The sequence below is a fragment of the Python bivittatus genome, unplaced genomic scaffold (assembly GCF_059951505.1).
Source record: "Python bivittatus isolate LINGU-HERP-01145 unplaced genomic scaffold, Pbiv_v1 ctg000480_np1212, whole genome shotgun sequence".
Classification (NCBI taxonomy): Eukaryota; Metazoa; Chordata; class Lepidosauria; order Squamata; family Pythonidae; genus Python; species Python bivittatus.
Genome location: NW_028277075.1, coordinates 72,337,079 through 72,481,257, shown reverse-complemented (window position 1 = coordinate 72,481,257; position 144,179 = coordinate 72,337,079). Strand labels below are relative to the sequence as shown.

General features: G+C 40.2%; 15 protein-coding genes and 1 pseudogene across 15 annotated transcripts; 6 read left to right on the top strand and 10 right to left on the bottom strand.

Moving 5' to 3' along the window:
• Positions 1–5,085: 5,085 nt before the first annotated feature.
• LOC148215030 (olfactory receptor 5AR1-like) lies at positions 5,086–6,126 on the bottom strand (annotated as a pseudogene).
• A 10,256-nt stretch (positions 6,127–16,382) lies between these two features.
• On the top strand, positions 16,383–17,345 carry LOC148215029 (olfactory receptor 5AR1-like). The gene has a single exon (XM_088145115.1). The coding sequence runs from the start codon at positions 16,386–16,388 to the stop codon at positions 17,343–17,345; it is 960 nt and encodes a 319-aa protein (XP_088001241.1). The 5' UTR covers positions 16,383–16,385.
• Positions 17,346–23,271: 5,926 nt separating this feature from the next.
• On the bottom strand, positions 23,272–29,930 carry LOC103061090 (olfactory receptor 5AR1-like). The gene is made up of 2 exons (XM_088145114.1): positions 29,035–29,930; positions 23,272–23,437 (listed from the first exon to the last, which is right to left on the bottom strand). Exons 1-2 carry the CDS (start codon positions 29,928–29,930, stop codon positions 23,272–23,274), a joined length of 1,062 nt encoding a protein of 353 aa, XP_088001240.1.
• Positions 29,931–38,505: 8,575 nt separating this feature from the next.
• On the top strand, positions 38,506–43,779 carry LOC103065759 (olfactory receptor 8U3-like). The gene is made up of 2 exons (XM_088145155.1): positions 38,506–38,514; positions 42,841–43,779. The coding sequence occupies exon 2, from the start codon at positions 42,844–42,846 to the stop codon at positions 43,777–43,779; it is 936 nt and encodes a 311-aa protein (XP_088001281.1). The 5' UTR covers positions 38,506–38,514; positions 42,841–42,843.
• Positions 43,780–45,757: 1,978 nt separating this feature from the next.
• On the bottom strand, positions 45,758–47,583 carry LOC103065514 (olfactory receptor-like protein OLF3). Its single transcript, XM_025174526.2, has 2 exons — positions 47,572–47,583; positions 45,758–46,714 (listed from the first exon to the last, which is right to left on the bottom strand). The coding sequence occupies exons 1-2, from the start codon at positions 47,581–47,583 to the stop codon at positions 45,758–45,760; spliced, it is 969 nt and encodes a 322-aa protein (XP_025030294.2).
• A 3,288-nt stretch (positions 47,584–50,871) lies between these two features.
• LOC103065032 (olfactory receptor 5AR1-like) lies at positions 50,872–51,828 on the top strand. The gene has a single exon (XM_007440416.1). It carries the CDS (start codon positions 50,872–50,874, stop codon positions 51,826–51,828), a length of 957 nt encoding a protein of 318 aa, XP_007440478.1.
• Positions 51,829–60,947: 9,119 nt separating this feature from the next.
• On the bottom strand, positions 60,948–64,468 carry LOC103064794 (olfactory receptor 5B12-like). Its single transcript, XM_088145112.1, has 2 exons — positions 64,446–64,468; positions 60,948–61,908 (listed from the first exon to the last, which is right to left on the bottom strand). Exons 1-2 carry the CDS (start codon positions 64,466–64,468, stop codon positions 60,948–60,950), a joined length of 984 nt encoding a protein of 327 aa, XP_088001238.1.
• Positions 64,469–81,149: 16,681 nt separating this feature from the next.
• On the top strand, positions 81,150–82,126 carry LOC103064554 (olfactory receptor 5V1-like). The gene has a single exon (XM_007440414.2). The coding sequence runs from the start codon at positions 81,197–81,199 to the stop codon at positions 82,124–82,126; it is 930 nt and encodes a 309-aa protein (XP_007440476.1). The 5' UTR covers positions 81,150–81,196.
• Positions 82,127–89,025: 6,899 nt separating this feature from the next.
• On the top strand, positions 89,026–89,981 carry LOC103064315 (olfactory receptor 5V1-like). Its single transcript, XM_007440413.2, has one exon. It carries the CDS (start codon positions 89,046–89,048, stop codon positions 89,979–89,981), a length of 936 nt encoding a protein of 311 aa, XP_007440475.2. The 5' UTR covers positions 89,026–89,045.
• Positions 89,982–99,873: 9,892 nt separating this feature from the next.
• On the top strand, positions 99,874–100,829 carry LOC103064078 (olfactory receptor 5V1-like). Its single transcript, XM_088145154.1, has one exon. It carries the CDS (start codon positions 99,894–99,896, stop codon positions 100,827–100,829), a length of 936 nt encoding a protein of 311 aa, XP_088001280.1. The 5' UTR covers positions 99,874–99,893.
• Positions 100,830–104,643: 3,814 nt separating this feature from the next.
• Positions 104,644–105,579, bottom strand: LOC107326456 (olfactory receptor 5M5-like). Its single transcript, XM_015890283.2, has one exon. The coding sequence runs from the start codon at positions 105,577–105,579 to the stop codon at positions 104,644–104,646; it is 936 nt and encodes a 311-aa protein (XP_015745769.2).
• A 12,381-nt stretch (positions 105,580–117,960) lies between these two features.
• Positions 117,961–118,914, bottom strand: LOC103053322 (olfactory receptor 5AP2-like). Its single transcript, XM_025174035.2, has one exon. It carries the CDS (start codon positions 118,897–118,899, stop codon positions 117,961–117,963), a length of 939 nt encoding a protein of 312 aa, XP_025029803.1. The 5' UTR covers positions 118,900–118,914.
• A 2,555-nt stretch (positions 118,915–121,469) lies between these two features.
• LOC112542094 (olfactory receptor 5G9-like) lies at positions 121,470–122,396 on the bottom strand. The gene has a single exon (XM_025174033.1). It carries the CDS (start codon positions 122,394–122,396, stop codon positions 121,470–121,472), a length of 927 nt encoding a protein of 308 aa, XP_025029801.1.
• Positions 122,397–128,989: 6,593 nt separating this feature from the next.
• LOC103053085 (olfactory receptor 5AP2-like) lies at positions 128,990–129,928 on the bottom strand. The gene has a single exon (XM_007439613.1). It carries the CDS (start codon positions 129,926–129,928, stop codon positions 128,990–128,992), a length of 939 nt encoding a protein of 312 aa, XP_007439675.1.
• A 5,962-nt stretch (positions 129,929–135,890) lies between these two features.
• LOC107326427 (olfactory receptor 10K1-like) lies at positions 135,891–136,835 on the bottom strand. The gene has a single exon (XM_015890127.1). It carries the CDS (start codon positions 136,833–136,835, stop codon positions 135,891–135,893), a length of 945 nt encoding a protein of 314 aa, XP_015745613.1.
• A 4,697-nt stretch (positions 136,836–141,532) lies between these two features.
• Positions 141,533–142,462, bottom strand: LOC103052628 (olfactory receptor 5J3-like). Its single transcript, XM_015890126.1, has one exon. The coding sequence runs from the start codon at positions 142,460–142,462 to the stop codon at positions 141,533–141,535; it is 930 nt and encodes a 309-aa protein (XP_015745612.1).
• Between the last annotated feature and the right edge of the window lie 1,717 nt (positions 142,463–144,179).

Below are 144,179 nucleotides of genomic sequence, written 5' to 3'. Positions count from 1 at the left end.
GGCAGGGGTGGAAGCGAGGGGTACTGCCGGGTCAAGGGGGGAAATACCATACAAACAGTGTAAGGAATGTGCCAAGCCAATCCTGGCTTTATCTGTAACCATTACACATTACACTCGAGTAAAGTAACTTTTGTCCGAGCCTGTATCTCACAAGGTTTTTATTCAGCATTGAATGCAGCAATCCTTACATAAAGCCAGGGTTCACCCTTGAGTTCTACCCGGAGTAAACTTACTGAGGAGTGTTCATGATTCTTCTGTTCGCCGACAACCTACTGGACCCGAGCAACTTGCTGAGTGATGAGAAGCGATAGCAAGGATGCAAGTTCATGGTGCAGTGAGGGATCTGGACCTGAGACCCTGACAGCGGAGGAGTCGGTCCAGAGGGAGAGAAGGAGGGGGAACCTACACCCACCTCTCGAGATGTGAGATGGTCTGTCGATGTGGGAATGGGGCCCGGAGACCCATCAGGACGTGGAGTCATGATGTGGCGGGGTTCAGGATCCTGGAGCAGAGAACTGGAGGACCGGATGTCCCAGATGGAGAGTGACATCTGATGGCAGTTAATGGCCATGCAGGGCATGCTATAGGCATTGCTTTGTGGACCTGGGGCCCTGGCTGGGGTTGTCCCGGGGGTCAGTGTGGAAACAGGGGCCAGTGTGGGGCCCATGTCCAGGCTGGTGATGGCAGCTGGCCATGCGGGAGGTGCAGCGGAGGACCAGTGGGCAATGGAAGCACTCTGTTTCAGAAACCTGAAGAGCAGGTTCTTGGGTGATCCTGAGCAACTACCCTGCTTCCTCACGCAGGTGAAGAATTTCATGGACCGAAGTAGGCACCTGTTCAGCAACAACAGGGAGCCGGTAGCTTATGTGGCCAACCTGTTGGAGGGGTGGCCAGCCGGATGGGTCATCTGCCTGTATGATGCCAACGCGGCAGAGCTTTAAGTCTTCCCCAAGTTCATGCAGGCACTCAGGGACAGATTTGAAGATACATTGAGTGCCAGACAAGCCCGGGATGAGATCCAGCGGCTGTGCCAGGGAGATGTCTGAGTACCCCTTGGAATTCTGGTGCCTCGCAGAAAAGCTCACTGACTGGCTAGAGTCCCCGAAAGTCAACTACTTCCAGAATGGACTCCAACCGGAGATCCTGGAGAGAGCATTTGGCACAGATGATCCAGAGATGCTGAAGGAGTGAATCTGGCTAGCGGGGACAGCAGAGGCCACCTAGAACCAAATTAAGTGGAGGACCAGAGCCCAGAAGTCAGCCAAGCCCAGGCGAAACAGGGCAACTCAGGAAGAGAGGTGTGGAAGCCAACGGCGGACCCCCAGCGATAGAGGAACTCGGTGGAGAGGGGGACTCTGTTCCCGGTGTGGGGGAAAGGGCACCGGGCAGTGTAGTGCCCTTTGGAACAGGCCACGGCAGTGAGCTGCACAGAGGATGGAAGTCAGAAGCCTCCAGGGAACCAACCCCCAAATTGGCCGTGAAAGGCGGTAATGGCTGGCGCAGCGGAGCGTGGGGAGACTGGCTAGTCCATCTCCGGGTCTGAGTCTTCAGGGGAAGAAACCAAGCCGGTGGGAAATGACTGTTGCCTGCACTGAACCATGTCCCAATGCAGGCAGAGGTGGTGCGACGTGAAGACCCACTGGTAAGTGGGGACTGCCCACTCATGCGGGTGAAGGTCCACCTCAAAGGGGTGAGATCAGGAGCAGAGGCGAACCTCAAGGCTCTGCTGGACTCAGGGTGTTCTCGCTGCCTCATCCACCCAGTGCTGGTATTGGGGCTGGGGCTCCAGGTTCGGAAACTCAGGGAGCCCATAGCGTTCAGCCAGCGGGATGGGTTGATAGTGGGGGGGGGGGACCAGCATAGTATTACACTGAGCTGGTCAAGATGACGGTCAGGATGCATCGAGAGGAGCTGCAGTTCGTAGTTACTCTGATGGCTGACTACATGCTGGTGGTAGGCTTGGCATGGCTCAAGCTTAGGAACCTCCACATTGACTAGGTATCCGAAGCCCTGTGGTTCGGCAGTACCAGTGAGCAAACGAGAGTGGACCGCAAGTCGAGCATGATGGCGAGGCACCCAGCAGCACCAGAGGTGCTGGTGGAGAAGGAGGGTGTCTAGAGGTGCCAACCTGTGGTGGCAGCAACTCCAGGACTGAGCGGTTCATGAGTGGCGGTGGCAGAGGCAGAATCAGAGGCAGCGGGAGCTCAGCAGACAGTACCAGGCGAATGAGGGGATGGTGGCAGTATCCTGGGACCCTACTGTGACCTAGAGGCAGTCTTCAGTGAGGCAGAGTCGGATCAGCTGCCTCCCCACTGACCTACAGACTGCACAATCGAACTGGAGCCCGGGGCCAAACTACCTAAGCCCAAAATGTACCCCATGTCAGGGAAGGAGATGGCCACCCTGAGGGAGTTCATTGATAAAAACTTGGAGATGGGCTTCATCCAGCTGGCGAAGTCCCCGATTGCAGCCTCTGTGCTTTTCCAGGAAAAGAAGGACGGCTCGCTGAGACTGTGTGTGGACTACCAGGGCCTGAATGCCATCAGCACAGAGTACAAGTACCCTCTCCCACTCATGAAGGACTTGCTATCCCACCTATCCAAGGGGAAGTTGTTCACAAAACTGGACTTGAGGGAGGCGTACTTCAGAGTCTGAATATGTGAGGACGATGAGTGGAAGACTGCCTTTAATTATCCTTTAGGTAGCTTTCAGTATCGCATGATGCCGTTCGGATTAAGAGGGGCTCCAGGGGTGTTCATGCAGCTGATTAACAAGGTGCTGTATGACTTCCTCTACCAAGGGGTCCTGGTCTACATGGACAACATCCTCATATACTCCGAGATGCTGAGGGAGCACATGAAACTGGTCAGGGCGGTGCTCCAGAGACTGCTGAAGGCGCAGCTATACGCTAAGCTCTCCAAGTGCGAATTCCACCAGGAGAGCTTGGATTCCCTAGGGTACTGGTTATCCAGCCACAGTGTGGAAATGGACATCGAAGGTGAGGGATGTACTGGGGTGGGAGGCGCCACAGACCCGCAGGCAGCTCCAGAGTTTTTTGGGGTTCACCAACTTCTACTGGCAATTCATCCTGAACTTCACCCAGGTTGCCCGCCCCTTAACAGATTTATTGAAGACCCAGGGGACCGGGAAGCCCCCTAAACCGGGCATGGCCCTAACATGGATGCAAGAATGCCAAGAGGCATTCGAGGACTTAAAGCAGCAGTTTACCACGAAGCCCATCTTACAACACCCTGACCCGGACAGGCAGTTCATCATCCAAGTGGATACCTCCGATGTAGCGACAGGCATGGTCTTCCTGCAACTGGGACCAGAGGGGACCATCCACCCATGCACATATGCCTCGCAGAAATTCAACAAGATGGAGCACAGACAGATGGTCTGGGAGAGAGAAGCCTTCACAATAAAGTGGGCCCTGTCTACCTGGAGGCACCTATTGGAGGGAGCAATTCATAAGAATCTGGAGGTGCTTAGGACCCTGTGGAAGCTGTCGCCCAAGGAAGTGCACTGGTTGCAGTATTTTACCAGGTTCAACTCTGAACTTAAGCACATACCGGGAAAGAGGAATTTTCTGGTGGATGGTCTGTCTCGCCTGCCCCAGCATGACAGCCAAAGGGAGGAAATAGTGGACTCCATTATCCCCGTGACTCAGCTGGCAGCAGGGGCCATAACCCGAGCCCAAGCAAAGCAGAGGGAGGAATCGGAACCGGAGCTGAGGCGAGCCTTCATGGAAGCTGGCAAAAAAGATTCCTGGTTGGTGCTTAATATAGAATTGCTGAGGGGGCAAGGGGGCTTGTTGTGGCATGAAGAAAAAATTTATGTGCCAGAGGGGTGCTGGAGGGAAGTACTGGAGAGGGGCCATGACAATAAGAATGGGGGACATTACGGGTTTGGGAAGACCCTCCACCTCCTGCATAGACAGTTCTGGTGGCCATCGCTCCAAAAGGACATGGAGGCATATGTGGCCAACTGCCCAACCTGTGCAATGGCGAAAGGGAGAAAAGGGAAGCCCTGGGGACTCCTCCAGCTGGTAGCAACCCCGGGAGCCCCTTGGCAAGAGATCGCCATGGACTTCATCATTGAATTACCGGAGAGTAGGGGAAAAACGGCCATCTGGGTGGTCATGGACCTGTTCTCCAAACAGGCATACTTTATAGTGTGCGAGTCCCCACAGCAGAGAGGCTGCCATAGCTGTTCATACAGCATGTGTACCATTTCCACAGCGCCCACTGGTGGATTGTGAATGACTGGGGAGGGAACTTTGTTGCAAATTTCTGGAGGGAGTTCCTGAAGTAGGTGGGGACCCAACAAGCTCTGTTTTTGGGGGCACATCCAGAGACGAACGGGGCCACAGAACATATTAATGCCGGACTAGAGCAGTACTTAAGATGCTACGTGGGCTACCAGCAGGATGACTGGGCAGAGTTGCTGCCATTTGCGGAGGTAGCCTACAACAATGCAGTGCACCAAAGCACTGGTCTCACCCCATTCAAGGTGGTGACAGGGCAGGAGTTTGTAGCCATGGTGGAGCTACCCCAACCACCATCCCAGGTAGACTCCCTGGACAAATGGCTTGCCCAGATCAGCAAAATGTGGCAGGTGACCTGGGTGGCGCTAGAGGGGGCCAGAGCAGAATATAAAAAATACGCAGACTGCAAACAGCTACCCGAATGGAAGTGGAAGGTAGGGGACAAGGTATACTTATCCACAAAGAACCAGAAGACACACCAGGTGTCTAGAAAACTGGGTCCAAAGTTCATGGGACCATTCCCCATTAAGGAAACCATAAATCCAGTAACAGTAAGCCTAGAGCTCCCCAAGGCACTGGGAAGGGTCCACCCGGTTTTTCACTGCAGCCTGCTCAAACTGCACAACTCCTCTCCCAACTGGCACAGCGAAGAGCCTGCACCTGCCTCGATTATGGTAGATGGGGAAAAGCATTTCGAAGTCAAGAGGATCCTTGAGGCCAGAAAGCACAGGAGACAACTACAGCTCCTGGTGCAATGGAAACACTTCCCCAAATCCTATAGCGAATGGGTTAAGAAAAGCCAGATCAGAGCACCCAGCTTAGTCAAAGACTTCTACAATAGATACCCTGACAACCCAAATAGAGGGAGGGAGTCTCTCTTCAGGGAAGTGGTATTTCAGATTCAGCACAGCACAGCCAAGAAGTGGCACTGTTTCAGTTTCACTGCCACTAGTCTGTTTCACTGCCTCAGGGATAGGCGGCCGGGAAACATAAACAGGCAACCGCAAGTCAATTGCCAGCAGGTGGTGGCAATTAACCTGGGGTGAGAACAAAGGGGAAACAGATACTTTGTAACAGAGCCTGCTTCCCCAAACACCCCAGGCAATGGCAACCACAATACTCAAGGAACTTTACAATCCAGCACTGATCTACAACCAATTAAAAACCTGCATTCTCAGGATGGTAGCCAAAATATAGACATAGGATACAAGAATCATACCAATGCTGCCTGCTTCAAGGAAGCCATCAATGGTAAATATCACCATCTCGTTAACATACGTCTCAGAACAGGAGAGTATTAGGAGTGGAAGTTCATCACAGAAGAAGTGATTGATAATATTAGAGCTGCAGAAAGACAGTCGGAATGTACAGGAAGTGTGTATTGTTGAATCCAGGATTGCTGTAAAGTACACAACAGTGATCAATTGTTGGCAGGTCTTTAGGGACATTACATTTGAATAGAGAAGTGGATTGCAGATGGCCACATATCAATCATAGGCCATCACAGCCAACAAAAGGCACTCTGCATCCCCAAGCACAGCAAATAGAAAGAGCTGGGTAGCACAGGCAGTGTAAGAAATCCTTTTAGTTGCACTTAATAAGTCAGACAGCATTTTAGGAGCAATGGCTGAGGAACAGCAGAGATCCACAACGGAGAGGTTGCCCAGGAAGTAATACATGGGTTTGTGGAGCTGGGATTGAGTGCAAATCAGCAGAATCATCCCGAGATTCCCGAACACAGTGATGGCATAAACCAAGAGGAAGACCATAAAAAAAAGAAGCTGCATTTTGGGATTGTCTGTGAATCCCTGAAGAATGAATTCAGTAATGATGGATTCATTTTGTTGGTCCATGATCTTTATCACTGGATGGTGGTTTCAGGATATTAGCTGATCCTGAAATGTCTTTCTGATCCCTTCTGATGCAAAAGAAAAGTTTATTACTTAGAGATTTATCCATGTTCCTATCCTGATGCAAGAACAATCTGGATTTTATTCAAGAGGATTGGGACCACATTACTAACCTAATTTAGCATACAGTACATTTGCTAGGTGGAATCCATTTATTAAGCAAAATTATAGTCTGTGAGAATATATAATATATAATTCTAATGTACTTGCTTAATTTGCTATTTCAATGTCAGTGAAGGATAAAGGTAAATATATTGCTACGTCTGTTGCTGTAAAAGTATATGTTGGACTTTAATGTATTTATGACTGCTGGCATTTGTAATCCTCCCTCCTCCACCCATTCCGAAACCTTGCAACATGTGCGAGAAAGGGGGATTTGAAACCTGCAGATCTCCTGATTCAGGTCCCCTTCATCCCAGGTCTCCTTTCAGGAGATGGCAAGTTGGCAGGTGGTAGAGTACATGAGATTCCCACCCCATTCATTTTGCAGTTTTCTTTCTTTGGGTTCTTAATTTCAGGTTCAATCAGCCATTAAAAGATTCTTTGTTTCAGAAGCTCTCAACATACCACCAACCTGGAATTTCATCTCCTTTTATGGTCCTTCCTTGCATGTGTTTCCTTTTACACAATTTTCCCCTCTGCATTTCCCAAGTGACATCCCTCTGTGTACCTATGGTGTCCCTTGCCTGTGTTGATAGCTGAACTTATTTTGATGTGGAGCCAAGTAATATAGGAAGTACAGAGATTCTATTAATCTATCTATTAAAGCATTTTCGACCAATATTTTGAATGTTAAGGGTTAAGAAGTCTGGCAATAATTCCTAGAGACATCTTTATAGGCAGAAGTGGAACTGTTGGAAAGTGATGCCTCCAAATTGTCACCACCAATATTCCGTGATCATTAATATATGAAGGCATTGAAAGATGTAGGTGCATCAAGAGGGTCGTATTCTCCTGATGTCTCTGCTAGTAGAAATCATCCACCAGGATGACCAAAGGTTCTTCATCCCAGATCTGAGCCTGATCCCAGGCTGGGAAGGTTCAAGATCATTTCTTTTACTTAAGTAGTCCTGAAGCTGTAGGATCAATAAAGCCCTATTTAGTCAGTTTGGCTAAAAATCCAATACTTTGGCTGAGATAATTCTTGATAAAGAACCTCACCACACCTCCTCTAAAGGAGCAGGGTGAAAAACAGTTATTAGTGATCTGATGGATGTTGTCAAGCAGAAATTCTCAGACACCCTTATAAACCAACCTGGGGGCATATAAAATCTTATCCCCTTTTTATGGAGGAAAGTAACAACACTAATTGAAGCAGATAGTAAAACCTAGATATAATGTTCCCCGAAAAGACATCCTGTTTGTCATAAATATGAGTTTTCTCATCCACAAAGAATCCCCCAGACTTCTCATGATAGAGTTTAGATAGTGTCTGGATGGAGTTAAGCCCTGGAGGCTGATCTTCAACTGGGGAGCCCTGAAAAACTCCCTTGGATAACTCATCTCAAAGACAACAAGGCAGGAAGCCTATCTCTTCTCTCTTTGATGACAACAGTCCAAAGCAATTTCCTGCCATTACTCAATTCAGATTCCTAACTTTGCTTCTAGTTGATGTCTTATTCTTATTTAGACTTACTTGGGTCTCAAAGTAGAAAGATTCAATTTAATTCCATTAAATTAAACTGAAGTCAGGAGAGGGCAAAGGAATACATGTTCATTTTTACAGTTGGGAGAGAGGTTGATTCTCATTCTCTATTCTACACATGGAAATCATGTCCTGTTCTCAGTAAAGCTGAGAACAAACTTTCAGGAAGAGAGGATGCCTTAAAGTGAGGGTGAGCCAGTGTTGTTAAAAGAATTTTTCTAATACTAGTCATGTGATTTGTATTAATTCCAATTTTTCAAGCTTTCTCTACATTATGGGTTTCTGTTGAAGGGATGCATTTTATCTCTTCTTTACAGCATCCATCTTCTTCTAGACCTTCTTCTCACAGATCCATGTGGAATTAAGCCTTGAGAAGGATGTAATAGCTTGAAACTGTGAAGTTTAAACTCAAAAAGTAACTTGTCTCAACTTTAATATGGTTTAGAGAGTTCTGAGAAGAAAGTTCTCAGTCCCCATAAAGGTTGTTTTTGTTAATATAAAAATTCAGTGCATAATGGCAAAAAGTCTAACTTGAACTTTAGCGTAAATCTTTTTCTGAAATAGCCAACATACCTGGAGTTGAGTCAGTCTTTGCTCTTACAAAACCTGTAAAGAGGGGCAGAGATTTTAAATGTCTTTTCATATCACTTGGGAGATTGTCCCTCATGGACTTCAATACTCCAGATCCTGGAGATAACTGGTTGCATTTTCATGCTTTCTCGTGATAGTTTTAATTGGAGATTATTGGCAAGTAAATAACATCTTGGATCTACAACTCAAGAATCTACAACTCAGACATGTCAAGAACAAAATACCCTGCCTAGTCTACATCAAGCCTAGCAATTGCCAGGACTTTAATGGGAATACAGAAAGACTTTTCAAGAGAGCCCACAAAGACTGATGTTCTACTAGATGCACATTCCACATAGATTTTGTTGATGAAATGTAAGCCCAATGATCTTTTTGAAAATCTGATTAACAGAAACCACATTTCTCAATAGATGGTCTCAATTTAGCTAATGAAATCCTAGGTGGTCTATTTTCCCATGGAAATTTCCTCAATAACATATCTATCTTAAGAAAATATTTATTTGGCATTAACACTGGGAGACTTCTTAATACATAGATTAATCTTGGCACAGTATGCATTTAATAAAAATTTCAAAGGATTTTGATCCATCTATTAATAGCTAGGCAACATTCTGTGATACCTTTAGCATATTTAATTCCTTATATTTAGCAATATTTTTGCTAGGGCAAGTTGTGAATCTGAATAAGAATTTTCCAAGTCTGTGGTACCAAGTAACGGTTTCTTAAGTAAAGGGCAGATCACTGTTTCTTTCAAGGCAAGTGGAACCATCCCCTCCCTGACAGAAGCATTCTCTACTGAATGAATTCAGCCACATGTCACCACTCAGGAAGCCTTGACAGCTGGGGGGGGGGGAGAGGGGGACATGAATCTGCAACAGAGGACATGGAACTCCCTGTCCCAAGGACCCAGTCCCAAAGACTGTAACCCTAACCCTCAGCATTAACAGGGACAAATTCTTCTGGGATAACTGAGATGTTGGCTCCATAGTACATACAAAGCCAGAGTGCAACTACATGAATATCTGACCAACAATCCCTCCGTGTTCTGTCCAGTTTTTATAAATGCATATTAGGTTGACTAAGCAGCCATGAGGAAATCATGGATATGGCAGACTTGATTATGACCAACCTTGCATTCAGCAGCAACAGCCAGAAATCAGGGGTGCAGAAGCTCCAAAGACCAACCATTGGGGCTCAACGTTGGGGGCTGGAATATGAAACTGGCAATAAAAACCAAAAATGCCCTCCCTGAGGGTGGTCTGCCATTGACTCCTACCCTACTGTCCCATGCCCATCATGATCCTGATATTATAGCTTGCCCTATCCCCTACCAGATCCTCCTGACCTGATCTGACCCTCTGTCCCCCTGATTAAAAGTCCGCATTCAAACAAACCAACAACACACTCCTCCAAGTGGCCAGAAGAGCCAAATCTTTGGATGCTTCTGATAGCACTTACTTGCTCCCAGTCTATCCAACAACCCCACTCCACCCTCCTAGCCTCCCCGCTTTCATCCTGGTAGCCAACAGGGAAAAACACACACACACCATATCTGAATAGGAAGGATACAAAGGCCAGTGCCCACCCAGGGAGGAGGAGGTAGTGCAGGTCCACCCAACCCCAGCACACTGTCCAAATTAGTGACCCAGAAACTGACACATGTGCCTCTCTCATCTTCGGGGGTGCAGATATAAATTCCATGGAGCTGCTAAACAACACATTCCAGGCAGACCTCAGTCCCTCTGAGTCTTACAGCTGCTGAGCCAAATGATGAGAATGGTGAAAAAGGCCACTGTATGGGGTGGCAGGCTTCATCTTTTCCCCATAGGAAGACACATGGACAGGTTAATAAACATGCAAGGCATTTTGTTCAGGAAGTATATCACTTGATTATTAATCCCGAGCTGATAATTGTTTTCTTCCACCCAGAAAGACAATGAACCCAGTTAAACTTCCAAGCTGAAGGTAGAGGAGATTCTTTGTATCTCCAGGTAAGTCTAGGAAAGTCTCCTGTGAAATCCTGAAAAACTATTGCTGGTCCAGTTAGACTATACAGAACTAGATGAGCCAGTCTTCTTATTTGGCATAAGACAAGTGGAACTGGCAGATCACATCTTTATCTTTTAAATGGAGACTCCAGGCACAATATATTAACATATTTTTTTCAGTTTTGTTGATCATGTTGTATCAAATTAAGCCAAGAAATATGAGGCTGATAATGCTGATTATTATTTTTTCAATAATTTTGTTTAAAGCTTTAGATAGAAAAATAAAAGAATACAAGCAAAAAAAGAAAAAGAAGAAGAAAAATAGGTGTAGGAAAATGAAACAAAAAATCCCCCTCCCATCCAAAAAAGTGACTTCCCACCCTCATCATGACAAGTATGAACAATTCCATAATCTCTTCACCTCCTCTTATTTATCCAATGTAAAACTCTTCATCCTATAGCCCATTTCCTAACAATAGGCAACTCAAAGAAGTAACCTTTTGTGGCATCCAATTCTTGGCAAAAAGTCCACTCAGAGCTCTAAGATATGAATAGTAGTTAACATATATAAAATGTAACATTCTGCATCTCCACTCTTAGCTAAAATAAAATCCCATATAAAAAGGATAACATATCCCAGTATCAACAAAATAAAAGAAAGGTTTAACATAGCAAAAAGGAACCATTTCTTCTTTACAAAAGACCAGCTCTAATACACAAGAGTTTTACCCAAAATAACAACTTATCCCATTCAGATAAACATTCCATATCTCAACTCTATGCTGTAAGCAAATCCACAAAGGACTAATTTTAGCATAACAAAGAGAAATAGTTTCTCCTTTTTTTAAAAAGGATCAAACTTCTTACTTGAAATAAAACGACAATTAAATACAAAGCCAATTTGAGTAGTGTGAAATTAAGATACATAAAATAACAATAAAGGGAAGAACTTAAACACCTTATTAAGTATCAACAGATCCAGCGTACCACATTTTTTTCCAGTTAACATATCTGCACATCCAGAACAGACCAGCCAGAATACCAACATTTATTTATGTATTTATCGAATCTGTCACTGCCCATGTCATTGAATGACTCTGGGCCATTTACAAAACAGTTAAAATCAATCAAAATTACAAAATTATAATAATAAATAAAAAATGAAAAGGTCTGAAATGATTGGCAATCACTCAGGGAGGGTCACTGAGGTACTAGTCACCCCCAGGATTGGGTAGATTTGTTATCCCACCTGCAAGCTGGCAGAGGCAGGTCTTCAATTTTTTCTGGAGGGCCGGGAGGGTAGGGGCCTGCTGCACCTTGGGGGGAAGAATGTTCCAGAGGGTGGGAAGAATGGCAGGGAAGGCTCTCCTCCTGGGCCCAGCTAGTCAACATACTCTTGCTGATGGGACCCGCAACATGGCCTCTCTGCCTGAACAGGTGGGGCAGTTTGATCTGACTGGGGTAAGACAGTCCCTCAGGTAACCTGGAGCTGTGCCATATAGGGCTGTAGAGGTGATAACCAACACTTTGAATTCGATCCGGAAGCAGACTGGGACCCAATGCGGCTCATGAGGTAAAGGTGTTATATGCTCTGTTCTTGGGACCCTCAAAATTATTCGTGCGGCCATATTTTGGACCAGCTGTAGTTTCCAAATACTCTTCAAAGGTAGCGCCATGTAGAGCGCATTGCAGTAGTCTAGCCGAGAGATGACCAGGTCATGAATGACTGACCAGAGAACCTCCTGATCACACAGAGGTGGGCAAAGGCCCTCCTGGCCATGACTGCCACCTGCTCCTCGAGCAGGAGTTGTGAGTCCAGAAGGACCCCCAGATTATGCACGAGATCTGTCTGGGGCAGTGCAACCCCATCCAAAACCAAAGATGGTAAACCCTTGGTTACAAAGGGGCCTCCAATCCACAGCCACTCCATCTTACCAGGGTTCAGCTGAAGCCTGTTGACCACATCCAGACCCCCACAACCTCCAGGCACCACAAAACGGTGGTCAAGGCATTACTTACCTCACCCGGGATGGAGATGTATAACTGGATAGCATCAGCATATTGATGATACCTCATCCCATTGTGACGGATGATCTCACCCAGTGGTTTCATGTAGATGTAAAAAGGAGCAGAGAGAGTACCAAACCCTGCAGCCCCCCACAAAGGAGGAGCTGAGAGCTGGACCTCTCATCCCCAATCAACACTGATTGGGAGGACCTTGGGGGAAGTAAGAGAACCAGAGCAAAACTGTGCCGCCCACTCCCAACTTCCCAAGTCGACCCAAAAGGATACCATGGTCGATGGTATCGAAAGCTGCTGAGAGGTCTAGAAGAGCAAGGATGGATGCACTAACCCCATCCCAGTCCCACCAGAGATCATCCATGAGTGTGACCAACGTCATTTCCATCTTGAATCCAGGCCTGAAGCCTGACTGAAAAGGGTCCAGAGGATCCATTTCCTCCAGGATCCTCTGGAGCTGCAATGCCACCACCTTCTCAACCATCTTCCCTAAAAAGAGGAGGTGGGACAGTGGATCAAAATTGTCCAGTAGATCCAATGATAGCTTCTTGAGGAAGGGATGCACCAGGATGTCCGCTTTATCCCTTCATACTCTGTTAATAAAATTGGAGGCACTCACTGCCTATTTCCAGCCTTGTCTAATTTATTTGAAAGGGTTAAAAGGCACTTAGAAGGTAGTTAGCAAGGGAAGTGTACAAACTTAGTGTCCTTTGAAAAAAAGCTCTGTTTGCGGCTTGAGCAATTCCGGAGAATTTCCCTATCTCCTGTTTTCCCCCACACACCTGGGACTGCTGTCTTGCGGTCTTTCCATGAGGAAAAGGAACAATTGTAAGGAGAAACAGCCTGGGTTCACCATCTCTCTCTTTTATCCAGAGAGGATTGTAGGTGCCAATATGTTAACCGGCTCCTTATTGAAGTTTGCAGACATCGGCTCCGCTTTACACAGAATTGTCTTCAATCTGCCATCTTCCCCAGGAAGTCTAGGATCATGATAATTTCGATGCTGAATTTTTCCACATATTTTTATGGCCTTGCCCCCACCCCCCACCCCATTTCCTATTTCCAATGCAAAAGATGTTTCTTGTCCCCTTGGATATTTTATTTGCGTTTTTTGCTACCTCATCTTCAGCTTTTAATGCATTTTTGAGATGGAATGACTAAATTATAAGGACCAGCCCTATCAGTTTCTGCTAGTTGCAAAGTTCGATGGTAAGGCCATCAAAAATATATCCATTATTCCCTGGCAGGACTTCCTTTAACTTTGTGAACAATAGTATCTAGTCAATTGCCTAAATAAAAGAATAAAATCTATGTAAGACTAGGCAGGGTATTTTGTTCTTGGGTTTACGAGCAGCCAGACATGTCTGACTTGTAGATTCTTGAGTTGTAGATCCAAGATGTTATTTACTTGCTAATAGTCCCCAATTAAAACTATCATGAGAAAGCACGAAAATGGAACCACTTATCTCCAGGATCTGGAGTATTGAAGTCCATGAGGGACAACGTCCCAAGTGATATGAAAAGACATTTAAGATCTCTGCCCCTCTTTACAGGTTTTGTAAGAACAAAGACTGACTCAACTCGAGGTATGTTGACTATTTCAGAAAAAGATTTATACTGAAGTTAAGGTTAGACTATTTCCCATTACGTGTGGCATTTTTATATTAATAACAACCCTTATGGGGACTGAGAAGTTTATACTGAGCAGTTTGTAAACCGTATTAAAGTCAGAGGCAAGCTTCCTTTTTGAGTTTAAGTATATGTATAAGAGTTCACAGTTTCAAGCTATTAAATCCTTCTTAAGGCTTAATTCCAGATGCATCTTTCTGCTGTGAGAAGAGAGAAAATGAATCCATTGTAAGGATCCCTTCAACAGAGTCCAATCATGTAGACAACTTCAAAATCTGAGCTAAATACAAATCAAATGACAAAGTCAGAAAAATTCTTTTCCCAATACTGGCTCATTCACATGTTAGCGAACCTTCTCTTTCTTAAAGTCTGATTTCAGCTTCCCATTTCTTTATATCTCTGTGTAGGAACCGGATATAATTTTATGTGTAGTAGGATACAGTAAAATTACGTTAATCTAAACAACAGTAGAGAGTAAAGTCAAGGTTCTGATAGATCTCTGCGTGATTTGTAGTTGAAGAGGGAGGCTTCCAACTGTTGGACAAGAAGTCAGGTTGTATGTCACAATGCATAAACCTGTAAGTAAAGTTGCACTGGTCTTGTATGCCTCAATTATACTCCAGCAGTCACTTGTGCTTTGACCTAGAAAGCACTAGTGTATAAAATGACTGCTTTTGAACAGGTATTTGTATGGATGCCCAATTTTTAGATAGGGGAAAGAAGTGAGACCAGGGACAGGTCAGTTTGGGAAGATAGTTTAGCATCTCAGTTGGTCCATTCAAAGTTCCACTCAGTTATCCAGCTTTAAGCTCTAAATCTAATTTCTAATCCCTCAGAGAAAGCTATGGCTTTTCTTTCAGTTGTTAATTTCTGCATATCCCCTTCCCCACCATTGTGAATATTTAAACACCTCTTTTCAATTCTCCTTGACCCAATTTTCTCTCTGGCACTATAAAGGTCTGAGCTGCAATCTGCAAGTTTACTTTTCGTCCTCTCTGTATCTATTTGAGCATACAGCCACTTCACGGGGGCCAATTTGTGATTCACTCTACTTTTCAGCTCATTGTAGTCTAGGAGATAGTTGACAAGTAAGTCTTCACCACATCTTTGCAGTCAAAAGAAACAGCAACAAATAAATAAAGAAATAAATAAATCCATTAGTCACTGGAAATGTGGACTGCCCAATAATAAAGCAGGAATCAATTGAGGGTACTCCTCCCCAAATGAAAGATTGTTTAAGGTACCAGTGCACACTGTCAAGTGGATTTCTTGTCTTTACAAGGAATGAGCACAATCTTAATTGGAGCAATGGGAAGGCATTGCTTTGGACCATTGTCAAGAAACAGGGAAGGGATGGGTTTCCTGTCTTGTTGTCTGTTGGGTGAGCTTTTCAGGGCTCCCCAGTTGAAGACCAGCCTCCAGGGCTTAACTCCATCCAGACGCTCTCCAAACTCTTTCATGAGTAATTTGGGGAATCCTTTGTGGACAAGAAAATTCATATTTATGACAGACTTGATGTCTCTTTGGGGAACATTATATCTAGAGTATCCATTTTACTATCTGTTTTGATCTAAAATCTAAACCCCCAAAAAACAAAATTGGAAAATGAATGGGGTGGGAATTTCATGTACTCTACCACTGGCTAACTTACCATCTGCTGAAGGGAGAACTGGGATTATTCTTTTTTTTTCTCTTTCAGTTCTGTTTTTATAGTTTTAATGCTTTTTTATTAATTATTATATAATTTTCTAGGCAGTGTTTGTTTTATAGATTTGTTGCTTTCTTGGCTTGCTGTTCGCCATCCAGTGTCACTTTTAGTGAGATCGGCAGCCATATAAATTGGCTAAATAAATAAATAAATAAATAAATAAATAAATAAATAAATAAATGGGAAGATCTGGAGCTTTCAAACCCCCCTTTCTAAGATATGCTGCAAGATTTTGGAATGGGTGTAGAAGGGAGGATTACCAATGCCAGCAGCGATAAATACATGAAAGTCCAACATATACTTTTACAGCAACAAACATAGGAATATATTGACCTGTATCCTTCACTGACATTGGAAAAGCAAATGAAACAAGTTCTTAGAATTTTATATAGTCTCACACACTACATTTCTGCATAATAAATGAATTCCACCTACAAAATGTAATGTATGCTGAGTTAAGTTAGTAAAGCGGTCCGAACCCCCTTGAATAAAATCCAGATTGCTGTTGCGTCTAGATAGGAACACGGATGAAGTTCTAAGTAATATATATTTTTTTCCCCCAGAAGGGATCAGGAAGACATTTCAGGATCAGCTAATATCCTGAAACCACCATCCAGTGATAACGATTATGGACAAACAAAATGAATCCATCATTACTGAATTCATTCTTCAGGGATTCACAGACAATCCCAAAATGCAGCTTGTTCTTTTTATGGTCTTCCTCTCGGTTTATGCCATCACTGTGTTTGGGAATCTCGGGATGATTCTGCTGATTTGCACACAACCCCAACTCCAGAAACCCATGTATTACTTCCTGGGCAACCTCTCCTTTGTGGATCTCTGCTGTTCCTCAGCCATTGCTCCTAAAATGCTGTCTGATTTATTAAGTGCAACTAAAAGGATTTCTTACAGTGCCTGTGCTACCCAACTCTTTCTATTTGATATGCTGGTGGATTCAGAGTGCCTTTTGTTCGGTGTGATGGCCTATGATAGATATGTGGCCATCTGCAATCCACTTCTCTATTCAACTGTATTGTCGAAAAAACTCTGCCAGCAACTGATCACTACTGTGTACTTTACAGCTCTCCTGGATTCAACAATACACACTTCCTGTACATTCCGACTGTCTTTCTGCAGCTCTAATATTATCAATCACTTCTTCTGTGATGGACCTCCACTTCTTATACTCTCCTGTTCCGAGACATATATTAATGAGATTCTGCTATTTACCATTGATGGCTTTCTTGAAGCAGGCAGCATTGGTATGATTCTTGTATCCTATGTCTATATTTTGGCTACCATCCTGAGAATGCGCTCTGCTGAGGGCAGGCACAAGGCGTTTTCCACCTGTGCTTCTCACCTGACAGCTGTCGGGATATTCCATGGAACAATTCTCTATATGTACTTCCGACCAAGTTCCAGTTATTCCATGGACCAAGACAAATGGGCTTCCGTGTTCTACACGGTTGTGATCCCCATGCTCAACCCTCTGATCTACAGCCTGAGGAACAAGGAGGTGAAAGATGCCCTGACAAAATCAGTGGGCAATCTATGGATTTGGAAAGGGAAAAACGTTGTTTTATTATAATTTGCAAATGTGTCCATCTGGGGGAATGTCATGCAGGTGGCATATCTAAATGATATGGTAAAATCAGTGGGGGATACATGGATTTTTAAAGGAAGTAGCCCTAGACAAATTTAATAGACAACTTAATAATAAATTCTGCCAGTTGTGAAGAATGAGGACTTCAATGGAAACAAGAATACATTGTATAATCTTGTTTTTCAAACTGTGTGTATGTGAGGTTGTTTATTCTTCTGAATATTATCTCAATAAAACCACATTTTGTACAAATAAAATACAGTTCACCAATACGAGTCCCAACCTCTGCCATAGGACATTCTTTCAGTTTAATCAAAGGAACTTTGCCCTTCCAGCTGGTTCCCCTATAGCCATTTCCTGGGATCTTCAGCCATAAACAATGGCAGCTGGGCAGGAGTCCAGCAAAAGAGGGTTCCTGCGAGTCCTGGATCAAAATGATTGATTGTACAAATCACAGGATCAAAATCCTTTATAACTATTGACTGTAGATATGACTAGGCGGCAAGTATGTATATTAGCCATGACTATAATCTTTACAAGCTTAAAAATATCTGACTCCAAGTTCTTTCTGTGGTAAGGAGACTACCTGTTCAATTAGCCTTGTCCAATCTAGGGCAACGTTGGTTAGGATTCATGGGTTTCGAGTTCAACCCATATGGAGGGATACCAGTTTGAAGGAAGTTGTTTTAAACTGCACACCACTGAAAGAAATGAAACATTAAAAACATATTTGACTGAATGTTTTTTCTTTAGTTACATAGTCTATTTTCAGTAATACATCCACCTTAACAAAATATTTTTAATATTGGGATACTTCTTAATACATAGATTTATCTTGGTACAATATTCATTTAATAACCATTTTACCTTCCCAGCTTAATGGAATTTTGATCCATCTATTAATACCTAGGCAATATTTTCTAATATCTTTAGCATATTTAATTCCCTATATTTAGCAATATTTTTCAGAATATAAAGTCCTAGATACTTAACTTAATCTGTGACAATTACAAAACCTAAATCTCTGCATTCAACTTTTGAAACTTCACAGTCTAAGAAAAGTAAAAAAAGGTTTATCCCTATTAACTTTACATCCTTGAATTCAATTGGTTTGTTATAACTCACACACAAGGTTGTTAGTAGAAAATTTCCATTGTTTTAATAAGATACAGCAGAAACCCATGTCTCCTTATCACTTGCATAAGATTAATTTGGATAATATCCAAAGCTTTTTCAGCATCTAAAGATAACAGTTCCATGGGGTCTATTCCATCCTGAGCTATATGCAAAAGATCAATTGTATCAACTCCGTGCAAATTTGATCAACACCTCCTCCATGCCTAGTCCAGCCTAGTCTATGCTAGATTGGCCTTGTCACCCATGAGTAAATCATGGATATGGGAAACTTGATTGTAGAGCAACCTTTCATTCAGCAACAAGAGCCAGAAACCAGGGGTGGTGAAGCTCCAAAGACTAATCATTGGAGCTGAGAATTAGGGGCTAGAACATGGAATTGGCAACAAACACTGAAAATGCCTTCAGTGAGAGTGTCCCAGGCGCTGACTCCTGCCATACTAGATGTTATTGTGTGCCCTATCTGTCAGTTTCAGCCGGCATGGCACGGCACGGCAAAAGCACCGCTCAACTTCGCCTAGCCAATTTCACCACCTAGGCGCTAGCAGGGAAAAAGGGGAAGTGAAACCGCGAACTAATAACTGGCAGCCAGCAGTGCTTAACTCACACCGCAAGCGGATACTTTGTATCAGCGCCTGTTTCCCTCGAGTGCTGGAGACAAAGGAATGTGCAGAGACTCTGAAGCGAAGCCATCAATGAGCGATTGAGAACTCCCGGCTTTTCGAGCAACCAGGGAAACCAACAAAGACAATATCAGCACAACCCATAGACAGCAATCAGAAAGACAAAGCACCAGGCTGAATCTGCCATTTGGGCGAGGGGGGATTACTGCGAGTAATCCGTAACTAAGCAACAGGGGAAAGCACGGGAATGGGGAACTATAACATACCATGTAAGCTATGCCAAGCCATCCCTGGCTTTGTCTGTACTTACTTACGTTATGGTTGAGTAACCTTCCTTGCTGAACACATGTGTCATGAGAGTTTCTCTGAGACGAATGGGATAAACCTTACATAAAGCCAGGATTCCTTTCTGAGCACTACCTGGTATCACCGAGGAGTGCTTGCAATTTCATCTGCAGGGCAGCCGAGTATTCCAAGCCTGTCGACTTTGACTGAGATGGCCAGTGACGGAGAAGGTGCGAGCCAGCGGTGCAACGAGGAGCCCAAGCTCGAAGGCATGATGGCAGAACTGGCCCAGAGCGAGGGGCATGGGGGTGCAGCCAAGAGGGCACCAGAGGACGCCAGGTGGCCATTTGGCATCGGCATGGGGCCCAGCGGGTTGGCTGGATGGGGAGTCACGACGAGCCATGGCTCAGGGTCCAAAACCCAGGAATTGGAGGAGTGGATGGCCCGTCTGGAGGCCAACTTTCAGCAGCAGTTGGGAGCCATCCAGGCGATGCTGCAAGCCATACTTCAGGGGGGATGAGGCCCCTGCAGCAGAACCACAGGCAAAGGAGGGGTCGGGCAAGGCCAACGCTGCTCCTGCACCCCAGCTGGCTCTGGGGGCATGCTGTGGGGTCGGGGTATTAGGAGAGTGACAGGTGGCGGATGCACTGTGACTCCAGGGCCTGAACAGCAAGTTCTTGGGGGACCCCGAGCAACTACCCTGTTTCCTTACACAAGTGAGGAACTTCATGAAGCGGAGTGGCCACCTTTTCTCCAATGACGGGGAGCGAGTTGCCTACGTGGCCAACATGCTGGAGGGCCAAGCAGCCGGTTGGGTGATCCGCCTGTACAATGCCAATGCGGCAGAGCTAGAGAGTTTCCCAGAATTCATGCAGGCACTCTGGAATAGATTTGAAGACACGCTGAGTGCCAGGTGGGCCAGAGATGACATCTGATGTCTGAGGCAAAGGGAGAAATGGGTGGCCAAGTAGAATGGGTGCCTAGCAGAAAACTCACCGATTGGCCAGAATCCCTGAAAATAGACTATTTCAAAAACGGACTCAACCAGGAGATCCTTGAGTGGGCGCTCGGGTGGGACAATCCGATGACTGAAAGGAGTGGATCTGGTTGGCCAGGACTGCAGAGGCTGTGTGGCAGCAGATTAAGTGAAGGGTGAGGCATCAGAAGCTGAGCAAAGCTGAGCCAGGCGAGGCAGCCGCAGAGGAGAAGCGGAGCAGCCAGTGGCAGATCACAGGAGGGCAAGAGGCTCAGAAGAAAATGGGCCTCTGTTACCAGTGTGGAGGACGAGGCCATCGGGTGGTGCAATGTCCATCGGAACAGGACGGGGATCCACCCCGTGTAGATGCTGGGGCCCCGAAGACCCCTGGGTGGCATGCCCCTGACTGACCATGGAAAGGAGTGGGGGTTGCGGCGACAGAGCATGGTGGGACTGGCTGGTCCACCCACGAGACAACGTCGTTGGGAGAAGAAGCGGCGCCAGTGGGAAACGGGCGAAGCCTGCACTGAACGACATCCCAGTGTGGGCAGAGGGGCCGAGACGCGAAGACCAAATGGTGAGCAAGGACTGCTCACCCATGTGGGTGAGGGTCCACTTCCAGGGAGCGAAGTCAGGGGCTGAGGCTAACCTGCAGGCGTTACTGGACTCCGGGTGTACCCATTGCCTGATATACCTGGCGCTAGTATTGGGGCTGGGCCTTTGGGTATGGTGGCTCCGAGAACCCATAGCCTTCAGCCAACCGGATGGCTCACTTGTCGTGGGGGGGGGGGGACTGGCTCAGTACTACACCGAGCCAGTCAAGATGACGATCGGGACTCATCATGAGGAGCTGCAATTCATGGTGGTCCCGATTGCCAACTACGCACTGGTACTTGGACTGGCTTGGCTAAGGCAGCGGAACCCCCTTGTCGACTGGGCGTCGGAGATGGTGCAATTCCGTAACAAGGAAAGGCAGCTGAGAGGGACGAGGAAGGGGGCAACTCCAGAGCAGCAGCTGGCGGAGGAGGAGTTGGCCATACGGAGAAGCAAGCAGACCGCAGCGGGAGCCAGAACAGTGTCGGCAGCGATGTCAGGGATCCCGGGAGTGGTGGTGGCACCAAACCCAAGGGGCCTCAGCAAAGTGATGACCCAGATGGCAATGGCAGCGACCAGCTCGGCGCAGGAGTCAGTGGAGAAGCTGGTGGACAACGAGAGCATCCCCCACCCTTACCGCGACCTGACAGCAGTATTTGGCGAGACGGAGTCGGATCAACTCCCACCCCACAGACCCAGTGACTGCGCAATAGAGTTAGAGCCCGGGGCCAAGTTACTCAAGCCTAAGATGTACTCCCTGTCAGGGAAGGAGATGGGCACCCTACAGGATTTCATGAACAAAAACGTGAAGTGGGGGTTCATCCAGCCCGCGAAATCCCCCCTGGCGGCCCTGGTGTTGTTCCAGGAAAAGAAAGATGGCTCACTAAGACTGTGTGTGGACTACTGGGGGCTGAATGCCATAAGTACTGAATACCACTACCCCCTTCCCCTGATGAAGGACCTACTGTCCCACCTGTCCAAGGGGAAGATATTCACAAAACTGGACTTGCAAGAGGTGTACTTCAGGGTCCGGATACGCGTGGAATGGAAAACCGCTTTCAATTGCCCGCTTGGCAGCTTCCAGTTCCGCGTGATGCCATTTGAGTTAAGAGGAGCCCGGGGGTATTCATGCAATTAATAAATGAGGTGCTGCATGATCTTCTCTACCGGGGTGTCCTTGTCTACCTGGACGACATCCTGATATACTCCAAGACCCTGACTGAGCACATGAGACTAGTGCGCACCGTGCTCCAAAGACTGTTAAAAGTGCAGCTGTACGCTAAGCTCTCGAAGTGCGAGTTCCATTGAGAGCAAATGGACTACCTTGGGTATCGAATATCCAGCAGGGGTATGGAAATGGACCTGGCGAAAGTAAAGGATGTACTGGGGTGGGAAGTGCCACGGACCCGGAGGCAGCTCCAAAGCTTCTTGGGGTTCACTAACTTCTACCAGCAGTTCATTCAGAACTTCGCTCAAGTCGCCCTACCATTAACGGACTTACTTAAGACTTGGGGCAGCAGCAAAACCCCCAAATGCAGCATGCCCCTCGCATGGACCCCAGAGTGTCAAGAGGCGTTCGGGGACCTAAAACAAAGATTCAGCGCAGAGCCCATCCTGCGTCACCCCGACCCGGATCGACAGTTCGTCATCCAGGTGGATACCTCTGACATGGCCACAGGAATGGTCCTTCTACAGCCTGGACCCGAGAAAGCCCTCCACCCATGTGCTTACGCCTCACGGAAGTTCACTGAGACAGAGAGACAGTGGATGGTATGGGAAAAGGAGGCATTCTCCATAAAATGGGCCCTGTCTACCTGGAGACACCTACTGGAGGGGGCGAGTCAGCCGTTTGAGGTACGGACAGACCACAAAAACCTCGAGGCACTTAGGACCCTGTGGAAGCTTTCACCCAAGCAGGCGCACTGGTCCCAATACTTCGGACGTTTAATTTCAACCTCAGACATATCCCGGGGAAAAAGAACTTCTTAGCGGATGGACTGTCCCGCATGCCCCAACACACCAGCCAGCGGGAGGAGGTCATGGACTTGGTCATCCCCGTGACCTGGCTGGCCGCAAAAGCTGTGACGTTCAACCAAACGAGGAAGCGGATGAGCGACATGGAACCGGGACTCCAATGGACTTTCCGAGAAGCCGGTGAGCAAGATTTGTGGTTGGTGGTGAACAGAGACTCTTTAATGGGACATGGAGGACTGTGGTGGCATGAGGGCAAGCTCTGTGTACCTGGGGATTACCGGAGGGAGGTGATGGCAAGAGCCCATGTTAACAAGAATGCGGGCCATTACGGGTTTGTGAAAACCCTCCACCTAATCCAGAGGCAGTTTGGTGGCCGAGCCTTCAAAAGGACATGGGAGAGTACACAGTAAGCTGTCCGATTTGTGCAACAGCTAAAGGGAGCAAGGGGAAGCCCCGGGGTCTCCTCCAGCCTGTAGCGACGCCAGACGGCCCTTGGCAAGAAGTTGCCATGGACTTTATTGTGGAGTTACCCAAGAGCAAGGGGAAGACAGCTATTTGGGTAGCGACAGACTTATTTTCAAAGCAAGTGCACTTCGTAGCTTGTCGGCAAGTCCCCACAGCAGAGAGGCTGGTGCGGATGTTCGTGCAGCACGTGTATCGATTGCATGGTGCCCCCCGGTGAGTCGTGAGCAATCGGGGGGGAACTTCAATGCACGATTCTGGCAAGAGTTCCTGAAGCGAGTGGGGATTCAGCAAGCCCTCTCCTCGGCAGTGCATCTGCAGACGGACGGGGCCATGGAACATCTTAACAGGGGATTGGAGCAGTACCTATGGTGCTATGTGGACTACCAGCAAGACGACTGGGTAGTGCTGCTGCTGTTTGCGGAGGTAGCATATAACAATGCAGTCCACAAAAGCACTGGCTTCACCCCATTCAAGGTGGCAACTGGGCAAGACTTCGTAGCCATGTCTGAGCTGCCCCAGCCGGCATCCTGGATCGGCTCATTGGACGCTTGGTTCACCTAGATAGATGCCGTGAGGCAGGCGGTCCGAACAGCGCTGCGGGAAGCCAGAGCGGACTACAAAAAATACGCTGACCGCAAGTGACTCCCCGAGCGGCAGTGGAAAGTAGGGGACCAGGTGTACCTATCCACAAAGAACCTAAAGATGCATCAAGCATCTAAAAAACTCAGCCTGAAATTCGTGGGGCCATTCCCGATTGTCAAGATAATAAACCTGGTAACTGTCAAGCTGAAGCTTCCAAAAGCACTCAGGAAGATCCATCCGGTCTTCCACTGCAGCCTGCTGAAGCCACAGTGACTGTCCAATGACTGGCATAGAGATGAGCCAGCCCCGGCAAGGATCATGGTCAACGGGGAAAGACACTTGGAAGTAAAACAAATCCTGGACGCCAGGAAACACAAGGGCCAGATCCAGCTGCTAGTGCAATGGAAACATTTTCCAAGAGCGTACAGTGAGTGGGTAAATAAGTCCCACATCAGCGCGCCCGAACTAGTCAAGGACTTTTACAAGAAGCAGCCCGGGAAACCAAGGTAAAGGGGGAGGTTTCTCTTCAGGGGGGCAGTATGTCAGATTCAGCCGGCACGACGAAAGCACCGCTCAACTTTGCCTAGCCAATTTCACCACCTAGGCGCTAGCAGGGAAAAAGGGGAAGTGAAACCGCAAACTAATGACTAGCAGCCGGCACCGCTTAACTTAAACTGCAAGCAGATACTTTGTATCAGCACCTGTTCCCCTCGAGTGCTGGAGACAAAGGAATGCGCAGAGACTCTGAAGCGAAGCCATCAATGAGCGATTGAGAACTCCCGGCTTTGCAAGCAACCAGGGAAACCAACAAAGACAATATCAACACAACCCATAGATGGCAATCAGAAAGACAAAGCACCAGGCTGAATCTGCCATTTGGGTGAGGGGGGATTACTGCGAGTAATCCGTAACTAAGCAACAGGGTAAAGCGTGGGAACGGGGAACTATAACATATCATGTAAACTATGCCGAACCAATCCTGGCTTTGTCCGTACTTACTTACGTTACGCTTGAGTAAACTTCCTTGCTGAACACATGTGTCACGAGAGTTTCTCTGAGACAAACAGGGTAAACCTTACACTATCCACTACCAGAATATCATATCCTCCTGACCCATGCTCTCCCACCCCCCAACAGGTTAAAGGTCCCCATTCAAATGAATCAACAATATACTACTCCAAGTGGCCAGAAGTTCTGAAACTTTGGGTGCTTTGGATAGCACCTACAACCATAAAACCATCTGGCTAACCTGTGTTCCCATTCCCAGTCTATCCACCAACCCCATTCCACTCTCCTAGTCTCCCCACTTTCATCTGGGTGTCCAGCAGGTGGGGGGACTCTATATCTTACTTGATATACCTGCTCACCTGCTCAGCCCCCATTCCCCCTCCCCCAGAGCCCATGTCTGCCCAACCCCACCAAACTGTACAAACTGATGATCCAGAATCTGACACATGTACCCCTCTGATCTCCAACTGCATGGATTCCCAGCTGGATTTATATAGTTTCCCCCTCCTCACTGTGAGCTTCTTTTTTCAGTCTCCAATAATTCCTATTTGGAACAAGCTCATTTTCCTTTGGTTCAAAATGGGTTGTGGGTGCAGACACAGCAATGCTGTTTCTCAAAAGACTACTGCTCTCCATAGTGGTGGAGAAAGGCACAGTTTACTGGTGTCAGGAGTTCCTGCATAGGTTGCAAACCCATTACTATGAAGAAAAGAAACTGGATGCTCAGTGGCTGAAATAGCTTGAGGGTATTTACGTTGTATCTTTCAAAAGCTCGTGAGACTCACTAGAACAATTTTCCAAGAGTTAAACCCAGGTCCATCTCAAGAAGTGGTAGTTGGTGTATGTTACTCCTACCTTTGCCTGGCCTGTTGAAGGAGAAGCAGCAAAGCTGTGAAGGGAGCATATCCCTTTTAGGACCTACCAGATGGCTGAGAATGGAGGAGACGAGAGTTCCCTTTAGTGGAGAGCTACTGAGCTTTAGTGTTTTCTAGCTAAAAACTGACTATAAGGTGTTTTCTGTCATGTCGCCATGAGATTAGAGAGGTGAGGATTCAGACTTGGTGTAGAATGCCTAGGTATAAAAGAAACCTCCTAATAAAAGTTTCCCATAGAAAGAGACTACAATTGGTTTATAAACATGCAAAACATTTGTTCAGAAAGTATATCACTTGATTATTAATCCAGAGCTGATCTAGTTTTCCTCCACCCACAGAAAAACAATGAGTACACGTAAACTTCCAATCCGAAGGGAGAGGAGATTCTTTGTATCTCCAGGTAAGGGTAGTAAAGTCTCCTGTGAAATCCTGGAAAAATATTGCTGGTCCAGTTAGACTGCATAGAACTAGATGAACCAGTCTTGTCACTTAGCATAAGACTAGTGGAACTGGCAGATTACATCCATATCTCTTAAAAGAAAAGGCCTGGGACAATATACTCACATATTAAATTCAACCTATTTTTTATCAGTTTTGTTGACTGAGTTGTATCAAATTAAGCCAGAAAAAGATACAGGTTGTGGTGATGGTGATGATGATGATGATGGTGATGGTGATGATGATGATGATCCATACACTAAAGATAGTGGAGCTGTTGGCCATAATGAGGAACAAGACAGTGAGCTTGTTAGCACTGCCTCTTTTGAATGGAAGTGTGTCAAGTGTCTTCCAGAATCTACTTCCAATGTCTCCATGAGGTATTTCCCCCTTGTTAATATCTCCATGATGTACTTCCCCCTTGTTATGGCCATCATTACTGACTGTTTTGGAGTCTCATTCATGCCTGAAATCAATGGTCAGGACTGCTGTCTGCTTCTAATTAAAAATGGAGCTCCCAGAAGATGTGGGAAATTCTAAAGGGAAACAATGAAGGGTTCTGTAAAAATTCTGGTAAGAGATTTATTTATTGTTTATTTATTTATTTAAATTTATTGGTCACCCAGCTCCAGTAGAGATGCAAATAAGGTTAAGCAAACTCTACATAGACTGATCATAGTAAGACCATGAGAAGACCAAATGTCTATATTTTCCCACCATGGTCAAATAGAAGCCTATAAGGAGATTATATGCAGCACAAGAGAAAAACTGTCTGATACCCGTGGTCTTCACCAGAAGATGGGGCATATACTAGGGGGCTAATGTTTCTGAATGTAATAACCTGCATTGCACAGTTCCCAATGAAAGCAACTCCCCTTGACCCCAGTGTAGATTCAAATGAAAGTTTGTGTGATGGAATGGAATTATGAAGGCCAGGCTCAGGGAGAAAAACATTTTCTTTCATCTCCTAAGGAGTGTGGGAAATATAAGAGGATGAGACTGGCACCTCCTTGAGGAATTCACAATGTTGTGGCTGGCATTACTTGGGAGCTGGGGTTTCAGTCTGGGAAGATTCTTGCTAGAGGTTGTAGCTAATAAACATTGCTGGACTGAATTTACATGGTCTCTTGGAGTTCCTTGGGCTAGGCCTGACAGTTTGTTTATTAAGGACTGGTATACAGGTCGAGAGCATTGCTGAAATTGAGGCCCATGCCGACCAAAAGTTACCTTTATTTCTTTTCCCCTTGCACCTCCCCCTTTTCTGTTTCTCAGGTTGTCTTACGCAGGTCACTGATTAACTCTTGGTCTCATGCTGAGAACTAGATAACAGTCCATGTGTGCCCAACAGCTCTTCCCCCCACTCCCCTTAGTGTTGTAATTGCAGAAATGAAGCAAGCAAGCTAGCAGGATGGTTGCTTGACTGTGGAGGTTCTGACACTGAATTTGGAGTTTTCAAATAACTGTTCTTAGCCCTGTCCTCTACTATTTTATATAATCATCAGTACTTTTTGTGGAAACTAATTTCATAGTTTAGAGAAGTAGTTTCATTTATCTGTCAAAAAGCTCTTACTTACTTTACTTACTTACTCACTCACTCTACTGGATGATCCTGGATTCTAGTGTTATGAAAAAGAGTGAAAAATGTTTTTCCACCAAGGTTCTCAAAACAGTATTATGACCCTGTCCCCTTGATTACTTTTTCCAATGTAAAATGCTCAGATCTTTCTTGTTGCCTTGAATATTTTATTTCCTTTTTCCTGTCTCTTTCTCAGTTCTTAATAAAGCCCTAACAATTTCTGCTAGTTGCAGGTTTCTACAGCAATTTCATAAAAAATCACTTTATTATTCCACTTCAGGACTTTCTTTTGCTTTGTGAATTGCTAAAAATCAACCTAAATAGCGGAGAAAAAACTCAAAGATTTAAAAAAAATATTTGATTTTATTTATTTCAATTTGATACAGTAAAACAACTCTTCAGATGAGTATTCCTCCATATATGTTAGATTCTAAATCCCATAACTCCTATCCAATCTTGCCCTAGATTGGACAAAGCTAACTGAACAGGTAGTCTTCTTTTCCACAGAAAGAATATGGATATTTTTAACCTTCTAAAGATGATAATGATGGTTAAATAAACAAATTGATTGAAATATTTGGTTTATTATATGTTAAACTACTTGTAACTTGACAAATTTAGAACCAACAGCAACCTTTAATTTACTTGTATTGAACTCTGAATGTTTATATAGGCTTTCAGCCTTGTGCTTTCTACAATCAATAATTATACAGGGTTTTGACTCTGTGATTTGTACAATTAATCGTTTTGGTTTATGAAACCAGGAACCCTCATTTTGTGGACTCCTGCCATGCTACCATTGTTTGTGGCTGAAGAGCCTGGGAAGTGGCTAAGGAGTGAATGAGCTGGAAGCACAAAGCTTATCTGATTAAACTGAAAAAGTGGCCTGCCTAACCCCACCAAACTGTTGGAGACTGATGTTAGTTAGGTCTACTATGTTTAAATAAGGTGGGTTTGTTAATGAGATAATATTCAGAAGTATAAAAGATCACAAAACATTAGAATACAACATATTCCTTTTACCACAGATGTTATTCCTCTTTAAAGGTGTCAGAGATTATTACTGTGTAAGGCTGACCCTTAAATTTGTCTAGGGCTACTCCCTTTAAAAGTCCATAGATTGCCCACTGATTTTGTCAGGGCATCTTTCACCTCCTTGTTCCTCAGGCTGTAGATCAGAGGATTGAGCATGGGGATCACAACCGTGTAGAACATTGAAGCCCATTTGTCTTGGTCCATGGAATAGCTGGAGCTGGGCCGGATGTACATGAAGACTATTGTCCCGTGGAATATCCCAACAGCTGTCAGGTGAGAAGCACAGGTGGAAAATGCCTTGCGCCTGCCCTCAGCGGAGCGCATTCTCAGGATGGTAGCCACAATATAAACATAGGATACAAGGCTCATACCAATGCTGCACGCTTCAATGAAGCCATCAATGGCAAATAGCACAATCTCATTAACATAGGTGTCAGAACAGGAGAGTACAAATAGTGGAGGCATATCACAGAAGAAATGATTAATAAGATTTGACCTACAGAACGTGAGTTGGAATGTAGAGGAAGTGTAAACTATTGTATCCATTAGGCCTATACAATATGCAACAGCAATCAGTTGCTGGCAGAGCTTTTTGGACATTATAGCTGAATAGAGAAGTGGATTGCAGATGGCCACATACCTGTCATAGGCCATCACAGCCAACAAAACACACTCTACGTCTACAAACATCACATAGAAAAAGAGCTGGGTAGCACAGGCACTGTAAGAAATCCTTTTACTTTCACTTAATAAGTCAATCAGCATTTTAGGAGCAATGGTTGAGGAGCAGCAGAGATCCACAAAGGAGAGATTGCCCAGGAAGTAATACATGGGTTTGTGGAGTTGGGATTGAGTGCAAATCAACAGAATCATCCCGAGATTCCCTAACACAGAGATGGCATAAACCAAGAGGAAGACCATAAAAAGAACAAGCTGCATTCTGGGATTGTCTGTGAATCCCTGAAGAATGAATTCAGTAATGACAGAATCATTTCTTTCATCCATGATCTATCTCAGTGGGTGCTGGGTTCAGAATATTAGCTGAATCTGAAATGTCTTTTTTTTTTTTTTTTTTGGTCTATCAAAGAAAAGAAAGATTTGCATTCTTTAGAGTTCCATCCATCTTGGCTTCTCTATAAAAAATAAGAGGACTAGGACCACATTTCCATCGTATTTGTCAAAATGATTGCTAATTCTGCATTAAGTAAAAGTACAAGGTAGGGCAGTGTGTACAGCTATACCAATATTTACTTCATTTGCTGAGGCACAGCACATGAGAAGTCATATTAATGCTCTGTGTTAGTGGTGTGACTATTTCTACAAAAATCTATGTTGGAATGAATGTTAAGAATATTATGTAAATTCTGAGCCGCTAGTAAACTTCTTTCCCCTTCTTTCTTGAGAAGCTTCTGAACTAAAAAAAAAAAAAATCTCCTGAGAAGTCAGCTGCTTTCAGGATACTGTCAGATTCCAAGGTGATATTGTCATGTTTCTTGTTTCGGTTAATGTATTTGACTGTCACATTGTGTAGATTATGATTTCTGAAAAGCTATTTTCACTGAATATCCCAACTGCTATACTTCTGTGATTCCAGGGTGTCTTCTGCATGTGTTGAAGGCACTGCTGCTTTTTCTATGGTTCCAAGAATGGATGGAAATAATTTCATCTGAAAACATCTAAGCTGAGTGCAATAACTTCTCATCTGACATCATCGTCTACATACTAGGCCCTAATTCTTTCCTACAAAAGTGGCCAAAAATATTTTAATACATAGATTAATAAAGCCTCTTATTTGGAGTCCTCCAGTCTGTGAAAAATCCAGACTCAAATAAGAGGCTTTATTAATCTACATATTAAAATATTTGTAGGCCACTTTTCATTCATGAGAACTGCAAGGCAGCATCCAAAATTAACCAACTGTTTAAACAACTGTAAATGATTAAGAGCAGAAAAGGGAAGCTGCCTGCATCTCCTGCTTAAAAACTGAGAGGAACAATGAACTAACCGGCTGAGATGCTAAACTATCTTCAGAAATGAACAGCTGCCATACAACAACATCCTCCAATTACAGAGTGGGAATAACCTTTCTTCCTCTACCTCCTCCTCCTCCTCCTCCTCCTCCTTCTCTCTCACAACTTGATCAAAAGTAGCCAATTAATATAGTACTTGGGTTTTCTAGGTAAGAAACATGGCTGCTGAAAGATAAATGAGGGGCACAAGCCACTGCAACTGTGAGGATTTCTTGCTTTTCAGTGACTGAACACACCACAGCACAGAAGAGAACTGTACACAATGCTTTACGGTAGCACGTATCTCACTTTATTTCTTTAACATAGGGGCCTGTACCCTCCCCCACATTACGGGATTCTATGTTGAAGGGATCTTTACAATCAATTCATTTCTCTCTCTCTCTCGTTACTAGAAAATAATTCTTTTTAGCAGAGAACAGCAGAATACATCTGTTAATACTCAATAATTTGTTGTTTTAGCATCTTAACATGGATTCAGAAGAAATCTTGATATTAATGGTTCAATCCAGGGTTCTCAAACTTTGCAGAATCACAAATGCACATTATGGACAGTATCTGTGATATACAGATTAAAATTCAGTTATTAAAAGTAAGTTCTGTGTTTAGTTCTTGCCCGATCTTAACATCAATGAAATCATTAGCTTTATTCATGGGGTGGTGACAAACTAACTTGAGAATTATTAATTTAATCATTAATTAATACTTTAAAAATGAATATTTTGCTATGGTATTTAAGGCACGGGGTGAGAAAGTGGAACATGGGTATATTAAGAACAATGGAAGACCATTCTAGCATCTCTTTCTTGTATGTCTACAAATCTAAATTATGATTAAATAATTATTTTATAGCTATTGAACCTTTTTAGAAAGAAATTGGTATACTATATCTATACTATAGACGCATATATTTATAATCTCAGTAATAAAGTTAGTCTGTGAACAGTTTGAATTAGAACCTTGTCAGTATGATATCCATATAAATTGCTATAGCTTATATAAAAATTGATTGTAAAGGCAACATATGAAAGTCTAGCTTTATCACTAGTACATGTACTAAAAATCTTTCCTTGAATTAACAAACGTACCTGAAGTTGGTGGTGTTTTCTTTCTTACAGGCTCTGTAAGTAGGCAAAAAGATCTTATATGTCTTTTGAGACCATCTGGGATATGTTCCCTGATGGACCTCAGTATACCTTCTTGATATAAGCACTTGTAAATACTAATAATTAACTGTCTTGTTTTGTTGTGATTTTTTTTTAATTGGAGATTAGCTGCAAGCCAATAACAGACAGGAGGTTGTTTTTTTTCCTGAAAGTTCTGTTGTCAAATTCAGCTCACTAGTTCTAAAGTTCTGAGTATAGATCGTTGGTCTCCATTGTTCTTCTCGGTGGTAACGGCCATTCTGTCAATCAGTGTCAGGGTTTGTACAGAATGGGGCAGTCTGCAATCTCATCCCATGATGGAAGATTACAACATACATTGTCCTCTTTTTGCTTTCCCAAGAAAACAGTGGGCATTCCAGGAAGCAGATGAAGGCCATCAGCCTTCACATGCATCCAGGCCATTTGATCACCTTTCCTTCAGAAGCTATGAAATCATGACTGATCCTTGAGAAATAAACCTCACCCTTTGGGGAAAGGTGAAACACTCTCAAAATGAATATTATTCCCAGATTTATTTATATTCTGAGAGGAATTCCAGTTTTTATATCTGGAAAATATATATAAAATTCCCCTCTCACCCCCATGGGTGGTATGTATCTTCCTCAGTCTTGGGTCCTCTACCACTCCATCAGTCTTAACTACCTTCCCTCTCTTTACTACCATCCAGCCACACTTCTCCAGTCCAAATGACATCCCAATGTCCTCTCTGTAGATCCGTGTCAGGTGGATCAGTGAGTCGATGTCTCGTTCACTCTTAGCATACAGCTTGATGTCACCCATGTAGGGGAGGTGGCTGATGGTGATTCCACTCTTGAACTTGTACTGGTATCCAGTCCTTGTGATTATCTGGCTGAGGGGGTTTAAGCCTATGCAGAACAGCAGTGGGGACAGTGCATCACCTTGGTATATGCTGAACTTGAAGGCCACTTGCACAAGCTGTCTTGAGTTGACTTCCAGTGTTGTCTTCCACAGTCCCACTGAGTTCTTTTTTTTTTTTTTTTATAATGTTTTTTTTATTTTTACAACAAACACAAAACAAACATGAACAAACAAAAACATAAAAAGGCATAAAAAAGCATCTTCCATTTTATACCGTGTGTCAACCAGTTAAACTCGTTGGTGCCCCTTTCATAATCTTAAATTCTCATATCATCTATTCAAAAATATACTTGTATACTTATCAATTAACAATTATTAATCATTCATAGCTAATCTATAAAATCATATATTACAAAAAATTTTAACTTTCAATAGGATTAGTAATACATCTCCATCTATCTATTATATGTGTATATATATAATAATTAATATCAAATTTCTATTATAAAATTTCCTAATCTATTACATTACTATATTTTCTCATCTAATCATTAATAAAAACAAATCCCGTGTCATATAAAATTGCTTATCTTCTTACTCTAATTTCAAATCTCAATTTAACTCATCTCTGCACATTCCATAATTTTGAATAACTTCCTCCTGCATAAGTACTTTTTAATTTTTCCAATTCTTAAGAGTTACAATTCTAACCAATATCAGTTACAGTATCAATTACAATTCTAACCAAGTTACAGTTCTAACCAGATTTCACTACATGTTATACAATTTTTAACTATATATCTCAGATTTATACTTTATTCCAGCGCTTGCATAATTTTGAGTTCACCCTTTTCATTCAATGTCCCAAAATATCTGGCTGTTCATTCCTTTTTTCTATATTATTGGATAAGAGAAAGCAATAATAAGTGTCCTTTTGAACATTCTGCTTTTGGAAGCTTCTGTCAGTTCCATCATTGTTGTATTCCCCTGATTTTCTCTTTAAACATCTGCAATAGTTTCTTTCAATATTGTTTTACTTCTTCTTTTTGTACATTCTCTTAGTACGATTTTCCATTATAATCTTGTATAATCTTTTTCTCACCCTCAGTGCCAAGAACAAATCTGTCTCTCTTCATTTATCAGTTGATTAACCCTTTTAATTCTCAGTTTATAGGCCTCACAATAATTCCGTTTAATGTTTCTGATTTCTTGTACTATTTCTTCCTTTTCCAATGATCCCGTTTTATGTTTAATTAAGTCCATTTTAGCTTTAATATCTTTTTTCTTTTTTTTTTTTTTTTTTTGAGAGTTTCTGCAGCTCTTCTTCCAATTTTTTATAGTCATCCTCAATAGTTTAAAGATCTTTTTCTGCATTGTGTTTCTCGTATAGTCTATTATCTTGATAAACCTTCATTGAGTCAAAGGATTCTTTATCTTTGTTCTTGCAAAAAATAATATAAAAAAAGAAGAAAAAGTTTATAAAAAAAAAAAGAAGGAAAAATAAAAAGAAAAGGAAAAGAAGGAAAAGGCTAAGCCTCTTTAAAAAAAAAAATCCATCTGGGGGGAATAGAAAGCAAAGCAGAGCTTCTAGCAGAAAAAGAGCTACTGCCACTAATCAAGGCTCTTGTGACTGGCTCAAACTTTCCATCTTAATGTTTTCAAAGTCGCTTTCAACTCCACTTTCTTGTTTATAGTTACGGATGGCACCTGTATAAACATGCACATCCCACTATCTTTTTAGAAAGCACAGGGTCTTTGAGCGTGCGTCACAATGAAAAAAAAAAAGCACTAATTCGCGCCTCTAAATGGCAGTGCAACTTTCTTTCATTTACTTTCTCTTAACTCCACTTTCCCCATTTCAAAGTCAAAAAGATATAAATTTCTTATAACAATAAAAAAATCTTAGTAAAAAAAAAGGCTTAAAATATAAAGTTATTGAGTATTAAAAAGAGAAAGCCAATCCAGTTAAAAATATATTTTTTTAAAAGAAAAACATCTTGTCAATTCCACTAAAAAGGGAAAGTTGAAAAGAAAAATTTTCTCCCCCTTCTTTTTTTTAATAGGGTTCAATCTCGCCGCTTAATCCACTTTTCTTCACTTTTAAAAATCTCTTTAAGTTACTTAAGGTGTTCTCTAAGAATAGTTGAATAGTAAAAGTCCATCTCACCCAGTTGACACCCTTCTCTTCCATCTTCCTTTGGAGCTGTCCCGGCTTTCGCAGCCATTTTTGGCTGCCTCTCCTCCACCGGCTTCAAGAGCTTCTCCCCGGATCGATCTGGGACTTGCGGCGTCCCTGAGATCCGCGGGACGCGCCCTTTGCGTTCGCCATCTCTACGGGACGGCTTAGGTCCATCGGGACCGTCCGGGCGAGGAGATATCGGCTGCCATCCTGGGAGCCCAGGATCGCCCGCCGTATCGCCGCGACGCCAGCTCCGCCCTCCAGTCCCACTGAGTTCTTGAGGAAGGTCCTTAGTATCCTTTTGACTTTGTATAGCGCCAGGCATTCACAGATCCATGTGTGTGGCATTGAGTCATAGGCTTTCCTGTAGTCAATCCAGACTGTGCTCAGATTGGTCTGCCTAGACCTTGAGTCTCGGGCGGCTGCTCTATCTATGAGTAACTGGTGTTTTGAGCCTCTGGTATTGTTCCCAATGCCCTTCTGAGCTGTGCTCATGTACTGGCCCATATGGACTTATAGTTTGGCAGCTAGGATGCCTGATAGAACTTTCCATGTTGTGGGGAGGCAGGTTATTGGCTGGTAGTTGGATGGTGCTGTGCCCTTGTGAGGTCCTTTCATGATCTGCATTGTCCTTCCTTGTGTTAGCCAGTCTGGGTGGGAGCCTGCTGCTAGCAGTTGGTTCATCTGTGCTGCTAGGCGTTCATGCATTGCTGTTAGTTTCTTTAGCCAGTAGGTGTGGATCATGTCCGGGCCAGGTGCTATCCAGCTTTTCATGTTCTTGACCTGCTGTTGGATGTCTGCTACTGTGATGGTGACTGGTTCCTGTTCTGGGAGATTGCTGTGGTCTGCTTTCAGGTCCTGCAGCCACTTTGCACTGGTGTTATTATGCACTGGTGTCTTATCTTTCTCCCATATGTTCTTCCAGTACTGTTCAGTTTCTGCTGTTGGTGGCTCTGCTGTTACTCTGTTGTTGCACTGCAGTTGGGAGTATACCTTGGATGGTTCTTTGGAGAACAGGGCATTTATTTGCTTGGCCTCTGCTTCTCTAGTGTATCTCCTTAGCCTGGCAGCCAGTGTTGTGAACCTTTGTTTAGCAGTCTCTAGGGCTTCAGATGGGGTCAGGCCCATATATTTTTTCAGTACCCGAGTCTTATCCTTAATCTCCACACGCTTCTGTGGTTCTACCAGCTGACTGACTTCTCTCCGAGTTGCCTTGATCTTAGCCTCCAATCTCATTTTCCAGGGTGGGTATGTACTGCTATACTTCTTGATCATGTAGCCAAGCATTTCCAGGATTACAGCAGCTGTAGCATATACCAATTTGTTGGTTTCAGTTATGGTGGTAGTAGGGATTGCCTGGAGGGCTCTGTTGGCATCTTCTAGCATACTATCTGATGATATTTCTCCATTGAGCCTTGGTAATTGGACTCAAAGGTTGACTGTAGCTAGTTTTTCCATGATCTTATGCCTCATATCAGTTCCTGTGCTGTGGAAGGGGTGGTAATGGCATTCCAGCTTCAGGTGTTGGCTGCACATCCAGTTGTTCTTCCAGGTCTGCTTGAGTCCAGGTTGTAATGTGGAGTTGGTCTATCTCAAGTTGTGAGAGCAGCTTCCTCTTCACTATGTTGAAGCGCTGGGTAACTAGTTGTTTGTTAGTTAGTTAGTGTGGATGTAGGCCTTCTGTCTATCCATAGTTCCCTCATACGTTTCATATATCCCCTCTCATTAGGTCTGCTGTTGTAGTAGCATTTCATCAATTCCAAATTCACCTCTCCCATCCATGTATAGTTTGTTTCAGTAGCCCATTTAACATCAGATTGTCCTGGTTCCCCAACATCTGACACGGACCTTGTAAATCCGGGCAACGGACGAGCCAGCATGACTCTCTTAGTTCGTGTCACTCTCATATTTGAGGTAGGCAAGTGAAACGTTAGGGGGTCTTTGCCCAAGGAACCAAGGTACCAGCCAGGATTTGAACCCCGGTCTCCTGCATCAAAAGCGGTGTTCTAACTACTACGCTATCCAGCCACCATATATACTATATGTATGTGTGTGTGTATACACACACACACACACACACATATACATACATACATACATACATATGTATATATGTATATGTGTGTATGTGTGTGTGTGTGTATGTGTGTGTGTGTGTGTGTATATATATATATATATATATATATATATATATATATAAAACGCACCTTTGGTTGGATGGACAATATTAGGATCGAAATACACTAAAACTCTAATATCTCTGGAAACAGTTCCTCAATTAGAAAGCTATGGAAAGTCATGTCTAATAAAAAAAGATTTGACCCTTTTTTCCCATGCCAAACTGACTTTATGGGAAACCCAACTTTAAAAATTTAAAAACATGGTGATATGGAAAAATTGGATGGAAGCAGGGATATTGACTTTGGACCAACTGATAGAGATGAAGGTGAATTTTTAATGTATGTTGTGTTAAGAGATAAATATCATCTACCAGAGGTAATCCAATGGCAATACTTATAGTTAGAACATTTGTTAACAGCATTGTTTGGACCAGCAGTGTTTTCAGCTTCTGAGACACCTGAGATATTAGAACAACTTGTTAAATCCTTTAAAACTAAAAAACCTACTACTAGTTTGTATAGATATTTGTTATCAATAAATCAATTTGATATGCAGATATTAAGGGATGAGTGGAATAGAGAATTAGAGGTTTTTATATTGCCTAGACAATGGAAGACTATCTTAACTTCCATACCAAACGTGTCAATGGACCTTAAATCACGACTTATACAACAAAAAATAATATTTAGAATGTATTGGATTCCACTACGTATATATAGAAAAAGATGTCAAAAACCGCATTTTGTTGGAGATGTAATAAGGACACTGCTTCTTTAAAACATATGTTTTTACAGTGTCCTATACTTATCAAGTTTTGGGAGAAAGTACTGGACTATATAAATATGTTTCTGCAACAAAAGCTAAAATTTTCAGAGGATAATATTCTTTTGAACTATATACTTAGTACATGGAACTTAACTGGACAATGTCAATGGATTCTCCGTGCCCTTACTATGGCCAAAAGACTGATATTACAACATTGGAAAGATAAATGTATGGCCCCATTTATTCAATGGATTGAAGACCTGATTACACTTGCTGCTTATGAGTGGATTGCCTATAGACGTAGACTGTGTATGGACAAATATAATGAAATATGGGACTCATTTATACAAAATATACTGGGTTAAAAAAAGCAAAACAGGATACTCATGTAACTCTATTAGAAATATATATGTACTTGAATAATATTTGTATTAGATAAGCATATACAGAATTGGAACTGTGTACTTTTTAAATGATATGTTAAGTTTTTTTAGTTGAATTTCTTCACTTTTATGTTAAAGCACTTTTATGTATTTTTTTCCTTTTTTGTAATAATTGTAAAAATTTTAAATTTTTTTAAAAAACATGCCTTCTCTGCTAGGCCTGATGGGGCTGGCTGATGCAATCGCGAGATGTGATTCCCTCAGATAAGCTGGTCGCATGGCATGAAGGACTTTAAAGGTTAAAACCAGCACCTTGAATTGTACCCAGAAGCAGACTGGCAGCCATTGCAGCTCATGGAGCAGAAGTATGATATGTGCTCTTTTAGAAGCACACATAATGGCCTGTGTCGCTGCATTTTGCATCAGTTGAAACTTCTGGATACTCTTCAAGGGCAGCCCCAAGTAGAACACATTACAGTAATCTATCTGGGTGGTGACCAGGGCATGAGCGACTGACGGTATGCCTGTATGGTGCATCCAGACTCAGGAAACAGATGACAGACACAGCAAGAACTGCTTAATGAAGGCAGGAATTTTCCAGTGCCTTGGGAACACCAACTTTTGAAGAGTGGCATATACATTTTAAAAATAAATTAATACAATTGATGATCCAGGTTTATTTTTTATTGGTATTTAGGGAAAATGAATCTGCAGCTACCTCTTGCTATAATGTTACAGCATCTTTGAATTAAAGGAAGCCCCTTGTGAGGTTTCAGTGAGCCACAGGATTTAGAAAAGTATATAAGCCTCCTAAATGCTTCTAGGTTAGAACTGTCCAGAGAAGGGTAGTGACAATTTGGCATCTTATGCTTTTAGCTATAAGGAAAAAAAAAATCAACTTCTTCTTACTATAGCTTGATGGCAACATATAACATTTACTATTATTATTATTATCATTTAATAATGAAGAATAATGGCTCTTTTGCGAGATTTGGGAAGAAGCAACTCATTTTCCTTCATCAGAAATGACTCCCAGCATTTATGCTTTATTGATGTGATTTTTCAATTCATCGACTGTAATTTAGAAAATGAACTGAACTCCTGTGTTAGACCAATTCAGCCTCCTGATCATCCTCAGACCAAATTCTTTAGGTTAGTTCGGCTGCTTTCTTCATGGAAATCAGTAGCACATCAGCTGTCTACTGTACTGTAGCTCCTTATGCCTGGGGCAAAAGAAGAAATGCAGGGATAAAAGGAAGTGGTATCTTACACAATGGGGAAATGTGAATAAGTTTTGTAAAAGATTTTGTGGACAACAGTTCGTGCAGAGCTTATCTCGATAGGTCTGAACTGCTCTAGTCAGATTTTCTTTTCAGATACAATTAGAATGAATTGATGTCTGTAGGTATGTACTGTATATGTCCATATATGAACATGCATAAATATATGTGAAATATTTTACAGAATAAATTAGATGGTATGTCTTAAGTTATAGAATATTTTCAGTTTTGGGTAAGTAACAGAAGGTGCATATCATCACTTGTTAACAATCACATCTTAGTCTCTCCACATAAAACAACATTCATTTTATACCTCAAGTTGAGAAAATTTCTAACTGCTCTTAAGGTAAGAGTGGGAACATTAATTCAGTACAATTGTTTTAACAACATATGTCTTTGTAACTTACACTTACACATGCAATATTAACCTGCAGTTCTTGGGAAGGACGTTTTATGAACCACTGTGTAATGCAATCTTAAACAGGTCTATTCAGAAAACCCATTGAGAGCAATAGTGTACTGCAAGGTTGTAAATTATTCAAACCGCTGGAGTGCAATAGGATTCTGCTACATGCTGCCTTATGTACGTACAGTTCTATAGGTATATATTTTCAGTAATACTTTTCAGTATCATGCATTGTGGTAGGTCAGCTGTGCTAATAACATGTTTGCATTTCCTTGGACTTTTATTTATATTTCAATAATCAAAAGGAAGCCATTTCCAAAGCAATTTGAATTGTACCTGCTCAAAGGCAAACCTCAAGGAGACCAACTAAATTTACTGTCAGGTAAAATTTTAATATGTTTTTCTATCTAATGAGCTGATGCCAGTGACTAAACCATGTATTGTTACATTTAGTGACAAAAGCAAAGACCAAGCTTGAATACTTCTTGAAAAGTCCTGTTTCTTAATCCCAATGGGTCTTCGATTGGTAACATATTCCAAAACCTTTTATTCATATATTTTTCCCTGAGAAGCAGGAAAATCACACATTTGTGCAAAGCTATTATTTTCTGTCTCTGTCTCAGACATACTAATTGGGGTTCTGAGGTCCTAATGTTTATCAGCAGCTCTGCTTCCTTGGAAGGAGAAAGGATGAAACCTCAGTGATTGAAACTTTATTTACATGTATGTAGAGACTGAGCAGAAAATGTACATTTTCAAAATCACGTCCAACCCCTGGTCTTCGGTTCATTACTTATGCCTTTTTGGACCACTGAAACACACTTCTTGTCCTTTGTCAAGATTTTAAAAAAACATTTAAGCATTTGCTTAGGGAAGTTATAGAGTTAGAATACAGGGTTCAAAAAGACTTGGCATATCTAATGTTCAGTGAAGGTTGTTTTGCTTGGGACTGTGTGTGTGTGAGAGAGACAGAGAGAGAGAGAGAGAGAGAGAGAGACAGAGACAGAGACAGAGACAGAGACAGAGACAGAGAGACAGAGACAGAGAAATCTACTTTTTACATCTCCTTTAAAACACTTACCAGTTCAATGAAGTAGTAGAAGAAAACACATTCAAGATTGGAGAAATATAGTTAGGTACATTTTTAATTACATACATACATACATACATACATACATACATACATGCATACATACATACATACATACTTAGAAAATCACTGAAGCTTAATAATGCTTGGAGATTCAATGAACTTTAAGTAGGAACCAGATTCAAGCAATAATTCTTATTATATGAGATTCAGACAAACTTAAGGGTACTAAAAGTCACTGATTTCAGTGTGAGTACCTTGTTATGATAAGCTTGACCTCGCTAAAACTATTAATTTCAATGCAGTGAACTTGTACAGGATCCAATTTTCTTGTGGTTGTGTTCAATCATTCATATTTAATTATGCATGATGAGGATTTCCTTTTGAATAGGTATTACACTGGTGTTTCCCTCTAAGACAGTGTTGTCCAAACTTGGCCACTTTAAGATGAGTGGACTTCAACTCTCAGAATTCCCCAGCCACTCATCTTAAAGTGGCCAAGTTTGGACAACACTACTCTAAGAGAAGTTCATTTTTGCTTAGTATTTCCAATGCAAATGTCCTTGGAGTGTTTTCATTCATTGGTCTGCTGTTTCAGCTGATTCCAGATGAATCACATGGTTCCTTCACCTAATATTAGCAGGGTTTTGATGGTATGAAAAGCCAAATATAATCTCTCAAAAGTTTCTCAATACTTATTCTGTCTTTTTATTATTACAGAGATCTGTGGGAGAAAAAAATTCAATAGAGCAGCAAACTCCTATTGCAGGTAGGAATAAGAAAATATGCAGTGAAGGCATGGTGGCTTTGCATTTAGCCTTATAATGATCTTGAGTGGTAAGCAGGATGAGAAGTAAATACTATCATGGGCTACTGAGGATTTGATCCAATATCTCCCCAGTCTTACTCCAGAATATTGATCTCCATATTATACAAATTGTGGGTCCTTCCTTCCTTCCTTCCTTCCTTCCTTCCTTCCTTCCTTCCTTCCTTCCTTCCTTCCTTCCTTCCTTCCTTCCTTCCTTCCTTCCTTCCTTCCTTCCAGAAAGCAAACTTGCATATCAGTAATTTATTTATTTTAGTTTTGTTCATCTTGGATGCATTATAAACTATGACAGTTCAGCATTGAAAAATTTGTTGTAGGTGGTTCTTTGTGTTGTTAACACTTTGAATTTCCTATATTTGTTACATTATTTGTGTCCAGTTCTTAAGAAGTATTTCTGTATCATTCAGTACAATCAGTAAATCAGTATTATATTTCGTCACACTATTATATTCTTTTTTGTCATGTTGGGTTTTTCTTAATATTGTGGTGCTTTTATATTTATTTCATTTCATAAACTATATTTATTTCGTACGCTATAAGATTTTATACTTTACGAACCTGGATCATCTTGTGTACATCTATGTATCTATCTATGTATCTATCTATCTATCTATCTATCTATCTATCTATCTGTCTGTCTGTCTGTCTGTCTGTCTGTCTGTCTGTCTGTCTGTCTGTCTGTCTGTCTGTCTGTCCGTCCGTCCACATAGATATACACACAAACACACAAACCCCTAGATGTGCTGTCCAAGAGCAGGAAAGGACACAGTGGTGATTACCATAACATTTTTCTAATATCTATCATTTCTTTTCAGGTTTGCTGAAGAGGAGAGACCACACACCATCAAGCAACACAATGGCAGGAGAAAATAATAGTGCAGTAACAGAATTCTTTCTGTTAGGACTCACAGAAAATCCCAGCTTGGCCACCGTTTGTTTTGTCATTTTCCTTCTGATGTATCTTATCACCTGCATGGGAAATCTTGGGATGATTAGCTTGATCCGCTTTGATTCTCAACTCCATACTCCCATGTATTATTTCCTCAATAATTTGGCTGTTGTAGATTTCTGCTATTCCTCCACAATAACACCTAAAACACTATCCAACTTCTTAACTTCCAAGAAATTAATTTCCTTTGCTGGCTGCGTTACACAATTGTTCAGCTTTGTCCTTACTGCCAGTGTTGAGTGCCTTCTCCTAGCTGTAATGGCCTACGACCGTTATGTGGCAATTTGTAACCCACTCCTCTATACAGTCATTATGACTAAGAAAGCGTGCGCCCAATTGGTAGGAGTGACTTACATAATGGCCTTCATTCATGCTCTTGTACAAACGATCTCAACCTTTAGACTTTCCTTCTGCCACTCCAATGTTATAAATCATTATTTCTGTGATATTCCTCCACTATTAAAACTCTCTTGCAGTAGAACATTCAGCAATGAGATTGTGCTTTATACATTCGGTACATTTCAGGGTATTTTCACCTCAGTGCAGATCTTTATCTCATACATATACATCGTTGCTGCCATCCTGAGGATTCGCTCTTCTGAAGGCAGGCGTAAAGCCTTCTCCACATGTGTCTCTCATTTGACAGCTGTCTTGATCTTCTATGGCACCACTGTTTTCATCTATGTCAGACCCATTTCCAGCTACTCACTTGGCCGAGATAAAGTTATCTCTGTCTTCTACACTATGGTAATTCCCATGCTGAATCCCCTAATCTATAGTCTGAGGAATCAGGAGGTGAAGAAAGCACTGAAGCGAGCATTAAACCGAATAAAGTTGCCTTGAGAAACACCTGCAATCCATGTTTGTGCAAGCTGGGATTGTAATTTTGTGCATGATATTTCCAATTGTTCAAGTATTCTAATTATAAAGAAACACGAAATAAAATTTTCAAAGTATTTCTCATTTCTGTTATGTAGAGGCTTACAGGCTTAACTGAGCCAGAAAATGTCCACTTACTCTTGCTTTTCCTGTGAGCTAAGTGGCTGGCTGAGGACTAACCTGAAGAAGATTATTATCACTTCCTTTGGCCCAGAGTCATTTTCCTTAAGCTATCCAAATGCTAAAGAAAAAGAGGAAAATAGGATTTCCTCCCTTCCTTCCTTGAGTCACTTTGCAATAAAAGGATTGATATGAATATCAGAAGACAGGTAATATATTTCTAAAAACAAACTGTTATAATTAATCTCAGCTAAATTGCTCCCAATACAAAGGAGTCCCCTCCATCCATAACACTTATTTCCCACCCTTCTCCAAATTATATCAAATGTGAAAAAATTCAGCTGCTATACTTGAATTTTAAAGAGGCACTATTTAATGGTAATCACAGATGAAACACAGTCTGATTTAGCTAGGCACATCAGAGACACTGTTACTGATTGCCTCTAAATTAGAATAGATGAGGAGGAGGTTGATAATTGTTATTACTACAATTATAGTAATAATAATTACTAATGCAACACTATGAAGACTTCTGTCCAAAGAATGATATATTTTAGCATAAAGGATTTTATATCCTCTTTGTAGAAATTATATTAACAGAAGGATAAAACTGAAGTGTTGTGAAAGCAGAAATTGTAGGAATCATAACACCATTTCAGGAAGGAATAACAAACAACATTCAAAAGGGACATAATTTATTTTGAAAATTTTTAAACAGAACTGATCACTTGGATGAGGCTGATTTATTTCCCAAAGGAAAAACAGCTTCTAAAATGAGTTGTAAAACTGGATATTTTTTATTCTGGGAATGTTTTCAAGAATTGAAATGGACGGTATTTTATTCTTCCAGTATACTGGCTAGCCAAGTAAGAAATATGATGTATTGGCAGAATGTAAGCAGTGTTGATTTTTTTAAAAAAGCATTAAGTCTACTAGAGTGTTTGAGCTTTAATTCTTAGAGAACCCATTCTGTTCCTTATTTTCTTTCTTAGACAGGTAAGATAATCTTCGTATTACTGTTGTATGCTTCAAGTCTTGGTTTATCATGCCAGTAATGATATACGTATATTTATGTTATAGTAATTTGTTTAGATGACAATTTGAAAGCACATCAACAGGGCTGTGGGGACAGGTCCAGAGTTCCACAGTTACACCTGCCCCATTCCTGCCCCAGGGCTCTCATTGATGGTGATGTGCTGTAGAGGGAGTGTAGTGAAGCCAGAGGGCTCAACCAATCACTTTGCTTCTCATACATTACACTTGCATAATAAGGAACACACTATCCAGCAAAGGAGTCAGAGCAGAGTCAATAGAGACATGATAAGGATCAGCTGGGGATGGGAAAGTATCCAGCTTTCCCATACAATTTCTGAGCAATTTCTTGTTAGGAGATGATCTTTCCCAATAAGTTTCCCAAAAGGTTGTTATTTGTCTGTCCAAAATTATAAATGGAGAATAACCTTGTTAAGTGTGTACTTTATATTTATTGTAGTAGTTTAGATGCAGCAAAAGAAGTCTCCAAGGGTATACACAATATTTAAAAACCGAACACAACAAAAGTAGCTATGATCTAAGGATGAAGCAATAACGTTAGATGCTTAACAGTATGCCAACCAGCTTAAAGTATAGTTCTGTGTGCTTCTGTGTTTTGGCCTGAGCACACTCGAAACATGGCTGCCTCCTGTGAGAGGCATTCCAAAATAATCAGCACAAAAAGACTCTGTAGCAAAAATGTGCTCTTCCCTTCCAGAAGGAAGATAGAGGGGGACTTTCTCTGCTAATATTCACACAAGGTTGGGTTGATAAAGTAGAGAAATTAGACCTATAGAACGCTTCCCCTTTTGTCCTTCCCTCCAATGACCCTCTCCAGGGCCCCTGTTACCTCTTTGTTCCTCAGACTGTAGATCATGGGATTCAGCATTGGTGTGACAACACAGTAGAACAATGAGACAGTTTTTCCCCCCAGCTTGGATGAATTGTGAGAGCTGGGACGCAAATAGGTGAAGATGGCTGTCCCAAAGCACAGGATCACCACGGTTAAGTGGGCTGCACAGGTGGAAAAAGCTTTGTGCCTTCCCTCTGCTGAATGAATATGAAGGATGGTTGAAAGAATGGACATGTAAGACAACAGCACCAGGAAAAAAGGGGTCAGCAGAATGAGGACACCTGCTCCCAGCATCACAGTATCCCTAATGAAGGTGTTAGAACAAGCCAACTGCTGAACAGCTAACACTTCACAGCCAAAATGGTTGATTGTCTTTATTTCACAGAATGGCAACTGCAGAGTGAACACTGTCTGCACCAGGGCATTCAGAAACCCACAGAGCCAGCATCCAAGTGCCATCTGCACACAGAGCTGCTGTCTCATAACAATATTGTATCGCAAGGGATGGCAGATGGCCATGTACCGGTCATATGCCATGACAGCCAACAGGATGAATTCAGTACCTCCAAGAGACAGGGAGATGAACATTTGCACAACACAACCCCCAAAGGAAATGGTTTTGCAATCTGCCAGGAGGTTGTACAGCATCTGAGGGATGATTGTGGTGGTGTAGCACATGTCCAGGAAAGATAGGTGGCTCAGGAAATAATACATTGGGGTGTGCAGTTGTGGGTCTCTTTTGATTATTAGTATGATGAGGATATTCCCTGTCAGAGTCACAAGATACGTTATCAGAAAAAGTGCAAATAGGCCTCTTTGAGTTCCTGGATGATTGGACAAGCCCAGAAGGATAAATTTCATGTTCCACGTCCAAACATTAATCTTGCCCAGCGACTTAATGGAAATTTAAACTTTTGAGTTATGTTTATTGAAATTGCATCTATACACTTAAACATTAAATTTAATATTTTGTGATACAGGTCAGGAAAGATATACATTCAAATATTGAGTACAAATCCACCAGTCTGTACAAATTGTACATTCCAATCTCTTGCAGTAGTCTACTAATGCAGTGGATCCCAAAGGCAGCAAATTAGACTTTTTCCAGTTAATATATAACCAGAGTATGAACCATATGGCTGTACAATTTCAATAAGCTTTGGTAATGCAATGCATAAATATTCAGAATATTCATGATATCATCAGCATATAAGAAACAATTTATATTCAGTATTGACTTCTACCACACCTTTAATATCTCAGATGATGATGATGATGATGATAGTATGGTGTGGTGATTAAAGTACTGGACAAGGAGTGGGGAAACCCAGCTTCTAGTCCTCCCTTAGGCTTAGTGGGTAGTTGGGTGACTTTGGGATGGTCATTCACTCCAAGCCCTAATCAGTCAAGCTTTGTGAGAAGCCAGCTGGAAAATAAAACTCCTTATTGCATCATGCATAGGTAGCTTTGCTATGAGAACTGCAGCAAATGCAAAATAAGTAGATCCTGCAACCAAATGGGACAAACGCTAGGATCATCCTCTTCATCCTCCTCATCATCACATTTTATTTATATCCTGCTTTTCTTCCAGGAGCTCAGGGTAGCATACAGTACACCTCTGCAGAATGACTTAGTTTTGCCTTAATCAATCAATCAATCAATCAATCAATCAATCAATCAATCAATCAATCAATGAAGACCCAATGAAGTCTTCTAAAAGCATTTGTGGAAGTCTATCTCTGTGGACTTACTGTAAACTTCATAGAACATGCATTCACTTTGTGAGATAGATAGATAGATAGATAGATAGATAGATAGATAGATAGATAGATAGATAGATAGATAGATAGATAGGCAGGCAGGCAGGCAGGCAGGCAGGCAGGCAGGCAGGCAGGCAGGCAGGCAGGCAGGCAGACAGATGAGGAGGGAATGAGGAGAATGTTTCCTGTTCCTATGAAAACTCCATTTAGCAACAGTAGAACTAGCATATTACCCTTGATAATAATTTTTTTAAAAACCTAGTTGAGGGTTTGCACCAGGGAATCAGCTGTTTAGATCATAAGTATCTCCCTATATGAAGGAGACCTCAAGGACCCACAGAATCAAAGTAAATATACAAGAACATTGTTACATTTCAGAATCATTTCTACCATTACTTGGTTTAGACAAGAAGAGCTGTCTCCAGATAATTCCAGCAAACATTATCATCATATTTTCAGGTATTGAAAATGCTTCTTTCAATCTTTTCTTCTCAATTCCTAGTTCTTTCAGTCTCTTTTCCTAGAACTGGACTCAGTACTCAAGACAGGGTTTTACCAACATAGAATAAAGTACAACAATTACCTCTTGTAATTTAAAAATTATACTTCTCTTGATAGAGCCTAAAATTGCATTTGGCTTTTTTGTAGCCACAACACACTGCTAACACCAATTCCAAGATCTTTTTTACAAGTTTTTATTATCAAACCCTATATCTTCCATCCTATAGCTATAGATATCTGATTTCAGAAGGAGGTTGCAACCCCAAATTAGTATGCTAAGGGAGGCTAATGGACCAATAATAAATGATTTGAAGAAGATCAAAGATGGAAGAAGTATATTGAAATTCAGTTTAGTAGAGAAGCTAACATTTAAAATACCTTGGAAGATATTCCTTACAAAAACCTCTAATGCTAGAAGATGAAGCTAGATCAGCTTTTGATTTCTGTATGCTAGGTAAAGAACTTTGCATTTGTCTCATTTGTTAAATTTATTTGTTATTTCCACCTCATATCTCTAACCTAGCAAGATTGTTTTGAATTTTTTTGCCTTCTAGGGTATTAGCTATCTGATACAAGCTTGAGTTATCTGGAAATGGAAGAGTACATGACCTGGAGCTGAACCTTGTGGCACCTGACTTGATGCCTCACTCCAGTTTGATAAAGAACCACTGATGAGCACTCTTGGAGTACAACTTTTGGTGCCAAGTAGGTATCTGCTTACCTGTCATGCCATCCAGCCTATATATAAGTAGTTTGCAAATCAGAATGTCATGGAGTGTTTTGCCAAATGTTTTGCTGAAATCATGATATATCTACTACACAATTTGCTAAGTTACCTGTTCAAAACTGGTATGTTAGTCTGGCAAGACTTGTTCTTGATCAATCCATACAGACTTGTGTTTATTACAGCATGGTTTTTAAAGTGCTTGCTTATTTATCATTTAATGATCTACTTTAAAATCTGCCCAGATTAACTGGTGTGTAGGTCCCAGGATCTTTTTTCTAAATGGATCCATTTTGAAAGGTTTGCTATACACAGCTCTGTTTCATCATTGTGTCTAGGAAGCTTGGTTATTGTCTTGGTTTTTAATTGTAAGCCGCCCAGAGTCACTCTCTGGGGGAGATGGGTGGCATATAAATGTAATAATAAATAAGTAAATAAAACACATAAAGCCACACTACAAGCAGAAGCAAAATGGATTGTATATTGATGAAGTTTTAGAATTCCCCTACCTGTAAGAACTTGCCCAAAATTCCACAGAAGGGAATGCATATACAGAACTGCTAAAGAAGAATAAGACATCAGTTGCTGTATAAGTCAGTACTAATAGTATGCTTCCGATTACCAGTTGCATACTACTGTCCTCATACGCTATTTCATAGGTAATTGCTTGACTATTGTGAAAACAGAATTATGTGCTAAATATGTTTTTTACACTCATTCAGCAAGACTTTTCTGACCTTCATTGCTATAGTAATGCAGAAATGGAATTTCAGGAAAACTGTATAGATATGTACCACTATAAATGGTTTAAGACTGAGATGCTGCTAAATGACTTACCATATCAAGTTTATTCTGTCCTATAACTATTACTTAGGGCCCTTCCATGTTGCCCAGTTAAAATGTTGTCTGCTAGACCTTGAGGCCTCAGTACTGCTCCCAATCCTGCCTCTGTAGCCACTGTTTTGGGTTGCCACTAAACGATGGTGTCTTCATTTTATGCAACAATAGTTAAGGAAAGGAACCGGTGGATTCCCCTGGCTTTGTCTCCCACCCCTCCCACGAAGCATCATGAATCATAATCTTTAACATGGCATGGGGCTGAACTGGGAGGAGCTGAGGTTTGACAGATGGCTAGAATGGCATGTTTAACCAACTGTCAAAACTCACTTTGGCTTGCAAGTGTCCTGTGTTGGCGTATTGGAAAAGAGTTTGGCTAACAGCTGAGCAGTGGTGGTAGGGAAGGTTGCTTGGTGCAACAGGAGAGTTGCAAGCAACCTAACTTTCCCCCCACTGCCACTGCCAGTTAGCCGTTATCAGTTTATTTTGGAGATAGATTAGGTTAAGTGCCCCAAGAGCATTAACTCTGTGCTCAAAAGAAGCCTCACTCACAGCAGATCATCACTGGATGAAATAGCAGAACCAGAGCTGGTCTCGCTTCTCAGTCTTCCCCCTGTGATGGTCCCTCTTCTCATCCAGTTTGGGGATAGTTCAGTTTGAAAGAACCACACTCTCCTTCTACCCAAATCAGAAAGTCCCTGGAGGATAGTGCCCAGGGACTGGCAGGAGAGGGGTATGACTGTTTCAGCCTAAAATGATCAATAGGTGCTTAGGGTCCCACCCTCCAAGTGTGACTCTTCGGAGTCACCCGGTGGCACCACCCACTGAATGATCAATGAAATGCATTAGATTGTATCCACAGTGAAATTATCATGCTTCCTGCTTCAGGGGAAAATACTACTTGAAGAGCAGAAAAGCTAAGGCTGAGTTAAAGCTGCCTCTGGTATCCCCTCTGCCTTGGGGATAAGATAAAAGCAATGTCATTGGGACATATCAGAAAAAAGATTGCTGAGGCATGTTTTTCCCATGATTAAGTCTAAAGGCCTTTGCTTTGACTCATCACATATCCTGACTTTTTGCATTAGTCAGTGGCAGCTAAGAAGCTTCATCTGCAGAGCCTTGAACAAGATATGGATCCTTATAAAATATCCTTTTTTATATATTACAGATCAGATTCCATTGAAAAAACAGATACTAGCCTTTCAACAGTTATTAATTACCGGAGAGAAATGGTTGAAGAAAACCACACAAAGGTGACTGAATTTGTCTTTGTAGGTTTACTGGATAGTCCAAAGATGAAGCCACTGTGTTTTATTGTGATATTAATTATCTATTTAATTACTTTGACTGGCAATCTTGGGATGATTGTATTAATCAGGATAAGCTCTCAGCTCCAGAGCCCTATGTATTTCTTCCTCAGTCATTTGTCTTTCTTAGATTTTGGGTATTCTTCAGCCATTGCCCCTAAAATGCTAGCTAACTTACTAGCAGAGAAGAAAAGCATTTCATACACTCATTGTGCTGCACAGATGTATTTCTTCATTTTCTGTGCAAGCACTGAGTGTATCCTCCTAGCAGCAATGGCATATGATCGGTATGTGGCTATCTGTAATCCTCTCCTCTACGTGGTTACCATGTCTCCCAAAGTGTGTACTATGATGGTGGCTGGATCCTATCTCATCGGCTTGGTGAATGCAGTGACACAAACAGCTTCCACCTTTCAGCTCTCTTTTTGTGGCTCCAATGTCATCAACCATTTTTTCTGTGATGTTCCCCCTTTATTGTCTCTTTCTTGTACTGACACAAGCATCAATGAAATGGTGCTCTTCGTCTTTGCAACAATTCTGGGTATATTCACTTCAACAGAAATTGTAGTGTCGTATGCATTCATCCTGTCTGCAATCCTGAGGATTAACTCAGCTGAGGGGAAACAAAAGGCTTTTTCAACATGTGCCTCCCACCTGGCAGCTGTAACCATCTTCTATGGAACAACTGTCTTTATGTATCTGCGCCCAAGTTCCAGCTATGTCCTGGATCAGGACAAATGGGCTTCCATCTTCTATACCATAGTGATTCCCATGCTGAATCCTTTGATCTATAGCCTGAGGAACAAGGAAGTGAAAAATGGCTTGAGAAGGAGGCAGGCACTGGAGATGGCTTTCCTAAAGGGCATGAGATGCTTATGAATGCTGACAAAGTGAAGCATTTTATCTAAGTGTATGACCTAATGCTCCACTCTGTTTAAAGTTGGAGGGAAGTGAATTTGTGGTGGTGGTGGTGGTGGTGGGGAGATATTCTTCAGAGCAAGGAACTAACCTGAGCAGGGTTTTTAATTTTAACAGGAAAAAAAAAAGATATTTAAGGAAATACAGGAATCAGGCAGAAAAGTCTAGCACTTAACTAGCTACATCCTACCAGAGTAGCCAAGAATGCATGCATGTGGATGGGAAAAAAAACAGTCTAAGATTACCAACTTCATAAAAAAAAAGTGGATAGAATGAAAGTCAGATTCAGAACAAATCCCTAAGTCTCTATTTACAGTCCACCTCCTGCCTTTCGCTACCTCATGTGCAGATTATAATCTCTTGAAGGACACTCTGTCAATCTGTGGGCAAAGGCTTAGTGAGTCCATCTTGCTGTGCTACTTCTTATGGGCAGTATCTGTTCAACAAATCTCTCTTCATAAGCATCTCTCACACAGTGAGATTTAATGTATGTGCACTTTACCTTGGATTTAGTCTTCTCCATTTGGGAAATTTGAATAATCATTGATTGTATTCAAACAGGACTGTTGGGTTTGGCTCATCTATCCCAAAGTCCATGTCACACAGTTTCTTGGCATGCTTGTGGAGGTACATACTCTGCTTTTTGCTTGTCCAGTTGATTGCTGTACCCCATGTAGGAACAGCTGTCCACTTGTAGAATGACCTCTTGTCCTATCTTTTGCCCAGCCTGTATCTAGAGAGCACTTGCATTTCTGAAGAGAAAGGCAGAAGGAAGTGGCTCTGAGGTCAGCAGGCAGAATGAAAGGCAAAGAGGCAACACAGAGGAAATCCCCAACTTTCTGTCAATGCCCCACTACTCCCTGTGGTCAGTTGCTAAAGTTCTACTGAAATCACATTTCCAACATGTAAAGAATAGTAAGTTGAAATGAAATGTGATTAAATGCATTTGCTTGAGTTTGCAATTGCACCCAAACCATATGACTGAATAAATTAGGCTGGTTTATTTATTATACATTAGAGAGTAAAAAAAAGTTGTGATTTTGCTTTTGTAGCACCCCTCCCCCCAAATCTGGTCATATGTAGAATGGGAAAAAAATTAACATAGTTATTTTGCATATTCTACTTAGTGAACTGAACTTAGTTTCTTGAACTGAGACATACCTGGCGAATAAGATCACAATACATATTAACAATACAACCTTTTCTGACTTAAAGCAAGAGCTTTTGCAACTGATGTGACATAGACATATTTCTATTTGCTTCTAATTTTCCATTGAAAATATTTGAATACTGAATTTGGAGAAAATAGGATAGAATTTCAGTTTTATATATCTGATAATTACAGACTTAAAAAGGATATATCCTCCTGACCCTAATTAGTTGGAGGCAGATTGTGCCCAAAAACATTTCTCCCAACACATTAGCTGAGTATACACATTGTGCTATATGATCAACCATGATGTATAAAGCACAATAGCTGAACTTTTATAACACACTAAGCCAAAATCTAACAACCAGACTAGTGTGACTCAGCATAATCTATAAACCCAGATTTCTTTCTGATTCATTCAGTAACACTGAGAAAGTTTTCCCATAGGTTTTGTTGTTGCTTCTCCTTTAGCTGAGGCACAAAAGGCTTCAGGGCATAGCTAAAGAAAAGTATTTCTGTTATTTTGGAATTCATCTAGGCCCCATCTGGACTGCTAGGCAAAAAAGGAGCCCCTGGATACAATGCCAATCTTACAGATAAGCATTTACAGCTCATTTTATTACAGCTGTTTTGTTGTTTAGGGGAGCATAATATGTCAGAAGGACAGGGCAAGACTCTAGCCCATTTTCTGATATATCGCAATATAAATTCAGTGAGCGGCTCTCATCTGGAGCTACTAGATTAAGCATTCTGAAGGCAGTGGTCAACTGAGGCTTTCATGTAATGCTTTTGAGTACTACAGAGAATATGTAGACTAGGTTATCAGCCATAGTCACATCCATGCTAGATACAGCATTCCCCGTGAAAAGTAAGAACAGTGCCAGTCAGTTTTGCACTTTTGGTCAGCATGCCAGAAGTGTGCACCCAAAACCTAATTTAATCCCAAACATGTACAAATTGTTCTATGGAAATTATAATCTGTATTTAGAGAGGTACAATCAGTGATCTAACACTTTCAAGATGAATAACCTAGGATAATATCACCAACATTTGAGTGATCTTTGTATTATGATTAAACATTTTATTAATAGTTGGCTAGTGATCATAGTCTCTTACTAATGGAGAAAGGTATCTAATCTTCATGGTTTTAGTGATGGAATAACAGAACATATTGGATGGAATGTCATCCATTACTCTCGATTCTATGAAATTTGAACAGGCACCTATTTAAGGATCAGTGATGTCGTGTTTCTGCTCTTAGTGCAGCCCACAATGTTTCTCAAAAGCTGTTTTTGAGAGGTGAAGGATCCATTGGAACTGTATTTCATTCATGTTGAGAATAAGCATTTCAAAGAAATTATTAACCTCTCTAACTCAATTAGAATCATATTTCTATCGTGAAGGGCACTGTTTGATTCAAGCCAACATTTTCTATTATAAAGAACAATTTGATAATGTTCATCTAATGTAGCAGAAGACATCTGCTTTGTTTTATAACAATAGTGACAAGTTACCATAATAAAATGCAGCCATTTTAGAATTAGCTGTTAAAGATATATTAGTTTTTTTTTAATGTCATCCTTTCTAAGGCATAATGTCTCTTGAAATTTTAAGTGGATAGGAATTATGTTATAAATAATTCTATGATGCCAAAATTGTCTTTCCTTCTTCTTTTACTAAAACCCAAGTCTATTACAGGACAAAGCAAATATCAAATTGTTATTTAAAGAAGTCAGCATAATAAAGTATACATGAATCATTAATCACACAAGCTAAGATAGTGGTAAAAATAATAGCTTACCCATCTAAGCAAGCAAGCAAGCGAGAGAATTAAACACTAATTCTGAAATGGAATTCAGAAGATGGGGGGAGTTAATATGATTGTTTAAATTTACATTTCTTATTTGGATAGCCAATATACTGAGATATTAAAATATTCTCCATTTTAATTCTTGGTAATATTTCCAGAATATAAAAGGTCCAGTTCTATACCTCTTCAACTTCCAGAATTCCCAGCCAAAACATTGGGCCACTATAGGAGCAAAAAGGTGATCAGAAGATAGGAAATCCTATCCTGTGTTTAAAAGAATGGAAGAACATTTCACTCCACACATTTCATTTGGGCTACTGAAGGGGAACAGCAAAGCCATCAAGCTAGCATTTCCTTTACAGGCTTTGAAGCCTAGGAACCAGGAGGAGGAAGGCCAAAAGATCGCCCCATCAGGAAATGAAGTCACAGCATGACAAGAAAGAAAGAAAGAAAGAAAGAAAGAAAGAAAGAAAGAAAGAAAGAAAGAAAGAAAGAAAGAAAGAAAGAAAGAAAGAAAAGCTTTGCAGCGGTTTCAGTAATGAGTCTAAACTTTGGTGTATATGAAAGTGTGTGTTGCTAGACACATTCCCTTTGGATTCCTGGGAGGGGGGCATAGCTCCCAGGCCAAGACCCTATTCTAGACTAGACTCCCAGATGATGTCATCAGACTCTCACAAGCACCAATGTGACAAAGCATATTCAATGTTGTTGAGATACCCCAAGTTCCATTCAGGGTCTCCCCCAATTCTCTATACCATGCCAAAATGACTACAACTCCATTTCTATGGTTTTCACCTGCTATATGAGTTATTTTACTTCTAGTTCAGAGGCCACATGATATGTTGTTTGGTTTTTTGTGTGTTTGTTTGAATAGGACTTAGTGTTGGATACGGTTTAATGTTTTAGTGTGAACTACCTAAGATCTATTGTGAGTCACCTGCACATATACACCCAGAGATATACTTGTACATCCTGCCAATATACAGTATATTTACAGGGAGTCCCTGGGTTAAGAATGCCTGGGTTACAGATGACCCATAGTTAAGAACAGAGCCTATTGTAGCAACATTTGAGTTAAATAGACAATGATTTGAGTTAAATGCACAATGGTTTGAGTTCATTACACAATATTACTTATACAGTATTATACAATAATACTGTTCCAGCTTACATACAAATTCAGCTTAAGGACAGCCTTGGGGACGGAACTTGTTCTTAAACTGGGGACTACCTGTAGTGACCATTCTCTACCCACCTGCTGAATCACACCAGGACACACAAACACACATGCATTCCTCTCCTGTATTTCAGCAGAAGCAGATTAAAAACAAAACAAAACAGGATGGAGATGAGTTAAGAGGTAGCTGCACTGGAAAGAGAAGGCAGGAGGGAAGGGGAAAAGGGATAAATTTGCAGAGAAGCAGCCCCTCCCAAACAACAGGTTAATCTTCACATTAATTTTCAAAGGCACTCAGTCCTTTGTACCTCCTGCCCATACCGTAATTCCTTTGTTTTCATCAATTTGTGTTCTTATCAGCTAATAGAAGAGGCCCGCTCCATTCACAAGTAATTATCAGGAGAAAATTAAGCTTCCTATGGTAAATGGGTAGTGCTGAAATATTTCAATATTACTTTAGATCCATTCAGACTTGAAAAGACTTGAAAAGCAGGAGGAGTATGCTGCAGGTCCCATCTGCTAAGGAATTCCATCTTGCGGGATCCACAAGATGTGCCTTTTCTGCTGGGGCTCCTGGTCTCTGGAACATCATTCCCCATCCCTCTTAGCCTTCTGGAAAGCCCTTAAAATGCAGTTTTTCCAGCAACCTTGGGGGTCCCATGGGGGGGGTCTGCGAGGCAGTTATATGATATTAAGTGATAGTTATTCTCACACGATCTTGGCTTTTTCATGTTTTTATTTTGATTTATGTTCAGTGTTTTAAGATGGGTTATGTTGTTTTAATTGATGCAGTGTTTGTACACCACCCAGAGTCACGTTATGCGAGACGGGTGGCCATATAAATTTGCCGAATAAATAAATAAAGTTGTAATGAACTCAGGAGGGGGGGGGCACGTCCCCCCTCCCACTCCTCCTTGGATTCTTGCACTGCCAAACCCAAGCAGACTTGTGGTGGCTTATAGACTAATAATTAAACCATCCACAAAATAATAAAATATCCTTAGGAGGATAAGTTATAAATAAAACATCCACAGTAAAAGCATGCCTATTAAAAATGACAAGAACGATCAATTAAAATCCACAAAGACACTCTGATACAACCACTCTGATATAACCATGATGATATTCTCTAAACTGCCCTTCATTAATACTAATCCCAGCACAAAGTGGTTACCCTATTCACAAATCAAGAGGGTGGGGGGATGATTTTTTTCAAAGCATAAAGACACAATATCTGTTTGAGTGAATGTTCTTTTCTCCTTCAGACAGACAGACACCCAAATCTCCTGTTTACAGATTTACAACTGACATCCATAGTCACTGTTACTCTACAGCAAAGTACCCCAGACTAAAGAGAAAGGGAATTTATTCCTGGGGAAACTCAGCCCCCCTCATGCAGTTTGGCTCAGCAAAGATTTCTTATCCTAGCCTTCCTTGCAGAGTTATTATTGTAAGGACAAAGTAGGGGTGACCATGAAACACGGTTGGCATGGCACCATTTATGATCTGCCTGTGGGCTTCCTGGAGGTCTGTAATAGATAGTGTGGGAGCCAAATGCTAAGAGTGGAAGGCCTGTGAGTTGATCTTCAGTTCTTGACTTCTTAACCCAGTATGCTTCTTCATACTTGCTTGAAACTCTGGTTGGAAAGAAGTAGCAGAAATATACTAAAGGAAACCAAGAAAGCAGAAGTCAGCCATTGATATGATATTTTATTTAAAAAAAAGTACGATCTCATGTGATTGATTAATGTAGATATTAAAATCTTACCTGCTGTTTTAGCCAGTAGGGTTCAGCAAGTGACTTCTTCCATGGTTCAGAATAATGAAACTGAGTTTATCAAAGCTAGATCAGATAATCAGATCAGATAATATTTGGCTTGTAGTAAGATTAATTTATTTGATTAAGACAAAAACAAAAAGCAAAATCCCACTGGCTGCAATGCTATCACTTGATATGGAAAAAAGCTTGTGATGAAATCTCTTTCTCTCTCTCATGCTAACAAGCACAGATTTGATTATCCAATACATTAAGTAATTTTTTAAAAAATGGATTGAATATATTATTTGGGTATTCTTATTCCATGTATTATTTCTCAAATAATTGCATTAAATATGAATAAGCTATATAAAGAGGTTTATTTGGATATTGATAAATGGGAGTTTTTAAACCTTACCCTTTGGGTTAGGATAAACGCTGTCAAAATGAATGTGATTCCCAGGATATTTTATATTTTGCATGCAATTTCCCCCCATCTCTCTTGTTTTGTACATTTCTATGGGATTCTTTAATTCCAAAGACATCCTTGAAAAAGATACAGTTGTTAGAGGCTCTGATTTTTCAAATCTTGAATTACACCTTTATGAATATCTTCTGCCTAGTACCCAATTTTGGACACTTGGCATAAATTCTCCTTCCTGGGCCTCTTTGGAATATTCGCATATGGCACCTTTACTTAATTAGACTGTTCTGGCTTTAAAATATAATAGATAAGATATACCTCCTGTCAGGGACGCGGTGGCGCAGCGGCTTAATGACACTGAAAGTTGCTGGCCAGAAATGGTTGACACTTTAGTGGTTTGAGCCCAGCTTCGTGCAGCAGAGTGAGCTCCTGCTTCCTCCCCAGGTCCTGTCAACCCAGCAGCTCGAAAACTTACGTAAGTAGATAAATGGGTACTCTCACTCCGGTGGGAGGAAAAATGCTGGCAGCGCCTTGCAAAAGGAGACTGGAGCAGTTGCCGGTAGCGCAGAAAATCGCGCTCGCCTGAAAAAGGCACGATGCCAGCTGGGCTCTGCTCTAGGAAGGAGGCACTGGCAAACCACTTCCAAAACACCTTGCCTTGAAAACTGCAGGGACTCGTCCCGGCAGTCACCGTAGAATCGGTAACGATTGAGTGCGGATAAAAAAAAAACAAACTTCTGTCACTATGGTAGACTTATTCTGGAAAACTGCATTTTGATCCTTTTTCTCATACTAAATTGATGTTATGGGGTAATCTAGACTAACACTGATTTTTTAAAAAAACCCTGTGACATGGAAGATTAGGGTGGATGCTGGGATTTTTACTTTAGGTCAGTTATTGAATGAAAATGATGCAATTTTAAAAATTTCCTTTGTTAAAGGTCACATATTTATGAATCAATTCAACATAAAAAATTTAAAGACTGAATGGAGTAAGGAATTGGAGATGTCCATTTTGTCCAAATAATGAGCAGTTATATTAACTTCTGTATGAAAAAAGTTTTTTACATCCTACACTACAGCTTATTCAAAAACATATTATTTTTGATTTACTGGACCCAATTGTGCTTGTACAGAAAAAGAATGAATAAATCACTGTCTTGTTGAAAATGAAATAAGAATAATGCTTCATTCAGGCACATATTTTTGTGTAGTTCTTATATTATGGAAAGATGTTCTTACATATACTGACTTTGAAATGGGTTTTAATATTTTTGGATGTCCATATTCTCTTGAATCACATATCTATACATAACAAATGACAGCTACACAATGGATTTTGTATGCAATTCTTATTGCCAAGAGTCATGTTCTTCAATGTTGGAAAGATAAATTTATGGTTCCAATTACTCAGTGATCTGAAGACCTGATGTTACTTGCAATTTATGAACAAGATTATGTATGAACAATTATAATGAAATACAATAATCCTGTATTCTAATTTTTGTGTAAATATATATGTGTAATATGTCTTGTCTTTTCTTTTTGTTTTATTAAATAAACTAAAATATATTTTTTAAAAATGTAAGAACACTCTTTGAGATTTGGAGGATATTTTAGAACCTTAAGAATAAAAACACATTTGATTATTTAATAGGATTATTTGTTTTAGAAATTTCTAGGCCATACTCTCACAAGACAATCTACTATGTACTAAATAAAGTATGGGTGGACAACTTTGATCTGGTTGAGAGCCTCAGGATGTGTTATTTTTAACTTGGTGATCACAAAACCCCTCTGATAACATTATGATATCACAGGAGTGGTGAGGGCAAAAAATTGTGGTCCATTTTTAATTTGGGGAAGTTCTAGAAACTTTACTATGTTCTTATTTTTTTTTTTTATTGTTTACTATTTTTCTTTCTAGTTTTTCCCCTTTTTTCTGGCCTTTCTATTTTTTTCTTTACATTTGTAGAATCAAAACGCAGGACACAAGTGCAAAATAATGAAGGCTTCACTGCAGTATTTATTAGACAGTACATACTAGAGGGGGACCCCACCAAAGGTTAGTGGGTGACCCTCCCTATAGGCAAAATGGATGCTGTGATATTTATACTGTTCTACAAGAAGGGGAAGGGAAAAAGAACACATACGCTCACATATTCATACGATGATGCAGGCATACCTAAATAAGCAATACTTCTCAAGTTACTTTCTGCCCCTCTGTTATCTGCTATCCACAAGGAAAACAATAGTATCACAGAGAAGAAGAAACAAATTGGTTCAAGGTGCCAACTGCCAGGAAGAAGGCATCCTCCCCTATGTTGCTATGGGGATGTTTGTGATAAGGAATTTACAACCAGCCTAGTTCACACCAGCTTCAAGAATGCTGCACATTCCTTTATGTTTCAATTTTATTAAGGCGATCCCATTCATCTGAGGCCTCTAAAAATTTGCTTCTTTCACCCAAAGGTATATTTTCCTCACATGTTCTTTTATATTTTTTAATTTGTATTGGTTCTTATCTTTTAAACTGTAATGTTTAATAAAATTATTATTAAAAAAGATTGAAGATAGTTCAATGGCTTTTCAGTGCCCAGGTTAACTGTTATCTTTTAAACAAATGAGATGCTTGTATAAGACTTGGAGACCATGTTCACCAGATACAACACAAAGAAAATAATATAATCTTCTGAATGTTCTTGTAATTTCATTTTTGTTCTGTAATTATTTTATTTTACTATTATTTTTATTAAAGTAGTTCTACATTCCTCCCAGAAACAGTTTCATTCTGATTGATTTCTTGAAAGCCTCTTTCACCTCCTTGTTCCTGAGAGTGTAGATCATAGGGTTCAGCATAGGCACCACCACCGTGTAGAATACAGATGCCACTTGATCTCGGCCCAACAAGTAGCTTGTATTTGGGCGAAGGTAGGTAAATATCAGAGTCCCATAGAAGACTGAGACAGCTGTTAGGTGAGAAGTACAAGTGGAGAAAGCCTTACGTCTGCCTTGAGCAGAACGGATCTTCAGGATGGTGGACAGAATTAAGACATAAGAGAAGAGAATGATGACCAAGGATCCAAGGACGGTATACCCAGCAAGAAAGGATATAATCATTTCGGTGACATAGTGATCTGAGGACAGTGCTATTAGGGGAGGAGTGTCACAGAAGAAATGCCTGATGATGTTAGAATCACAGAATTGTAAGCTGCTTAAAAAGCATACTGTAAGCATGGCATTTGTGAAGGCGAGGAAACCCGAACCAGCAACCAGTGTGACACAGATGTTTTGTGTCATAACTGTGGAATAAAGCAAGGGATTACAGATAGCCATGAAACGATCATAGGCCATTGTGGCCAGCAGGAAACATTCAGTGCACACCAAGGCTACAAAAAAGTAGAGCTGAGCAAAACATGCACTGAAGGAAATTGATTTGTGACCTGTTAGAAAGCTCATTAGCATCCAAGGGGAAATAACTGATGAGTAACAGATGTCAGCAACAGACAAGTTGCATAGGAAAAAGTACATGGGGGTATGAAGCTGAGCACTGATCCTGATTAATATAATCATTCCCAGATTCCCCATCAGGGTGGTGATGTAGATCACGAGGAAGATGGCAAACAAGGGAGAGCGCTGCTCTGGAGATTCTGAGAAACCCAAGAGAATGAATTCTGCCACCAGAGTGCAGTTTCCCTCTTCATCGCTTTCCAGAGTCTGAGATCTGTTAATTGATTTAAAATGACATTCCTTCAGTTTTCACAATAGATTACAAGTGAGGCATGCTTAAAAATGAAGTTCTCTTTACATTTATTGCATCTGTTGCCTCTACATGACCACTGCTCTCATTCCAATCTGCCTCTATATTCTACCTCCAAGGTTCCCTTTGAAATGCATTTACCTAAGATGCAAGAAAAGAGAAATATTTCCCAAAGAAATAGGCACTACTTGCAGCAGTTTGCATAATTATGCTATTGGGCAAGATCACAGGGTCAAGATGGGAAAAGTTTGCTACCCACAGAGGAGCAATTTGCATGTAAGAGGCACCCAGACGAACCCATGGCAGTTTGAGCAAGTCCAGGCAGGAATCCCATCTGAAATCTTGTTTGTCAATATGGAGCAAGAATATGAGGCATGGTGCACTCCAGGAGTTTGGAATCAACTCCCATTGGCCTCATGCAGGATAGGCAAGAGAAACATTAAGCTGTACACCTCTAGGGCAGAGAGCACTGAGCTGAACTCACCATTGTCTGGTGCCATTTAGTATAAAATACTTTCTTGTGCTGCAGAAATCTTTACAAGTGCAAGTCACTGGAATAATCACAGAGATGTTAACAACTACATTGATGGAGAGCTTTCAGGCATTATCTTTGGATGCTACTGTGATTCAGATTCTCTTGCTTTAAGAGGTTTGGAATGAAAAATGTTCACAAGCAAGCATGTAGGATTTCCTTCACACATAGCTTATTATTTGGGATGGCAACAAAATATCTCAATGTTTTCCAAATTGCAGTCTCCTAGTCTCAGTTTCCTATCTGTAAAGAGGAAGTAGAATAACCTACTTTACCGAAATGTCCTGTGGATGACCACAACTGAAAAATACTTTAGAAAGCTTATTCAGAAGTGTTGCAGGATACCGATTATCTTTGCTTAATACTGGTTCACACACAATACTTTCCTTAACAAAAGATGAATACTTTGCATAGCCTAACTGTACAAAGTGAAATAAATAAAGCTAGATATTTATTTATTTATTTGTTAGATTTGTATTTGGCCTTCCCTCTGAGAACATCTTCCATAGTAATCCCCATTTTATCCCCACAATAGCAAGACAGGATGGGCTAGAAGAGAATGAGTGGCCCAAAGTCACTGAATGAGTTTCCATAGCTAAAGGTGGGCTTGAACCAGGTTCTCTCCACTCTTAGTCTGACACCTTAACTACCACACCCCCTGCAAGCCCCCCAAACCCCACCCGCCCCCCAAAAAACATCCCCACTAAAATTGGCAGGGCAAGCTACTGTTTATAAACAGGGAGCAAGCTCCACACTCACTTTTACTGATGATGTTACCTAGCTGGGTAATGAAATGTCTGCAAGCAAACCACCACGCTCAGAGAGCACCAAGGACTCCACCTTAACTACTATACCACCACACTGGCTTTTCTGTGTATGTGCACAACTTTATTCAGATGGGATATGGGTTTCCTAGTTCCAACACTGGATTTTAATATAACATAGAAATTTAGATTTCTTGAACATCAACATCAACATTAATCACCAAAGAACCTACATTTGTCACCAAAGACAAAGGAGGAAATCATCCTTCTTTCTGAAGATCCACATTAACATCCAAATACATTGCAGCATGTTGTCTGAATTGTTCATTTGTTTTAAATTTTTAAACTACTCTTGCTTTCATTGTTTTACATTTATACCTTTTACATTTACAATGTTTGCTTTATGCTGCCTTGGGCAAGTTTAACTTTAAAGGCTGTTTACAAGATCTAAGAAATAAACAAACAGAAAAGTGAACACAAAAAACTTGCTAGGTTATTCTGACACCTGAAACAGAAGGCTCACAACATCTTTTCCTGTCCCCTTGCAATCAAAATAGAATACAAATAAGTCAAACCATTAATCAATTTCTGCTCTTTCAGGGCATCTACAGCCAGCAGCTGAGGAGGAGTGTGTGTGCCCCACTCTGTCAAATGAAGGACTGGCTTAAGATGCAAAGTTGCATGATAGCTGCTGATAGACATGGCCCACGTGCCTTGGTTCCTCAGTCTGGAAATCAGGAAATATGCTACTGAACATGCCTTTCAACAGGAGTGCTGAATATACATAAACCATAATAACCAAATGCGTGTGATAGTTTGTGATGTAACAAACAGGCAGATAAATAAAATGACTTCTATCTACTAGATCATTTAATTATGGAAGATATTCCTATTATCTCATGAACTAGGTACATAGATGTGACTAGTGTTCACATAACTCAACATTTCTTTCATACTTTCCAAAATTCAAAGCATTTTCCCTGGACTAACTAGCTATAATCCATATGAAAGAATATAAAGGTCAATTATTGTGACAGATGAGAGAGGGGATTGAAACTGAGAGAGAGTTTGCTTAAGGTCATTTAATGAGTTCCTGGCAATGGTGATATTTGTACTGGAATATCTTTCTTTCTGGCTCGGCCTCTTTGCTACCACCCAATACAAGCTCACATAACATGCTTTTGCAATGAAAAGACTAGACTCACCTTGCTTTCTGAGAGACAAGCATGCTTGCTCAAAAATGAGGGATTTCTCCTGTGGAAAAACAGGCTCTGGAAACTTGTTCTGGTTTTGGATGATGGTTAGACTGTAGTGTTTTCACTGAATTAGCAGATGACTCCATTGCTCCATTGTCAGTCAGGAGACTCTAATATGACGATGTAATCTCATTTCTGATATTTATCCCCAATGTTGGGGTATAGCTCTACTAAAACATGCATGCTGATTCTGAAAGCTCAGACCTGCAATCTATAGGACAGAAATCACAGATCTGGAGAAGCAATACGTTCTTGACTTTGCGAACCATCCCATCTAATCATAAACGTGTCCATTATTGTAGTTCTTGCAAAATGACTTTTTCTTTTAAAAAAAGTTCTTTGAAGAAATATATATATATATATATACACACACATACACCTTATTTATGGTAACTAGTGTCAGAAGCCAAGCTTTTATATTGCTCACATAGCTCTTTTATGCCTGTTTGAATTCAGAAGATATTTATCTATTTAAGAAAGTTTACAGAGTGAGTGATGTTTCCTCTTTTCTCCAAACAAAAGAGAACCTACAGTAACATTAAACATAGCCATGCTGTTTTAAAACAGCCTCTATTAGCATTTCATCACTTTTAGATTTAAACAGTTTAATAACCTAATTACAATGTACTATGCATTCCACCATACAGTGTATGTCCCTTCCCCCATCATAACAAGACTAAAACATGATTATTTATTTTTATTTATTTATTCATTAAATTTATATGGCTGACCAGCTCACAACCAAATGACTCTGGGCAGCATACAACAAAGCTAAAAATTATGTTGCAGTAGTGAGGTTTTGGAGTGAAAACAAATTTCAGTCAAAATAAAGGAGCTTCTATCATTTTTAAAAGCACTTAATTTCCACTAAACGGCAATTCCATGAAGAAATGGCAGGCCAAATCCTCCCCAAGCTCACCACTGAGAAAGAAGGAGAGAGAAAAAAAAATGGAGGAAGAGATAAAAACTAACCCCTTATGCTCTGTGTCATTTACCATCTCTTTTTGCATGCAGACTTATCTTTTCTTAGAGTCATTTCACACACATTTTTCCTTCCCAGAGAGGGATAACAACTTGCATTCTGCAAAACTCTAGATTAGAAACAAGAATAAATAAGGTTTGTTGGCACAACAATATTTATCCAGAGCTTGGATTTTCTGCTCATGGCTATTGAACACAAGGGAGATTCCCCAAAGTGCCAGATATATGCACCCTCTCTGCTCATGTATGACAATGTGGAGCACCAGAGATGGTGGATTCCCAGATCATTACGGATGACCCAGAGGTAAAAAATAAATAATGATGTAGGCTTGTATGTCAAGGGAGTTTTACTAACCAAAATATGTGCAAACACCTGTGCAGCCTAACTGTTGTAAACTGAGGCCATACTCACCTTGGATTCCAAAACTCCTCCAAAAGTTTTCCACTGGCATCCTTAAAATGTGTTTTTGTTTTGAGATCGTATAGAGAAATATTTGGCCACAGTATGATAGATTCTTGAATGTATACAATAGAGGTATTTATGATACCTGTTCCCTTGGTGACACGTCCTTAAACTCACTTCAAGCTTTGGTTTGTCCTCAGAAAGTTGGCCAGCTTCAACCTATGTTAAAAAGCATCGTTTCTTGTTTTTTGCAGTCTATTCGGAGGAAAAAATATACATTTGCCTAGAGGTAAATGCCTCTGGGCTCAGTCACTAAATGTGGATAGGACTGCATTGTAAGCAGTAGTCAATAAATAAAAAAAGTGTTAAAAACTATATGCTGCAAATAATTCAATAAGATATAGGATCATACTTCTTAAATATAACTATTTTTACATGCTTAAATATTCTATAAAGAAAAAAGCACAGTTTTGATTGAAAAGGCTAATGGTCAATCTCTCTCTCTCTCTCTCTCTCTCTCTCTCTCTCTTGTGTCACCTAATGTATGGACCTGTATATAAGATATAAATATAAATAAAATCTGAATATATGCCATTTTCAGTAAAGCAGGATAGTGTAGATCAGTGTTTCTCAACCTTGGCAACTGTAAGCTGTGTGGACCAACTCCCAGAATTCCCCATGCTGGCTGGGGAATTCTGGGAGTTGAAGTCCACACAGCTTACAGTTGCCAAGGTTGAGAAACACTGGTGTAGATAGTGCTTGGACTAATGAGAAGGCTTGGCCTGCTTACAGAACTGGTCAAGGACCTGCAAAGATGTTTAGGCAAAGTCCAACCCTAACAGGGAGCTTCTTGGAGCCCTTTTTGGTGAGGAGAACCAAGGGATTTCAACTCCTTAAAAGTCTTCCCTTCTCAGGGAAGTGCTTCAGCTTGATAATTCCCTCTAAAGAGCAACTATGCAACGTCTCTTAGCACTTGGGGAACTATTTGACCACGAGGTCAAATGGCAAGAAATAGGTGAGGGGAAGAGTCGTCCTGCCTTGCCCTTGTGTCCATTTCTCACCTAGGCTAGTGTTAGTTAAATCATCCCTGTGCTTAAGAGAAAAAGAAAGTACCCCCCTCTTTTGCACTCCTCTCTCCTCAAGATTTTGGTAGAACATCTGCTAGTGTCCATTAATAACCGGGCAAAATTGATATCCGCATCCAATATTACCAAATTATGAGCATTTCTAATGGGATGTTCTATTTGATTACTCAGGTATTCTTTCAACACTCTGCCTATGTCCGGGAGCATATTCTTTTACAAGGGCTGCTGCTGAATTCAAATTCCCAACACTATACCAAAAGATGGTGAAGTGTCTGTTTACAAAACCTTTTTAATAGGTTGGAAAGGAAAGTATGCAAAGACAGTATACTGGGTAGGCTAGTATCTTGGAAGTAGCCCTGCAGAGCATAAACATGCACCATCGACTGTTTCAATTTCCAGCTTTTGCAGATGGAGATTCATTCCCAAAATGTACACAGCCAGCCAAAACTCATAATTTTTTTTTAAAAAAGAGAATAAATCAACTGACGACCTTTTCCAATTTGTCACTGATACGAGCAAATGTTGAGGTTAAAACTGCGAAGACCCAAGTTCAAGTCCACCTACAATCATGAAAACGTATTAGGTATTTCTCAGACCTACTTTACAGGATGGTGGTTGAGATATACTGGAGGAGGGAGTGCTGTCTACAGTACTTTGCCTTGAGCTCTTAGTAGAAAAAGGAGGGACACATCTAACAAATAAATAAAAGCAATAGTCAATAGTTCATAACTGTTGAAGGTGACTCTGTTCCTATTAATTTGGGCTGACTTTGTAATTGAAATATTTATGAAAAAATTTAAAGACAAATGGAAGCTTGACTCACCCCCAAAGTATAGCTGAAAATTTTATGAGTTTGGTTAATGCTGATTTGCGGAAATATATAGAAGCATATAACAATTCAATATATTTTAATTGCTCAACATGACAACTGTAAGAGAAAGTGTGGATAGTATAAATCTTTGATTAATAATAGGCATCCAAACAAAATGGTATGGAGTGGTATGAATCCAATTTCCTTGGCTAATACGAAAAGCTTTAAAATCTAAACATGGTTCAAAGATTTCCAATCTCTTTTGTTTAAAAAGACCAAATACTGTCTTTGAACAACCACTAGATGTCGCCCACGTCCCATCTATAGTAGTGCAATGTTTCTGATGATTTAAGAGAAGCAAAGTAGGATTTATGAGCTGGTGATATATATTCCTTAAGAGTAAATATCTTAATAATAATAATAATAATAATAATAATAATAATAATAATAATAATAATAATAATAATAATAATAATAATAATAATAATAATAATAATACTTTCATTTGTGAAGTCCTTGATTTTAAGGCCCTGGTCTTCACCCCGTCTTGGAGACTAAGCCTAAACGACATAACTGTATTTGCCCATGTTAATTACTTTTCACTATCTCTCCCCCATTCATTTATTACTATCTTTTGTAGCTCTAATTTCAGAATGTAGATTGTAAGTTTTTCAGGGCAGGGATTTTTTAGGGGATAGCACATTCTCACTTCCACATTATTTCAGCTCAGAACTCCTTAAATTTTTTGTGAGTGAAATAACAGAATGTGTTTTTTAAAAGATTCACTAACCTAAACATACACAGGGAAGTTAATCAAGCCATTAAAAAAGAATTCCAGTGACTTCTTCAAAATCTTCTTTCTTCTAGAAAGCCACTGTCTTTTGGGTGGGAGCAATGTTTTCCAACTGTGTCTCGGTTTGGTGATGGACTGGTCTGGATTTAGAATTGAAGCTCTCGCATTTTGTAACACATCAGCTTTATGTCTTCATTGATTAAACAGCTGTGGTTTTCTGGATTGAAAAACAAAAATATCCTCTGGGCACTGGAAGGTGGGTGTGAAATAAAGAGTGGGAGAAGAGGGAACGCTAGAGCTAAAGTAGCCTTATTTTCTGGTCACTGTAGCCCTGTCCATGGACAGGGAGGGAGAGTTGACCTCAGATGAACCCTTCCAGCCTAATGACACACTTCAGATAAGAGGCCAACAAGCAATATCTTATCATAGGTTAATGATGAAATATTGCTGGTTGGTCTTTTGCCTGATCTCAGAGAAACCAGGTCTCTGGGTTCAAATGACTCGTATTTGGCCTAGCCTGTTATGTGAATGGAGCCATTTGGGCTTATAATTTTACATTAAACCATAATATGGTTTGGTTGCTTTTATCTTGGCAATTTGTTGAAACTCAGCCAATTGGAAGGAGTGATGGTGGTCATGGCACAGTGCAATATGCAAACTTAGCCAACATACTGTCTGCAACTCATGCTAACTATGGTCAGAAAGTACTTGGTATTTTCCCTGCAGGGTGGGGATTTTTAAAAAATTATTATTATATTGGGAGGTCTGTTCCCAACCTGAAGAGGATATGACTGATGTTTCAATTCTAAGTATGGTAAATTAACGTCTTTTTCCCTGAACATCTGCCACATAAACACCATAGTTTAATCTGCATACAGATGCTTTCTATATGAAGCTCCCAATTAAAATGATCTATTTTTGACATTGATTTATGGGTCAGAGGGGATAGAAGAAATTATAAGCACAGACTGGGACATGGAAATGTTTGGCTATTATGAATGGTACTCAAACTCAACTTTGATTCCTTCAATTTTATCTGATAGAATAAAATTTGAAGGCGTAATTGTTACAGTACAAGGTTGTATAATTTTCTTCTTACTAATCTCTCTTAGGGATTTTTCTGTAGTTGCTCAGATGTTCTTGAACTCCCTCTTTAGCAGCTAAGAATGATCCCATAGAGACTCTACACACTGCTTCTCCTAATGGTCCCATATCTGGGAGCAAAACCAAAATCATCTTCCCAGGGATTTGCTCTTCTGGGTGTTTATACCTCTGGATTTGAGGTGATCAGCTGAATGTGGTTGACCTGTCTCTTCAGTGACAGTGTCAGCTCCCAGCTATTCTAATAAGTCCTTCTGGGCACGATTAAAAAGTTAGTGCTTGTCTCTTTGACATTATGAAACTTATGCAAGAAGTCTGAAAGTTCTCGCAAATTGGCTCCTTGGTGTATCATTAAAAATCAAGTTAGCTTCAAAGGTATTACCTTAAATGAGAAAAAGGCAGCTGGAGCTAATACTCATCTGAAAGTGATGTTCTAATTTTGTGGGAAGAGAAAGGTGCCTACTTTGTACATTATGACAACATTGGTTTAATGATTCTCCTCTTCATTTGTATTGCCCAAACCTTCCCTACACATGAAACAGCACCCTTGAATCCTTATGTATGTAAGGAATTAAGAACAGCTGTACTCTATGAAGGCAAGGCCCATCTTCATCCAACATTTTATTTCTCATTTTATTTCTCATCCCAACCAGATGTCTCTAGGGTGCTGATAAGTGGAGGTGGAGGCCTATCCTGCTCCTACTGTTGTTTTCTTGCTAATGGTATTTGGAGGCACACTCCATCCAACCAGAGGTTTCCTTGAACCTTCATGACCACTACTCTTTGATAGATCTCTCCTCCATAAATTTATCCAATCTCACTTTTTAAAAGCTATTCAAATTAGTGGTCATCATCAAGTTTTCTGATAATGATTGCAATAGGTTAATCATGCACTGTGTGAAGAACTGCTTCCTTTCTCTGTTTTAAATATCTTCCCAATCAGCCTTATTGGATGCTCTTTGAGAGAGGGAGAAAAAATTATCCCTGTCAACTTTCTTTATGTCATGCATGGGTTTATTTATTTATTTATTTATTTATTTATTAAATTTATCCCCGCCTATCTCCCCCCAATGGGGGACTCTGGGCAGCTCACAACTCATTAAAAACAATATATATATATATATTTGCATTTTGTAACACATCAGCTTTATGTCTTCATTGATTAAACAGCTGAGGTTTTAAATATAAAATATAATATTAAATATAAATACTTATATTTATATAAGTAGATCATGTCCTCCTCAGTCACCTTTTTTCCAAACATTGTAGCCTTTTTTGTTCCTGTGTCATTTTAATTATTCATTATTACACTTTTTTCCTGGTTTGTGGGTAAAACACGGTTCCACTCACTTTCCTGTTGCATGTGTATGTTGAAAAACTAAGACGTTAATGGAGCAGGATTTACCTGTGTAGAATCAATGATGAGATTTGACCCTTTATGAACCTAGTATTTTTATTTGATTAACATATCACCAATTGTATGGTAATGTAGAACAGACATTAAACTGACTTGTCTATAAATTCCCAGATCTCCCCTATTTCATTTTTTTTTTTTAAACATTGAGACCTACTAGTCCACTCATACTGGGTTGATTTGAGTGACAAGTTAATAGATATGGCAATGTAAGATTGGGGCTGAGGAGTTACCACAGTGATTGTGGCTGGCTTATTTGTGGCTCAGGGTGTTGGTTCACTGGGGTGGGGGAGGAGGAGTAACCCCTACCCGTGCATCCAGGTGAAAAGGCTCAGAAGTTTTTGTTCAGTGAAAGATGTTACCTCTGGGAGAGAGCATCATGCACCGGGACAGCAGGCCACAAGGTTGGAGTAGCTGGAGACAGTTAAGAGGTTGGTGGAGTTGGCAAAATCAGCTGGGAAGTTGGTTGGGGGGTTGGAGCTGACCTGGAGCTGGAGCCTGTGCCAGCTTGGAGACCAGACCATGGAAGAAATCCAGGGCAGAGCCCAATGTGGTAAGATTTACCTTCCTCTCTGCTCCATGGATACTTCCATGGAAGTATCAAGCAGAGCCTGGTTAAATGGTGGCCAAGGAAAGAATTGGAGATGGATTGGTGGCAAATGGACCTGGGCCTCCATATTGGATTCTACAAGAGGCCCTGGCCTGGCTGATAGACCTGTTGGCTGTCAATGATGGTGGAGGAGACATGCCTTGAGGATTGGAATTTTCCCATCACTGACATAATAGATTGGGCAGCTGACCAGGCAGAGCAGTGCTAATGTGGGTGGCCCAAAGACTGTAGGTTCCACTAAGGCTGGCAAAGAAATTACCAAGGAAACTCTGGATCCAAGAGTGCAGGAGGATGGAGTTATGCCAGCAGGAGAGAAGCTGCATTAAACAGTTTTGTGTGTTGCCAGCCTGGGCCCTGCTGAGACATGTAACTGACAGCTGAGTCTGGGCCTAGACCATGAGGAAGTGGGGCCTGTGGGGCTGGACTTTTTTCTATCTTTCTTACATTTTTAATACCTCAATTTCTACTGTTGTACAGTAGGGGCTAGTAGCCAATCACTTAGCCAGAATTTGATCTTGTTTCCACTTGAATCAAACCTGGAGGGTTGGTGGTTGAGGAAGGATTGCAGTTGGTAAGTGAGTGTGTTGGGAAGGGTGTCAGAGTATTAGTGGCTTGCTAGCTCCTTTTGCTGTAACCTCACTTGCTGAGTGCCTCTGGTGGAATCAACTGGTGGAGGGTGTATAGTACAGGAAGGTATGGGTGGTGGTTGAGTGGTTCTAGTTGTCAGAGAGGCGAGAAGTGGGGTGGTGGGGGAGATGGAGTTGGGGGTGGGATGAGGGTACATGATGGTATTAGAGTAGTGGATGGACAGGGGAATACATGATGGGGATCTGAGGGTGGGCGCTCATGGATCAAATGGGTCCAATGGCTTAGTTTTCTCCTATCAGCCAGCCTTCAGTGTTCATCCCTAATACTGGTTGCCAGATCCTACAAAGCCCTGGGCTCCAGCTGCGGCTTTTTAAAACCACATTGGTGTGCAATAAAATCATCCATGTGGCCAGCCATATAGCAGCTGCAGAGATCTGGGACCACTGAGGTGATGTGCTCCTGCCTCCATTGCTGTCCCTGACCCAGGTGCCCAAAGATTTCACCAGATGGCTGTCAGAGTCTGCATGCTCAATTCCCAAGTCCAGTAAATCCTCTGGAGACTATTTGCTTCCAGTAAAGATTTCTTTATTGAGAAGTAACATACAGCACCCCATAAGTTGCTGAGACTGACCTTCCCCAGCCAGAGCTCTCCTTTTAACCCCCCTCTATTCTAATTTTCCCACTTGATTCCTTTTCGTGCCTCTCCTTGGGTCTCACAGCTGTTCGACCTTGCTGGTGCCTCTCAGGGAGATAACGGTCCACCTGGCCTCTGTTGTTTTATTGTTTTCCCTCCCTCTTGACTTTTATGGCAGGAACAAGCAAGCGGGCATACAAATTATGGTTCTTGTCTAAACTAACATTTGAACTCACTAGCTATCTGTCTACATAACTTTTCTAATAGCCTTTCAATAGTTGCTTGCGCAGATCCTGACAATGGCACACTCAGGCCACAAAGATGTAGTAGTTGTTGGGTGATGAGAGCAGCCACCCTGACGCCCTGGGTGCATCATTTGCTTAGGATGTATCCTTATAACAGAGATTCCCTCTCTGTGTCAGTCTCCTGCAGCTCAGTCCAAAGTGTTCTAGCTTGAAAGTACTGCATGGAGCCTCCAAAGGCCACCGAACTGCTGGGCTGCAGTTGGCCTACTGCAGGAACATTTAGCTGGAGCTTCTGTGCTTGTGCAGCGTTGGTCGGCTTATTTGTGGCTTGTCAGGGGAATACTGACCTTGTGGAAGACCAAAGGTGGGTCTTCCATGAGGCTGATGTTCCCATTGGTAAACTCCTTGCTAAGTCAATCAGGAGGAGGGATTGGTTCTGATATTTCCACCTCCACAGATGCCTCCTACAGTAAAAGCTAGACTATGAGCAAGTGACCGACTCAAGGATAAAAAAAAGCACATCAAATTGACTGTGTGGATGACCCCTCAATTTCTCTGCCTTTCCCGTATCTTCTTTGAATGTCTTTCACTCTTGGTTGTGAATCTATAATAACCCATTGGCTTCCCATACTGGGTTTGTCCTTTGAACATTCTTACTGTTCCTATTTATATTTTCTGCCACAAATCCCTCAAATTCTTATAAATTCTTTTTCTATCAGCTTACACTTTTTCCTTGCTTTTTATTCTCATCAAGAACATTTCTGCATTTGACTCGAACTGAAGCACAAACTGCCCCAGCAACTTCTTTTTTCTTCTGTGTCTCTCATCCCACACCTAAGGCAGCTTTATGTGATCTTAGGTATAATACTTCTAAAGTGTTTTTTTTCCCCCTTATCCCAACATAGTTTTCCCCATGAATACAACCTGACATGCTTCATTAATAATTTTGTCAGTGATGCAGTCAGATGACCTTTAGTGGATGGGGTCAGCTTCATACCTATTGGCAGCTTAGGCTGGCATGGGCATGCCTCTACCCCTCTAATCCTAGGCACTGTCTTTCAGGGCCATGCTTTGAGAAACTGGTTCCTTGAAATCCAGCTCAGGGACCTGGATCAGCTCAGTAGCAGCTGGCCAAGATAATAGTGGGGGCTTCACTGTGAAATGGAAAAGAGAGAGCTGGCTTCCTCTATGCTGAATTACAGTGCAACTCTCCATGCTCCTTTTAGCCATTTGGCTGCCCTTGAACAGAGCTTTTACTCTTCTAGAATAGCACTAAACCCCTGTCCAAAATAAGCCTGATTATCAGCTGATATTCTGGAACAGCACTCTTCTGGAATGGTTCTACTCCCTGTCTAAAAGAAAGCTATCAGCTGCTGTCAGCTGATAATTGGGCTTCCTTTGAACCTACCTGTGCAACACATGTGTACAAAAACAGAACAAGTTTTGACAGATGACTAAACCCACCAATCTAACCATCTGTCAAAACTTGACTGCCCTCCCCCGTGCCCGCCCCAGCACCATATCTTGGTGGAGAAGGTGCTGCACCATACAGAAGAGCAATTCTGGCCTAAAGTATGTGGATTTGGTGGTGGCAGAGAAGTAAGGACTCTTCATTATCTGTGATGCTGTGCAGTAGGACTAGAAATGGCTTTGACCATGGCTTAATCTATGCTGTCCCAAGGGTTCTTCGACTTGCATGCTAGTTTATTTGCTTCATTACTCTCAACTCCTTAGCTGTACAGGAGTATGGAGGTAACCATAAAAAAGGAATGCATGAACTGTTAAGTAAAGTTAACTTAGCCCTGGGAAAGAAGAAAGGGTGAGAAAGTAACTCAAGATAACCTTGCCTTGATTCTGTTTGATATAAGAGGAGGCAGAGGGAGACTCTGACAGGCTTTCAAGTTTCTGTTATTATACCCTATAACTATAAGGTAGAGTTCCAGTAGGCCTTAATTTGACTGTTCTCTGACCTGGTCTACACTGAAGGCCTGACACTAGTAAACCAAAAACTAATTTGAAGGGATACTATCTCTATAATCCACAGATTAATTAGGGCTTCGATAATACTACCAATAGTATTGTTGACTGATGAAATGAGAAATTAATCAGACAGAACTATGAAACAACACTGCTCCACTAGGTGCCGGATCAGAGCATTTTAACCTGTCTCCACTCTGGAAAGGCTTCTATTGGCTGTCAGTTTAAAGCTGATCAGAAAATGAATGATCTAAGACAAGTCACACTTAACAATTTTCATTGTAGGCAAATGCCTCCACTCTGTGCTGTGGCAAAATGGACAATTTTTCTTGGATTGCTGAGTTGCTTGCCTCCTCCTCAAGTGAACATCTTCTCTTGTTTGTTTCTCTGGTAGCCTGGTGAAACACTGGATGTTTCTCTTCTTTTTTTCTTTTTTTACAACTTTATTGGTGGAAAGTGAGAAGCAGGGGCTCTACAGGTTCACTGATGGAACAAAATGAACTTAAAAAACAACAACATGTTGAATTGACAAAAGTTCTGCTATTCTTTCTATTTGGATCAAACGTTATGGTAAAACTGATGTTTTCCTTTTCTTTGTTCCTGGTCCACCAGTGGATGCACCAGACAAGAAGGAAGGAGGGGGAGTCAATGGAGGAGGTCTATCAATGAAAACCAGATGTCATTAGTACTTGCTTTCTTGGCACAGGTGAGAGGGGTAAAGAAAAAGGGGGATCCATCAATCGGGTGAAATAGTAAGTGTAGTCCAGACAGAACACCAGGCCATCACTATGGACAAAAAGGAAAAGGTTGAAATCCAGAAAGAGATTTCTTAAGCTGGCTTCATTTCTATGGGATACAAGCAGTTTAAGTATGGACAAGCCTTGTGGCATGCACCAGATCAGCCCTTTCATTCAGAATTAAATAGCTGTTTTACCCACAAGCGATGTTCCATTAAAAAACGGGACATTTAGATTAGAATGATCATCTTCCCTATTACCTTGAACTGGTGAGACTGTAATCGAAAAGGAGTGGAGACTAACCAATGACCTGCTCTCCTTTCCTTGTAACACCAGGTTGCAGCTTTTCATCACCTCTCTCCTACTGGTTAGTACTTGAATGTTCTTTCTAGATCATTTCCTTCCAATTCTCATTCCCCTCTCTCTCATCTCCCTGAAACTTCCCTTAAAACCTGGATATAATAAAACCTGTAACCCAAATACATCATTAAAAGTTTCATCTCTCTTGGTACCCATATATATGTACAAAGCCAAAACAGACTGGGATATTCTCTGCTATAAGTCCTCCTACATTTCATTTAATCCCAATTCTAATTTAGAAACTTCCTTTTTTATTTTCAGCACTCACGTGCTTACTCTGATGTGATCAAGCATTCACACTTACTCAGTGAGCCAACAAACTCTTCACTGAATACCATGAAACCGTAAAACTAAGTATATACTAGCATATAAGCCTATCTGCAGATAAGCTGACCTTTCACTTTTTAACCAAAATACCATGAAAAATGAGGGTCATCTTATCTGTGTATGGCACATTTTTCATAGTATTTTGGTTAAAAATTCAAGGATTGGCTTTTCTGCGGGTGGGCTTGTATGCAAGTATATGCCCTAGTTTCAACCAATTTTATAGGGTTTTATAAGAGATCTACTTATTTATAGTTTCTAGCTTTATAGATTTTCGTTTTATAGGTATTGTTAGTATTCATTTCATAGCATGGATCCTAGATTCATGGATTCATTTATTTAAGGTTTTCAGTTTTATAGTGCTTAATTTGATAAGTATTTTATAGAGAATTAATTTTATAGGTTACCCCCATAAAATAAAAGCACCTGATAATTCCATGGTTAATTCTGTATTGATGTAATGGTATGTGGGGATAACCTTGGGAGATGGAGGGAAGGGATACTGCCTAGGGAATGATCAGATAAGAGGGGGCATAGCCTGCAGCTGTATAATGGGAACAGAAGAAACTCAGAAAGGAACCTCCTTAATTTATCAGGCTGTTAAAGAGATGATGGGAGATTTATACCTTCAGACTTGCAAGATTCTGTTAATGTAGCCTTACAATAAAGTAGAATTAGCTCAACTGGTCATGGTTTCTGCATGGTCTACCTGGGAAGGCTGACAATTGCCTCATTGGTGTCTTATTCTGATCAAAGACTAAAATAAATCTTTAGGGTATCTGATTTTCTTTACATACCCCTGGTTCAATGTCACATATATGTGTTGGACTTACATGTCTGTAACACATTCAGGTAAATAAACGAGCATACTTTGTAACACTTTTGAACAAGGAAATCAGTAGTGCTGATAGCAATACAAATAAGTTAGTAATTACAGGCTCCAAAATCAGCTCTAGAGTCATACACGGGGTTCACACAAGTGACAGAGCTTCAAAAAATTCAGGCTTCCCAAAGTATAATCCAGATTCAATCTGAGAGCAAAAAATCAGGTTTTCAAAATACAAGAGGCTGACAGGAATAGGTAATGAGCAAGGTTGTGCAAAACTCAGCATTCCAAGAGATGGAACTTGATGCTCCCCATAATGATATGTTTTTCTCTGAGAATGCACTGATCTATTAATTCCAGGGGTAGTCCTTACTTTTTCATAAGTAAATCTTCCAGAACAAGAAGTGGTTTGTAGTGTTTCTGCACTGCAGCTTTGCAGGAGCCGGGCCTGAAATTGCATGTACGCTACAGTTTGGATTTGAATTCCTGAATTCTCTTGCCTGCAGCATTTCCAGTGGTTCATCAGCTTCTGACAAGGATTCCTTCCAAGAAAGCACTGCAGTTCTCTTGAACTGAACTCTCCCTCTACCAATGAATAATTGCCATGTTGAAAAACTAGTTTTGTTCTGATCTGAGGATTAACATACTGTATATAGGGAGCAAAAGAGCTTTTCCAGAAATTAATGTATTAATTGTTTAGATTGTTGTTTTGACTCAAAACAGTTTCTAAACTCTACTCAACCAAAGATTTTGAGATTCTCTTGATACCAAGGAATTTGCCAGATGACTTAGCAAATTTCAAAGCTACACCTTACTTTTTAATGTTCTCAGAGGCCCACGTCCCCAGATGTTATCTTCAGTACTGATTATATAGACAGTTCTTGATTATAATTATAACCTAGATTAGTATTTGGATTCTTCCTAGTTGTATTTCTTTGATTTTTTCCCCCCAGTACTAAGATGCAAACTATATAGCAGGACTTCATTACTGTATCATTTTTTAATAATGCAATCTCAGTGTGCTCACATTTAAAGCTGGAAGATCTCTTCATCAAGTAGGTTTTACTATAACTTTAATAAATTGAAATAAGTTGAAGATCAGAAAACTGCTGCCACATTACACTTCAGGTACAAGGGCAGGGGGCAAGCTACTGTTCAGCCTCATACCTGTTTATTCTAGATATTTGAAATATGCATTTTGTTTATTTACTGATTTGAAACATACACTATATTTATCCGGAACTATGTAATATTCTTTATAAATCTCAGTGTAAAATTATTTACAAATTTTTGATAAAGCTCAGTGAAAAATGTTATTAAGAGTATTAGGAATCAGTGTGATGTGGTGATTAAGGTGCTGGCACCCAGGAGACCCAGATTCAAGTTCACCCTCAGCCCTGGAAACTTACTGGCTGTTTTGGGGACTCTCTTTCAGCCCAGCCCACCCCATTGGAGATCATTGCGGGGAAAAATAGAGGAATCTACTTTGCCTATGCAGCTTTGAAGGAAAGATTGGGTTAAGTACAACAAATAAATAAGATAAATGACTATTGCTAAGTTCTGTGAAAAGTAGTTACAGTTTGATTCAATACCTAATTTATTTGGATTAATATAACAATAGTCATATAAACATTATTTTTTATCGGAATCTTTCACTCTTGTTTAGTTTAGGTCTATCATAAATGGTCACTTTATTTAGCAATTCAGTTCACAGATGGTTTTTTTTTTTCATAAGGGCTTAAGATACTGAATTAAATGCGATTCCTATGCTTAACAAGACAAGTTAATGTATCAGTTTGTCACAGTAAGAATAGGAGGCAACTCTTAATATGATAGCATTAGTAGCCAGTGGTGTTCCCATGAGGAAATGCTCCAGGGTTCCAGTTCCACTGAACTCTGGGTTAATTCTAAATTCTCATCCTGTTATCTTTAAATTTCAAATGTTACTTGACTTTATTGTTCTTTCTTTAATCTTGCTTTGGGCTCATCCTGAATTTCAGAGAAACTAATTCTATAATATGAATATTAAATACGTGCCAAAACATTCAGTTCTTTTAGTTCATTTGCACCACTTTCAGTTACCAGCACACGTTTATGCATTCATAAAAATACAGTAAAACACTCTTGATGTGATCTTATTTGACTTGTATCAAGAATTCTGCAATTACTCTTGGGTTATATCCACATCCTCTCTATTTGTTGAATATTTTTAATGATAATAAATTCTGTTGCTTTAATATTAAAGCTTCATATGCTATACGAAATTAGAATGAATGCTACAAAGTCTGTGAGTTGTGCTTAGAAATGTTATGGGATATTGCACTTAAAGCTCAGGTGCTTTGTAAGTCTTTTGTGGGGCATTTTTGCCTGCTCAGAACTGAAAAACTAAGGAAGACGGCTGAAAGATCAAGAAAAAAGTGGGTGCAAGTAAGATTAGTGGCAAGGAAGTACAGTTTTGTTATAATACTACACTATTATTTATTAATATTCATATCTATTAAATCATGAATGTGTTGGCTTTGTAGAGTAGGAATCAACATGAGGTTATGCCAGAAGGAACTTTTGAAAAATAGCAATTACATTTCCCTGTATTTTAACTGAAATGTTATTGACAACCACAACTTTCCCCAGCATACTTATATTGGCTCGATGGCAGATCAGTATTTATGATAAACGGGATTAACTAATGATCACCATGATTACAATTCAAGGTTCATACTTCATGCATGCAACATACCATGTTTGCAAATCAAATCAAGAACACCAGAATAAAAATCACAGACTACAACTTTTTCCAGAAAAAACAGAAGTGTCTCAGAAACCAGGTTTCTGAGATATATGCAGAATCGTGTGTGTGTGTGTGTGTGTGTGTGATGAAAGATGAGTTTGGTTCAGTTCTGTGTTTTGGAACACGTTCCTTGCTTCACAATTCATAGATGGGCATATTGCAGATTGAGGCTGCATTTCTGTTTTGATTGAGTAGAGCAGAGAAGGATAGTCTGAGATTGCAGTGCCCAAAAAAGACACTTCATTTTCCTCTGCCTCTTTTTTTTTTTTTTTGCAGTCCACAGAACCACCTCAGACTAGAATTGCCAAAAACCAATGGCAGGTTTCTTGACATTTTGAGATGGGAAGGACATCTCAACCAGGCCGCGCTTAATTTATAAGGAAAGAAAATCAATACATTTTTCCCCAGATCCAAAGAATAGAAAATCAGGAAACTGATTCAGCCTGCACCGCAGCATCACCCTCCCCACTGATCCAAATAGGGGCTCTTGGCCACCCACAAACTCCTACTAATCAGAAGGTTGCCTATCCCTGTGCTAGTTGCTAAATGCAATTGAACAATATATACAGTTTGAATTGAGTGATCAGAATATCTTAGTACAAACTGTCTCTTGCCTTCTACATAGCCTCAGATCGAAGGACATTGTAGGTCTCAGTACTTTCTGACCTCAAAGCTGCTGCTACATGAAGACTGTGTGAAGCATATTGCTGAAGTTCTCTCCTCCACAACTTCTCTTCTGTTGATATTTTCTCTTCTCACCCCGTGATCTCCATAACCTCTTTGCTCTCTCAAACTTTGGTTTGAATTGTAAACCTCTTTGAGAAGTTTGATGGAAAGCTGCTCTCAACACATGATTTAAACAAACAAGTCAATAAGAAACACTCTTCTTCAGAAGTTAAGGTCCTTAGCCAGCTATAGCAAAAAGAAAAAGACAAAAAGGCATGAAGAAAATACAAGGTATGCTTTTAATATCTTTCTTTCATTGTTTTTAGATACTTCTGCTTCACAGTTCTTGGCAGAAAAATGGCTAATAGCACGGGAGTAAAGGATTTCTACCTAAGTGAACTGTCTGATCTGCCTGAAGTGCACATGTCTCTCTTTGCGGTGATTCTGATGACCTACTTGACCACTCTGGCAGGGAATGGGGCTATTCTCATAGCAACAGCGACAGATGCTCACCTCCAGACACCTATGTATTTCTTTCTGAGTAATTTATCTTTGCTGGATGTCCTTTGTCCAACTGTCACAGTGCCAAAAATGCTCCAAACCTTCTTGTCAGAGGACAAGAGAATATCGTTTGTCGGCTGCGTGCTGCAACTATTCTTCCTGATTGATGTGGTGGGCACTGAAATTTTTTTGCTTGCAGTGATGGCCTATGACCGCTATGTGGCTATATGCAGCCCCCTGCACTACACAAATATTATGAGTAAACGTCTATGTGCTCAACTGGCAGTTGGGACCTGGCTAACAGGCTTTACAAATTCCATGATTCACACCTCACTGACCTTTACATTATCTTTCTGTGGGCCCAATAAAGTTAATCAGTATTACTGTGACATCCCTCCCATAATGGCTCTTTCTTGCTCTTCCACATACCTCCCTGAACTGGTCCTTCTCCTTGTGGCTGGAATTTTAGGGGGTGGTGCTTTTCTAGTTACCCTGATCTCTTACATCTATATAATTTCGGCTATCTTACGCATGCACTCTGCTGAGGGCAGGCAGAAAGCGTTTTCCACCTGTGGTTCCCACTTGACTGTGGTTTGCCTGTTCTATGGGACAACCATTGCTACCTATGTTCGGCCCACTTCCACTTACTCACCCAAGCAAGACAGAATTGTTTCCATGTTGTATGGGATTCTTACTCCCATGATAAACCCAATGATCTACAGCCTGAGGAATAAGGAAGTTAAAAAGGCTTTGGTCAAAGCTTTTAACCTGAAATGGGTTTTCTGAGGGGTTTGGTTTGGGTTCCCCTCTACTTGAATGCTATCAGAATGTGCTATACTTTCTTGCAACTTTCTGGTAAATTGTTTTCTGGGTTTTTCTGTTGCAGATACAAATCTGTATCAGTCTGGCCTGGTTTAAATAGCAACCACTTTGCTAGACAGGGAGAAGTGAGCGCTACCCTGCCTCTTCTTGGATGAGAAAAGACAACCACTTCTTTGGGTAATTTGGGCCTCTTCCACTGTTGGAGGAAAGCTGGGAAACCAGGAAGTTTTATTTTGTCTCAAATAGTAGGCTGCTTAGATCTCTCCGACCACCAGGCTGATACACCTACTTCCCTCCATCACTGCTCATCAATATGATGATTCCTGGGGCCCCAAGTGTGTGCAGGGACCTGCTTCTTGGTTGTACTAGGGATCTGGGTTTGATGTTTCTCAGCAACTTCGTGCCTGAATTTTTATAATGTTTGTAATTGTTTTTTTTAATTTAATTTAATTTTAATTTTGTTTGCCACCCAGAGTCACTTGTTCAGAAGGGCGGCCATATAAATTGAATCAATGAACAAATCAATGAACAAATCAATGAATAAATTAAAGAATGAATAAATAAATAAATAAACTTCACAATGGCAACCATGACAGAAGATGAAAGGGGTCCTGGCAACAGGGTTGTTTCAACCTGAGATCACAACCCTAGTGCATATGGTAGAGCAGCTTATTCAAGCCTTTCAAGAAGATCATTCAGCAACTTTACTCTTTTTCTTTTCTTTTCAGCGCTGATTTGGAAAATGGACCAGAGAGATTTACTGTAAAATGATGCTGGGTTGTATGTTCACTTTATCACTAAGATTGTTCAAATTCTAAACTTTGAAATGTTATAATCGAATGTCTTTTCTCTTCTGTTGAGGACTCTGTAGAATAAACATACAGGAACATCAAGTAGTGCACATTATGAACACATTAAAAATAAGTGGGTGTCATAAGTTGCAAATTGGGAAGATGAATACCCTGTCTTTCCCTTACCAGATTTACACTTATTTATAAAAATGCTACTTCTCATGACCAAGAATCATCAAAGTCCCAAGTTCAATCCTTGGAATATCCAGGAAGGTCATGTTCATGAGATCATCAGGAGTTTGATTTGTAAGAAACATTACTTATTACAGCCTAGAATAAGAGAAATCAGCGCACAAATATTGAAGCAGATTGGTCAACCCCCTTGAAAAAAAGATGACTGCCAGGCTTCCTTTGAGCAAACCTTCTTTGGAGACACATAGTTCAGAGACCTGCCATGCAGACCTGCAGAAGTTCTCAAAAGAAGCAACATGCCTGTTTCTGCCTGAGTAGCTACGTTGGGCCTGTTTCCTTCTGGTTTGGAGCCATGTCAGAAATGCAGAGAATATACAGAGGGTAGACAGCTTGATAAATAGTTTTCTCTCCTGCATTGGTTAAAACAAAAGATAAAACACACAGAGGACCACACTAGTAGCAGCTTCAACTCTTTCAAACAAGCAAACCAACCCCCCCTCATTATCATTCAAACAAACAAACAAAAAACCTCAGTATTATCATCAAGAAACCTTGCATTCAACCCTAGAAGCAGTATTGTGCTAAAAAGTTCCCTTTTTAAAAATCAGTTGTATGTATGTATGTATTTGTTAGATTTATATTCCACATTTCCTTCAGGAGCTCACATCGGTGTCAATAGTCCTCATCCCATTTTGCTAGACAAAGCTACTGATTGAGGTGGGTTGAGCTGAGGGAGTAACTGGCCCAAAGTCACCAAAATGTTGCAATAAATCAGTGGGTAAATACAAAATAATATAGGTTATTTTAATAAAGAAAGGCAGAGACAGGCTACCTGGAAAATTTGGAGTGAGGGGGAGGAAATGGTAGCTTTTCTCCATTCAGAAGATATGGCAGAAATTGCAGTTGCACAATCCAAAGGTAATTGCTCACCCCATCATTTGTCTTTCTGTTATAATGGTCAACTTAAAAGCAAATCTTCCAAGTTTAAAAATGAAGTATGGTTCCATTTTACTAGAGAAGGAGAAAAATGTGACCACTGTCCAAACTCTGGATTATCAAGAAAAAGGTTACCATTGCCTTTGAAGAGAAGAGATTGGAGTATTCGATTGTTCAAATTTTAAACTTTGAAATGTTATAATCTAATGTCTTTTCTGTTGAGGACACTGTAGAATAGACATACAGGAACATAAACTAGTGCATATGTTATGAAGGCATTAAAAATAAGTGGGTGTCATAAGTTGCAAATGGGGAAGATGAATACTTTCAGTCAGGTTTCAGGCCCAGATTTGGGACAGAAATGGCATTGGTCACACTCATGGATGATCTCTGGTGGGAGCGGGATGGGGATAGTGCATCCATCCTTGCTCTTCTTGACCTCTCAGCGACTTTCGATACCATCGACCCTTTTGGTATCCTTTTAGATTGACTTGGGGAGTTGGGAGTGGGTGGCACAGTTTTGCACTGGTTCTCTCCCTTCCTCCAAGGTCAATCCCAATCGGTGCTGATTGGGAGTGAGCAGTCCAGCCCATGGCCCCTCCATTGTGGGGTGCTGCAGGATTCGGTACTCTCTCTGTTCCTTTTTAACATCTACATGAAACCACTGGGTGAGATCCTCTGCCACCATGGGATGAGGTATCATCAATATGCAGATGATACCCAGTTATACATCTTTATCCCAGGTGACCAGAGTGATGCCATGATCACCCTTTCACAGTTTATGGAGGCTGTGGATGGGGTGGAACAGGCTTCAGCTGAACCCTGCTAAGATGGAGTGGCTGTGGATTAGAGGCCCTTCTGTATCCAAGAATTTACCGTCTTTGGTTTTGGACAGGGTTGCACCGCTCGATAGACCTGGTGCGTAATCTGGGGGTCCTCCTGGACTCAACTCCTGCTTGAGGAGCAGGTGGCAGTCATGGCCAGGAGACCCTTTGCCCACCTCTGTGTGATGTACCAGTGATGCCCTTTCCAGGATCAGGAGGCTTTCTGGTCAGTCACTCATGCCCTGTTCATCTCTCAGTTAGACTATTGCAATGTACTCTACATGGGGCTACCCTTGAAGAGTATCCAGAAGCTACAGCTAGTTCAAAATGTGGCCACGCGGACAATCTTGGGTGCCCCAAGGATGGCACATATAATACTTTTGCTGCGGGAGCTGCATTGGGTGCCACGTTGCTTTTAGGTCCAATTCACAGTGTTAGTTATCACCTTCAAAGTCCTACATGGCATGGGTGCAGGTTACCTGAGGGACTGTCTTACCCCAGTCAGATCAAACTGCCCCACCTGTTCAGGCAGAGAAGGCGTGTTGTGGGTCCCGTCAGCAAGAGAACGTTGACTGGCTGGGCCCAGGAGGAGAGCCTTCCCTGCCTTTCTTCCCACCCTCTGGAACATTCTTCCCCCTGAGGTACAGCAGGCCCCTACCCTCCCGGCCTTCTGGAAAACTTTGAAGACCTGCCTGTGCCAGCTTGCATGTGGGGAATAACAAATCTACCCAATCCTGGGGATGACTACCACTTCAGTGATGCTCCTTGAATGATGGCCAATCATTTCGGAACTTTTTATATTTTATTTATTATTGTAATTTTGTAATTTTAATTGATTTTAATTGTTCTGTAAACCGCCCAGAGTCACATGGGCAGTGACAAATCCGATAAATACATAAATACATGTTGGTATTCTGGCTGGTCTGTTCTGGATGTGCAGATATCTTAACTGGAAAAAAATGTGGTACACTGGATCTGTTGATACTTAATAAGGTGTTTAAGTTCTTCCCTTTATTGTTATTTTATGTATCTTAATTTCACACTACTCAAATTGACTTTGTATTTAATTGTCGTTTTATTTCAAGTAAGAAGTTTGATCCTTTTTAAAAAAAGGAGAAACTATTTCTCTTTGTTATGCTAAAATTAGTCCTTTGTGGATTTGCTTACAGCATAGAGTTGAGATATGGAATGTTTATCTGAATGGGATAAGTTGTTATTTAGGGTAAAACTCTTGTGTATTAGAGCTGGTCTTTTGTAAAGAAGAAATGGTTCCTTTTTGGTATGTTAAACCTTTCTTTTATTTTGTTGATACTGGGATATGTTATCCTTTTTATATGGGATTTTATTTTAGCTAAGAGTGGAGATGCGGAATGTTGAATTTTATATATGTTAACTACTGTTCATATCTTAGAGCTCTGTCTGGACTTTTTGCCAAGGATTGGATGGCACAAGAGGTTACTCTTTGAGTTGCCTATTGTTAAGAAATGGGCTATAGGATGAAGAGTTTCACATTGGTTAAATAAGAGGAGGTGAAGTGATTACGGAATTGTTTATCCTTGTCATGATGAGGGTGGGAAGTCACTTTTTTGGATGGGTGGGGGGGTTTGTTTCATTTTCTTACACCTTTTTTTCTTCCTTTTTTTCTGTTTCACTTGTATTCTTTAATGTTCTATCCAAAAAATTTAACCAAATCATTGGAAAAAAAGAAATTATCATCATTATCACCATGATACTTCTGTGGCTTAATTTGACACAACATGATCAATAAAACTGATAAAAATATGTTAATATATAATGCCTGGCCTCTCCAATTAAAAGATAAGGATGCAATCTGCCAGTTCCACTGGTCTTATGCCAAGTAAGAAGATTGGCTCGTCTAGTTCTATACAGTCTAACTGGCCAGCAATATTTTTCCAAGGGTTTCACAGGAGACTTTCCTAGACTTACCTGGAGATGAATTGAAGACCTGCCTCTGCCATCTTGCATGGGACGAGAAGAGTGCTAATCAGTCCTAGGGGTGGCTGGTGCCCTGATGACATTCCCTGATCTAGTTCTGTCAATTTTGGAATTTATTTATTATTTATTTCAGACTGTTTTTATATTGTATTTTAATTGATTTTATCTTCTCTGTAAACCAGCCAGAGTTGCTTTTTAACGAGATGGGCTGTGCCAAATTTGACAGATAGATAAATAAATAAATAAATAAATAAATAAATAAATAAATAAGAAAATAACAGGCAAGATCATTTCTTAAATCCCATTTGCGCCCTGCTCACAATTGGAGATTTAAAGCTCATATACAGAAATAGTCACATATACACAAAGGATGCGTTACATGGATTACAATAGAGATGCATGGTGGAGGCAACCTTTTGAACAATCCCAGTTCCAAGGAAACAAGCACTCCCCTTTTTTTTCTTGAATGGCTCTAGTTCCTTGAGTTAAATTAGAGATGGATATCATTAATGATCCAAAACTATTATTACTTTCCTGGTAGGAGGTCCCTTTGGACTCAAAGGAAATTAATTCTTAGACATTAGTAGGACCGTAAAGTCACTAATCCTAGTTGGATGAAAAGTTTTTGGCCAAGTGAATTTCTCTTCCAATGAAACTCAAATCGAACTGCTACCAAATTCCCTGGAGACCCCTGTTTTGAATACACCCTTTACCTTGATGCCATTGATTCCCAATGGTCAAACAGCTAGAAATATTAAAGACTTTGCTTTGAAGACTGGAGCAGTGATTGTTAATTTGATGCCTGAATAGCCATGCAAGTATTTTGCTGGACTCCACATAAATTCTTCATGCTGTGGTTACTGTGTTGGCACATACAGGAGAATCAGGAAAGGCAAGTGACTTCAATTTATTGGAACAGTAATTTTAGCCTATCTAATGAGGTCTTCCATATATTAGTGCCCCCTCGATGTGCGAGATTATCCTTATGGCGATATGAGGAAGTAAAGGGACTGCAATCCAATCGTTCTGGAGGCCAACAGATGAAGAAACGTGGGTCTACCTTGTTAGGTCTGCAGTCCGATTCTTCAGTGAATTGCTTGTCCTGAGTCAGTGAATTCAAGATGAAAGAAGAGAATAGATATTATCCAAGCTGTGGCAAGTACTCAACTGATGACCTGAGTACATTTCGATTTCATAATGTTTAGCCCCCAACAGCAGAACGGGAAGGTTTAATTTAAGGCATTTTTCGGGAAGGCTTAGTAGCAGCCTTGAAAATAGCATAGTATTTTGTGCTATATTGTTATCACAGGTGAACTGAAACCCATTTAGCTTTATGTTTTCTAAACAACACCCTTAACTTGCTTAGTATTGTTAGTAAGAGAGATTTTGAAGGGTAAAGTGTTATTTGCAGATGTTAGGATAGTGGGAGTTTCACAAGAACTAATCTGCTCCTTCTGACAAGTACCTTATAGAAGAACAGGAGCTATTCTAAGATAACCTGTTGCAGCAATCTGAATGTCTTGTGCATTCCCTCATCTAAATCTGAATTAAGAATTTGCATTTGATGGCTTGGAAGGTTGAATATTTGCAGTCAAATATTGGATTCATAGTATATGCTGACTCTGTTCTGTTAATTTAGATAGTGACTAAAGGCTATTTTAAATGCAATGACATAATTTAATGAGGATTTGCTCTTCAATCTTTTCTTCCTATGTTAATATTTATATAATATGATACTGTATGTACTGATTTTTTATAATCAAAGTAATCGGAGAAGGGAAAAAGCAACAACCAAAAAGGAATAAAGAAAGGTTCTGATTTCCAAACTCCTATCATGCTTGATCATTGACCATGAAGGAATGGTGAGATCTGGAGCACAAAAGCCTCCAAAGACATCACCACTCATAATATAGGCAGCAAAGTTTAACTTGCTGTCCATTAGCATTGGTTATGAAGAGGAAGAGACACTATCTGTCTACTGATGTAATCTCCTTTTCCATTGTTGACTTCTTCCTAACATCCCATTCCCAAATACCCTCTGCAGTATGTAGATAGAGCATGTAGATGGAAGAGATGAAGGTGACAGCCTGCATCTCCACCATACTCTAAAATCCAGGAACACCTATTCTCTTTTGCATTCTCTTATTTCAGGTACTCCTCTTGATGAGTCAGATTGGAAGAAAGATGGAGAAAGGCAATATTACTGTGATGACAGACTTCTACTTGACCGAACTGTCTGACCATCCCGAAGTACAGATTGCCCTCTTTGTGGTGATTCTGCTGATCTACTTGACCACTCTAGCAGGGAATGGGGCTATTCTCATGGCAATAGGAACAGATGCTCACCTCCAAACTCCAATGTACTTCTTTCTCAGTAATTTATCACTGCTGGACATCCTTTGTCCAACGGTCATTGTACCAAAGATGCTCCAGATATTCTTGTCGAAAGACAAGAGAATACCATTTGTTGGCTGTTTGCTGCAATTATTTTTCTTGCTTGATGTGGTGGGCACTGAAATCTTCTTGCTCGCAGTGATGGCTTATGATCGCTATGTGGCAATATGTAGTCCTCTACATTATGCCAACATAATGAATAAACAGCGGTGTGTTCAATTGATGGCTGTGATTTGGCTGTTGGGCTTAATTAATTCTATGGTTCACACCTCACTGACCTTTAGGTTGTCTTTCTGTGGATCTAAGAAACTCAACCAATATTACTGTGATCTTCATCCTGTGACAGCTCTCTCTTGCTCTTCTACTTATCTTCCTGAAGTCGCTCGTCTTCTTGTGGCTGGTATTGTAGGAGGTGGGGCATTTCTGATCACTCTGATCTCTTACATCTACATAATTTCTACCATCTTGCGCATGCACTCCACTGAGGGGAGGCGCAAAGCCTTTTCCACCTGTGGTTCTCATTTGACTGTTGTTTGCCTTTTCTACGGGGCAACCATTGCTACCTACGCACGTCCCACCTCTTCTTATTCTGGTAAACGGGACAGAATAATTTCTATGCTGTATGGGATAATCACTCCCATGCTGAACCCTATGATCTACAGTCTGAGGAATAAGGAAGTTAAAGCAGCATTAGACAAAGCCTTCAATCGGAAAAGATTTTCATAAATATCTCCTTCCTTTCCTTCTTCAATGATCAATGATCATTGATCAATACCTTAGGTTTCTAAAGCACCTTTTTGCAGATTTGTTTCCGATCTAACCATACTCTTACTGTAATGAACCTGGGTAAGCATTAGAATTGCCTGCTTTTTGGTCAACATTTCTCTTTTTGTATCTATAAGGAGGCAGCTGAAGGCTTTTGCTTTTGCTTTAGAACCATCCCTGTCTCAGATATCAGAATGCATGAAGTTGTGATATAAGTGTGCTTAATTATAACGCAGTGTTGCAACAGTCTGACCCTGTTTGTAATCCTAGTTGATACACAATTGCCACTTCTAGGTGAGGTGCAGCTGTCCTCTATTGAAAAGAAGGCATTTTTATCTGTGATGAATGGTGACATCCCATTTCTCTCATAATAAATGCTTACATTGGTGTCTATGAATTCATGTTTTTATTCTGTCAGATTTCAGCATGTAGACAAACACAGGGACTTAGTGTTTTGAATGGCCTTTCCTTTAATGTATGACCTTTTCCAAGACTGCAGTGTACTATTTAATATTTTAAATGTGCGAGAATTTAATTATTTCATTTCTATTTTTATTTTATGAACCATGTATTTGGCCATGTAACTTGCTGTTTTTAGCTGCTTAAATTTGTTGTGCTTATTGAACTGTCATACAAGCACCTGAAAGAGATCAAAAAATGAAAAGAAATAAATTGAAGCCACTCAGAGGCAGCTTCAGCGATTCTGAAGGTGAAGCTTCATCTCCAGTAATGAACACACTTATTTCTTTTGTGTACTGTCATCTCTAGACAAACAGAATTTCTAGGCTTTGGGGAAGAAATCAAAGATCATATATCAAAGTTGGATGAGCATATCTACTTATTATAAATCAGTTTCCCCTTCAGCTACTCAAAACTTCTTGAGTGAGTAAATTGATTAGGAATCTGGATTATGGAAGATCTCCTGCTGTGGAGAACATTTTAATTTCCAGGCCCTTGTTTTCTTATTCTGTATTTCCTCACAAATGAGTCTGAAGCTCACCTGTGATTGTCTTTACTTCTCCAGAGCTTGAAATGCAGAAGATCTCATGAACAAATAGGAGAATGCAAACTGTATTATTCAGTCAGTGAATAATACTGAACTACTGTTGGTCCTGGAGCAAAAAAAATCTAAACTCTGTTCCACATATGCCAAAAAAAAAAAAGAAATAAAAAAGCTAGATTCTACCCCTGTCATATGTGTTATCAAAGCACACATGGTTTTGGTTGTTTTCAAAAAAACACACATTGAGTAGTGTTTATAAAAGGTGTCTACAAAGTTGCTCAGTCACCATTGTTGATTATTGTGATGATGAAAGAATAACATTGCAGTAATTCTACAACGTTTCAAGCGTTCCCATTAATGGGAGAAACAGAACATCACTGTTTTATCTTGTTTATTTCTGGGCAGCAAGGCAGGATGTGAGTTGCTGGATTTGGGAAATTTACTATGCTTCTCTGAGGACAGGCGTAATCTAAAGGAAGCAGTTGGTGCTTGAAGTGGCCTTCCTTGGATCTATGAATTTTTCATATCATCCACCCCATCTTCAACCTACCATTTTTGTGGGTGATTACTGAGAAGGCTTGACTCCAGAGATTCCTAGAAGGAATAGATTATCTACATCCCTGCTACTCTGGATTCATATCTAATCATGGGATGATAATGTCACTGGGCACTCTGGTAGATGATGTTTGTGAAGATCTGGATGGGGGTGGGGAATGTGCTCCTCCTGCTCTTAATAGATTTCTCAGCAACCTCTGATACTGTTGACATTAGTATCTTATGGGACCACCTGTGAGGCCTGGGATTTGGAGGCACTCTTTTGCATGGGGTCTGCTCCTACCTGAGTGGGCAGTTTCAGGTTGTAGTTATGAGGGAACAGAACTTGAGACCTTGGTTACTCAAGCACGGCACACCTCAGGGTTCAGTGATTTCCCCCCCCCCCCCACACACCGCTCTTTCTTTCCATGCTATATGGAGCTACTGGGGGAGGTAATGTGTTGGTTCAGGCTGACTTGTCAGCAGTATGCTGTTGACAAACATCTGTGCACTGCCAAACTGGAAATGTTGTGGAAAGCTTGAACCAGTGTTTGTTAGGGGCAAAAGATGCTCAACTTTAATTCCTCCAAAATTGAGTTTTGGAGTTGCTGTTCATCAATTATCACCTGGGAACATTGGTCCCTGTAGCTACTCTGGAGGAGCTCATATTCCACCCCAAAGAATTGCTGCATGACTGAGAGTCCTCTGGACTCATGGCCACTGTTTTAATAGCAGGTGGAAACTGAGACTGGGGGAGGGAGGTATTGTGCCAGTCATGGCTGCATTTGGACCAGAATGCTCTGGTGTTGATAACTCATCCCTTGATCACCACTCGGGTAAATTGCTGTGATGCATTCTACACAGGGCAGCCTCTGAAGACGACCTGGAAGTGTAACTGCTACAGAATGAATCAAGAATCAATCCTGCCATTGCAGGTGAAGTTCTAATTTTCATGGCTGCCTAGGCATTGCCGTGCTCTGATGGTGTGGATGAATTTGATTTATTGCATACACCCACAGGAAATTAGAAATTTAAATTTCCTTCCTTCCTTCCTTCCTTCCTTCCTTCCTTCCTTCCTTCCTTCCTTCCTTCCTTCCTTCCTTCCTTCCTTCCTTCCTTCCTTTTTTACCAGTAACTTTCTGCCTTGAGAGAAGGTCAAAAGATTGACAAGTCCATATGCTGCTGTGGGATTTTTACATGTTCTGTGCTTACCTGATGAGGAACACCCATTTTTTCCTTCTTTCTCTTGTTCTTTCCCACAACATGAATTTGGAAGCTACTTTTCTGCATATTTATTCCTGGAGGTGGGGGTAGCCAGGCTCGCAGTAACCTAAGCCAAACCAGAAGTTTAAAATGGCTGTGTTTTTTTCTTTTTTGTTTTTACTATTATCACAGTGAGGATGGGTATCTCTTTTCTCTTTTGGGTTCTGCTTTATTTTTTTAACTTATTTCCATCTGTTTTAAAAGTTCCATGCAAACTATTTTTCTTTATGTATTTACTTTTTAGTACACTTGTTAGATTGCAAAATGACTCTAACACTGGGAAAATGATCTTGAGATATATTTTGTCTACAAGAAAGTATGGTGCTTAAAATAGTTGGAAAATAAATGGATATACTGTAAATCACAAAAAAGAAAAAAAGGGAAAAAAGGAGTAGGGGTAAATTTGCAACAACAATCTGGAAAAATTACAGCCAGATGTTACTGTGTTGTAAGAAACACCTATTTTCCCTTATGAACAACTTTTTTTGAGACCTAGGAAGATGGGTTGAACAAGCCTATATTCATGGATACTCCAACAAATAATGTGTGGCAGCTTTTACATTTAGCAGCAATCTCAAAATCGATGTGGAAAGTGAACACTGTAACAACGAAGGATGCTTCCTTTTTTTAATAGTTAAGATAGCTACTCTTACTATTGCTCTGATTAACTTTATAACCCCACTACAAACACTTCTGAAATATTTCATAACTGTTTCTCAAAACTATGTTCTGCAAATCCTCAATACATGATCTAGATTGGAGATTTTAATTTAATTCAAGGTTTTCAGTTAGGTGAAAGCTCTTTTAAATTTTTTATTTTTTATCAGAATTGGAAAGTACTGCCAGCATATATATTGGAATTTAAATTAATACATATTCGACATTTTTTTAAAATCCAAAGCTTAGAGACTATGAGATCAAATACAGATCAAAATTGTTTTAAATTAGATTATTTTTTAGTTTCATCTGCTCTGGTAGTTCTTCAATAGGCCTCATTACAATCTATGCCAGAGACTCTAACTATGAACCATTTATAAATCAACTAATTCTAAGTATAGTATAGATATATTTTTCTCCTAAGATATTTTCTATTTGTGGAATATATTAAGAAGGAAATTTGTTCTTTTTTAAAGAATAAATTGGGATTCTACCAGTTCGTAAATTCTCTGGGATGTGTTTAAGGCATCCATCAGGAGATCCATGATTGCTTTTGTCCCAAGCAAAAGAGAGGCTCAGAGGTTCACATTTCATACAACTGTAGAAGATAGTTAAGACATGCATTTATTGTTATATGCTTGAAACCCCATAGATGGATCACATCAAGCATTTGTAGGAGCCAAGCTTAAATTGGAGCTTTGTACTCAGAATTGTTTGAAGACTCTCTGAAATGTTTTAAAAAGAAATGTTGGAAATCAGAAGAAAGAGCTGGAAAATTATTGGCTTATTACCCAAAAGAACAAAAACAACAACATCCTACATCTGGATTTCATATCAATGAAAGACTGAGACAGTCTATTTCATCTGTTGTTGTTGTTGTTGTCATTTTTAATATACAGTTAGATCAAGTAGAGAGTCATGGAAAAGCAAATTATGAGTGTCCTGGAAAAAATGAAATGGAAGAGAATTCTTATGAAGGTAGAAATTGGCACAACCATTGACATTAAAAGAAATCATAGAGCCACTAAAATATATGAAATCAGGAAAAGTCCCTTGATCAGATGGACTCCCAGTTGAATGGAACAAAACTTTTATAGACTTATTGACACCACTATAGCTGGAGGTTATAATCAATCAATCATATATATATATATATATATATATATATATATATAAAGATTGATTATAACCTCCAGCTATAGTGGTTTCAATAAGTATATTGACAGAAAGAAATATACATATTTCCTTTAACATTTTATGAGTCTTATCTCAGTAGCATAAAAGCCTGAGAATACCTCACAAAATGTGCAAGCTACGGACCAATATCTTTGCTTAACCTGGATACTAAAACATTGATTGATTCAATTTATGAAATGCTTTTAAGACATTATGGATGTCCACCTTCTTTTATTCATTGGGCTGCACTCTGGTATATTTTTGGGGAATGAGACTTTTTATGATTTGGCACTTTGGGCCTATTTGGAGAACAAGCGTGTAACACCTCTGAAATTTTGGAAGATTTTAGGGTCCAGATGTACTAAAGAAAGATCTTCATTTCCAGATTTGAGCACATTTTCTCATTAACTGAGAAGTGGTTGCATTTTGTATCTAAAGAACATGAGAAATTGACCCTGTGGAATTACCCACATTTGAAAATAGTGAGGAAGATGCTTTATTGGAATGGTTGGGCTACACAAGAGATCAACACTTTAAAGCAACTGATTTCCAATGGTTGTTTCAAAAATTGAGAGACTGGATGTTGTATATTATTACTTAGGACATTTGCTCATCATTACAGTATATACAACTGAAAAAGGTATTAATTAAGCAATACAGCCCAGACTGTTGCCTCTGGTGAGGTATCTGCAATTTTAGGATCCTTAAGGGATGCAGCAGAAACCAACAATGCAATTTTATAAGTAATTAAAAAGTAAGATGAAAGTTAATATTAATTATATATCTTACTGTCCTGATTTTCAGGAATGGATCCAGGATATGAGTTTGTTAATTATTTTTGAAAAATGTCTGTATTCTAAAAATGACAAGGTGATGCCATATATTCCTATATAATATCACCTTAATGATAACTTGAAAGAACGGAATTAATTTCAAATATTTATCTATAGACATTATACAGATTTTTTATTCTGTTAATTAGATTCCTATTATCACTATAATATATATAATATATAGTAGTTTTTCTCCTACATTATATTATCACTATTTGTTTGTTCCCCCCTCCTTGTGGTGTAGGGTTTGTTTTTTGTTTTTTGTTTTTTGTTTGTATCTCTGCAGATAAATGAAACAAGAATCCCATCATCTCAGGGCAACAGCTTTCCTGAAGTTACTGCAGTCGATATCAATATCCTCTGCAATATTGCAGTGTTCCCGATTTAGCTGATAATAATTTATAAAATCCTATATAGCATAGCATAACCTTGGTTAAGAGGGCCCAGCAGAGATTATACTACCTGAGACTTCTCAGGAAACAACAACTGAACGAGAAACTGCTGGTGACCTTCTACCGCTGCACCATTGAGAGCATTTTGACCTACTGCACCTGTGTACGGTTTGCTAACTGCACAGGGGCAGACAGGAAAGCGCTCCAGAGGGTTACGGCCACTGCCCAGAGGATCACTGGTTGCCCTCTCCCCTCTTTGGAAGGACTTTACAGCTCCCACTGCCTTAAGAAGGCTCAAACATTCTTAAGGACCCATCCCACCCGGGAGATTCTTTTTTTGAACTATTACCATCTGGCAGGCGGTACAGGATAATGAAAACAAGGACAAATAGGCTGAAAAATAGCTTTTATCTCAGAGCTGTAACTATACTGAACTCTACTGTATAGTGCAGTATTAATGCAGCATCAGGGGTTGTGCAATATGGAATGTGAAGGCTGTGTTTTATGTGTTTTATGTGTGTTATGTGTTCTATGGTTTTTATATTTTTAAGCTGCACTGGGGTGGCATTTAATTTCGTTGTATGAGTAGTACAATGACAATAAAGATGACTTTGACTTTGACTTTGACTTTGGTTGTATTGCCATTGGATTGAATTTCTACTTTAACATTGATATGGTTTAATGTTAAACTTTGGAATGTATTAATCTAATATTTTTTTCTCTTCTGTTGAGGACCCCATAGAATAAACATACAGGAACATAAAGGAGTGCATACATTATGAACACATTAAAAATAAGTGGGTGTCGTAAGTTGCAAATACCCTGTCTTTCCCTTACCAGTTTTATAGGTATTTATAAAAATGCCACTTCTCATGACCAAGAATCCCCAAAGTCCCAAATTCAATCCTTGGAATATCGAGGAAGATCTGGGAAATCCTGAAGTCCACTAGCCAACCACCATAGATGGCACTGGATTGTCCAATATTAGGCTGACCTTGGCTGACCTCAAAAAGCTAGGTAGGGGTGTACTAGATTACTAGTTGGAGGGGAGGGGAAGCCATCAGAAAATCTCAGAGCTGGGGGCTAGACTAGGTGATAAAGAGAAAAAAATCAAACCAAACCAAAACATGGAAGAAGACTATGCCAAACTACATTCATGTTGTTGCCAGGAAAATGACATGGACATGTTCATGAGGTCACCAGGAGCTTGATTTGTAAGAGACATTATTTATTATAGCCTGGAATAAGAGAAATCAGCATGCAAATGTGGAGGTAATAGATTGGTCAACCCCCTTGAAAAAAAGATGACTGCCAGGCTTCCTTTGAGCAAACCTCCTTTGGAGACACATAGTTCAGAGACCTGCCATGCAGACGTGCAGAAGTTCTGAAAAGAAGCAACATGCCTGTTTCTGCCTGAGTAGCTATGTTGGGCCTGTTTCCTTCTGGTTTAGAGCCATGCCAGGAATGCAGAGAATATACAGAGGGCAGACAGCTTGATAAACAGTTTCCTCTCTTGCATTGGCTAAAACAAAAGATAAAACATACGGAGGACCACACAGACAACAACCTCAACTCTTGATGGTCTGACAGCACTATTATCACTGTGAAACCTCTCATTCAATTCTAGAAGCTGTTTTGGGCTAAAAAGTTCCCTTTTAAAAAAGCAATTTTGTGTATTTATTTACTTATTTGTTTATTTTTATCCCACTTTTCCTTCAGTTCACAGCAGTGTCAAGAGTCCTCCCTTGTCCCATTTTGCTAGACAAGGCTACCCATGGAGGTGGGTTCAGCTGAGAGAGTAACTGGCCCAAAGACATCAAAATCCTCTATAAGAAATCAATGAATAAATACAAAATAACACAGGGATTTTTTTTTTAAATTAAGAAAAGAAGAGATAGACTATGTGGAATATGGGGGATGGAGCAGAAAGGAAGTGGCAGCTTTTATCCATTTAGAAGGCATGGCAGAAATTGCAGTTGTGTAATCTACCGAACAATTGGGTGAGCTATTGTTCTGTGGATTGCGCAACTGCAATTTCTGCCATGCCTTCTAAATGGATTTTTCTTTCTATTATAATGGTCAACCTAAGAGTAAATCTTCCAAGCTTAAGAATGAAATAAGTTCCTAATTTTACTAGCAAAGGAGAAAAATTTTGTCTTGTTTGTACCCTATTCATAACTAGAGATTTAAATCTCCTAAGCAGAAATTGACACATGTACACACAGGATGCCACATATAGATTACAATAGAGCTACACAATAGAAGCAACCTTTGACCATGCCTAGCTGTAGTTTTACCTGAATAACTGTAGCTGCTCGAGTTAAATTGGAGGTAGACATCATTAATGATGCAAACCTATATTTTCCTTTCTGGCAGGAAGTCCCTTTAAACTCAAGGGATATTATTTCTTTCATAGCAACAAGGTTGCGCAGGGACATTTCCTGGATAGTGTTATTTCTGGCCTGGTGAACTTTTGTTCCAAAGAATTTTGAAGCCAACTGCTACCAAATTCCCTGGAGACCCCTGTCTTGAATACACCCTTTACCTTGATGCCATTGATTCTCAGTGGTCAAACAGCTAGAAATATTAAAGACTTTGCTTTGAAGACTGGAGCAGTGATTGTTAATTTGATGCCTGAATAGCCATGCAAGTATTTTGCTGGACTCCACATAAATTCTTCATGCTGTGGTTACTGTGTTGGCACATACAGGAGAATCAGGAAAGGCAAGTGACTTCAATTTATTGGAACAGTAATTTTAGCCTATCTAATGAGGTCTTCCATATATTAGTGCCCCCTCGATGTGCGAGATTATCCTTATGGCGATATGAGGAAGTAAAGGGACTGCAATCCAATCGTTCTGGAGGTCAACAGATGAAGAAACGTGGGTCTACCTTGTTAGGTCTGCAGTCCGATTCTTCAGTGAATTGCTTGTCCTGAGTCAGTGAATTCAAGATGAAAGAAGAGAATAGATATTATCCAAGCTGTGCCAAGTACTCAACTGATGACCTGAGTACATTTTGATTTCATAATGTTTAGCCCCCAACAGCAGAATGGGAAGGTTTAATTTAAGGCATTTTTCGGGAAGGCTTAGTAGCAGCCTTGAAAATAGCATAGTATTTTGTGCTATATTGTTATCACTGGTGAACTGAAACCCATTTAGCTTTATGTTTTCTAAACAACACCCTTAACTTGCTTAGTATTGTTAGTAAGAGAGATTTTGAAGGGTAAAGTGTTATTTGCAGATGTTAGGATAGTGGGAGTTTCACAAGAACTAATCTGCTCCTTCTGACAAGTACCTTATAGAAGAACAGGAGCTATTCTAAGATAACCTGTTGCAGCAATCTGAATGTCTTGTGCATTCCCTCATCTAAATCTGAATTAAGAATTTGCATTTGATGGCTTGGAAGGTTGAATATTTGCAGTCAAATATTGGATTCATAGTATATGCTGACTCTGTTCTGTTAATTTAGATAGTGACTAAAGGCTATTTTAAATGCAATGACATAATTTAATGAGGATTTGCTCTTCAATCTTTTCTTCCTATGTTAATATTTATATAATATGATACTGTTTGGACTGATTTTTATAATCAAAGTAATCAGAGAAGGGAAAAAGCAACAACCAAAAAGGAATAAAGAAAGGTTCTGATTTCCAAACTCCTATCATGCTTGATCATTGATCATGAAGGAATGGTGAGATCTGGAGCACAAAAGCCTCCAAAGACATCACCACTCATAATATAGGCAGCAAAGTTTAACTTGCTGTCCATTAGCATTGGTTATGAAGAGGAAGAGACACTATCTGTCTACTGATGTAATCTCCTTTTCCATTGTTGACTTCTTCCTAACATCCCATTCCCAAATACCCTCTGCAGTATGTAGATAGAGCATGTAGATGGAAGAGATGAAGGTGACAGCCTGCATCTCCACCATACTCTAAAATCCAGGAACACCTATTCTCTTTTGCATTCTCTTATTTCAGGTACTCCTCTTGATGAGTCAGATTGGAAGAAAGATGGAGAAAGGCAATATTACTGTGATGACAGACTTCTACTTGACCGAACTGTCTGACCATCCCGAAGTACAGATTGCCCTCTTTGTGGTGATTCTGCTGATCTACTTGACCACTCTAGCAGGGAATGGGGCTATTCTCATGGCAATAGGAACAGATGCTCACCTCCAAACTCCAATGTACTTCTTTCTCAGTAATTTATCATTGCTGGACATCCTTTGTCCAACGGTCATTGTACCAAAGATGCTCCAGGTATTCTTGTCAAAAGTCAAGAGAATATCATTTGTTGGCTGCTTGCTGCAATTATTGTTCTTGATTGATGTGGTGGGTACCGAAATCTTCTTGCTCGCAGTGATGGCTTATGATCGCTATGTGGCAATATGTAGTCCTCTACATTATGCCAACATAATGAATAAACAGCGGTGTGTTCAATTGATGGCTGTGATTTGGCTGTTGGGCTTAATTAATTCTATGGTTCACACCTCACTGACCTTTAGGTTGTCTTTCTGTGGATCTAAGAAACTCAACCAATATTACTGTGATCTTCATCCTGTGAGGGCTCTCTCTTGCACTTCTACTTACCTTCCTGAAGTTGTCCTTCTCCTTGTGGCTGGTATTATAGGAGGTGGGGCATTTCTGATCACTCTGATCTCTTACATCTACATAATTTCTACCATCTTGAGCATGCACTCCACTGAGGGGAGGCGCAAAGCCTTTTCCACCTGTGGTTCTCATTTGACTGTTGTTTGTCTTTTCTATGGGGCCACCATTGCCACCTACGCTCGTCCCACCTCTTCTTATTCTGGTAAACGGGACAGAATAATTTCTATGCTGTATGGGATAATCACTCCCATGCTGAACCCTATGATCTACAGTCTGAGGAATAAGGAAGTTAAAGCAGCATTAGACAAAGCCTTCAATCGGAAAAGATTTTCATAAATATCTCCTTCCTTTCCTTCTTCAATGATCAATGATCATTGATCAATACCTTAGGTTTCTAAAGCACCTTTTTGCAGATTTGTTTCCGATCTAACCATACTCTTACTGTAATGAACCTGGGTAAGCATTAGAATTGCCTGCTTTTTGGTCAACATTTCTCTTTTTGTATCTAAAAGGAGGCAGCTGAAGGCTTTTGCTTTTGCTTTAGAACCATCCCTGTCTCAGATATCAGAATGCATGAAGTTGTGATATAAGTGTGCTTAATTATAACGCAGTGTTGCAACAGTCTGACCCTGTTTGTAATCCTAGTTGATACACAATTGGCACTTCTAGGTGAGGTGCGACTGCCTTCTATTTAAAAGAAGGCACTTTCATTTGTGATAGCTCAATGGTGGCATTCCTTTTCATTCAAAATGAATGCTTGCTGTAATGTCTATGGATCCATGTTATTCTGCTATCAACGTTTGGAATGTAAATAACAAGAACTTGGTATTTTAATGGACTTTGCTGTCATGTATTAATTTTCCAAGAAATGAAGTACATGAAAGTGAGATGAACAGAAGTTCTTATTATATGTCAATAACCCTCTTCCACCACTGAAAAATTCTAATTTTGAAGGGCAGTAGTAACATCTACTCCATCCCAGCCTATCAGTGTTGGTGAGAAAGTTATTGACCGACTGAGATTAATGCGCTTCTCATGATTGAGAACCTGAATTATGGAAATCTGCTACTGTGATGAAATGTCCAGACCCCAGTTTTTTCATTCCTTATTTTCTCACTGATCCCCTGTGATTGTCTTCACTTCTCTAGAGCATGAAACACAGAAGATCTCATAACCAAATAGTAGAGTGGGAACAGTGTTATTTAGTCAGTGCCTCTCCCTGAGTTACTATTGGTCCTGGAGTAAGAAAAATCTTCTCCCTGAGTTTCTTACTGGAGTAAGAAAAATCTTCTCAACCCCATCCTACACACATGTACACAAACACACAAACACATACTCAAAAGAAGAAGAGGGAAGAGGAGGTGGGGAGGTGAAGAAGAGAAATTAAAATAAGCTAGATTCTACCACATTCAAATTATGTTATATATATATATATATACATACATACATACATACATACATACTGTATATATATATATATACATACATACATATATATATATACACACACACACACACACACATACAGTTTTACATAAATAAGAGATAAAAGATAAACATTAAAATATATAAAGAGAAATTAGAAAAAGGACAAAAAAGTGCAAAAAGCAATAGAGAAAAAAGAAAAAGAAAACTAAAGAGGTGACTTCCAATCTTTGCAGCAGTTACAAATAAACTAATTATCTCTCCTCCCTCTTTATGATTACATTACAAAGATTCCTTCTATTCAACCCTTTTTTCAATCAGCAAATCCAGAAATCACCATTTCACTTTTTTCCATTTTCAGCAAAAAGTCCATAAAAGGTTTTCAGTCTTTAATAAAAGTACTTGATGTGATGGACTGGAATGGTGGGAGGGGAGTAAAGAATGTGCTCTCATCTCCAGAGGAGCGAGGAAGAGATAAGCAGAGGAGACTGGCACTTCCCTGAGAAATACCATTGGTATGAACTGGCTGAGCCTGGGAACTGGGCTCCAGTCTGGGAAGATTCCTGTAAATGGGTTGTAGCTAATAAACCTTGCTGGATAATTTCTGTATGGTCTCCTGGATTTCCTTGGGCTAGGCCTGACACTTATTGTGTTATCCCTGACCAAACAGGTCAGTTTTGCCATTTCTGCTAATTCTGCCATCTTTACCACCCATTCCTCCATTGTGGGTATTTCAGTATTTCTCCATCATTGTACATATAATAATCTTGTTACCATATATAAAATCAATCTTCCATAAGTCTTTTCTAATTGATTATCCATTAAGTCCTAATTTTTTAAAAAAGGTTTCATACTTGTTAATCTTTAACATTCTCTGTATCATATGTATTTATGTCCTCTTTTTTTTGCTTTTTCGCAAGTCCACCATGCATGTTTTTTACATTTCCAACACTGACCAGATATACCTTTATACACTCAAATATGTTATGAATAGACATGTGCTTTTACTGTTTACTTTTTACTCAATAGTAACTATAAAAGGTAATGGCGAAGCTGTTAAGTCATCATTCCTTTGTTGCACTGAAACAACTTCTTGATAGTTGTGATGGTGAAAAACATAGCAGTGCAGTAATTCTATAATTTCACAAGAGTTCCCGTTAATGGGAAAACCGAGGAACAGTGTTGTATCTTGTTTATTTTGGAGTAGCCAGGCAGGGTGTGAGTTGCTGAATTAGGAGAATTGGCAACTCTTCTCTGAGGGAAGAAGTAATGCCACCAAATCTAACAGAGGCTGTTGGTGCCTGAAGTAGCCTTTCCTGGATCCAGAAACTTTTGATAATATTCACTCCATCTTCAGCCTACCCTTTCTGTGGACAGTTGTTGAGAAAGTGGTGGCAGCTCAGCTTCACTTTTGAGGAAATTAATCATTATGAGATCCAGTCATGGAATAGAAAGGGCCCCTGCTGGTCCTGCTGTTCACTTCATGGTTATGCGCTTTCCTCCATGCTGTTTCTTGCCATGGCTTATGAAACCACTGGAGGAAGTCATCTGTTGTGTAGGATATTTATTTATTTATTTATTTATTTATTTATTTAATTTGTAGGCTGCCCAATGACTCTGATGGCACTCAGGTGTGCATTGCCAAACTGGAAATGCTGTGAAAGGCTTGAACCAGTGTCTATCTGATAGAAAAGAAACTCAAGTTAAACCCCTCCAAGTTGCTGTTCATCAGTGAACATCCAGAAACATTGTTCCTTGTATTATACTGAAGGGGGTCATGTTTCCCCCAAAGGACTTGAGGCATGAGTTAGGGGTCATCATGGAAACTGTGGCTGGGGTTTGTGTGGCAGTCATGACCTATTTGGAGCAGGATGGACTGGCATTGGTAACTCATGCTTTGAACATCACTTGCTTGTAATGCACTCTAGGTGGGGCAGCCTTTGGAGATCACCTGGAAACCACAGCTGGTTTAGAATACAGCTACAAGATTACTGGTGAGTCAATCCTGCCATTGCAGGATAATACCTTTCCTGAAGCCATTGCATTGGATCCCAATAGTCTTCTAGACCCAACTCAAAGTGCTGGTAATGACCTATAAGGTCCTATAAGACATAGCACCATCTTGCAACAATTGAATCTGCCTCTTCACAAAAAATACCCTAGGAAAGCCTGTTAAAAATCTCTCCCCTGAAGGGGAGGGAGATGGCAGGCTTTTTCTGTGGCAGTGCCCACACTTTGGAATTCTGAACCCTCAAAATCTGTAAATCTCCACTCTTAATGATCTTTAGAAAACCAATAGTTTGGGAGCTCTGTCATGGGTGCCTATGCCCAGTAGTTTGTGTTTGTGTTTTTATTGAGCCTCAATGAAGTTTTAGTTGGTTGCTGTTTTAAGGTAATTCTTCGTTTTTGTTTTTTTGCCACCCAGAGTATGTTGGATAGATGGATGGCCATATAAGTTGGATCAATCAATCAATCAATCAATCAGTCAATCAATACAATCCTTTAAAGACAGTTTTATTTCACTGTGCTTTCAACCTCAGCTTGGTTGTACAGATATCTTAGGAGAGGGTTGATTTATTATTACTGTTTTTTTAAAAATAATAAATTTGACTCATTTCCCTTGATGCTTTTATAATTTTAACCTGTTGCACTCTGCCCAGTGCAGGATCTGTTGAATGGCCAAGGTATAAAAAGCTGAAAAATAGATACATATATACATGCCATACTATGAAAGCAATATCTTAACCTTCATTCTTCTCAAGGCTCCTTTAACTTCTTTGTTTCTCAAAACATAGATAAGGGGGTTCAGCATGGGGATCACAACAGCATAAAACACAGAAATCACTTTGTCATAATTCAGAGAATGAGAAGAGCTTGGTTGCACATACATGAAGAAGAGGGTGCCATAGAAAATCACAACAGCAGTCAGGTGAGAGGCACAGGTAGAGAAGGCTTTGTGCCTTCTGCTAGTAGAATGTTTTCCAAAGATGGCATTCAGAATATAGATATAGGATATAATGACTGTGCAGAGGGACCCAGTTAAATTGATAGCACTGAAGGCAAAAAGCTGGATTTCTTTTGGCCGAGTGTCAGAGCAGGATAAAGCTAGAAGTGGCGGGTCACTGCAGTAAAAGTGGTTAATTAAATTTGGACCACAGAAAGATAACTGGAATGTTAATGCTGTTTGGATCATAGAGTTTACAAATCCATAGCCATAGACACCAACCACCAAGGAAACACAATATTTCTTGGACATAATTCTGGAATAAAGCAATGGATGGCAAATGGCCACATATCGATCATACGCCATGACGGATAGCAAGAACAATTCAGTAGTCACCAATGCAACAAATATAAAGAATTGTATAACACATCCAGCCCATGAAATTGTTTTCTTCTCAGCTAAAAAGTCTGCCATTGCCTTGGGTGTGACAGAGGTAGAATAGCTGGCATCCAGGAAGGCCAAATGGCTGAGGAAGAAGTACATTGGAGCATGTAGCTGGGGATCCATGTTGATCAACAGGATCATCCCTAGATTTACACTCAGTGTGATGATATAAATCACCAAGAATATATTAAAGAGAACAACTTGCAATTCTGGATGATCTGTGAAACCTGAAAAAGTGAATTCAGTCACCTGGGTCTGATTTTGTCCAATCATATAGTCCTGTCCTTTTTTCCTGCCAGAGGCTTGAAGAAAAGAAGAAGAAATTGAGATGATTATTACCTTCTTGTTCATTCACTTTTGATGTTCACTATTTTAAAACTCATATTTAAATTTGCTTCACTGAAGTTTTGTATTCAAGCTTACTCAGTTTATCATACACTTTCTCTAAATCCGATAAAAGTTCTTTCACACTGTAATGGATTCTTTTTTTCCCCAAACAGTACTCAATTTTGATTTACACAGACTCAAAAACACCAAAAAGCTCTGGACCCTAGACACTTGGGTCTTTATGTCTCCCTATAAGGGTTAGGGAGGTTTTTTATTTACAACACTATCCAAGATATAAAAGACAAGATATAAAAGACATATATACAAACGTGTGTGTGAGTACTTTCTATAACTATTATCTTAACCTACACTCCATCTACTAAACCATTTTCTCTATACTATATCCTATTACTATTGCTATTACTATACACTATACTATTACTTCTACTACTAAGATATATTCTACCACTACTGTTACTAGTATACTATTTCTGTTGCTCTTTTACTACCACTGTTACTAGTATGCAAGAGTGTTGTGCTCTTACAGGCCCAAGTCTTTTTCTCTCCTCCTCTGGGACTTCTTCTTTTTCTTTTAATGGCCAGCTTGTAGACCTCTTGCCCCTTTTTTTCATTGTGCTTTGTCTTGCTTGGCTGCTATAGCTCCTCTCTTCTCAATTGGACCTTCAACACCTGCTTTCATTTGGCGGTGGTGGCGGCTGCTTTGAAACCACACGTGTCTCCTCTGTTCTCCTCCTATTTCCTTGTTCTCCTCCCCCACCTGTTCCAAGATTACTGCTTTATTGGTCCCTCTGCTGTGCTGACATAGGGGAGAAGGCTCAGATAGGAGGGGAGGGAGGCAGCACAGGGGCCTGCAATTCTTTCTCCGCAGCCTGTTCTTACACACACATACATTCATAGATTTTTCAATCACCTACTGAAAAGAAAACGTTTGGCTGGTACAATCTCATCCCAGTGTAGTCACACTGCCCTCCCCAAATCTTGCTCATTATCATCTCTTGTACCTTTTCAATCAGGATTCATTAACACTTTCCCAGGCACACTTAATAAACTAGTCTGTAGTACTTGCATTCACTCTTTCTATCTTTTTCTTTGTATAAGGAACAGTAATTCTTCCAATTGTCAGGCATGGATACAATCTTCACACACATGTTAAATAAATCTCATAGTTATTCTGGAAACAATTTTATGTTTTAACAATTTTTGAATTATACCATTTACATTTGCAGTTGGTAGAACAACCAGCATTAGAACTGGCAATGAAGATATTGAAGTGGTGGATAGCTTCTGCCTTTTAGGATTAACCATCAAAGTAAAGGAACAAGCAGTCAAGAAATACAATGCAGACTAGCACTTGGTAAAGCAGCTGGGAAGACGCTGGAGAAGAAATTCAAGTGCCATGATGTCTATACCTACAAAGATCAGAGTCATGCAAGCCATATTATTCCTTGTGATACTGTATGGAAGTGAAAGTTGGACTTTGAAGAAGCAGGATAGGAAGAGTATTGGACACCTGAGAGTATCATGGACAGCCAAAAACAAAAACAAAAACCCCAAACCAATGGATCCACAAACGAATTAACCAAGAATTCTCATATGAGGCACAAATGACCAGGCTCAGATGATCCTACTTTGACACATTATGCAAAGATAAGGTAGCTTCCTAGAGAAGGCTCTAATGCTGGATGCTGGGAAAGGTGGAAGGAAAAAGAAGACCAGCAGCAAGGTGGATGGATTCAGTTGCAGTAGTGATAGGTACACCACTGGAAGACCTGAAGGATGAGGTTAGGGACAGATTGTCATGGAGAAAATCTATCTGTGTGGTTGCTAGGAATAAAAAATGACTTGATGGCACATAATCAATCAATCATCAATCAATCCATCAGTCTCATACAAATCTCTAAAATGCACCTTCCAGCATTCCCTCACTTCAATTTCATACCAATTCATTTTATCACTTAATTCCATTCTGCTGCTGACTCCTGGTTTAGTACTTCCAGAACAATTTTTATTTCCACGAAAACTGTTCTGCATTTTTCTGTGTCTTAACCATTACATGCTCCCTTTGACTACATCCTTTGCAGCTATATTTTTCTCTATAGTGTATACTTATTATACAATATTTTTCTCTCATCAACATTATTTTGCACCAGTCGTTCTCTTATAATGCATTTTTCCTCATCCACAGCATCTTTTATCCCAATATTCCATCAAGCATCCTTTTTCCTACTTCCCACTTGTGTAACTCCACACACTTTCGTGACACTCGGTAACATTCCTTTCAGTTTGCTCCAAGCTGTTTTCACTGTCTTGCATCCATTTTCCACTCATTCTGTTGGGAGACAAATCTATCTTCTTGTACTTTTCATTTAGAAGTCACACTTTCTCTCCCTGCAATCATTCTACTTGTACTCTAGTTTATTTTCATTTCTTTTGTTCTGTGCCCATTTTCTCCTAAGATCCATTTTTGACATTTCCAAATAAGCTTTTCCCCCCTGTGGTCAAAACTGCTCATCACTTTTTATCCTTCACGAATTCTCTCAGCCTTTCATCATAAGCAATTAGATAAAACATGCCTTTGGGTTCATTCCTTTCCCACATGTGCATATGAACAGATTTACAGCTAAATCACATATTGGAAACACAGATTTCCCTAAGCAGATCATCCCTAGTCACTACTAACACTCATTCCTGGGTCTCCAAATGGCCCAGTGGCTTTTCCTATACGCTTTCATTTTGTTCCCATTCATCCATTCATGTTATGTATCAAAATTATTTGTACTCTGGAATCACATTCATTCAGAATGTTGTGCATTCCCCCCCCCCCAGATATATGCACATCTGAGTTCATGACAAAAGATTTTTGCTCCATTAGTAGCACTAAAAGTATGTAGAACTTTTGTACTTGGAGCTATCCTTGGAGTATATTACTTGCAAAATTTCAACCAAATTGCTTGATGGTAAACCTTACTAACATTGACTAAGGGCTGATCCACAAGATCAGCTTGCCCTGGGATGAGTAAAAGTTACTGATGGGGCAGGAACACACAATGTCATCTTCTACTCTCACCCTGCCTACCAGGAAGACAACACCTGCCCATCTTTCCCTGCTATGCATCAAAGGTAATGTTTTCTGACTTGTGCTAGTTCAAACGGTCATGCCTGGTTTACTTGCTGCACTTCACTGCGAAGTCTACAAGACAAACATTTCTACTTCAGTGGCTTTGTGGCCAGAAAGCCTTCTTTCCCCTGACATTGATTGGTGCCCTCCAGGACCAAAATATTTTTACAAGTTCACCAGTGGAACAATGAGCAGGCAGGTTTTATTTTTCTTCAAATGTTCTGATGGAAGGGTGAAAGGATGGATCTATGTTTAAAAAATAAAAAAAGGTGAAGCTGACAAGGTTCTGCTATTTTCTCTTTCCAGTCCAAGTGAAAGAAAAAAAGGTAAATTGTAATATCTCCTTCCTTCCTTCCTTCCTTCCTTCCTTCCTTCCTTCCTTCCTTCCTTCCTTCCTTCCTTCCTTCCTTCCTTCTTCTTCATGGCAAAAAAAGGCAAAGAAGAGAGGAAATCCACCAATCAGGGACCATGGTAAATGTGGTCCACTCTGTACATCAGCCCATCACCCTAGCTACAACCAGAGGAAGAAATCCCCAAAGGGATTTTTTCAGACAACTTCATTTCCAGCTTCAGTTCACATTTGGGAGGCAAGTACCTTAAATCCTGGAAGTCTTTGGTTATGCCTGCATTACAATAGTAGCTGTGCTTATAATTTTGTCCACCATTTTTCTCTACTATTATATTAATGTATATTAAATGTAATTCTGTGGTTTTATTTTGGATTATACTTTATGTTATTTACCGTATGTATTCTTCCCTATTTGTTGAAACACTGAAGGACTACATGCAACTAAAACATACAAAAGAGCCATCACTAAATTTTAATTTTTGCATTCTCTAATATTATTGAAAATTATTGCTGCTTTTTTGACTTTCTGGTAGCTTGACACTACTTCTATATACATTTCTTCCTTAACTAGCAGCCACTTTAATAAATATTTTACGTATATGAAATATATATTGAGCAAATCAATGGTAGAAAGCAGCAGTAGTATATTTTTTAAAAATGTTCTTGAGTTAAGATCCTACCTGATTAGTCCTAGTCTGATTAGTCTTGAAGCACATAAAGTTGTAAGATATGTTAGAATTTATATAGAAAACACCATAATTACACACAGTATTGCTGTTGGCTCAGTGATTTTCTCCCTTGATAGTTTCATCTGGTTAAGCATGTTTACTGACAAGCAGCAATTGGAGGAAAAATAGAAGCAGGAAACAGAGACATCATTTTCCTACTAAGCTGAATCTCTGATGAGGTACTCTTGTGTCTGAATTATTTCTGAAAGATCTTTGCTTAGTTCAGCAAAAGAGCAATATTCCATTTTGGGCTGCACATTTGGACATGGAATGCAGACATGGATAAGGAGAACCGGTCTCATTAAATACTACTCTGTACAGAAACTCCCTGCAGACAGGCAATTGAATAGTGGGAGATACATTTTAACCTTGTTTTGACCCTGATTGCTAGAGCTGTACATGCAGGGCGGGACTTTCTGAGATGCCAAGATGTTCAGAAGCAAATGGCGTTCTTTTTTCTCTTTTCACTTATCTTATTTGCTGGTGTTGACAACTGCCTTTTCTGGGCCCTAGTAGTTCAAGGAATGATTCTTTCTGAATACGAAAGTTTCACCATTGATTCTCTTAGGAACTGTAGAAGGGCAGCTGCCTAATTAATTAAGTAGGGCAGATAGAATGCCAGGAAGATGGACAGTAGCTGATAGTTGAATCTGCTGCAGTAGACCAGGCCCCCTAGAGCAGTGTTTCTCAACCATGGGAACTTTAAGGTGTGTGGATTTCAACTCCCAGAATTCCCCAGCCAGCCATGGAATTCTGAGAGTTGAAGTCCACACATCTTAAAGTTCCCAAGGTCGAGAAACACTGCTCTAGAGCATCCCCAGCTTCTCTTGCTCAGAGCTGGAGATAAAGGGGTGCGTGGAGATAACCTTGAATAAGGAATGCAAAGACCATTAAGCAAATGACAGCTCGGTCCTGGGAAAGAAAGAAGGCTGAGAAAGAAACTCAAAATAACCCCACCTTGATTTTGTTTGGTATAAAAGCAGGCAGAAGGACACTTTTGCAGGCTTTCAAGATTCTGTTATTCTACCATACAACAGCAAAGTAGCATTCCTGAAATCCTTGCTCTATTTCCTGACCTGGTGTTTTGAAGGGTGGGCAGGAGCCTTAGATACATGCTGGAAGTCAGCATAGATTTGCCAAGAGCAGATCTTTGCTCTAGCTGCTGTGCCTGTGTAGTGTTAGCCAAGTAAAGGGAGAGAGTGGTATACACACTGGGTCTTCAGAAAAGAACCTTCTTTGATTCAGATTGTATCCAGGACTGCCCACTTTGACACAAGGCCGAGTCTAAAGTGAGACTAATCAGCATGGGGATAACACAAACCACTGTAACATTTTTGCTTGTCTGCAGAGGATGAAATCTGCAAGAACCATTAACAATCCTAAGGGAATGGAGACTGCATTGTTTCAGAGAAACTGTTGCAGGAGCTCTGGCATCTATGTTTAAATCCAGGGTTTTAAAATTCATTGGAAAATTCCTGCAATCTGGTTCTATCCTGGTTAGGATAGAATTAAGTGATAACTTGCAGATGCTATTGTTCCTACAGGTTGAGGCAGTTTTGTATAAGGATGGTTTTTACAAATTATTAAAAAAGAAGATGCTTTATTATCTGTTGCTGTGGATATTATTGATTATGCATGCTAAACATTTCTAGATTACGGACTCCAAACATAGTGCACTGTGAACAGAATTACCAGAGGGGAGGACAGAAACCATACTCTGCTCTGAAATGTCACTAAGATAAATAAGTGGAATGTTTTATTTTCTTATGAAGAATCAACTGACATTTGTAGAAAGTGTGTTTTTTAAACAGGTATTTTCATGTGCTTGTAAAAATATAGAATAGCAAATATTCCAATATGGCAGATGTTTCGATTTTTGATTTGAAGATAGACTTTAACACTTCCCAGCGATTCATTTGGAAGGAATCAATGCATTGCAATAATTAGCCAATATTTATTTAATATAGCACTTTTTGTAAGTCTGCTCCAAAGTCTGACTTGAAAGCCCATGATGACTACAGTATTCCCTGTCATTAGGATGTAGCTTTATCAATTACATTCACTTGGATCACTTCATAGTGATTCAACTTTATCTCATAAGGTTGCATAATCCTGTTTGCTTCACATTTGGAGTATAGATAAATCCAGTGCATATCCTTGTGATGGAATCACTGCATTAAGATTGACACTATTTTATTCTTTATGGTTGCTGTGTCTCTTTTGTTGTTCTTGTTTAGTCGTTAAGTCGTGTCTGACTCTTCGTGACCCCATGAACCACATTGCGCCAGGCCTTCCTGTCCTTCACTGCCTCCCTGAGTTTGCTCAGTTTCATGCTCATTGCTTCAGTGATGCTATCTAACCATCTCATCCTCTGCCGTCCTCTTCTCCTTTTGCCTTCAATCTTTCCCAGCATCAGGGTCTTCTCCAAAGAGATCTCTCTTCGCATTAGGTGACCAAAGTATCTGAGCTTGAGCTTCATTATCAATCCTTCCAATGAGCAATCAGGGTTGATTTCCTTTAAGATTGACTGGTTTGACCTCCTAGCAGTCCAGGGGACTCTCAAGAGTCTTCTCCAGCACCACAGTTCAAAGGCATCAATTCTTCGGCGCTCAGCCTTCTTTATGGTCCAGCTCTCACAGCCATACATTACTACTGGAAAAACCATAGCTTTGACTATGCGGATCTTTGTCAGCAAGGTGACGTCTCTGCTTTTTAATATGCTATCTAGGCTTGCCATAGCTTTCCTCCCAAGGAGCAAGCGTCTTTTAATTTCATGGCTGTAGTCTCCGTCTGCGGTGATCTTGGAGCCCAGATAAATGAAGTCTGTTACTGCTTCCATTTCTACCCCTTCTATTTGCCAGGAATTGATGGGTCCAGATACCATGATCTTAGTTTTTTTAATGTTGAGTTTCAAGCCAGCTTTTGCACTCTCCTCTTTCACCCTCATCAAGAGGCTCTTTAGTTCTTCTTCACTTTCTGCCATTAGGGTGGTATCGTCTGCATATCTGAGGTTGTTGATGATTCTCCCTGCAATCTTAATTCTGGCTTGTGATTCTTCCAGCCTGGCATTTCTCATGATGTACTCTGCATATAGGTTAAATAAGCAGGGTGACAGTATACAGCCTTGTCGTACACCTTTCCCTATTTTGAACCAATCGGTTGTTCCATGGCCGGTTCTAACTGTTGCTTCTTGGCCCGCATACGGATTTCTCAGGAGACAGGTAAGGTGGTCTGGTACTCCCATCTCTTTAAGAATTTGCCACAGTTTGTTGTGATCCACACAATCAAAGGCTTTTGCATAGTCAATGAAGCAGAAGTAGATATTTTTCTGGAACTCTCATGCTTTCTCCATGATCCAGCGAATGTTGGCGATTTGATCTCTAGTTCCTCTGCCTCTTCGAAACCCAGCTTGTACATCCGGTAGTTCTCGGTTCATGTATTGCTGAAGCCTAGCTTGTAGGATTTTGAGCATAACCTTGCTAGCATGTGAAATGAGTGCAATTGTGCGATAGTTTGAGCATTCTTTGGCATTGCCCTTCTTTGGAATTGGAACATAAACTGACCTTTTCCAATCCCGTGGCCACTGTTGCGTTTTCCAAACTTGCTGGCATATTGAGTGCAGCACTTTAACACCATCGTCTTTTAGTATTTTAAGTAACTCAGCTGGAATACTGTCATCTCCACTAGCTTTGTTAGCAATGCTTCCTAAGGCCCACTTGACTTCACTCTCTAGGATGTCTGGCTCAAGGTCAGTGATCACACCAGCATGGACATCAGGGACATTAAGATCTTTCTTGTATAGTTCTTCTGTGTATTCTTGCCACCTCTTCTTAATCTCTTCTGCTTCTGTTAGGTCCCTGCCTTTTTTGTCCTTTATCATGCCCATCTTTGCACTAAATGTTCCTTTCATATCTCCAATTTTCTTGTAGAGATCTCTAGATCCCATTCTGTTGTTTTCCTCGATTTCTTTGCATTGTTCATTTAAGAAGGCCTTCTTATCTCTCCTTGCTATTCTCTGGAAATCTGCATTCAGTTGCTTATATCTTTCCCTTTCACCCTTGCTTTTCACATTCCTTCTTTCCACAGCTATTTGTAAAGCCTCATCAGACAGCCATTTTGCTTTCTTGCATTTCTTTTTCTTTGGGATGGTTTTAGTTGCTGCCTCCTGTACAATGTTACGGACCTCCGTCCATAGTTCTTCAGGCACTCTGTCTACCAAATGTAATCCTCTAAATCTGTTCATCACCTTCACTGTGTACTCACAAGGAATAAGATCTAAGTCATACCTGAGTGGTCTAGTGGTTTTCCCTACATTCTTCAATTTAAGCCTAAATTTTGCAGTAAGAAGCTCATGATCTGAGCCACAGTCAGCTCCTGGTCTTGTTTTTGCTGTCTGTATAGAGCTTCTCCATCTTTGGCTGCAAAGTATATAATCAATCTGGTTTCGGTATTGACCGTCTGGTGATGTCCATGTGTAGAGTCGTCTCTTGTGTTGTTGGAAAAGAGTGTTTGCTATGACTAGCTTGTTCTCTTGACAGAACTCTATTAGCCTTTGCCCTGCTTCATTTTGTACTCCAAGGCCAAACTTGCTTGTTATTCCGATTACTCCTTGACTTCCTACTTTAGCATTCCAATCCCCTATGATGAAAAGGACATCTTTTTTTGGTGCTAGTTCTAGAAGGTGTTGTAGGTCTTCATAGAAGCGGTCAACTTCAGCTTCTTCAGCATCAGTGGTTGGGGCATAGACTTGGATGACTGTGATATTGAATGGTTTGCCTTGGATACGCACTGAGATCATTCTGTCGTTTTTGAGGTTGTACCCCATTACTGCCTTTCCCACTCTCTTATTGACTATGAGTGCAACTCCATTTCTTCTAATGGTTTCTTGCCCACAGTAGTAGATATAATGGTCACCCGAATTAAATCACCCATTCCCGTCCATTTCAGTTCGCTGATTCCCAAGATGTCGACGTTCAATCTTGTCATCTCATGTTTGACCACATCCAGCTTGCCTTGGTTCATAGATCTTACATTCCAGGTACCTATACAATATTGTTCTTTACAGCATCGGACCTTCTTTTCGCTTCCAGATACATCCACAGCTGAACGTCCTTTTGGCTTTGGCCCAGCCGCTTCACTCTTTCTGGAGCTACTTAGAATTGCCGTCCACTCTTCCCCAGTAGCATATTGGACACCTTCCGACCTGAGGGGCTCATCTTCCGGCGTCATATCTTTTAGCCTTTTAACATTGTCCATGGGGTTTTCTTGGCAAGGATACGGGAGTGGGTTGCCATTTCCTTCTGCAGTGGACCACATTTTGTCAGAACTCTCTGTCATGACCTGTCCGTCTTGGGTGGCCCTGCATGGTATAGCTCATGGCTTCACTGAGTTACGCAAGCCCCTTCGCCACGACAAGGCAGTGATCCATGAAGGGGATCTTTATGTCTCTTTATGGTTACTGAAATCTGAACATCAGCAGCAGTATTTCTGAATCTGGAATAAGCACAACAGTGCAACGGAATTATGAAAAGTATGTTTATTCTTCAGCACAGAAAAACTTAAACGTAATTGCAGAAACATCTCTTCTTTCTATTCTTCTTTCATTTCTGATCATTCAGATTTAATTGCGGTTACCACTGTGCTAAAATGAAGGTTTATTTGGACAGAACTAATAATGCATTCCAATTCATATTCAGGGGGAAAAACAAATAAAATTATTCTTTATAAAGTTGTTGCTACCACCCCAAAAGGATTAAATTGGAATCCATATATTAAACTTTGATCTTATCCTGTTGCTGTCGGGCATCTTGTTTGTTCTTTTCCTGGAAGTCTAATATTTTAGATATGCATGTGTATATGGGTGAGTGGGGTGTGTATGGAAATTATATACTGCCTCCTTTTTATTCAGAAGTCAAGTTGATCATGAACAAATGGAATTTTACTTAACAATAATATTGTATGAGAAGTTAATATAGGATATAATAAATTGTTTCTTTTTCAAGTAGTGCACCGATAAATTGGTGTTTTTGTCTTTTTTCTATTTCTTTATGATATACCAGCTATCATCTTCTCCCCCTCACCGTTTTTCTCCCTCTGTCCATCTCTCAACTATCCCCTTCTCCGAATGCTCATTCTCTCTCAGCTCCATTCCTTATAAGTGTGTGTGTTCGTGTATGTGTGTGTGTGCACACACGCCTTTGAGTCAGTGTTGACTCCTGGCAACTGCCTGGACAAATCCCTACAGTTTTCTTGGCAAGGTTTTTCAGAAGTGGTTTGCCATTGCCTGCTTCCTAGGGCTCAGAGAGAGTGACTGGCCCAAGGTCACCCAGCTGGCTTTGTGCCTAAGGCAGGACTAGGACTCACCATCTCCTGGTTTCTAGCCTGGTGCCTTAACCACTACACCAAACTGGTATATTATAAGGAAGAGGCCAGTTAAACCTTTTATTCACATTCAAATAGAATAATAGCATAATTTTTCATCACAAACACAATACAAAAACAGCTTTCATAATAAGCAGGAACAGGATATTTATCAACCTCATACATGACAGCCATGACAGATAAGAGAAGGGCACCTCCTGTTTTTTGGAGAAGGAGGAGATGAAACTGCAGAAGACAGCAATAAATCTCAAAAGCATTTTGCATCCCTCCTGAGTATCATCCTATAAGGAATAAATTCATTAAAAAAATAGCAACACATTCAAATAATTTGTTTAGAAAGGCTCCACATTCTAAATCTGGCATAACTGAAACAATATGGCATAACAGAAATAAGTCTGTTGAACAGAAAGAATGAAACATCGTATCTGGAATATAAATTACATCTTCTTGCACATATCCTTTGAGAATCTTACTAATGCCCTGAAAGACATGAGTTTGTGAAAGCAGTGACACAATAGCAGAAGGGAATAATGCCTTCATAATTGAACAGAGTTGCTTCTTCTGTAAGAATAAGACTAATTAGAATAAGTTCATCCTTCCCTTGCTGCACCTTTTGACAACTATTTGTTTGCATCTGTATTAGGAACTTGTCTCTTTTAAATATTTTTTAAAATTTAAGCATATAAGATTAATTTTCTTTTTGTTGTATATACCGCAACCCCAATGATGATTTGGGTCAAGGCATGTTCTTCTGAGTCTGATCATTCTTGAATCAGAATTCTTACACAACAGTTAGAGAAACCAGCTACTCAGCAGTTACCAAGAACTATGTTAGGTGCCACTTTAGTCTAGAGAGGTTTCATCTGGATTACAAATAAATGAATGTAACTTAATTTTCTTCAGAGCCTCTGGATCTCAATTGTACAGATTAATTGTAAGCTTGCAATTCCGTTTCAGCTGCTTTACAGTTTACCTTTTCTGAATTTCAGAGCTGGGAATATTAATAGCTGGTAAGAAGAGACAACAGTTAGAAAAGGTCCTTGCCACTTCACAGTGACTGAGGGTGGAGGTTCCACGCAGTATCTGACATAGCACACAGACTCAGGGCTTTGGAAATGCAAAGCTGTTCATTCACAAGCAGCTATGTGACCAGGCAGAAGCCACTGAAACCAACAGGCTACAGGGGCCCACCCTGTCTGGTCAGCATTCAAGTCCATGAATTGACCTTGCTTTCCGTGAATCCCAGCTCTATCATGAAATATCTGGATGGAGACCATGGGGCCTTCTTTTTGGGTATGGCTTAGCAGTTGCAGCAACCACGTGCTCTCAGCTATGGCTACTCCAGCGTTCCACATTTCTCAGACCAATAGCGGTACCCATCCATCTTACCAGGACTACAGATGCTGGATTTCTTTTCAGGGCTTCTTGATGCAGGGCAGTCTATCACTGCCCTCAGTGCCTCCTTCGTTAGACTGGTTCCTCTATGATGCAACAGCAGTTTCTGAGCTGTGGCACATATCCATGCAGCACGGGCTGCTGGAGAAATGGTTCACTGCCATTCTCCGTATGAAGCAACTGATGGCAGATTGCCTTTGTCATAATGCAAGAGTAAATTGTATTTCACACCTGGAAGTTCTAGAGCTTGCTCGTGACTTATTTTTCTCACCAAGAGTTGGCCCATGTGGCCGCTGTAAGGATACGTCAAGGCCAAGCACTGTTTATAAGGGGCCTCACTGTAAACAGCATTTCTTTCCCATCAGCTTTTCCAAGGCTCCCTTCACTTCTTTGTTTCTCAAGCTATAGATAAGAGGGTTCAGCATGGGGATCACAACAGCATAAAAAACTGACACCACCTTGTCGTAACTGAGGGAGTGAGTAGAGCTTGGTTGCAGGTACATGAAGAAAAGGGTGCCATAGAATATGATGACAGCAGTCAGATGGGAGGCACAGGTGGAGAAAGCTCTGTGTCTTCTCCCAGTAGAGTGTTTTCCAAAGATGGTGCATAGAATGTAGACATAAGAGACAATGATGGTCAAGAGAGAACTACTTAAATTGATACCAGATAAAGCTAAAAGCTGGATTTCTTTAGGTCGAGTATCAGAGCAGGACAAAGCTAACAGTGGGGGGTCATTGCAATAGAAATGATTGATCACATTTGATCGACAGAAAGATAGCGTAAAAGTTAATGCTGTTTGAACCACTGAGCTCACAAAGCCATAAACATACACACTAGACACTAATACAGTGCACAACCTCTTCGACATAACCACAGAATAGAGCAGTGGGTTGCAGATGGCTACATACCGGTCGTATGCCATGACAGACAGTAAGAATAATTCAGTCATCACCAAACCATCAAAGATGTAAAACTGAATTGCACAGCCAATCAAGGAAATGGTTTTCTTTTTGGCAAAAAAGCTTCCAATTGCTTTAGGGGTAACAGTGGAAGAATAGCTGGCGTCCAGGAAGGCCAAATGGCTGAGGAAGAAGTACATTGGTGTATGTAGCTGGGGATCCATCTTGATCAACAGGATAATCCCTAGATTTGCACTCAGTGTGATGATATAAATAATCAAGAACATGGCAAACAGAACTACTTGCAATTCTGGATGATCTGTGAATCCGGAGAAGATGAACTGTGTTACTTGGGTTTCATTTTTCTCATTCATTTATTGTGCTTTTTTAATTAAAGAAAACCTGCCAGAAAAGTGGAAAAACAACAACACCAAGAACAAACTGGAAAAAAGAAGATAAAATTATGATTATTTTTTTAATTAAATTATGTCACTCACAGACCAATCACAAATTCAATAAACTGAAACTGAACAAGTTCCAAATTCTATATGTTCAAACATTCTAGTTTACACTCAGGATTGTGCATCCTCTGTAACTCTGAAATGACCACAGTACTCCAGTATTTCTGTTGTCCATGGTGCATCCTAGAATTACTGGAATTGTACAGCTAGAATGGTGTGTATGTGGAAGAAATGTACTACTGATTTCTTTGAGACTGAAACGTTGTGATTCACCAACACTGCATGCCATCTATTAATGTTTATCATTGTCCAGTCAAAAATGTATACAAAACTGCATATAGTATCCTTGAGCAAAGTTCATTGAAAAAAGAACATGTATTTTAGAAAGTTATGTAGTCTCACAATTAGAAAGAAAAGGAATCAGGAACGATGCTGATGTGGTAAACATATCTTCTGGATCCCCCCCTTGCTCCAGAGTTTGTAAATGTAAAATTACATAAGGTACTATCAGTTTTATGGATATTATGGCTGCTGTTAGATTACCCAGGCTCTACCCTTTTCCATTACAAAAGTTCCCTGTATACTAAGATCATCTTCAGCTACTATAATTCTGTTAAACAAAATTCATAATTTGAGAACAGGATGAAAATAAACAGAGTACAAATGTACTGCTTCTTATGAGATAGTATTTTCATTTTCCACCAGTCACTGGCTGACACAAATATCTTAGTAAGACTTACCCATTTCAAGCAGTGCAAGCTCCAGATGACATGATACAGTCGAATAAACACACAGGGCCATTATATACTGCAGTTATATCTCAAGGGTGTGATCTGTTGAATCCTCAGGACTGATGAAACTCAGCACTTAAACGACACTGGGCATCAGATTATTTTTCTCTACTCTCTTGGACCTTCCTATTTGTCCTTGTTGCCTGACAAATGTGCCTCAGAACTTTGGATGATGCTTGCTCGGTGGAAAAATAACTATTGGAGGTAAAAGTTTAAGAAACTGGTACTACGTGCACCGAATCTTTTTCACAATTACTGCTGTTCCATTGGGATTCCCTCACCAAACCCTGTACTCAACCTTAAGGATGCCAAAAGTATTAAGCATCCTTTTGTATGGAAATTAAATAGTTACCACTTACCCATGTGAGACTTCAAATACAGTCATTAGGGTCTATCTTTTCAGTAAAACCAAGGGGCATTTCCATATGGTACTATTGTCAGCCCCTCTAAAACTGTTCCAAGTATTTTTTCTACCTGTCTTACTAGGTTCAAGAGGAGGAGCATCCTCTGGGTCCCTTCATTTAAATAATGTCTTACGGGAGCTCAGAAGTGTGCCTTTCCTGTTGCAGTGCCTGCCCTTCAGAACTCCATACCTCCCAAGATCAAACTGGCCCTGATCCTCCTGGTGTTTCATAAAGTGTGGAAGATCTGGACGCGCTCCAGAGCCTAGGAGTCACAGTTCTGCAGACTTTCACAATTGCAAATGAATGAATCAGTGAAGCAATGTACCTTAAAGAACAATCAAGAGACCCAGTTTGGCATAGAGGTTAAGGCACCATGCTAGAAACCAGGAGTTCATGACTTCTAGTCCTGTGTTAGACACAAAGCCAGCCTTGGGCCACTCCCTCCTAGGAAGACAGTAGGGCAAATTACTTCTGAAAAACCTTTCCAAGAAAACTGCAGGGACTAGTCCAGGGAGTTGCCAGGAGTCAAAACTGACTCAAAGGCACACACACACACACCCGCCTGCAAAAAACCCCAAAGTTTTTCTGATTTTCTGAAATCAAAGTACTGAGAATGAGTTGCTCAGAGGTTTACTCCAAGGAGGAATAAGCTCTTAACTGAAAAAGGAGAAAGAGTGGATCAGTAAAGCTGATGGCCTGTCAGAAAGAATTGCATCTGATGTACATCTCTCCTATCCCAAAGCGATTTATATGGGTGACTAAGCTATTTGGAGCATGAAGGCTAACCTTCAGGTCATCTATAGGAGTCCTTAATTTATTATGCACTACCTTTGCACAGATCCATGAAATACCTTGCTGTACCATGTCCTATTCCTGCAGAGTGTTAAGTGGCTGGAGATAACAGGTATGGCAGTCAGCATATCTCAAGGGCACAAACTGGGGAAGGCTGATCTATTGTGTTAAAATGGGGAGAGGAAGGGATCTTTTTTTTTTCTCAGTACACATTTCACCTAATTTTTAAATATGTAATATAAGTTCTCTACAGTTATCTCCTTCTTTTAAAAGCTGCCATAATATATTACTGTTTTGTAACTACTGTTTAAAAAAGTCAGAGAAAGATTCCAGACAGGATCTAGAATGAGCAGCAGTATATAGCTGGAAAAGAAACCCAGTAAAGACATGCCTTAGAAAACCCTGAGGTCATCATCCCATTGCAGAAACTGGTTACAACTGATTCAGTTCATGTCAAGATAACATGATTCATTTGTGGGAAGAGAAATATAAACAGTTAGCCGGTTGTAACTCTTCTAATGGCCTCTTTCATCTCCTTATTTCTCAAGCTATAGATTAGGGGATTCAGCATGGGTATGATTAATGTATAAATTACAGAAATCACCATGTCAGTATCTAGTCCCGATTTCAGGTTGGGATGGATATATGTAAAGGTCCCCGTTCCGTAAAGTAAAGCCACTGATGTTAGGTGAGAAGCACAGGTGGAGAAAGCTTTGCGTTTGCCCTTCACTGAGTTGATTCTCAGGATGGCAGACAAAATGCAGAGATATGAAAAAATAATGGCTGAAACAGAGGTCATTGCCACTATTCCTGATGCAAAGATGGATAGAGATTCTGAAAGGAAGGTGTCAGAGCATGAAAGTTGAAAAAGTTTAGGGATATCACAGAAGAAATGTTTGAGGATGTTACACCTACAGTAGGATAATCTGAATATACAGACTGTCTGCAGCACTGAGTTTGCAAAGCCAGCTGCGTACGATCCTGCAACCAGGCAATTGCACAGCTGTTGGGACATGAAAGCAGAATACAAGAGGGGGTTGCAAATAGCCATATATCGGTCAATTGCCATTACAGCCAAAAGAAAGCACTCGGTAGTCACAAAGGCAGTGAACAAGCACAGCTGAACAACACAACCTGCATAAGAGATGCTTTTGTGATCTACCAGGAAGTCCACCAGCATCTTGGGGGCAATCACCGAGATGTAGCAGAGGTCTGTGAATGATAAATGGAGGAGGAAAAAGTACATGGGAGTGTGAAAGTGGGAGTCAATTCTGATCAGCACAATTAGGCCAAGGCTTCCGACCACGGTGAAAAGGTAGATGGCAAGAAACAAAAGAAAGAGAACAATCTGCACATTGGGTTGATCAGTGAATCCTAGTAGGATGAATTCTGTGACCCTTGTGTGGTTCTTCTGCTGGTCCATCTTTACTGCAGCGCGTCTCTGGAGAGGAAAATTAATCATCAAATCAAACAAACAAAATTAAATGTTTGTTGTGCGGGGGTGGTATTTTGGTATTCAGAGGTTTATTTGGTTGTACTCTAGTAAAATATATAGACCAAGAAAGATTTGGCCTGTTCCTGCTCATAAAGGCTCCTTTGCTTTCCTTTATCTGTTTAATTTTGTACAGGAGTTGTATTTCATCCCGCAGCATTAAACGCAGCCCGTGGGGAAGAGGGCAAAGAAATTAAGACTGATAGCTTATTTTCAGAAAGTGGAAAAATACTAGAGAAACCTTCTATGGGCAATGTGATCTTTTTGGTTTGTCATGGCATCCAGATCCAAACCCTGTGCTTTTCTAGGTTCCCTGCTGGCTACATCTCACATAACCTTTCTGCAGTGAGCTGTTCTGAGAACCTCCAGGGAATGCCAGTGGCACTTGGACTCCAGTGTTTACCCACCATTGAGAGAGGGGAAAGACCTCTCCTGCCTTGATGCCTTGAAAGGGACCCCAGTTCCAGAGATGCAGCTGTACATCATTTGCCCACTACTATCATTGATTAGGCCAAAACCAACCCTTGTCCCTACCAAAAGACCATTGTCAAAATTTGCAAGCGGTAGCACAATCCTATGGGACCGGGGAGAGGAGGTAGGAAGCCCAGGTGCCCGAAAGAAAAGAGGACTCATGTAGATACTTCCTTCAAATGGAAGGGGGGAAGGTTACCTGGGAAATCTGTCAGTTCTAGGATCACCTCTTCCTCTTCATACTTTCCAGCAGTCACTGGGTTTTACTTCTGGCACACTGGAGGTGTTACAGGAAATAAAATATTATAAGAAATAGATGAACAGAATTTGAACCTGAAAAAAAATGCAGATCTGCAGAGGAGGGTGGAAAGCAAACAAGGAAGCAGACCAGGTCTGGATACCAGCTACCAGAGATACCTTCTACCATGAAGCACATGGTACATGAAGAAGAGATACCAGGTAGCATGAAGCAGGTCACATAATGGTCAACAAAAGGCTGAGGTGAGGCAGAAAGGAATGTGTGACAGATGCTGCTGGTAAAAGGATAAAAGACGCCCAATCATGTACACAACTATCATCAATGGGGGTGGGGGTGGGGGGTTCCTGTCTTCTCTACTCCCTGTGCATTCCTTGGCCAGGATGTAACAAGGAAAGTGAGTATCAGTAAGCGTGTATGTGTGCATGCATGATGCTTAACCAGTTGTAAATCATAAAACATTTGTAGCTTAACAGAGTTTCTCTGTGTGCTGTGTGTTCTCTTGAGCATTTCTTTACTGCATATGATCCTGAACTCTTCTATCGCCATTGAAAGTGTGTGAATGTATCCACTAAGAAATCCCTCCCTACACCGGTACTCCATTGACCAAGACTCTTAGGGAGGTCTTTGAAAGAGGAAAGGACGAATGATCTATAAATGGCAGAACTGGTAACAGAGGAGATTCCTTTCTTCACTGTCTCTCTTGGCAAGGCCCCAGTCATCAGTTGCGTCCATCGCCAGGGCACTGAGCAAAATAAGCCCCCACAGGTAAATCAGAGTCCATGTTCATCACATTCATGAAACTGTCCCCTTTTATTCTGTAGAGTGCAATGTTATTGATTAGGATCAGACACTGAGCTTCATTTTAACCATGGCTTAAACCTGATTGGGTTTATACCTAAAGCTAAGCCCAAAGCAAAGAAACTACCTTATGGCTTAATGTGATATGAGGTCCAATCACTATCTTTTTTAGAATAACCATGCAGGATCAGAAGGGGAAATGCATTCTTAGTCATATTAAATAAGGGAATGCTTTGCTGGAAGAAGGTAGGATGAACTATTGTTTCTGGAAGCTCAAAAAAAGTATGAAGATATTTGGACTTGTTCTGTGTCCTAACATAGAGGAAAAAAGGTTTTCTTTAACTACCATCATTTTTAGCTACTGATGGTTACCTTCTCATCAATATGGCGAATCCTACATCAAATAAAGTTTAGCCAACACTGCTTGATTTGTTTTTAAGCCTCTATGCTGGTTAAAAGTTGTTTTGCAATTCCATTAGGCACCAATAAACGAATTTATCCACTTTTTGGCAGTGGTTGTTTTGCAATGTCATATTAGTCTTTTCCACTTTCAGTCCAGTTACAGTTTTTATATAGTTTAAAAAGTTGTACCTTGGAAGATGACGACTTACTGCATTACTGCTGCCATGAAGGTCACACATGGTAGAGAATAGCGGGTTCAAGACATCTCTAAATTGTCATCACGGACAAATTGAGTATTAACACCTTTCATTGAAGAGAAGATGGTTGCATTTGGGAGGTTACAGCCAACTGATTTTCCATTCAGTTAAAGTTGATAGTCAAATGAGATGCTTCAAGAGAAATATATTGTGGCAAGTGGCCATCCATCTGTTTACCTATTAATATCCAAAGTGACTTTGCAAGTAAAATTATAAATTAGTCTTGCTGTCAGAGTTTAACTACAGTTGATAGACTTAGATACATTTTTAGATCAGCAGTCTAAGTGAAGCTTGTAGCCTTATTAGTAGATACGAACATGCTGTACTAGAGAAAGATGACCATGGTACAACCTCATGCACATATACATAGATGTAAAGCTTACTGCATTCAGCAGGATGGACATTTAGATGGGTGGATGTGGAATTGTAGTCTTTATCTAAGGAAAATACCACTTCTATCGACATGAATTGCTTAACAGATATAATTGCAAACATTTCTATGTATTTTTTGCTTGTACACCTCCTATGTTAATCTCTAAATCTTTACCTCTCCCCACTTTCTGTTTATAATGAAACACTTATTTCTTAGAAATATTGTTAAACTTACCTAAGAATCGCACAAAAATGGCAGGCACAGGAAATAGCAGACACACGAGGGGCTTCTCTACAGTTTTCCATGTCCAACAAATAGATTGATACAGCCTCATTGTATGCAACGTTTCAAAAGGGCAGGATCCACGTATTTTATTCTCAGAAAATTGGCATATTTTGCCTCTAGGATATCTAAGATACACTAAGGGCACAGACAGACTCTTTCATGGATTATAATCAGTCCCAGTGGCATTGCACACACTAGACAATAAAATTATATATCACTCCAAAACTTACTGTCTAGAGATAGTTTGCATACAAACTCCAGATGGACAACAACTTTACAAGATATTATCTTTTGACTCAGCACATGGGAGGTGGGTTCATACATCCCATTTAAAACATGGTTTGTTTTACCCATAGGTTCTTGATCAAGCATTGTGGGTTGTACACATGTAATGCCATGACACAAGCCATGATTTCCAAGCCACTTTGTCTGGGTTATTTGCAGGGCCACCTATCTCTGATTATTTTTGCCCATCCCACAAAATCTGGCAGGGTAGGAATACTTTGGGTGCCCTCTGTAAAACGGTCATCTGGTGGGACCGCAGAATTGTGTCTTTTCTTTCACAGCACCTGCCCTATGAAACAGCCCCCTTCCCCCTTCCCCCAAGATCTGGATCGCCATGACTCTGTTAGCCTTTTGCAAAGCCTTGAAAACTTGGCTCTTCCCCTGGGATTGAGCCAGGGTGTTGGATGAACCCATCTGTAATGCAGTGGTTGAGATTATGACTGTGGTTTGGCCTCGGTTTCATTCCATTTTTTGTTGTTTTATTTGGTTGGTTATTTTCTGCTTTCCATTGTTAATTCTATGTCAGTCTCCCAGGGTCAGAACTGTGAATTCAGCAGCTATTTAAATTGATGAAATAACTAATCCCTAAACAAACAAACAAACAAACAAAAATACATATTATATGTATAATGTACATATTACAGTGCATGGCATCAGTGTCACAAAATGTCTAGCCTACAGAGAATGATCAGTAAATCTTCACTCCAGTTTTACTATGAGTAACCTCTGTTGGAGTCAGTGGGATTTATTTCTGGGTAGACATGTACACAAAGTAAAGGTCTTACTTGCACAGTAGACCTGCCCTACCCAACAAGGTTAGCCTGAGCGGATGTAACAAGTATTATTCTCCTGGTATTCCACCAGGTCCTTTTCCTTTCTTCAACTAGGATTGAGGAGCAAAGAGAAAAGGAGAAAAATGGCATTGTATTTTTCTTGTGGAAAAACACAAGGGCATAAACCCAGTAAATGGTGGCCAGTCTACAGTAGCCTAAGCCTCTGGAAATATGTCAACAGATTACAACCTTCAAGATATAAACTGGGACCAAAAAGGGCTAATTAAAATAGGACATACTGTATATTGTTAGAAACAGCAGAAAGTAACATGAATTGAATGTTGTATTGACTTTTGGGGCTAAAGAATAAGTGTAAAGAGAGGGACGGGGGAGGCTCATCCAAAATGGAGATTGAGCCTCATGGTACATAGCTGTGAAAGACGTTGGGCAAGACCTTGAGTATATCCAAAATAAAAGAACACCCACTCTATCTCCTGATTTAACTGCACACAGAAGCCTGGTGCGCTGGATTTTCCTTTCTCACATCTTGGATGATTTTCTCTATCTTGGAGGGGTTAAATCAGGGATATATCAGAGTTATGTCAGGTTTATATCAGTTTATATCAGGTGAAATCAGAGATATAGCCATTCTTTGTGGTTTGAGAAAAGGGAATGGAACATGTCAGTTGTTTCGGTGTTCCAGAACGTTAGGTATTCAGAATCCTCTAATAGTAGTCATTAATGCATTCTGTCTGCAATCTTCACATTGCAACTGATTTAAGCTGCAGCCCTCATCACCATAACCCTGGCCTAGTTTTTGAACTTCTGGGTTCTGTTTGTTTGTTGTTCTGGTTACGCTAGCATTCATTTTGATCAAGAGTTCTGGAGGTGACAAAAACTTGCATGTTCTATTATGATGCTGGATTGGCTAGTTTAAAGATATTGCTCCATTTAGATGAACATAGCTAACATTGTTCTTTATGAAAGCCCCTGAAAATGTTAACCTGTGACTGTGAAGTTGTGTGTCCAAATCTGAAAGATGGCAGATGTGGTATTGTGACCCGAGCCCTGCCTGGTTTGGAGGTGCTGGGCAGGTCCAAAAGCAGTGGGGCTTGGATTGTGACCTTAAGCCCACCGTCCTGCTGATATCAACCACTCCGTTGATGCTGCTGGTCCAAAGTATCAGGTAAGATAGCAAAGGTATTTATGTAAAAGTCATTGCTGAAGTCACAGAGTAAAGGCCAAAGTATCTTGGGAAAGGGTGTGGTTGTCTTAAGAAGTTGCAGAAAGATGCTACATTTATGCTTTTGCAGGCTCTGGAGCACTTTTTGTCAAGTATATTTGCATACTAGCTGCACTACTGTGTACGTAGGAAGCAAGCACTGAAGGCCACAAGTATGTTCTTGAAATATAATTCATAATAGAAATCCCACCCAATCACCTTGAATCCAAGTGTAGATATGACAATTGTGAGTTCAAATTTTTAAGTGAAAAAAGAGATGTTCCTGGATTTCTTTTCTCCATGTGTTATGTGAACTCACATGAGTATACAGGCTTCAGCCAGGAGACAGCCTAAAATGCTGCAAGGCAGAATTTTATCCAGGGAATATCTAAAATCTACCACTCTATCCATTGATGTCATTTTACTGACCCACCAACTCATGACTGACAGATGAATTTTTTATTTGGCATTTCAACTCTCCACTCAACTGCAATTCCCAGGATTCCAAACAAAGAAGGAATAACTATGAAACCAATTTAAACAGATTATTACCATCTTTATTATCCTTTCTTGAATCTCACATATCTCCTTCCTGGAGATTAAAAAAAGGAGTTTCAGAAGGATAGTTTTGAGGTGAACAAAATTGGGGGGGGAGGGGAGAGAAAGAGAGAGAAACATTGCCTTTCTGCCTTCCTTCACGTGGTCCTTAGCTTGGAAAGAGCATCCAAATCAAGTTTTTAAAATTGACATGTATTGCTAGTGGCAATGTATCATGCCCTTAACCAGCGACAGGTTTTCCACTGTCTCCACATTTCCACTCCACCAAATTGTTAATTCAAAGAACTTTAAAAAATAGCTTTCTATTTTGTAATTAATGTTACCTTGTGACTATTTCCCATTTTCATTATAAGGCAGTTTGAAGTATGGTTGCTAAAATTGACTGAAGCAATTTAACATACATCTTGCACTTTACCAATGACTGATATAGACATTCTATGCTTCCATCCATTTCAGTGCCAATAAAATAAAAAGGAATTTTAAATCTGAGTTACATGGAAATGCAGATTCCACCTATGTACACTTTGCATTACGATCAAATGGTTGACTTTGACACATCCTTCTGCACTTCAGTGTTAATGTATATACGGTACATACATTTATACAGGAAAAATATTCAGACATCAATTTGTTTTGATTTAATAAAAACATTTATTCTTCTTTTAGATCAATCTTAAAACACATTGTCCTTTTATTTTTACCTTTGGGTAACTTTTATACAGTTATAGCTCTTTTCTCACCTGCTCATAATGTTAACAAGCATTCAGTAGCATTTTTCTGAGAGAAAATGCAACTATGATTTTTTTTTTTTAACATGAAGGAAGTAACATTTATACCATTTTTACTTCAGGGATATCATCTTGTGTAGGATTCTGCTAATTGCATCCTTCACCTCTTTGTTCCTCAGACTGTAGATGAGTGGGTTAAGTGAGGAGATGACAAGAGTGTAAAAGACAGATATGACTTTGTCTTTATCAATTGAGAAATTGGAGCCAGGTCGTATGTACATGAAGATGATGGTCCCAAAGAAAATGGTCACAGTGGTGAGATGGGAGGCACAGGTGGAGAAGGCTTTATATCGTCCCTGAGCAGAGCTGATCTTCAGGATGGCAACAACAATGGCAATGTAGGAAATCAAAACAGTCAGAAAAGTTGTCAGTGCAATTGCAGTGGATAAAATGAAATGCACAAAATGAACGATATGGGTATCTGAACAGGACAACTGAAGCATTGGAGGAACATCACAGAAAAAATGATTAATTGTGTTCTTTGAGGTGCAGAATTTCAAATTAAAAATGAATATGGTCTGGACTGTTGAACTTGCAAAGCCACAGGTATATGCAGCTATGACTAAGAGGATGCAAAACTTCTTTGACATGACCACAAAATAGAGCAATGGGTTGCAGATTGCTGTGAAGCGATCATAAGCCATCACAGCTAGGAGGCAACCTTCAGTGGTCACAAAGATGGCAAAAAAGAAGAACTGCATGGTGCACCCTGTAAAGGAAATGGTTGCATGTTCTGTCAAAAATGTTGTCAACAATTTGGGGGCAATGGTGGTAGAAAAACCAATATCTATAATGGAAAGATTTCTAAGAAAAAAGTACATTGGGGTGTGAAGCCTAGCATCAATTCTGGTTAGAATGATTATCCCAGTGTTTCCCACCAGTGTGATCAGATAGATGACCAGGAAGAAGATGAAGAGGGGGATCTGAAGCTCTGGGTGGTCCATGAATCCAACAAGGATGAACTCAGTCACAGTGGTTTGATTTGTCTGCATTGTTTATTTCCCTCTAACAGAATAAAAGAGAGGGAAAACCTTGTAGCAGAATAAATATTGGATTTTCTTAGGATCCCCAAGGGTGAAGATTAAGAAAACCCCAAACTAAAATGGAACAGTTTGCTTGGGAAACATGCACACTCACTCTTGTGTTATGGGTTCTTGACAAATATGCTCTTTTAAAAATGCTATGCTGTTATGGAGAATGCACACACTATTATGTATGGCTGTAGTGTCAATTAACAAAGAATGGATTCATATCTACCATCATCTCCTTGCATATTCCTGGAAGCTTTTTTGTATGTGAAAGAATGTAGACTTCTTGCTAAAACGTATTTTATATTACATTCTTTTACTCTCCAAAGAAGCTCAGAGTGATCACTCGGTTGGATTGTGTGGGTTTATAATTCTCTCCTACAGTCCGCAGCGATAAGCGTACTGTAATCCACTTAGGCAGGAAGTGGTCTGTGGAGCAATCATTGGCATCTATTGGCTATTATGCATCAATATTTATAGAACTTCCATCTGAAATTTATTCCAGTTTGCGAACCAAACTCTTTCCATTTACAATTACTTTTTAGAACATTTCAAAGTGGCTGATCAGCCTATACTACAGCCATGTCCTGCAGCAGAGTTCCATCTTGTATTTTTTTTCAACTAAGACATACTTTTTAGTGTAATGGCAAACTTACTGTATATCTCAGCCTGCAGTTTAGATTAACTGGACTTTAAAACTGCCAGCATTGTGGCTATGTCTTCAAATATATTATTCCATTGGCAACAAGATATCTTCAGATTCATATGTGAGGTTGTAGTGACTACAGTTGACCAGGGGTGTGTATTTATTGTCCGTCTGAACATAAATATATTTGTTATATCATAAGTAACACAAATAGGCTGAGGAGATACTGTAAGTAACCCTTTGTCTCAATCCACAAATAGGAAGATGCCCCACTACAGTCTGCACTAGTAAGCTAGGAGAAAGAAGGAACCAACTGTTGACTCGTGAACTTCATGCTGCCTTTCTGCATCTCATGAAGTGCAAGAGATTTAATTCTCACAAAGCATCATGAAGCAGCTTTTGGAGTTTGGGCGACAAGAGAATTCGAAATAAAACACAGATTAATATTTTTACATCAGAACAGCTGAGTATTCATAGGTCTATCTGCAAAAATATGATGAGGGTGAGGATGATAAGGATGATGAGGATGATATAAGCATTCAACAGTATATTTGACTAATTAGAAGTGCTTAATTAAAAAACTTACCAGATGAGAAGTCAAGATTCCATTTCCAAAGACGAAAGATGAAACATTTGGCTAAGAATGCTCATTTTATACCTTGTTTACCATTGGTTAAGAACCAAGTCCATGAACTCTCAGTTGAAGTAATCACATATCATTAAAATGTTCAGTATGACCTCTTGAGGACGTACTGGGAATTTATATTTCCACTGTATAGTTGCAGTACATAATTAGTTCACACTTCCGTTGCAATTCACTAAGAAACCTCATTATGTGCTTTGATCACTTTTATTTTAAGCATTAACTTGAAGGTTGAGGGACCTAAAGAATAAAGGAAAGCATGAGCAATGAAGCCAAACCAACAACGGCAAAGTAGGGAAGATTCCTGTTGCTAAATCATGTAGAATTGACAATCCAGCACTGCCTGTTAGACATAGCCTATCCAAATGTGAACTGAAATCATGGTGGTTTTGCCTTCCTCCCAAAGGTTCCTAGTAACTATTTTTCTATCTGTGCGTATCTCCTTTGATTTCCATCTTTACTCTACCGGCCCTACTAGCGAAAACGATGGATTGATAGTTCTGATTGAACACAGCTCCACCTGCAGCTTCAGACAGTTATACTAGTTGAGCAGAAGGGTCAGTGCTGGGGCCTTTTTTGTTGTTGTTTATGTCCTTTCCCCTTTTCAAACCTTTTTCCTGGATTAATGTTCGTTCCCAGCCTATCAGTATTAGTAATCTGGGCAGCTCACAAACATTGGAGAGGTGTAGACAAAGTTTTGACAGGTACAAGTTAATAAGATAGTGAATTGTTTTGAAATCTTGTGGCCTCCATATTCCCTAACTGTATTTGCCTCTTCCAATTCTCTATCTGATTTGCATTTTTATTAGAGGATCTGCTAAATGTACAGGAGCTCTCTTTGTGTGTGGTCTTCTGGTCTTTCATCTGCTCATGATGAGTGGCTCCTCACTCTTTTGGGAAGCTGTGAAATGAAGCCTTGACATGAGTCGGCCTTCCACAGTCTCTGCATGCTTTCTCATAGGCTTTCCACATGTAAAGTAATTTTCCTCATTATATTCACTGAATCACAGTGGGGGTGGAAAAATGAGAACATATGAGGAGGCACTGCCCCCCAGTGGCATACAGAGAAGGGGAGGAGGAGGCATCAGATAAATTTCAATCTTGTAAAGAAAAACACCCCTTTTCAGGTCTGTTGGGATGGAATGATTTGGTCAAATCACCCTTGAATTAAATCACTCCATCAGAGTTTTGCACAGCCCACTTAACTTCCCAACTGTTGTTCTGACATCATGCACTTTTTCATGCAGACTACACAAAACCAAATGGGGTCTCATCCCACAAAGGTTGATTGACATTTTCTGCAGCTCTACAAGAAGAGGCTGTTGTATCATCCTGCCACCGTCTCCTTTTCTGCTCTTAAACTAAACTGGGAATTAGGAGCAAAGCCAAAAGGAAAAAAGATGGCTTGGCCCTCCCCTTGTTAATCACACACACACACACACACACACACAAGGGCATAAACCAATAACTGCTAGTCGCTCTTCAGGGGTCTAAGACTTTGAGACTGTGTAGATTCCAGCCTCCAAGACACAGACTGGAACCATAAAGGGCTGGTTAAAATGGGATATATATTATTAGGAAATACACAAAGGCAGAGAATGACATGGATGAGTGTTGGGTTTAGAAAAGGGAACATTGGTTTCAAAAGTAAGTGTAAAGAGAGGGACAAGGGAGAGGCTCATCAAAATGGAAATTTGGCCTCAGGGAAAATGCCTATGAAAGAAATTGGGCAAGGGTTTGAGCACGTCCACAATAAACGAAGACACACACTATCTGATGACTTAACTACATACAGAAGCCTAGGGTGCTGGATTTTCCTTCCTCCAATGTTGGATGATTGTCTCCATCGTAGAGTCGGCCCTGCCTTGAAAGTTTGACTGTGAATCTATTTGATATTAAATTCTATCAAAGATTTTAAATGAATTCTAATTAGGGCAAGGATTGGCTTCAGACATAATGACAGTATTCCCTGGTTTGTTTATGACTTAACATGTCATTTGATTTGTTTATGATTTATGTTTCAATATATTGTGGAATCCCAGAAAACAATGTAAGTCACTAACCAGGTTAAATTTGTTAGGTGAATGTAGCTGTAGGTTTTTTGTTTGTATGTGTGTGTGCCTTTGAGTCCTGGCAATTGCCTATACTAGTCCGTGTAATTTTCTTGGTGAAGTTTAGACTGGCCCAAGGTCACCCAGCTGGCTGTGTGGCTAAGGTGGGACTAGAACTCACGGTCTCCTGGATTCCAGCCTGATGCCTAAACCACTACACCAAACTAGCTGTGTTGCTATTGTTATTGGGAAAGTTCATTAAATTCCCCTTACCCACTCAGTTTCACCAGGGTTCCCCAAACAGCCACTAAGCTCAGTGGGGTTTAACAGGTTGTGATACACACATCCCTGCACTCTTCCAAAGAACAGCTAAAATCCAAGTAGGGTATATGATCAAGCAGAGGATGAATCTGAGATACAGCCTTCCTTTGTGGTCTAAGAACAGAGGCTTAAATGTGTCAGCCATTGTTTCAGCCTTCTGGAATGGAAGCTGTAATCTGCAGCCCTTGCATTATTTATAGTACTGACTAATGCATGCTACCTGCAACTTTCACACTGACGCTGATCTTAAGCTGCACCCCTCATCTCCACAACCCCTCTCAGAGTGATTGATGTTTTCTGTTTTTGTAGCATCTTATTAATCAAGATTTCTGGAGTTTTCAAAAGGCTGCACACTCTTTTGTGATCCTGCAGTTCACTGTTTTGAAGTTATTTCTTGCTTTAGATGAACATAGCTAACTTTTTTTGTTGTTGTTGTTCATACCTGAAAATTCCTCTGGTAGGCCAAAATGTCAAACCTAGCAAATGTATTTATATAAAAGTCACTGCTCTTATAGGAAAAATACCATTGTACATGAAATATGTGCTAGCTTATTGCAGATAATTCATTTATGTTATTTTATTGTGGGCATTAAATTTGTGCAGGCATTGATTTCCCATGTTACACACTCCAGGAATCATGTTGGCAAATGAGAATTTAAATGGTTTATGTCACAAACAAAAAAGATTTGCAGGATTGTTTGTGAAAGGGCATATGTTTCTTGAGAAGTAGTTAGGGCATTTTTAAAAAAGACATTGAGACAGAGAAGTAGTGAGAAGATGAATAAAGGAGAAAAAATAGTGTAATGTGAAGAACAATAGGTAGTCAAACATTTTAAATATTGTCTCTCATGTAACTGAATGGAATTAAAGTTGGATCCTGAGATACCATCATCATGTTTCCCTAACCATGGAAGGAATATGTGTTGGTAACTCTTTTTATATCACATGTCATCATGATGATGCCTCCAACTCATTCTCAACTCTTAATGGCTGCTTAAAATTGTCCTTTTAGGGACTGTAGTTTAAAAACAATGGCTTCTGCTTCTTCAACACAGTTGTTGCTGTGGACACAACCTAGCACATTTCCTAGATGATGTCATCAGTGACATGGTCAGGAGCTGGGACCTGCTATTGGCCGCATATTCCCATACCTTTGGTCAGTGGGAGACTGCTTTGTCTGGTTATTGTGGCTTGGGCTTCAGGAGATACTGGAGACCTCTCTGCCTGTGCAGCACCTGACCGGCCCTTTCAGAAGCACTTGGGCTGGTCTTCTTTTAGGCACAGGTTGAATGGTCTTTTCAAAGGGTTCTAGATTTTTTAAACATGAGCTTGGTGCTCCTGTAGATTTATATTTATTTTATATTATTTATATTTATAATATTTATATAAGATTATTATATTATATTATATTTGTATTTATTTTATATTATTTATATGTATATTTATGTATATTTACAGAAGGAGGGAGCCTTGCACAGAAGTTCAAGAGATCCAGGAGAGTTGTTGATTCATTCCCTAGCTAGTGCATTAAACCTTTCGTGCTGCTTCTGATGATAAGGACTTTCACCTGGCTGTGCTCTGCTATTTTTATTGCCATTTTGCCTACTCCATCAACTATTTCTGGGTACTGCTGCCACAGCTACTTGCTGATAGTCCAGCCATTCTCTTTAGCTTTGAGTTGATTTTTTTTTTTCAACGCATACATGCCCATGAAGAAAGTCTTTCAGCATAAATGATTATATCATGGAGAACAGAAATAATGTTTATTGCTCAAGTACAAAACAATGAAAAGTTGGGCTGGCAAATAAAACTATTTTGTTATTCAAAATTAGGTCCAATCAATATCTAACATTACTCACATAATGGGGCACTAAAATGAAAATGGAGGCCAGCAGAGGATTTTATTATGAGGGTTTTTTTCTTTCCTCCAGTATGCAATTTTACAGGCTGTATTTCCAAGGTAAATAGCAGTTTCAGTACATGTATACATATGTGTATGCTTGTCAGGTTGTTTGAGATAGAAAGAATGGGATTTTTTTGTTGACACCCTGGCAGAGAAAGAATGTGTTAAATTCCATAAATCGTATGCTCAGCACTCACGTTTGCTCTAAATACAGCGCTTAAACATTGCACAATACCTGCCTATCTTTTCATTGGTATCTGCTAAAGCCATTCCAGTCTACAGTAGTGACTTGCCTCTGACTCTCCTCAGTTACTAAAATGCCTCCCCTCCTCATTAAATCAAGTCAAAACCACCTCTTCTGTTTAGAGATTCTGAGAACAAAATGAATTCCTTATCAATTTTTGGATTGATAATTTAACTTCCTTGTTTCTCAAGGTATAAATCAAAGGGTTCAGTAGAGGGGTCAGAAAGACATAAACGGTTGAGATCAATGTGTCTTGATCTAGTGAAGAAGCTGCCTTAGGCCTCAGATACACAAAACAAGCACAGCTGAAGTGGGTGATCACCACAGTGAGATGGGAGGCACAGGTTGAGAAAGCTTTTCTCCTTCTCAAACTGGAGCAGATCCTTAGGATAGCAGAAATAATATAGAAGTATGAAATAGAGATCAATAGGACAGTGCCCAGCAAAACAAGGGCACATAAAAGAACTATCCCCAGATTAGTTAGGTAAGTATCAATGCAAGTCAGACTCAGCACGGGTGAAATATCACAGAAGAAATGTTGGATTCTATTTGGCCCACAGAAAGGCAACCTGAAAATAAGGATGCAAATAACTAGGGATATAAAGCATCCGGTTACACAAGATGCAGCTACTAGTTTGATGCAAACCCTTTTCTCCATCAGCACCTGGTACTGAAGTGGGTAGCAAATTGCTGCATATCGGTCATAAGACATAGCGACTAACAAGAAACAGTTGTTGGCTCCCAAACTAAAGAAGCAAAACATCTGCGTAGCACATCCAACCAAGGAAATGGACTGTCTGCCAGTCCACAGAGTCATTAGCAGTTTGGGGATGGTGACAAATGTGGTACAAGTTTCTGAGACAGATAATGCAAAAAGTAAAAAGTACATTGGACAATGTAGAGTCCGGTCTAGCAATATGACTGACATGATAGTGATGTTGAAGGCCAGAATGGTGCCATAGGTGAGGGAGAAAATCAGGAAAAGTAAAGTTGGTGTCTTTCCAAGGATGGAAAAGCCCAGCAAGAGAAAATCATTCACGGAGCTGTCATTGCTATTATTCATACTGGATGTAAAATTATCAGCCCTAAAAGGATAAGATGGGGAAGATTTATAAGCTATGAGATGATCCCTCAACTTCAGATGTACCCAAATTTAATCTGTTGCTTCAATTTAGGGGCTTCCTAGAAAAGGCAAGCCTGCATGAAACAGGCACCCCACTACACGTCAGCAGGGACATTGGGTATAATAACTTTCCTTGTCTAGAAAATAATATAAGACACTGAGCAACATACAGATGGTAGACAATACCATCTCGCCCAAATTCTTCATATTTCCTATTCAGCTACTAACCCTAGCCATCCATTTATAACATCAGTGCTTTAGTTATTTATGCAATTTTGCACCCCATTTTTTTTCCTGAATTTGAGGGGCACAATGAAAACAACATGATGAAGCTGAGCCCACCTTATACTAATTTCTCTCTTTTCAGGCTTTTAAAATGTAAACCTGGTGACAAAGTGATGCTTCCTGTTCATTGGCATCAGTGCCACTGACCTCCATCCTGAAAAGATCCCTGGTTCTCCACTGCTTCTCAGATGGCTTCTGTTTCTCTATCAGGCTTGATGAAATAACCCTTCCCAATTTGTCAGTGGCATTTTTGACTTGATCACTGAAACAGGAATAAAGGGGATAGATAGATCCATCCACAAGAGCATATAGAGGCTGATGCTGTTATGGCCGAGCTGATCTTTACCCTCAAAGAAACAGATTTATTTACAAGAATACAAACCTGTATTCAGTTTTATTATTGTTGTCCACAGAGGCACTGGCTCACTTTGGGAATATGTTCCCCTGATAATGTAGGTGATTCACATTAGGAACAAGTCTTTTAATTTGGAAAGCCTGGTTTTGGGTTGAAGTTTTCTTCTTTGTTGGGCAAAATATTATGGTATATTCCCTCATTTTCTGATTTTAAATGAGTCAGAGAGTCTAGTCTCCTCTGAGCAAAGCAAATGAGTCACTTAATAGTCTTTTTAGCAAGCAGAACAGATGCTATAAACTAAAGGAACCAGCACTGATGTTGATTTCATTATTTGTTTATTGAAAAGATGGATTCGATTCCAAGGGTTTGACAATGAATATAGGACAAAAATAATAAACAAAACAAAACATCAGCAATACATTGAAACATTAAAATTAAGAATATATATCAAGCCAAGACATTTCTTCCTCAAAGATAGGCTTCAGTTTAGCTTCATTGTGACTGGAAGCAAAGTGCTTCAGAGCATCCAGGAGCATGAAGATATCACTTTTCTGCAATCCTCAAAGCTGCTGCATCTTTTCCTGAGACCACATGGCAGGTTCAGAGACCAGCCATGCAACTTAGGGAAAATGTGCAGCAACTTTCAGAGGTTGCAGAAAAGTGCTACATTTATGCTCCTGCATGCTCCAAGCCATTTTTTGCAGAATGTATCCAGAGTGCTGCAGAGGATGTGAGAACTGAAGCAAGCACGGAGGCCTTTGGTGAGGGAGAGCGAGACCCCTCGCTTCATTGCTCTTGCCATATTTTGTCTTCATCTTTTATCTTTTATTGTAATTTCTTTGTTTGATTTTTGTGAGACACCCAGAGTCATTGTGAGTTGGGCAGTATACAAGTTTAATAAATCAGCAGCAGCAGCAGCTAAAGGTCCTCATAGCTGGCATCAAGCATATATAGCATATACATATCAAGCATATAGGACGTTTTGTCCTTTTAATTTTAATGACCTTTTGTATTTTTTTTATTATTATTATTATTATTATTATTATTATTATTATTATTATTATTATTATACACAACAATGTGAAATCACAGCTGCCAGTTCTTTAGCTGGTGTTGGCCTTCATTCGCATTGAGTTCTTCCCAAGAACTTAGGATGTCGTTATGAATCGGCACAGTTTATGTGCGAATCCAAGCAGGGTGGCCTGTTGTAATTGACAAATGGAAATTTTGTCAATGTGCAGATTTTCTAAGTACTGACTAAGGTGTTTTGGTATGGCACCCACTGTGCCGATAACCACTGGGACCACCACTGCTGGTTTATGCCATAATCTTTCATTATTATTATTATTATATACACAACTACATGAAATCACAGCTGCCAGTTCTTTAGCTGGTGTTGGCCTTCATTCACATCAAGTTCTTCCCAGGAACCTAGGATGTCATAATGTATTATTATTATTATTATTATTATTATTATTATTATTATTATTATTATTATTAATGTACTCTATGGTAGCTGCCCAGAGTTACTTGTTTAAGATGGGTGGCCATATAAAGTTCCCAAATAAATAAACTGATCAATCAATCAATAAATAAAGTAATGGAATGAGGTTCTTGCTGAGATTCCAGTGGCCCCCACTCTACTGGTATTTCAAAGGACCCTAAAGACCTGGCTCTTTGCCCAGACCTTGGGCTAGAGAACATGAAGCCCCCTTTTTTGCTTTGTTCCCAACCAGTTTTGTCATTTCTGCCCTCTTTATTCTTTTCTGGTTTGTTTTGTTGTTTCCTTTTCTAAAAAAAACGTTTTAACAATTTATAAACTGCACAGAATCACTGGGAGTCAGGAGGCATATAAATTATTATGGTTGGATCGCACAGTCAGCCAGATGTTTAGACTGGATTTGGCATTTTTATCCACCTATCGAGTCCTTCCCAAGGACCTGGGATAGGCAGATGTTGTTGCTCGATGGTGTTAAAGGTATCGTCGCAGGATATAAGCTGTTTCAAGGAAAGGTGCCTTTTGCAATTGATTGAGGGTGATTTTGTCAATGCCGATGATCTTCAAGTGGTGCTCCAGATGTTTTGGGATTGCACCCAAGGGGCCTATTACTATTGGTACTATCTTTGCTGCTGCTGCTGTTATTAGTATTATTTAGCAGACAGGACATCTGTGAAAAACACAGAGTTCTATTAATGATGGTCAAACTATTCCCCAAATTTCCTATTTCATTTTCACTGCTCTGCAAGGCAGGTTGAATATTCATATTCTTCCTGTGTGCCATATATATCAACTATTGTAAAGAGAACATGGAACACTTTTTCTAGGTCTGGCAGTAGCCATCTAAAGGCACTAATACCATTTTTTCACTTACAAAAGGCCCACTGGATTTTTAAAAACTTCTCTTTTTCCTGCACTAAAGTGGTAAAAGGCTTGTACAAAATGTTCATTGGGGTTTTATTTACTTCAAAACAGCTCAGCTAGAATATGGTTGCTATGTCCATTTAAAGGGCTGCATTTAAAGTACCACCCAAACATATTTTTAAAAGACAGACAGTAGCTTAGTAATGTTCAGTTTTATTTGCTTCAAAAATGCTCAGAACAGGATTTGGCTTGCTATGTTCATTTAAGGAATTGTATTACCCTTACGTCTAACCCTTAAAATTCTTAAAAACAAAACAAGCCCCCAGAAAGTAGGGTTACCAATGATCTAGGGTTTCCCATAGTCAGTAGTGACAAGATTAGGGTTAGGGTTATTGAAGATGACTCCCTTAGGGCTGTTAATCGTTAACATTAGAGTTAGTAAATAGTCTTTCTGAAATCATAACGTCATCATTTTGGGAGAGGGTTCATGACCAGCTGAGGCCTGCACTAGGCAGGCCTTGTTTACTTATGTGACATCACTGATCAAAACTATTCATAAGAGTCCCAAGATATATAGTATTCCTACTCTCCAGACCTTCAGGCAGATGCTGATATATCATCCTGCATGATTTTTCCTGTTCTTAATATGCCACCATATTGTATCCATTTACTTGGGGGTAAGCTTCAGTGAAGTGAAAATGGCTCACTCCTCAGTGAATACGTATAGGATTGCACTGTAAGTAATAGCTTGTGAAATCCGACATGCAACATTACTTGATGTTAATGTCATCTGAATCTGCTCAGATTCAGAACTCAGATTTCTGGCTAGGAAATGTTGTAATACGCAATTTTCCCCAGGTATTTTACATAATTAACATAGACATATGGGATCAGTTAGGCAGCGATTCTATGTTCATTTAGAAGGAAGGATACCTATTATACTGGCGATTAAAACAAGTATGATTGGAGTTGGGTTTGTCTTTGGCTGCCCTGACTTCTCTTCTTTTCTTATTGTGTTTTTTTTGGTTTGGTTTTAACCCTATGAATGCTGTCACAATTGTGAGTTGGGTGGATATATAAATTGATTAAACAAATAACCATAAACAGATATGTGTGTCCACTTTACTTGTGTCAACAATGAGATCCAGATGTTTCATTGTTACTATTTTCTTTTCTCCACTGTTTTGGGGTGGGGTGGGGTAGGGTGGGGAATGAAAGAGCTGGCTACTGGAGAGAACCTACAGGAATGAATGTGCAGTATTATTAACTATAGCAAGCTATTTTAAAATAAATTCTTTTTTCCTTGTTTTGACAGATGGGAAACAGCATTATAAATTATAAGCGAACAATAAAGAAAAGAAAACAACACTAGGAGGCAACCTTTCTTCCTTCCTTCTTATATGCAAACATCATATATGCATAGGCAGAATCTGCTAATTCTGCCTATGCATATAGAAAAGAAAGAAAAAGATTTGTAACTGGAATTTTCCACACTGATTGAATTTCAATATGTTTTTTAATTAGGAGAATCGTATCTGTAGATTGAATAAACAAACTGTTTCCTTCCAATTTTGCAATGAGAGTTCCCCACTGGATTACAAAATGACTCTAAACCATCCCAAGACAGCAAAAATCTTATTCTTTTTGCCAGTTAATCACTTTCTTCAAAGCATCTTTTACCTCTTTGTTCCTCAAACTGTAGATTACTGGATTCAGCATTGGGACTACCAGAGTGTAGAACACAGCTGAGATCTTCTCCTGCTGCTGAATGTACACAGAGCTGACTTGCAAATGGCTTAAACTAACTGGCCCATAGAACATGGTGACTGCTGTTAGGTGGGAAGCACAGGTGGAAAAAGCTTTGTATCTGCTCCCACAAGAATGCATCTTTATGATACAAAAGAGGATACACAGGTAGGAGATTATAATTATCAGGAGAGTAGAAAAAGCAATTACTCCAGAGAAGGTGACCAATAAAAGTTCATTAATATGGGTATGACTGCATGAAACCTTCAACAAAACTGGTGTGTCACAGAAAAAGTGGTTAATTACACCTGGGGCACAGAATGACAGTGTAAGCAAGCCAGAGGTATGTGTGAGGGAATTCACTATTCCCCCTAGGTATGACCCTGCTACAAGGTGGACATAGACCCTTTTGGTCATCACAGTGGTATAGAGTAATGGCTTACAAATGGCTACATAACGGTCATAGGCCATTACTGCAAGCAGGAAGCCCTCAGTGCTCACAAACACTACAAAAAAGCAATGTTGGGTAATGCATCCAGCATATGAAATAGTTTTAAATTGTGCTAAATTCATCAAGAGCCTTGGTGCAAAGATGGAAGAGTAGCAGAGATCAACTACAGACAGATTGCCGAGGAAGAAGTACATTGGGGTATGAAGCTGGGGACTGATTCTGATCAGTACAACCATCCCCATGTTCCCAACCAATGTCAGAAAATAGATCAGGAGAAATATCATGAAGAGGGGGACCTCAAATGCCAGCTGGTCTGTTAGCCCAAGAAGGATGAATTCAGTTACTGTAGTGTAATTGTTCATGATCATTTAGTGGTGGTCACGTGACACTGCACCTGGTAAGCAAAAGAAAGGCTGTAGTTCATTATGCTTGTCAAAGTAGACCTGGCATCACTTAATTAAAGTGAATTGAATTGGCATCCAAGCAGAAAAATTGATTTTTCAAGTCAGATACAGAATTTCTGGAAGCTCCTGTGTGTGAGAAGTATTTTTTGCTTGAATATGTGTGAAAACTGCTTGGTGCAGAGAGAAGACAGCTTATGCAAAGGATCTTACTTTTTCCTTTCTCCTCCCTGTAACTCCCACCCCTCAAAAAGCCTTTCTAGATATTCAGAAGAGCCAAATATTGCTGATATTTCCTGCAGTAGGAAAGAGAAATGAACCAAAACTATGTAGAATAATTTTGCATTACTTCCTGTACTGGCTCTCTGCCCCTTGTCCCCACTGCTCCCTTGAAAAAACACACAACTCACAATGTTCAGAAGGCCCTTCTGAACCATCTGAGGAGGTTTTTCAAGAAATACGGAGAGCTGGAAGGGAGAGGAGACAGAGAAAAATGCATTGCATGAGTTGCCCTGTGGTCAAATAGCATATGATACCACTTGGGTAGTTTCCCTAAAGACATTTGCAATTTTTCTAAAGAATTGTGCCCATCCCTGCATGGTTTTTGTGGGAAAAAAATGAAAACTGCCTGAAGCTTTAACTGCAGTTGCTTTTAACATTATAGCTACATCAAGCTAAGGCAGAGCGCAAATCACTAATGATTACCTGGATCCTTTGAGTGCTGTGCACCCTCAGTGGTGGTGAAGGTGTGAGTTTCCTCAGCTTCTTCTGGAGATGTGTCCTTCATTGTAGATTTATCAGATGCATTGTTTTGAGTGTTTTTTCCTCCTGATTAACATATTAACATACATTGTTATATGTTAGGAATTAATTAAATTATATCAATCATTCCAATCATTCCAAAGGAATTAGATCTCCCCAAATCCTAAATAAACTCTGCCTGGAAATCCTAAATCATTTCTGTTTGTGGGCTTGAATCACATAGCCTACTTTGCTGCTGTGTGAGTCAAAGACTGTTCTGGGATTCAAGTGAAAATATACGAGCTAAGAAAGCAAATCAAAATGCTCAGAGCATTTGTTCATCCTTAGGTTTTACTGATGCTCCTGCACAGAAATAGAACTGCATGTACTATTCATACACCAGGTGGACTCCTTTATGTAGGGACCATGCCTCCTAGATAGAATGTCAGAGCCTTGAATGTTAACTAAAGCAAAGTTGATTAATCTTCTTAGGCACTTCCAGAAGGATCACAATTAGCAGAAGCAATGCCTATAGAAAAGGAGCTCATTACTGAAGGTGGGCAAACAACAAACATTGTCTCTATTCTTAGATAGAGTGAGGCTGCAAATCTGGAGGTCAGAGATTGCAGAAGAAGATGGATTTAGTGGATGCCTTGTGGCTATCTCAATCTTCTGCCTAAATTTCCTCATGTTAAATGTAATTATAGCCCATTGCAGAAAGAGATCTAGACTGTGCAGTATTTGTATTCCAAAACTGGTAGGGACAAGAACAGCATTCTTTCTCCTTTCTAAATGTTCCTCTTCCCTTTTTCTAGAGTAGACATGTCACATTTCTACTGGGCAGAAATACAGGTTATGAGAGAAATACACAGTGCTCAACCACTGCCCCCATTATTAAGGCTGGAGATATATTTGGTCTTCTTTTTTCTTCTAAACTGGGCTC

Coding starts and splice junctions, on each gene's coding strand:
- LOC103064794 (XM_088145112.1), bottom strand. CDS start 64,468: ATGCTTGTCTCTCAGAAAGCAAG. Junction 61,909..64,445: donor CTTGTCTCTCAGAAAGCAAG/GTGAGTCTAGTC, acceptor ATCAATTAACAG/ATCTCAGACTCTGGAAAGCG.
- LOC103064554 (XM_007440414.2), top strand. CDS start 81,197: ATGGCTAATAGCACGGGAGTAAAGGATTTCTACCTAAGTGAACTGTCT.
- LOC107326456 (XM_015890283.2), bottom strand. CDS start 105,579: ATGATTGGACAAAATCAGACCCAGGTGACTGAATTCACTTTTTCAGGT.
- LOC103064315 (XM_007440413.2), top strand. CDS start 89,046: ATGGAGAAAGGCAATATTACTGTGATGACAGACTTCTACTTGACCGAA.
- LOC103053085 (XM_007439613.1), bottom strand. CDS start 129,928: ATGCAGACAAATCAAACCACTGTGACTGAGTTCATCCTTGTTGGATTC.
- LOC103052628 (XM_015890126.1), bottom strand. CDS start 142,462: ATGATCATGAACAATTACACTACAGTAACTGAATTCATCCTTCTTGGG.
- LOC103065759 (XM_088145155.1), top strand. CDS start 42,844: ATGGCAGGAGAAAATAATAGTGCAGTAACAGAATTCTTTCTGTTAGGA.
- LOC103053322 (XM_025174035.2), bottom strand. CDS start 118,899: ATGAATGAGAAAAATGAAACCCAAGTAACACAGTTCATCTTCTCCGGA.
- LOC112542094 (XM_025174033.1), bottom strand. CDS start 122,396: ATGGACCAGCAGAAGAACCACACAAGGGTCACAGAATTCATCCTACTA.
- LOC103064078 (XM_088145154.1), top strand. CDS start 99,894: ATGGAGAAAGGCAATATTACTGTGATGACAGACTTCTACTTGACCGAA.
- LOC148215029 (XM_088145115.1), top strand. CDS start 16,386: ATGGACAAACAAAATGAATCCATCATTACTGAATTCATTCTTCAGGGA.
- LOC103061090 (XM_088145114.1), bottom strand. CDS start 29,930: ATGGATGAAAGAAATGATTCTGTCATTACTGAATTCATTCTTCAGGGA. Junction 23,438..29,034: donor AGGAACAAGGAGGTGAAAGA/TGCCCTGACAAA, acceptor CTTCTTGCCAAG/GGCCGTCTGGCGTCGCTACA.
- LOC107326427 (XM_015890127.1), bottom strand. CDS start 136,835: ATGAATAATAGCAATGACAGCTCCGTGAATGATTTTCTCTTGCTGGGC.
- LOC103065032 (XM_007440416.1), top strand. CDS start 50,872: ATGGTTGAAGAAAACCACACAAAGGTGACTGAATTTGTCTTTGTAGGT.